Consider the following 143,705-nt stretch of genomic DNA (forward strand, 5'->3'; position numbering starts at 1 on the left):
CCTCCACCTCCTTCTTCACGGTCCTCAGTGTCTGCAGAGCTGTTTCTCACAGAGTCACAGAATATGCTGAGTTGGAAGGGGCCCACAAGGACCACGGAGTCCAGCTCCTGGCTCTGCACAGGACCATACCCAAGAGTCACACCATGTGCCTGAGAGCATTGTCCAAACCCTCCCTGAGCTCTATCAGATTTGTGCTATGACCACTACCCTGGGGACCCTCTTCGAGTATATCCAACCTAAACCTCCCCTGACACAACTCCAGGCCATTCCCTTGGGTCCTGCCACTCTTCACCACAGAGAAGAAAGCAGTGCCTGCCCCTCCTCTTCCCCTCATTAGGAAGCTGGTAGCCACAATGAGGTCTCACTTCAGTCTCTTCTCCAGGCTGAACAAACCAAGTGATGTCAGGTGTTACTTATAAGGCTTCCCCTCGAGGCCCTTCACCATCTTAGTTGCACTCCTTTCTAATATGCTTTCTATGCTTTCTTTCTAATAGCTTTAGTCTTCTTCTCTCATATGTTTTCACTCCTCTCTTGGGCTGGAGGTGTGCAGGTTGTTTCCTCCCTTCTCAAACAAATGACCCCTGAGGTGCTACCATAATCACTGATGGGCTCAGCATTGGCCACTGGCAGGTCCAGCTTGGAGTCATCTGGCAGGGGCTCTGTCAGACACAGGGGAAGTTCCTGGCAGCTTCTCAGAGAGCTCATGAGCTCCTGCAGCCTCCCCATGACCAAAACCTTGCTACACCAACCCAATACATTTGGACAAGCATATAATCATTACAAATACACTGAATACCTGTTCCTCTGGTCCCTGTTCCTCTGGTGTTACAGGGCTGTCTTTGGCAAATAACACTAAGAAGCCCTTGAAATGGCTGCTGCCTCTGGGCAGTGACCCCAGTTTGTGCCCAGCCTCCTTTGTTCCATGGATGTTATCACATATGTGCACCTACTACTTCTCATTCTCAGAACAAAGCATCGTAGCTATACAACAAGGGTACATTTTGCAGCCAGAGTCAAGGGCAAGTCCTATCCTCTCACCAACTCCTTCATTTGACTTTGGTGCTCTTCAGCTTCCTGGCATACAGGTCTTCTTGGGGGTGGATACTCAGGTGCTGTGGCCAGTAGTGGTCAGTGCTGGGGAACAGGGATTAATGTTTCTGTTTGGAAAATAGGCTTGTGAGTAACTGAGTAGTAACTGAGTTGAATCAGCACCCCAATTTGGTAACAGGAGGAGGGGTGAGGGCTCGGGCTGGTCCACGGTGAGTTGTTGGAAATGTGGAAGCAATCCTTACTGCCCGAGTCCATGAGGTCACCTTTCCTGCAAAGGGGATATTTCACCCCTAGCTTTGTGGCGAGCAACTCAACACCAGGAGCCTTTCTCCGTTCTCCTTGCGAGTACCACAGATTTCTGAGGTAGCTCCGGGCTCCGTCTGTATGCCAGGGCCCCAGGACAGGTGCCAGCAGCCCAGCGGTGCTGAGCGACGGCGTGGGTACCGGCTTTGCCCGTGGGGCCGGCCGTGGACAGGGACAGTGCCGGGTACCACACCCGCCGCGGCCGGGGGGGCGATGCGGGGTCCCCGCAGCCGTCATGGCGGGCGGCGCGGGGCGAGCGGCGGCGGCTCCAGGCGTATCAGCGGGAGTGCGTCAGCGGCGAGGGGCGGGGAGGCCGCCGGGGGAGATGATATCAGGCGCCGGGCAGCAGGACCGGGCGAAGTCGGAGGTGAGCGGGGGTGTGCCGTGAACGCTGTTAGGGAGCCCGGCCGCCTCCGCCTCCTTCTCCGTTTATCCCCGCGCCGCCGCGGCAGGCTGCCCGCCCGGCCGGCTGAGGTGAGGCGCGGCGGGGTGTCGCGGTGACCTGCCGAGGGTCCCGCATCTCCGCAGCCTAGCCGGGCCCGGCGGGGCAGGGCGCGGGGGGCGCTCGGCGGCGGCCCGGGGGCGCTCGGCGGGAGGCGATGGGCGGGCTGGGCTGGGCTGGGCTGGGCTGCCCGCGGCTCCGCGGCCGCCCCGGGCTCCAGGTGTCCGGCCGCATCCCGCCCGCGCCGCCGCCGCCTCCCCCCGGGCGCGCTCTCCCGCCCCGGGCAGTGCCCGACCCCGCCGCTGCCATCGCGGGCGGGCAGGGCCGCGCCGGGCCGGGCCGGGCCGGTGGGCGGAGGCGGCTCGGCCGGGCCGTGGGACCGGCCCGGCTCCCCCGCGGCGGGCGCCGGCCGAGCTCGACCCCCCGAGCTTCCCCCGGCCTTGGCGGAGCTTGCGGCGCGCCGAGTTCGGTGTGAGCTCTGGCCCAGACCACTCCGTGTTGGCCAGGACCAGCCATCTTTTGTGGGGTCTTCTATTGTAGCGTTGAAATTTACGTGTCGTAGCCACATACACGTGTAAGAGCCATTTATACATCTATACACCTCTACGCATGTATGAAAACAGTAATTGCAATGCTACAGTTGCTGTCTCCCACAAAGATGGCTGTGTGTGCGTGTGCAAATACATGTGGACACACACAATTGCACACGCACTCACACTCTTCTGTTTTCCTACATGTGATGTGTAAGTCTTCTGCAGTTTTATTTTGAGGTAGGGTTGGTTCATTCCTCTTAAAACATAGGGAAGCATCTTGTCTAAGATATCCATTGACGTAGCACGGCTATCCTGCTTATGAGTGTTAAATGCTGCCTGAGGAAGTGGATTGCACTGAGAGCTAGAGCAAAAGGTTTTACTAGCATTAATGGAAAACAAAATATATTAACTCACCAATTTAATACATGTATTAATGCTTTGTTTAGAGGAAGAGATTAAAAAATTGTCTTTCAGCTCTTCTGAGCTGTGGACTTTTCAGTTATTAATAATCAGAAATTTAGAAACTTAACCTTTGGTGTGGAGACCCTGTTCAGCTGATACTTGCTTTTTTGTGTACGTGCAACACAGGAGGAGGGAACTCTTTTCTTGTTCTGCATAATTGCATTTACTCATTTTATACATTGGACTGTACCATTGGTCATAGCCTAGTACAAAGCTCACCAGTTTGTATGGGGAATAAGAATTGTGTCAGAGTGATCATTATAATAAAATCAGTGCTGCCTCACTGGAGGACCTATAAAAGATTGCTGCAGATTAGAGTGACCGTGGTTTTCCTCCTCCAACAAACTCTATAGGAACTGAGTGCATCTTCTCTCCGTTTCCTCAACCACATTGGTACCTTTTCTTGTTTAATTGACCTTCTCTAGGTACCAAAGAACTTGCCTTTTCTCTTGGTGGCTAGTGAAAAAAACATTCATCACCTGTTTCATAGTGGAAAAATGTTAGGGCAGAGAATGATTTATGAAATTAATGTTGGAATTCAAGTGTTATTAATGTCAGCGAGCATCTCAATTTCAACACTGTTTTTTTAGAGCCACTAACAGAGGCAGGTTTTAAGTCCTTTCCTTGTTTTTCCTTCTCCAGTCTGATGTTCGTTATGATTTTCTTTATGCAGAATCAAATGTTTTACAGTGTCTTTCTTTCCTGTTGTGCAGGATGAGTAATTAAGATGGGATTCTACTGTATGTTTATAATATCTCTTTAGCAGTGTATGATCCAGAACTCTTTTTGGAGTGTTATATAACTAGACACTTTACAAAATGAATTGGAAAATACTCTTAATTTATTCAGTATGCTCATCAAGGTAGATAATATTTCTTTGATTTAATAATCAAAAAGGCGGAGGTTTATGTGTTTGTGCAAGTTTTTTTCCTTTTTTAATGTCTGTTAGTGTTGTAAAGATAATACAAAATTATCTTGAAGAAAGCTCTTCTTATCTGCAATTCATATAAGCACAATTTGTTTTAAATAGTTGTACTTGCCTATCTAGTCCAGTGCAGTCTTTGCTAGTGAAAGACAGAGTTCATTTCTGTACTAAGGCTAACACTTATTAATGCTTTTTTTTTTCATGTTTATGCAAAATTACTAAAGGACAAACATGAGATTTGATGATTCTAGAGAAATTTACCAGAGTAGAGATGCTCTTCCATTGTTTTACGTTCTTAGATATGATAAGATTTTATATCAATCTCTATTTTCTGTCAAGCAATGAATATCAAGTAGTGGTGATCATTTAAAGCTGTTGCCAATTATGTTTCTAAACTGCAAGTACAAATGTGGCATTAGAGCTGAAGTGATGTCTACTAAGGCTTATTTTCACATGGGCATTCCTTAAATATTTTTCCATGCAAAATACCAGCTTCTTGTTTCCTCGCAGATAAATACTTTACTCCTGACTCTCAAGATTGTAACTTATCCTTCACATTGTATCAACTATACATTCCAGAAAGCCACTGTCATCCTTTTGTCTGTGAATGTTTGGGGCAGCAGTGGTAGAGGTGTGCGCTTCCCTTTGGAACTGCTTTTGTCAGTCAAGGTCTCTCAGATAAACATTTTGTAACCTGTTGAAAAACAACAAAAATAATTTTCTCACGATAGAAACATTTAAAAAAAATAAATTATTCAATCAGAATTCGACCCTCCTGTCAAACTTATGCTTCCAGGTGGTGCAGTGTGGATTAAACAAGTCTGAGTGGAAAAGCCTGCTCTAATGTATTTCCTCTACTGCATTGTTTTAAACATAACCAAAATGGCACATGCAGTGTCTTTGTAGCTATTCTCTCATACTTTTGCAGTTTCGTCTGCTACTGCTGATTTTTTTTTCCTGAACAATGGGATGTGACAGCATATATTTATTTGATCATTGTAAATTTAGTTGGTGTTCTCTAGTGACTCTGAGATTTCAGAGAAGCTTTTAAATAGCTTGCTAAAATATGTAAAAAATCCTGTCCCAAAAGAGTCATGAGCTTTCAAATCTTTACTAAAATCCCAATAAAATTAGTGAGAACTATCAGGACTAACATATCTGTTTCTTTGCCTTCAAAGTGAACTGGAAAACTTACTATTGTTTTGAATTATAAGTTTATAAGTTCCAAATGATTTGTTGAATTGAAAATCTAGGAAAATCCATTTCTCTGCATTGTATACTGAACTGTATGTTGTACAGTTATTCAAAGTAATAGTTTTGATTTTTGTTTTCAAATCTGAGCTGTCTCTCTGTCTTTTTTTTTTTTTTTTTTTGTGCACATTAACATTTTGTGTCAGAATACTGTAGGACAGGGCATCTCTGTAGTCACAGGGCTGGCATCTCTTGCCACTGCTTATGATTAGAAATTTTTTATGGACCAGGATGAATTGAATTCACTGTTATCCTTTCTTCTAAGCTTCATCAAAACATGTAAAATAAAGGTGGTTAATTAGGTTCCTTTAATTCTGTGGATTACTGAAGGGAAAGAACAATCAGTGAAGGTGTGGTCTCTGCCGAATCAGTAGCCCCTGAGGCAGTGCTAGAGGAATACACCCAGTTCAGGAGCTCTGGTGCAGCGGTGGCCTTTCCCCAGCACGGAGAGTCGGTGAACTTCGAATGGTATGAAATGCTGTCTTCACCCTAGCTGCCTTCATGCTCCTAAAACACCAGGTGTAAAAATGTGAAGTGTGCTTAAGTTAGCAAGTGCTTTGCTGGAAGGCCAGTCTTTTTTCTAGCTCTTTTGCGGCCAGCATATTCTGCAAAATAGAAATGTTTCCTAGGTTGAATAATACTCCTCACAGCTGTTGTAGAGTTATGCAGCAATAACCATAACTGGGGAATTTGAATAATTTGTGAGTTGATAATGATAAAATAGTGGGGGATTTTAATAGTAGCAATGTAAATGTTACTACAGTGCAGCACAGACAACTTTATAGGATTATAAAATGTTGGAATAATTTATTTCTTTTGATACCTCAACACTGGGAGTTTATGTTGTCAACATTTAGTCTGAAGCTGCAGAAAGGAGTTTTTTGAAGGAGCGGGACATAATAAGCTGATTCCTGGCAACTCCTTCTTAAGCTGAGCACTGATTTAAGGTAGTATATTGTGTCAACAGTATGAATACTTTTTTCTACTAATACTAGTACTTTTTGTTGTTGGGGGTTTTGTTTGCTTTTTAACAAAGTACAGTAAGATGGTATGTTCAGAAGTACGAGTAGCTTACTTACGTTATCCAAACCCACCACTAGCAATCAAGCAATGTCTGCATTTCCAGAGAAAACAAGTAACTGAAGCTTTTAAAGCAGTTTGTTTGTTTGTTTTTTCAAGACTTCAAGTACACCTGGATAGCCTAGGTACTAGAAGGTGTAGCTTAGAAGTTGCAGTCTTACAAGCATGTATTACAGTGAGAAGCAGGGGAAGTGCAGTGTGCTGACAGAAATTTGTGAGTTCTTGGAGTGTCAGGATGATTGCTGATGGAGATGAGGACAGATGACACCAGGGAGGAGGTTGTGTGTGAATTCCTTTCTGCTATTAGAGACATTCTTGCTGAAGTTTGCAGACATAGATCTTGAGTCCTGTAGCAACATGTTTAGTGATACCTTGTGGATTCACATTAATGGATGGGTTTTTATAACATGGTTGTCATGGGTTGAACAAAACCAGCAGTGGCTATACCCAGACAATTGTGGGAAACAAAAATTAACCATCCACAAGTATAAGACTACTGAACCAAAAGGCAAACACAGAGCTGCTCAGGAATCAATCTACTAAGGATTTTGTTAAATATTTGTTTGGATGACAAGGAAGAATGAACACTGGGGAGAAGAGGTTCATTTTGGGGAAGAGAGACATAAGTCAGTTGATTCTGTCAGTCAGAAGAGATCCTTGATTCTGATTTTGGGCAATGAAATATTCTTTTTGATGTTTTATTCTTCCTTTGTTATGGGAGCAGGATTTCTACACAAACAAATACCAGACCTTCCTAACCTTTTTTTTTTCCTACTAGCTGGAGCAGCTTACAAGATGTCTGACTCTTTCCTAGCTTTTTATTGTATTGATATGAGGCTTGCATATTATTTTACTTGTTTATTTTTCAGAGGAAGATTTGCTTCTAATTTTCTAGTTTTAGTCCATGTGTGCCTTTTTTCCATCCTTCTGAAGATGGGATGAGGAAGATAAACACAGTTGCTGCTGACTACAACTGACAGAGCTAGACAGAGACAGTCAGTTTTTGTGGCCTTTGTAAAGCTGAGGAAGTAAAGGTGCTGTTTTGCGTGGAAATATGGGGCCACTTACAGCTATTACTGTTTTTGTGAGAATTGTCTCTGTCACCTGGGAGGATAACTTGTAATATCTTCCTAACATGACTGGGCTCAGACTGGGACTCAGTAATGACTTCCTATCTGGTCTGTGGCCCAAGCATGTTGTCTAAATCCTTTGTTTTTAGACAAAAATGTTTTTGATATGTGTGATAATCTTGATTGACATAGGATTTTCACTTTAGCTTTCCTTTGAGAAAGGCAAGGTAAAAGTCTTTCTAATTATCTGTGTCTCTAGTTCTTTTGGAGTCATCCCGCACTGTTTTGGTAAGTCCACAAACTACGTTGTGAGTATGCCTGTGAAGTTCATCATTTTGTTGTAGTTCATCATTTGTTGTGCAAAGAGACTGAAAAACTTGCTGTGGTTGGACATTGAGCACAAGTAGCAGGTAACATTCAGAATTTGCTCATGTTAAACAGTAGTTTTTTAGGCATCTATCATCTTCTGAAGATAATTGTAGTATCTTCAAGATTCTAGAGTTGGATTGGGAATTTGGAGATAGCTGCCTATTGACTTTCTGGGAAAAATATAAATTTTTGATCTATGATGAGGTTTAAATACTCACTGCTCCAAATGTGTTATATTTACTGTCTTACTGCTTTCAGAATTCTGATGCTCAGGCAGTTGTAAATGGCCCATAGGGCCATACAATGAGAGTCTGAAACATCTCTGGTTTGCAAGGAAATTTTATGGTTGGCTGACAAGGATCTCTTGTTGCAGCCTTGTTTATTTGCAGTCCTGTGTCCAGGAACATCTCATATTAATTCCTATTCCCCTTTCTTCATTTTCCTTTGAATCCCCCACAAAAACCAAGGCAGTTGCTGCTTTCTTAGTTGTGTGCTGTTTTCTTAGTTGTAGGTCTCCTGCTGCAAATGACATTAAAAAGTAGGCAAAACCAGCAAAACCAACTACAGGTAATTTAAACAAGAAAAAAGAGATTGCATACTACTTAACTGTTGAATTTTCCTACAGCTTGTCTGCTGAAAGCCAGACTTGATGTGGCATAGTTGTAGTTCAGACAACTGTTTTAGTAACTCCTTGGGTATGGAGACTGTGATTGCAAAGATTAATCACCGGCTCCTTGTTGTTAGTAGCCGTAGACCATCACTTGAATTTCCATGTGGAATATTCTCGAAACAGCCAGAGAGAGTTGCTGTTCTTTGGCTGATGAGAAGTAACTCATTAGACTTTGCTAACATGTATCTATGATTGCTAATCTAATCTGTGCAGCTTTGACGTCTGCCCCAGTTGTGGGGATAGGGGATAGGACAGTGCAGCCAAGCATTTTAAAAATAGATGCAAATGTGGACGTAGGGTGACTGCAACTCCAGTCTCACTGTGCTGTTAGATTAGTGATGTTAGGCTTGATAGTCCACCAGCTGTCTACCCAGATTTGGTGGGTTTTGTTGGCCCTTTTTTTTTTTTTTTCCCTTATTGTGTTAAAAAAAGAGCTTGCTTTATTGTCCTTATCTCTGAAATCACTAGATATATTTATGAGATGGTCCTTGCAAGCCTGTGGGATAATGTTAGAGGAGGATATGAAGGTTTGAAAATGGAAGGAGTTGCCAAGAAATGTGGGTTCCAAGTGGGAGCAAGAGTTAATCTATTGATATCAAGCAGCAAATTAAGCTTCAGAATGTTGCCTTGTTACGTGCCTGGAGAAGCAGGAGGTAGACCTATGGAAATTACAGCAGATGAGCAGGAGTAAGAGTAGTGTGGCTGTGTACGTTCCAGGTGGCCCGTCAGCCACCTGTGGAGAGAGGCTGTGGGGGCTCTAAGTGATGAGTGCCATAAGAAGGTCATAAAGGTCTTTGGGAGCAGATGGTGTAAGGCCTAAACTGCAGAAGCAAACTTGGAGGGCGCTGAGGATGGAGCTGGAGAATTGCACACCAGCAGCTTCAAACTGCTAAGGCATGGAAGGGGGAAAGAGTAGTGACCAGAGAGGAAAGGTGGGTCATTAGGGGTATCTGTGTGGAGTTTGGTGTTATTTTCCTAGCTCCTAAACAGGTTTGTCATGTAGTGAAGAGAACGTAGAGGAAAGTGGGAAATTAGAAAGTAGAATGAGTGCTGAGCAGTGGAAAGATCAGATAAATGTCAGAGAGAGGCAGATTAATGAAGTAATAATCCCACCTGGCTGTATCTTTGTCTTGTTAATTATACATGTTAATTATTTTCAAACACAACTAGAATGGTTTTCATTTTATGTATGGATATAGTCACCTTGAATTGGAGAAGTTGAAAGGGGAGGCATGAAAGTTTTCTTTAAGAAAAACTAGTTTTCAAAATTTATTAATTATGTTTATTTTGATCAGTCTCAAACACAGAATTTTAATTTAGCATATGTCTAGCACATTTTCATTGCAGGAAATACTTGTGCACATTAGTTTCCAAAACTCCCTACTGAAGGAAGTGTTCTTCAAAAAACCAGACAATGTCATTAAAATGTGAGACTGTAGAAAAATGTAAATAACTAGTCAGTAGTTTATATACCTAAGTAGCTTGTATACTTAGTTGTTGATTAAATAAGCTATCTAATATATTATCTAATTTAAATCACTTGAGTAAAATGCCAGTGGTGTTACACAGGTGGCTGATTTGGCATATTACTAAGAACCTTACCTGCCTAAGGTGGGTTTGAGAGAGAAGTTGCATTTCTTCTTGTGATACTACCCTGTCACCTTTAATTAAAGAAATCAGATGCAAGATTTTTTGTTACTTTGTTTTTGGTTGTTTTTGTAGTGTTTTTCGTTTGTTTGTTTGTTTGTTTTTTAATGTGGAGGACTCTTCGTTTTTCTGTCCTTGTTCATGTTTCGTCTGATAAGCAAGTGTTCAAACCCAGCATTTAGAACTTCTGACCATAATTCTTGCTGAGGAATTGAATCCTGTATGTAGATTTCACAATTTTGTGCTATACATGTAAGTTACGTTGTGTGGCTAATTGATGAATGGAAAGGATTTGTGTTTTTTGTTTGTTTATTTGTGTTCAAATCAACAGCTTTGATTTGTGTGTCTGATAGAAAACCAGAGTTGCATAAGCTGCTTCAAGGAGATTACGGGTAATGTGGCTGGCATATTAATCCAGAGATCCTGGTTGATGTTGACAGCAATTTCTAGACACTGCCGTGTGTTTCCTTAAGAACTTTCGATATGTGATTTTGCTGGGCATGAATAGATATTGTTTGGGGTTTATGTTACTATAACATACACCCCAAACAATATCTATAAGATTTTATAAAAAAAATCTTATTTTGTCTTAAAAAAAAAAAAATAAAGAAGCCAGTGCAAATCTATCTGAGCTGTCAAGAACTTGTATATATTAGCTTGTATTCTCAAAAAATGTGAACAAAAGCTATACTGCAGGGAAATATACCTTAGTGCTAATGTGTGGATCATGGTTTGAAGACTTGTTGTCCAACCCCCAAATTTGTGATTTAAGCCCTAAGAAAACCTACCTCTAAATAGGTAGTTATTTGAGTGAGAAAGGCTTGAGTTTTCTATTCAATGTGGCAGATCAGTGTATAATGGTTGCTGCTTCAAGCTGATACAGTTTTCAAGAAATCCTAATAAAAATTCTGTGGTTTAAAATTTTAACACCTCTTCCCTGCGATGTGTTCCTTTTCCTACAACCAATGTATGTAGCATTACAGATTAAAATTAATAGAGTTTTAAGAGATAGGAATGTTTATAAAACTCAAAACCTTTGTTACAATAGTGGTCCAAATAGCTAATTATGAGACAGGTTTTCTCTATGTATTTCAATTATATTGACTCACGATAAACCAACTGTTCACTCTCTTAGACATACTTAAATGACTAATTAGCACAGGTTTAAAATTTACTTATTTTTATTATAGAAAATGATGAACTTTTAAACATAAGTATTTCATAGACTCTGTAGAAATAAAAAACTTTAAAAACAACTTATCTCAGTTTAAAGTGTTTGTTGTTGAATAAAGAAGAAACAAAATGAAAATGGTGTGTGTATATAACAGCTGGTAGTAAAAGCAAAGAAACATATATGTAATTTATCTGTTAATAGAATAACTGATAAGACAGCTTAGCAATTCTAGTAGCAGATGTGATGGTTTTGTTTTGTAGTTGAAGCCAGAAGACTAAAAAGACTACTTTTAAAAAATTTTAGATTTTCTTACAACCTTTATGTAGTTTCACCGCTTTCACCAGATGAGTAACTGGATACTGCAAGGTAGGAAACAAAGCAAAGTGGAAATGATGCTCCTGCTGCTCTGATCAAGGTCGTTGCTGCTTTGGTGCATCGTCAGTCTGGGCCTGGAGCCTTGCCAGGGACTTCTGCAGCCCTGTCTTGGCTTTCTCTGGAAGTGGTGTATGTGTGGACATATATACCTGTTTAGTTTGGTTTTTATGTCTCTTCCCATGATGTGAGCCTGGGTGTAGCTCACAGCTAGTCTGGGAGGTTGTGGCATGGATTATATTTTTAAAACAGATGGTTTAAGGTGTGTGATGATTCATTGGAAGTGCATGGCAGTCGTTGAGGGGTTTGGTCATCTGATGCTTCTGCACTCGTTGAAATCAGTCAAAGCTTGGGTTGGACGTTGCTGCAGGTTACTTTTTGTGTGAGTGAGCCGGTGCTTCATCACAGGACTGGACTTGTATTTGTATCCTGCAGGCTGGGTCTAAGTTGGTTTTCCTGAGTTAGCAGCAAATTTTGCAGGTCATGGCTTGAGCACCCTGACACCTGTTCTCTAAACTGCAAATCACTATTTTTAAAAGCCCCAAACAACTACGTAAATTTTAATTATTTATTATTAAAAACAAATTTAAACCTGAAGATTGTTCACCTGTATGATTATTTGTCCCAGTTATTATATTATCTTGAAAAGGTCTTGGCTGATGTTTTATAATTTCTTTTTTTAATTATTATTTTATTTTTTTTAAGGAGAATGAGTGGTTCAGGTAAGCTGTGCAGTAAGTAACTGAGTATTTGTATTTGTCAAGTTTTGATACAATGTTCAAGTATGTCATTATCTCAGTAAAGTATTTCTCACGCTGGTCCCTCTGAGGTAATGATTATTTTGTGTTTTGTAGAGGAGTTCAGGCAGATCACATAACATGTCTGTGTTCACATTAAGTCTCTGCTACAGCTGGTAATTTCTCTAAATCCTTATCTGTTAGCCTAACTCCACTTCCCCTGAGTTAAAGGCACCCAAACCCAATTTTAAGCTGTACTTTAGCCCTCTGACATACTGTAAGAAATAACATAGCTTTTGGGTTATTATCCTTCTGCAATTTTGTGTCATTCATTATTGAGGAGCTGCAAGGAGATGAACAGATCTCTTGATTCCTGCTCAAATCCACATGTAAGCTGGAAGCTGTGTGTGCTGTGCACCTCTCATGCACTCTGAGATGAAATATGAGTTATAATAGATATATAATAGATATAATTTATAATTAAACTAATTTCCAATGTCACTCACTTATTCCATGGCCTTTCTTAGCCATAGTACTAATAGTAATAAAGATTTTGTGAATAAAGTGCCTGTGTTGCACAGGAATGTGTTCACTCATTCTGTTAAATGTGGTTTTTGTTGGCATTCCATGAATTGATCTGTTACCTTCTGGTGCTGCAGCTGTTCCTAAAAAAGGACGTGCCATTCTTCATGTAATAGCTTGCATAATGCTGACAAGGGAGACAGTCATACATTAAAGCAAATATTATTCATGTGAGTTTATGACACAAAATCATTAGTATTATTTTGTTAAATTATATGTTTTTGAAGAGTGTAAGATTTATTTTCTTTCACTTGAAAAATGAAATGCTCAAGTTGTCTCATTTAAAAAATAAAATTAATTTTCTTTCTTCCCCTCCAAACATACTCTTCTAATATGCTTTTATGTACAAATGTACATACAAGCATATTATGTACTCATGATGAGTTTGGTTGCTTAGGGCTACACTGCATGTGCTCAGTCAGCCTGACTGTGTGCTAACCAATTGGAATGGTACCCCATGAGCAGAGCATGGTCGTGCAATGTGTGACAAAGATCTGACCTGACAGTTTTACAGTTGTGCAGTGCATGGAGGTTTAGAGCAACAACAAGGGGCATGAGGAACTCCACGGTAGAGACCTGTGCTGCTCCTGCTGCCTCTGCAACAAAAATGTGTTAATGCTGTAGTCAAAAAAACCTGAAAAGTGGTTTTCTCCAGCCCTTTTTCTATATCCTGTTTTACTTGAGACTGGCTAGATATGGAGCCATCTGTATTTTTACTTTGTTCAACATACACGCTGTCAAACCAACTGTGTTTTAATGAGAGACTAATATTAATTCATTACTGTTGGAAGACATTTCATTTGTCTTTGGTAGGTTATTTTGCATTTCAAATTTGAGATGCTTGCATTTTGTATTGTGATCTAATTCCTTATGCTCTGCTGTAGATTGGCATGGAACATTCTTCTTTCATCACTTAAGCTTTTATTATAACTTGATAGCTTTGTGAATTTGTGATTTCTTCAGGGATGTAGTGAACTTAAATGTGAACTATTTCTGACCTCTTCAGCACAGAGACAAAATACGTCACACAAGTGTATGAGAGTTTGTAACTTTACATAATCTTTTTTACATGCATGGTAAAAAAGATTAATGTTTATTTTGAAGGGATGCTGATTAGGTTTTCCTTAGTTTAGTCTTGAAAATTTCTCTGTATTGCTTTCTTTTGCATAACATGTTCTCTGTAAATGCTGCAAAGGAAAAGTCAAAAGTGACTACTGGGAGTTGAGAGCAAATAAAATCTAAGTGTGCCATGAGAAATTAGGTAGCCCAAATAGCAAACAGAAAAGAGGTGTGTGAGTGATTTTTAGGGTAGTTTAATGAATGCAGTAATTAGGCTTTTTTGCTTTTAAGCAAAGATATGGTTGCTGCTTTTATTTTCGTAGTGGTTGGAACTCAGATAATCTATTGAATTTCTTATTGCATGTTTTCTGCTTTCGTCCTTCATTGTTTTATTCCAAAAAAATGTCAGGAATTATTACCTAGAGGCTTAAAGTTGTAGCTTCTGGCTTGTTTGTCTGTTTGCTGTGCAATAATGGAACCTCAGCTCAATTTCTTTGTTAATAGCAGAGTTATCTAAGCACTTAGGGTAACCCCCCTCTATTACTAAACAAATACCTTTCTGCCAGCATACAGAAAATTCAATTTTGTGGTTTTCATATACCTGTATTCCTTCACAGCTGAATTTATCTTGCCTGTTGCAGATAACATGGTTGCAAACCCTCATCCTCTTGTAGAAGTAGTCTCATATGATCTTGTGCTCCTCCTTGTTTTGTCTTGCAACATGCTTAGCAGCATAGTCTGTGCAGAATTGCTGGTGTGTTTGAGAACTGTCATATCTGCAGGCAAGCCGTATCTGCTAGAGATATGGAGGCTTGTGGTGGGTGAATTCCACCCCTGACAGCAGCTCCTTTGTCTGCTGTGCATTGCTGCTGCACTCAAAAGCATGCACCCCTCACCTTTGGCTCTGGAAATCAGTTTGCTTGCAAACAGGAGGGGCTGGAGGAGTTGACTGTTAGCAACGGCAAGGGCAGCCCTGAAACGTGGGAAGAAACAGGTGGAGAATTACAAGATGCAGCGAAGTATCTGACAGGGTCAGTGGGCAATAGTAGAAGGAATGTGAGAGACTGGAGAGGAAGGCAGGAGAAAATGCAAATAACAGTTGAGGAGAAGGAATTAGTTGAATTTGGGAGGAAATGGCTCTGAGGAATGCATGTGTATATCTTGAACAATAGCATTCATGGAGAGCATTAGTGTTTTCATCAGCAACAGTGTTAAGGGCAGCAGTTGTAGATGCCAATGAAGTCATGTCCAAGTTCCATTTTAACAGGAGAAAACAATCTCTTCTGTAGAAGGAGCAGCCTCTTCTCTCCAATCAACAGCATATTATTGCTGTTTAAAAACCTTCAAAATGTAGACTTCTAATTTCTACTGATTGAGTCAGAATAAGATGTTTTTTTCACCCTTGATTTACCTGTGTCAGTAGAATAATGAATGGTGGATAAAATAGACGGACTGAAGGTAAAGAGGAGAAAAAAATCATTGCACACTAAGGTTTAAAATAAAATTGAAAAATAAGCCTCCATTGTGAAGACTAGGAATCATAAAACTTATATGAAAACTTCTGTGTTCAGAAACTTGTGTGATGGGTTCATGGGAACTGAGAAAGAGTAAAATCCCTGTGTTCCTCCAGAACACTGGAGAAGGTTCTCATGAACTTGTTTTTGTGTTTGTTCAGGCTTCTGAGATTATGAGTCATATCTTTAAAGCAGCTGTGGGGTATCTTTTCATATATAGTTTTATAGAGCTGGAAGAACCTTACCTGAAGACCACGCAGTGGATTCCAGGAGCTCTTGTTCATTTTAATTTCACACTGTTTTGACAAGGAAAATTTGAATCTAAGAGCTTTTAAGGAGTTATTGCCACTATGGTTTGGCTTCAGTGTTATAGTCTTGTCTCATCATCTCCTTAAAGTGTCTCTCTTTAGTCTGTTGTGGGCTCTTGTTTTTAATGAGCTTGTGTAAGTTTCTGTTCACAGCTGAAATGCTTTTGGAAACAACCATCTGTTAAGAACACTAACTGGCCAGTTGATGAGAAAAATCCTGAGCTATGTTTTGGTTTCTTCAGAGATCGATTTAAATGCAAAGTCTCAAATTAACTCCATCTTGTTATCATCTGGGTAGTTTACTTTTTTTTACCACCTAGTTGTAACATGACTGGTGACATCATAAACATCATCTGGGAGGGAGATATAACCAAGTCTACCACCTCAAAGCAGCATGTGCTTGTGCAGCAAACATGGGGCTTGTATGTTGGAAATCTGCCACAAATGAGGTCTAGGGGGATCTTTAGGCTAATCTCATTCTTTTCTGTTTATGAGCACAGATTTGATTATTTTACAGACGGGGTGTTACTGGTCACCATCCTAATTAATTGTAAATGCTGGAGCATTTCTCTTTTCTGTCATGGATGTAGAGTCAAAAGCAGAGTGTGTGTCTCAAAGTACCCACATTAATAATGTTGCTTTATTTCTCAAGAGCATGTCATTCCCTGTGGATATATTGAACAATTACAGTCATGAGAACTTGGAGAACTCAGCAGAGAACTACCTCTTTGACCTTCGGTGGAGGAATCCAAACGCTCCTGAATTCTTTTCTCTGCCAGACCACCGCAAGGTAAAAACCAGCAAATACTGTAGTACTGGTGTTCTTAATATCCTTATAGATCTAAAATTTAAGATATCTAGTCCTCTTGAATTTCAGAAGTATTTTATCAAAGCTTTCATATTTTCCAAATTCAAATTTTTTCACTTTGTAACTGGGTTTAAATCTGGGTTTCAGTTATTGTGTGCTGCTTCTAGGCAATGGATCTGTATATAAAGAGCAATTTTAAAAAACCTAAAAAAACCCAACCTGACTATAACCTTAAATTTTCAACTGATGAATCAAACTTCATGCACTCTCAAAAACCTGTCATCACTAAGGGGTTCATGATTTACTTAAGCTAACTGGCTCTTTTTTATCTCAGTCCTTCAGTGTTCTTTATGTTTGGGTTCAAGTTTTGATTAATAACTTCACTAATCTCAAAAGGTGGTTCTTTTTTCTTTGTCTGAGATATCCTGCACTGTTACTAACCTCTAGTTGAGAAAAGCTGTGACACTTTTAGGTTTTAAACACTTATCCTTTGTGATGAGTTGGTCAGTGTTGGTTCTGTCCAGACAAATGCTTTTATTAGAAATAGTACCAATAAAACCAGCAGTGTGTATAGTTTTAATGTAAAGTAAGTGAGCTGAGAGGATTTTCTGTGGGATCTAAAGGTCAGTGCCACCGATTCCTTGGCAGAATCAGAGTCTTGACTACTTTCCTACATTTATGCAAGTGCTGTATGCCTAAATAATTGCTTCTATTAATGTCCTCATTTGTGACAATGGCATGTCATAATCTTGTTAAATTTGTTAAGCAAGTCTATCTACCACACCATTAATGTCTGCCAAGTTTTGTATACATTAATTTAGTAATAGAAGCATGTGAATTTAAATATCAAAATGCATTTCCACAGAGTTACGTGATTCCTTAAAAGAAGATTTATTGACCCTTCCCATATTCTTATCTGAGAAGGAATATCAAGTAGGCAACTTCAGAATTTCTAACATGGGTGTAACTTCAGGGAACAAAACCCTTTTGAATTTGCCTTCCCACTGTAGCACATTAGAACTTGTTAACAAACACAGTTTTGCTGTGCCAGCTTGTTTCAGTGCCTGACTGACTGCCTCATTCTTCTGTTGGCTTTGACAGCTTGCACAGTTGGGACTGTTGAAGGGAACTTAATGCTGGCTCCTTGCACACCTTACTTTAGTTGTGCACACAAATGCAAACTGTCAGCAGAAAAGAGCTGTACAAATTACTGTAGCTAAATCTGCCACAGCTTGAGAGTCAGAGCTCTTTAAATGCAGTGCAGTTTGTCTTTAGGAAGATGTGGAAGATGTGTCTAAAGAAAGGACTTAAAGAAAGGCTTGTCTTTTACAGCTAGCTGTTAAGAACTTAATTTTTAATATTCCTCTTTTTTACCTTGATAAACTCTCTGTATTTTACTACTGTTGTTTTAGCAAAAGTCTACTGAATTATTGTACATTCTTCTTGCAGGTTCCTATTACCTTGACATCTGTGGGCTTTGTTCCTCTTTATGGTAAAGAGCAGACAAACAAAGTTCTTGCACTGTTTCCACCATGGGACCAATTCACAGGTTTAATTTTAAGTTTATCTCTGTGTTGCCTTTTTTTATTTTTGTGGAAAATGTGTGTAACCAGGCCCTTGCTCATTTCATGCTACTGTAGCCCATAACTTTTCCATTGTACATTTATTGTTCCCTGTCTTTTTGTTCACATACTATTATTTTTTGTTGTATAGTTATATACACAAGTGCTAGAACTTCACACACTAATCAGATCAGAACTGGACCCATTGAATTCAAAAGATATGTAGCAAAATAATTTGGTGCTTGTCTGGACCATAGTACAACATGTATCTCTTGGTCTCTTTATGTATGCTTCACCTCTCCAAAAGGTATTTATTGAACGTTCTTAGAATCCATCAATTTGCACATGAATTTAAATGCTCTTTTTTAATAGTGATTGATCAGAGTTGTGTGTAAATTTGCCTTTAGCTTGAAGTCCTAGCATAGCTCTGGCTGAGATGATGGGTTTTGTGATTTTCTCCTCCCATTCTTCCTCCTCTTCCAGCTCTCTACATTTCCTTCTTCCATTTAATGCCATGTTTATGATTGCCTAGTATGCCACAAATGCCTATATATCATACTCTTCCTAACTGCTGCTCAAATGGCAGCCTTTTACATTCATCTAACTCCCTAAAACTTGCACAGTTTCAATATTAATATCTATTAGCCACCCACTAGTAAAATACATGTACGAGTGAGACTTACTTTGACAAGCAGTTTTTAGTGAAAGATGTTTGAGCACAGTGTTGAAGGGTAGTGCTTTTGTCTGAAAAATGGTTCCTGTATACCATATCACAAAAAAAAAACCCAAACAAACAAACAACCCCCCTCCTCTAGTGTTTATTAGACTCAGTTATCAAGAAAGGTTTCGGACCAGGGAGCATTTATATGGGTGAGGTGTACAGTGCCCCATTGGTTGTGCTAGGGTAATAGGAGCTACATTAATATAGTGCCATCTAGAAGATGCCTAATGTGATTACTACATTGTTATTCCTGGGTATTTAGCAACTTTAATGAATATGTTTCTTTTGGAATAGCAAGAATCACTAACTTTGTATTTCCCTTGTTTCTTTCAAGCTGTAGCCCTGTATCTTGCTGACCAGTGGTGGTCAATTGATGACATTGTGAGAACATCTGTCCCTGATAGACAGGGGCTTCATCAGGTAAAGCGCTCCAACATTCACCTAGCAATAAATCCTATACTCCAAGATAATGGTAAATAGATAGTGTGCAAGATATTACATGTTTTAATTTAATTTGGAAATGACAGGACTGTTGCAAGGGAATAGAGGAATAGATACAAGGGGGAAAGGAACCTCAATGTGAAGATAGTCTTGAGCAAAAATGACCTTTGTAGAGCAGCTTCAGATGTAGACAACTTAGATGTTAGCTGTGTTACCATTTCTTTTCTTTATTCTTTAGAATATTGTGATCTGGTTGTGTTGAAGCATCTTGGTAGAATAGTGCATTGTACCATAGCAGTACCTATTGATCTTATCAGGAGACTAGTAAACTAAAAATACTGTCAGGAATGTGTTGACAGAAGCAAGTTGGAGCTGGTGGCTTGCAGTGGCAACACGTGAAGTTTGGAACAGTAAGTTGCCTGGTATCTGCTTTATTGCCCATCATTGACCTTTGTTACCATTGTTTAACCCTGTGTAGCATGGAGTTTTCTAAAACTGGAAATTCCAGCAGTGTAATTTTTATCTGCTCATGGAATCTAGGCATTTGTCTTTGATTTTTGTGATTTTTAAAGTTTTCTCTTGAGAGTTTGGCATGTAGCCTGGCTTTCCACATAATTCTTAATGGTAGGAAAATCAGGAAAGCTGAGTCTTTTACAAGGGAGGTAGCTGAGACTAAGCATTGGAATAGATCATGGTTCCTCCTTCCTTCACAATAAGTAGAATAGTGGTGAACTCATATTTCATATATAAAAGGAACCCTGTAGGATAGACAAAAGAATATTTAATTCCTTTAATTAATCCTTTAATAAAAAGGATATTTAATTCCACAGAAACTGTTGTAACAAGTTTTTTCACGGCACCGTGTCCTCTGCTTGCCACTCTATCAGGAGTGATTGAGTGTGCCAAGTCCTGCCACACTGAGGCTCATCATTTCTCCTTTGTAAGACTTCAGTTACCTGCTAACCTGGGAATTCTGAAGCTGGTGTACTGCTGTTGTGCTTGTTGAATGTTTAAGTGCAAGTATAGGTTTGAGTTAGATCATAATATTCTCACTCCACTGCCCTTCTCACAGATTTTACACATTGGATTGGAGTGACATTGAAGACATGACATATCCTCTGTGGTTGTGATTTGTATTTAACCTATAACTTGAAGTTAACCTATAACTTCTGAGCATCTTCTGCCTAATAACAAACCTCAGAGAGTCATCCTGCTTTAATACTTACAGCCTTCCCTTGAAATCTGTCTGCAGCTGTGTTAAATAAGGTCTCTCATGTATGGGTATTAACTAATCTGACCAATCTTCTGAAATGTTTCTTTTTGTGTGCCTATAGGTGAAGTCTGTTGGAGAGAGAGTTGTTCTCTATGTTCTAAATCGAATTATCTATCGAACCCAAGAAATGGAAGGAGATGAGATCCCATTTCTTTGTCATGGTAGCAGCCATTATGCTAAGATCATGTGGAAAAAGGGAGAAGCTATTGGGTTCTATTCTGTTAAACCTAAAGGTAGAACATTTGAGGGTTGTGGGATTTGGGAAGTAAAGGGGAGGAGATAGTTTGTTTGAAGAATATTGTATTAGTAGGCTTTATAAGCCTTTCAGGCCTAATTGAATTGGTGTTTTCCTGCACTCATAAGAGATCAGATGGCTGTTAAAATCTCTAGCTGAAATAATTACATGCTTTAGCAGTATAAGCTCTTCATAATTACAAATTCTATTTAAAACTAAGAAACTTGATATACCCGACAGCATTTTTTCTTCTCTAGCATGATTGTTTACACTTGGATTGAATTTGAGTTAGCAAAATGGAAGGCTTGAGTTAGCAAAAATGGAAGGCTTTTCTTTCAAAAAATTTTCAAAATTTTGCCCATGTTTGAGTGTGCGTTGCATTCTCCAAATGAGTAGCCTATGTATGTGGAAAAGACCACTCTGTAAAAATGTTTTAAGGAGTGGTGGAGCTCTTCAAGCATCCAAGAGGGTACCCAAGTAATATAACCTCTCTGCTCAAGTTTCTCTTGCTTGAAAAATGAAAATAATAATAGACTCACAGAATGTTTTTGGTAGGAATGGACCATTAAACACCATCTGGTTCCAACCCCCCCTGCCATGACCAGGACTCCATCCTGGAGCCTGGCATGAACATGGGGTGAGGCATCACAACTTCACAGTTTGAACACAGTTTGAACATCCCCTTTCAGGGATGGGGCATTCATACCATCTTTGAGCAACCTGTCCCAGAGCCTCACCACCCTTGCAGTAAAATGTTTCTTCCTACTACTCAATCTAAATCTACCCTCCTGTGGCTTAAGACCCTTTATCCTATCACTAATGACCTTTCAAAAAGGCCTTCTGCAGCTTTCTTGTAGGTTCCTTTCATGTGCTGAAAGGCCACCATTAGGTCACCCCAGAGTCTTCTCCAGGCTGAACAGCCCCAGCTGTCCTTATATGAGTAGTGCTCCAGCCCTCTGATTGTTTTCATGGCCCAAAAATAAGTATGTTCATGGGTCCTAAAAAATACAAGGTTGCAAAGACTCTCTAAAGGATTGTATAGACAATTTTGTTTCTCATTGGCCTTGTTAGAGAAGAGGGCAACTCTTTGCCATTGTTCACAGGTTCACTGAAGGGCCTGAAAACAGATTGGCTATTAATGGACTGTTTTAATGCCATTATAATGCCATCCTTTTCTCACTGCTGAGTTCATAGCTACCCTTGGAATCCTTTGATACTGAAGTACCTGTGTGTTGTCGCCATCTGTTCCATGTTTGTTTAATTTAGGATAATATATTGTTTGCGGGAGAATTTCAGTGTAAAATGTCCTAGAATTATTTTGTGTCTTCATTTGAAAAATTGGAATCACTGTTTCACTCTTTAAGCAAGAACTGAATTACTTTTCAAATTTGTACTGAGAAGTCATGTAATCAGCATAAAAGTATAGTTAAATAACTTTTTCTCCTATTCCCTCCTCCATCTTTCAGCTCCATTTTTGCTAGTTTTCATATAGAATTCTATAGTGAGATTTCAAAGTGAGCCTTTCCTCTCTGTCTTGTCTATTCTTTTCTGGTGCTACAGACTTTTGCTGTTACATTATTGTATTGATGTATCTAGGAAACCTTATGAAGCTTGTTCAAAAAAGTTAATAAGTGACTATTAGAAATTACTTATTTTTAATAGTTATAAATTATTTTTATAACTTTATTTACTTGTACTTACTATTATATAGTTTAGAATTTTTATTATTTATAAAAGTCTTTAGTTAAATATGCTTAAATCCGTGCTGCAGCCTGTCAGTCAGCATGCAGTTATGTCATCCATACTGATGGATATCTTTTCTCTCTGATTATTTCAGGAAGTGTTTATGCCCCTCTTCCTCATCAGAAGTATAAGTTGCCAGTGCTAGACACAATGTTTGTTAGAAAGAAACATCGTGGGAAAGACTCTGGGTTAATCATATTGGAAGACTTTGTGAATTCCTTTACTGAAGCGTCTCTTGGCCTACGATATCCACTGTCATCTTTCATATATACAGGCAAGCTGTCTAATTTTTTCTTCTGATCTTATTTGTGATTTCATGTCCAAATGAGTATTGTCATTCAACCTCCATATTTGTGGCCTTATCCTCAGGTTCTTCATTTAATTTTCTGCACTTTGGTGGAGGCTAAAAATCCTGATTTGTGTAAGATGAAGTGGTTTCTGATTCAATTTTTTTATCCTCTATGTAAACGTGAATTATTTGAACTCTGTTGGCTTTCTGCTGCTGTGAAGTTTACCACTGTCCTGTTTCCCCCATCAAGCCTGTGGCATGGGCAGAGGTGTTTTTTCTCTGTGGGATCTAATGTCTATCTGCCTTGTATCACCATTTTCTTGCTCGCACCTAAACCTCACGAGGTTGTTTAATTCATGTGTTCTCTGAACTTCTGGTGAAGAGGACATACTAGGCTCTGCTTTCACTTGTGTATCAGAAGGGACAGTTCTAAAACAAGGAAAACACATATGGTTCTTCCATTAGCAACCTAAGAGAACTATGTCATGCAGGAAATTACATGGAAAGTATGGTCTTGGGACTGTGTTCAGACAAGAGGCACATTTCTTTTGCCCTGTTTCTCAAGGCATGCTCCTTCTTAGGCCATTTGCCAGTATTCCTTCTATGAACATTTTTGTCTCGCCTTCTTAACCAGTAGAAATTTTCTGCTGTTTGAAGCACCACAGTCTGTCACTGGATCTGATAAGACCTAGTTGTTAGGCTTCAATGAGAAAAATTACTTGAGCAGAATTTAATGACTAATTCATTTTTGTAGTCAAGAAATGACACAGTGAGGGTCTTGTGCTCTGAAATTGTGTATCAGTATTGAACCCGGTGAAAAATGGTAGCTTTTTCTAGCAAAGACCAAAGAATAGTGTCAAAGCATGCATGCCTCTTCCCTTGTATGTTTGATACAGGTATAGAGAGAAAAAGATGGAAGGACAGCAGTGCAGAAAATGTTCTGGAAGTGAACAGTGATTAACCACTCAATGCTAACATATTAACACTCCCAGGGAGTGCTTGTCACAGATGCCTAGAGAGTGTGAGGGGACAAAACCCACTTGATTACATCCTCTGCTTAAGAACCCTTCTGTCCTGAGTTTGGTTTTGTAGTTGGCAGGAACAGTAACTAGTGAGGTTTCAAAAATCTCAAGTGGGTACTAGGAAAAGAAGAAAATCCCATTCATCTTTGTTTGCAGATTAAGATAATAATGGAAAGTATTTAAACTTATATTCAGAAAGGGTTAATTAGGAGAGATGTGTAGGGTAAAGCAGAGTTTATTTCAGACTTGACTGTTTTGTTAAACAGTTCTTTCTATTGTTGTTTGTGTATGATGGTAGATTGCAAAATAATTTTCTTTCAGATGAACTTTAAATCTGAGATATAGCTGAGTATATGGTAGCTATAATACAGTGTTTTTTCTTGTGTTTGCTCAGCTTGTAAGCAGTACCTTGAGAAGTACCCTGGGGATAAAAACCTTCTGTGGCAAGTGGACGGAACAGGAAGGTGGTTCCAGAGAAAGTCTATTATGTCTATAGTGGAAAAGGAACGTCTCAGAAGTGCAGGTATGGATGCTTTGTTTTGTTGTTTTCTGACACTATGTGAAAGTTGAACAAATACTTTACAAGAGTGATTTCTATGAACACTGTGTAGAAACTAGCAGAAAGATTTCTATTTGTCCTGAGAACATATTCAGAAAGATTTTTATTTGTCCGTTGAGATCATATTTGGAATGGTGTCGTATTTTAACCCCAGCTGGCAGCTAAGTACCATGCAGGTGCTTCTTCACCCTCTCCTCCCCCAGTAGGATGGGAAGGAGAGTCTGGGAAAAAAAAAGTAAAACCTCTGGGTTGAGATAAGAACAGATTAAGAATTTAAATAAGATAAAATATAATAATGGAAAGGGAGACAAAACCAGATAAATAAAACCGAAGAGAGGAAAGTGCTGCACAGGGCAGTTGCTCACTACCTGCTGACAGATGCTGAGGCAATCGCCCAGCAGCCCTTTCTAGCCAAGTGTCCCCTGTTTATGTACTGACCGTGATGTTCTGTGGTGTGGAATATCCCTGTGGCCACTTCAGGTCAGCTGTTCTAGCTATGGTCCCTCCCATCTTCTTGTGCACTTGTTCGCTGGCAAAGCATGGGAAACCGAAAAGTCCTTCAGAAAGGTTAAACACCACTCAGCAGCAATGAAAACAGTGTGGCATCATTATTCTTGTACTGAATTCACAATGCAGCACTGTGTCAGCTACTAGGAACAGTAATAATTCTATCCATTCTGAAAGTGGGATGATATCCACTCCTTATTTGCTGTATCTTTTATGTCATACCCAGGTTCTGTTCTTTGCAGTTTCCAGTTACTCTGATGCTGTTAGCTTTCCTGTCTTCTGATATATACACATGCATCATGCACGTGTATCATTGCCTATGGCCCATTCCTCTAAAATGAGTTCCTTTAGTCCGTGACTTTGAGTTCTATCTGTTGTAACAGTCTTCCAGGGCAGAAAAGATTTTGCATGAAGTTGGATTGTTGCATGCTGGAGCCAGTTCTGCTTCTGTACATGCACTTGTACCACTGCACTTGTTTGCCTTTGCAAAATTAATTCTTCTGGGTGATTTTTACTGTAATACCCTTGATATGGTAATTGAGTGGGAATCAGGTTCTGATCCCCAAATTCAGAATGGTGAAAACAGGTGCTGTGAGGTACCCATTTAAGTGATAGGCATATAACCATGAAAGAGTATAAAGTGTTATATGGCAATTAGCATCATGCAATTTAATTTATTGGCTACTCACACCCAAAATCAAATCCCCATAAGGAATGCAAGGGACTTCCCTATCTTCCTGTATTACCTGCTAAGTGGAGCCAAGTGCTTGAGCAAACTCAGTTCCACAAATTGTTTTGTCTTTTCCTGAAGCAGGAATAACCCAGACTGTTTCCCTCAGCACACCACAGGAAATTTATCTCTTTCTACTATGTGTAAAAGTTTGGACTGTGATGTGTCAGACTGACTGTCAGATTCCCTAGTGTTTACTTAACAGGTGGCTTCTGCTAAATGTGTGCCCCAATGTTTGAAGGTCCTGCCACCCACTGTTCCAGGATAAATGGATTATTGTATCATTTCATTTTTCTGGAGGGTGGTACATGACAGACAATGTGATATTCCCAGTCAATGCCATGGTCTTTGGCCCAGTTGTCTATGATGTTGTTTAGAAAATTAGTTGCACTACCTCATTCTGGAATTTCTGTCATCTTCTTAAGGTTTCCTTCTTAAGGCCCACTGTTCCTGGTGGTGGCATGGGGTTCAGGCTATGTTTTCTCCTCTCTGTGTTGCTTCCACCATTGTAAGGACATGACATTTTCCCCTGGAGTTTGGAGGGAGTGTGATATAATCTATGTACCCAGTCTCCCCATATTTCTATTTCAGTTGTCTTTCTCCATACTAGAGAGGTTTTAACCACTTGGCTTCTTTAATTGCATGTTTCACATTTATGAATAATCTGTGCAATTGTGTCCATGGTCGAGTCCACCCCTGGATCATGTGTCCACCTATAATTTGCATCTCATCCTTGACTATCTGAGGTGTCATAGGTGTGCACCAAGCTAGAAATAATTTTCCCTTTTATTGACAATTCTGATCCACCTGAGTCGCTTCAATCTTAGAGGCCTGATGCACTTTCTGGTTGTTCAGATGTTCCTCTGTGGCCCATTTCTTGGGTACATCAGTCTCTACATGAGGTACTTTCACAACCAAGTTCTCCACCTAGACAGAATTATCTTGTCACAATGTCGCAGCTCAGATGGCTTTACCTTTTTGCTGCCATCACTGCAACCACCCCACAGGGCATTTGCCACTACACAAGTCAGTATAGAACTAAAATATTGGTCATTTTTCTTATTCAGCAATGTCTAAAGCCAGCTGGATGGCCTTCACCTCTGCAAACTCACTTGATTCACCTTCTCCTTCAGCAATTTGTTGTAGGAGACTCGATCTCTGATCCTTTCCTACAATGTGGCAGAACAATCAGTAAATAAGGCATATTTCTTCTCATTTTCTGGTAATTTATTACACAGTGAGTCCTCTTCAGTATGGGTCACCTCCTCTAGTAATATTCAAAAATCTTTTCAGGCCAGTCCTTGATCACTTTCAAGATTCCTGGACAATCTAGTTGGTGCAGTATTTCTGCTGGTGCACTGTTGTGGTAGTGACTGGCACCTGTTATTCTTCAAGAGCCTCACAACAGAAGGGTCCTCTGAGAGAAAAAGCCAGGCAGACAGATGCTTAATTTCCCCTGTCTACAAGGCAGCTGTAGTGAAAGCCCAATGCTACCCGTTTGGGTCCGTGAAATGTCCTCTTTTGAAATGGTCTGTGCCAAAGGTGCACAGAGTCTCTGGGCCAGTCATAGTGACATGCTTTTGCCAGTCAGGCTAGTTTCAGCCTCAATTATAGTCAGCTGTTGGGGCCTCCCTGTCACTCTAGAACTACATTGGGTTATTGCCCTCTGTAGCAGGATGGCATTATGGCACACTGTGCACTAATGTCTATTAGACCATTATACTCATGTGGGTTTGACATTCTAGGCTACTGAATGATCATCATCTCCCACTGAAAGGAGAGTCCTCTAGTCCTCTATTCTATGTCCTCTAGTACTGGACATAGAATTCTCCACCCACTTTTTGTGAACAAGGATTAGAATTCTTTACCATAGAGTCAGGGTAAGATTAGCCATTCCTTTCTGTCTGGGAAGTTGCGTGCTAGAGACTGGAGCAACAATTTTCCTGGAGGAATCCACATTTGTGATTTTTTCTTACAGTTCATGCCTCTAGGGTGAAGGTGAATTTCCCATATAATTTTTTCATATCCTTTCTGTGGTCCCACAGGATTTTAAAAGCCATGGTGTGTACCCTTTATCCTCTTTTTTGAGCAAAAGAATTCTCTCTTAATAGCTGAGATACTTGTCTGTACAGGTGGGGAGTAGAACCTGTCTTTTTGTTGCTGTAACTCCTGGACTTGTTTTTCATACCTTCTGAACAGATTTTTTCACAACTGAGAGGCAAGACCATAGCTAGGAAGAGAGACTTTCTTTGTATTCCCAGAATTAGCAAACCACTTAATCCACTGCAGATATTCCTTTATGTCTCTAGGTCATGAACACCAGTGAATTGAGATGATGGGTGTGCTACATATACAAATATCTGCCATGTGGGTTATGTGCATTGGGCTTTGTCTAAATCTGTGTGTGACTGCACATTCTTTGGCTCATAACAAATCATCTCTAGCACAGCTAGCTCCCTCAGGTACTAGACATCTCTCTGTCCATGGTGTCCACTTGCCTGGCTGAGATGGAATGTCTTCCTTGAAGGCCTTTCCTTCACACTCGACAAGCAACTAAGTGCCACATATCTGCTTGTTCCCCCTTTGGTGGGGTGGGGAGGAAAATCTGAAAAAAATGCAAAACCACTGTTTTGAGACAAGAACAGTTTAATAATTGAAATAAAATTAAAAAGAAACATAATGTAACAATAATCATAATGAGAAGGGAGACAACAAAACGAGAAAAATGAAACGTGCGAGAGAGAACTGATACACAACACAGTTGCAGTGATTAGCGCCTCCCAGTTTATGTACTGGGATTAACAATGTGGTATGGAATATTTCTTTGGTCAGTTGTCCTGGCTGTGTTTTGTTTCCAGCTTCTTGTGCAACTGCTCACTCAGCATAAGAAAGTGAAAAGTCCTTGAATTAGAGTAACCCTTATTTAGCACAACTAAAACATCAATGTGTTATCATACTCTAAATTCCAGACAGAGCACTGTATGAGCTATTAGGAAGAAAAGTAACTCTATCCCATGATAGAAAAAGTAACTCTATCCATGTACAATGTCTACGTGCAAAGCAGGACAAAGAGTTGTTATATAAAGGTACTAATTTTCTCTTGTGCTGTTTACTCTTTAAAATCTTCACAGCAGAGACCTCAAAGAAGGAAAATAAGAGTTTGCAAGCAGAGGACAATTTTTGTCAGTCTGCAGTATCTGAAGCAGGTGGACCCAGGACTGAGGCAGAAACACAACTAAGTGTAGGTACACAGTCTGTTACCTCTTTTTTTTAATGTATTGTTACTGGAAAAACAGTTATGAGAAATTATTTTTGCTTACATTTGCTTATTTGTTACTTTCTGTGTGGATGTAAGGCTTCCCAGTGATGTAATGCTAATGTCTAAGATAGGTTGGTGGTTTTTTGTTTTGGATTTGTTTTGTTTGTTTTTTGCTTTGTTTGGTTTTGGTTGGGTTCTTGCTTTTGGCTTTTTTGTTGGTGTTTTTGTGGACAGGTGGGGTTTCCCCATGCATGTAGACTCTGTGCCCCAGCTGTCAGGGTCTGCAATTTGAGCCTTTTACCAGCCGATTACATAAAGCAGAGTATTTCAGCTATCTCTGAGATTGAACTGTTTAGAGAGTTTTTAGAGGTAAATGTCCATGTCACAGCTCAGTACAATGGCTGATGTTAAGTTTGCATGAAGAGTCAAACATTGTCTGTACAAAAAGATTGCAGCTTTCTTTGTATGTATTTTATACAGCAACCAGATTACAGCTGCTCGCGGACATGTGCTTATGAAAATGTTTGGGTCGTTAAATATTATGAAGCTCTTCCTCTATTTCATTTGTATTCTGAAGGCACACAGAATCTGCTTGACAATAATTCATAGCTCCAAATGCCATGAGCATGGATTCACATGCTTTAAGAAATGTCTGTGTTACTGACAGGCTTTCATAGAAGTCACTGCTTTAATTAAAAATGGGAAATAATGGCTAAATCAATACTCTCAGATATTAACGTTTAAACTTTAGATTTGGAATTTAATTCAAGTTTTCCCAGTTGAGAAATTAGTATTTCCCAAAGCAAAATTAACAGGAAAAATAGTGATGTTTTAAATCTCTCAATGACAGGAAGCAATAACTCTTAGTTGTCCTTCATTTGTAACAGTGTCTCTAGCCTCATCTCTGTGTTTTAGATAGATTCCAGTTACGATCATATCAGCAAAATTATCTAAAAACTTACATGTTTTGGTTGTAGAGCTATATGGATATACCCAGAGAAAATAGAAGAGTGACAGTAGTTCTTTTCTTTTTTGTTGCTGTGTGTTAAGAAGTCAAGCCCTGCCTCTTGCCCTTTTCCAGAGGAAAAGACAGTAGATACCAAAGTGCTCCGGCTCCTCATAGCTTGGTAAAACTGCTGGCAGCTCTAAAATTGGCATCTGCAGTATCTATAAGCAGTTCTGCAAGAGTTTGAAAATTGTTGGACCACCTAAGAAAGTAAAATACCCCACCTTCCCCCAAGCCATGAAAAAACCATCTCCCAGCTTTAATTTTCACCTTTCCATTAGTGCTCCTCATTTTGTGCATTTGATTCTAGAAGAATTTGTTGTTAGTTTACAAATTTTAATGTATTTAGTACTCACTTGACACTATTTGTCTTGGTTTGAAAAGACAGGTGTCTGCTAAGGAAGGCAGGGGCCTCCCTTGAACTGGAAACTGTAAACCCCCTCCCTCTCAGCTGCTATAAATTTGAAATTAAGGGGCTCTCAGGCAAAGATATGGGAGCAAGAATAACAGTTCTCTATTGGTTTGTGGAAGAGATAAACTGCCCACTTAACAGAAGATAACTGCCACACCTCTAACTGATGGCAAATAGAATACACATTGTTTTGCAATCTAGGACACTACTTCAAATAGCGGAATGTAGACATGGACACTTTTTGCCAGCCTTTTTCCACAGTATTGGAAGTGAGACTAGAAAAGTGGACCAGGATGCTGGTAATTGCTGTTCCAGATTATTACTAGCAGCTAAGAAAAAACAATGTACATAATTTTATTTTAATGTGTCCAGCTTGTACTCACTTTACTGTATCAAGTGGTGAATCCTCAGCTAACTTGCAGAAAAAAATTGAGGTATTTAAGGGATGGTGTGGAGAAACAGGATACAAAAAAAGCTTTTGGGAGAGGGAGCTAAGCAGCCTCCTTCTGAGGGAGTGCTGACTGTGCATGTAAGCTGCATTTACTGATGAATCACCAAGTTCTAGCTTTTCTTATTTTCTACATGGTTTGCCATATTCTGTTGGGTGTCATGATAAAAATAAAGTATAGAATAGCATAAAAGTATCAAAATAAGACTTTGCAAATAAATTTAGCCAACCATTGCAGTGTAGTCCCTTGGGTATATACAGAAAGGGGAAACAAACAGAAAGAGACTCCTATAATTGGATTGTGTGGACACTTATAATAAGTAGAACTGTTAGGAAAAAATCTTGGTAGTATTGTTGACAGGTCACTTTGAAATCTTATCTTTTACACTGAGGCCAGAAGTAAAACACAGAAAAACTAGTCATCCATGACATAAAGATAACTTGTAAAAAAGATAAAATTTGCTGAGATGAGACAGAAGACTTAGCTACAAATTAAGAATTATTTTAGCAGCTGTTTTATAGAATCATTACTATGAGTGCTTAAGAAAGGTGCAACCATAGGTAGGATGATGAAGGTATTTTAATAAATTCAGAAAATTTTAGAATAACATTAGCTTTGCTTTTGTTCCACAGGGTGACTCTCAAAAAGGTAAAGAATCAACAGATGTTCATGCAAGCACATCTGAAGGTAAAAACTTTGATTATCAATATTGCAATTACTCTAGATGGATAGCGTTACAGGCTATTTCACAGCTTTTCATTTTACTTCATTCATCTGTAAAATGGATATAAAAACATGCTTTCCTCCAAGGTGCTGAGATTCAGCTCCTATACCTTTTAGAGGAATTCAGATAAAATTGAGTCTTGGTAAAGATACTATTCAGATAAAAAGTACCACAACGAAATGCTGTTTTAGTGGCACTCAGTTTCTTTCATGAACTATTTTGGGTGGGGAGGTCATATGTAGATCTTAGAATTTGTTCGCTTGAATTTTTTTTGTGTTGTTCTCCTAAGACCCTAATGCAACTCATGCTTCCATCTGGCCTCGAAGCAGTCATTTAAAACGTCAGAAGCTAAGTAAATATAGACAGGAACGTGAACTTCAAACTTCCCAACAAGATGTGGAAAATGCTCTTCAAATGTCCAAAAGCAGGTACCAGGAGCCCATTTTTACTGATTTCTTATTTTGTTGCTTGGGCAGCCATGAACTACATTAGTGTCACAGGATGTGCAACTGGTATTTCTTCTCCTTTCTCCCTACTTTACTTGCTTGATTTTAAGATTACTAAAAGTAAAGTCTAACGCAAGATGGGAAGTGAGAAAAGTGAGACATCATTTAAAGAGTGATTGCATCAAAATGTAGTACCCGTAAAAGCTCAGTAGATACTAGAAATAATAGGAAAAGAGTGAAGGCTGAGAGTGTCCTTTTGTAACTGAATCTGTACAATAGTAAAAATATTTGTATTCGCAGCACAGTTTCTTGAGATAATATATCTGGACTTACATCCATAATACTCTGTGTGGTCTTTGAGGAAGTATCCCTTCCCCACTTCTTGTTACAGTCTTGTTTCTTCTTTATTGCAGTAAAATATGGTCTGACTGTTCAGCTGAGGAGCTGGTTACTGCTTGTCAGCTAATAACAAGTATTGTAGGGGGCCATGTCTTCAAAGGAAAGCCCTTTGCTCAGACAATATTTTAAACCATCATATCTGATCTAACATCCTGAAAAGAATCCAAAACCATTTTCAGTTTAAATGATGTTAGCCTGTGTAACAATCATCAGATGTGGATGTGAAGAGTAGTGTAACTTGTGTGCCATAACAGTTCTTACAGAACAGGGCTTGGAGTAATAATTTGTACTGGCTTTCCATTCAGAATATCTATTTTAAGTAAATAAGTAGCCCCTTCCTCCCTCATAGACACACTGTGCGCACCCCACCCTGCTCCATGTCTATGTCTTCCTCTCATTCTCTTCCAAAGAAATCCGCTTCAACCCCTTAAAGCCTCTTCAGACCAACTGAGGATAACTTGATTATCTTATAGGAAATCACTCAAACTTGTGACAAGAGGCTTCTTTAAACAGAATTTGTTGTGGGGGTTTTCTTTGTGCAGCTGAGGCCTTGCACTAGGAAGTGCCTAATTTTTGTTTAAATTGCTCTGTGAAATTACAGCTACTGTATTGCTGTGTTGCACTGTGAGTGCACTGCCCTAAGCTGGTTCAAATAGGTCAAGCAACACATTTGATGCTGCCACAGCTTAAGAAATGCTGTTACTACTAATAATTGGCTAATTTGTGTGTGAGAGGACTAACCTGATATGATTGGTTAGTAAACTAACCTAATTTGAATGTCACATTTTGGGCCTTACAAAATTAAGGCAATGAGGTAGCAGCAAAGTGTTGCTGTTACACAAGATGTGTTACATGGTATTTTTAAGCAGAGCTAAGAGGAGCACTAAAATGAGGGCACCAGAACAGCATATGAGCTTGGTACTTTCCATGCACACCAGCAAATGAATCAGGGTTTTCTGTTGTGCACTTTCCTATTGAGTCCTACTTTCATCTCAGGACTGGCATGTAGGATAAAACCCTCCAGTACTGCCTTTACTATGAGATCACAAAGTAGACTCCTGTGAATCTATTACATGTACTTTTTTCTTTGCTTGTATGTAATAGTTTCAGTTCATCTAAACTTTATCATCTTGAAAATGAGAACTGAATATTTGAGTTACTGTTACTACCGTGCAGTAGTGGCAGTGCACCAGCACTTCATCTTTAGATATTTGCTAATGTAACCTCTAGCTGATGGTAACTTATTAATTCATGATGTGTTTATTGCCTTGAGTTACTTTCCAGTCATGGTCTTTGCAATATCTGTATTTTCAGTGATTGTATGAATACAGTTGTTTTCATACTTCCATTATTTAAAACTGCTTCTACAGTAGGGATGAGGGGAAAAAGAAGTTGCTGCTTTTCTTAACCCTTTGTAGCTTTCAAATATGTGATGCATCACTACTTTCTAAATTTAAAATAACAAACTTAGAGAAATTTCAGATTTCTTTCCCATAAAATGGAAGTGAGACAGATAAAAATTTATAATTGCCAAAGTAGTTTTCCTAGTTATTATTTTTTTCCTAGTGAGGAGTTAGCCATTTTTAGATGCATTTAGTTTTCTACATTTGTATTTTCTATGGCAAGCGTGTACTACATAATTGGTCATGAAAGAATTTCTCTGCTGAGATCACCAAAATCATGTATTTATCTAAAATATATATCTTAATACCTACAGGCCAGAACTTCTTTCCCACACATCTGAAAGCTCTAAAGATGTAGTAGAAGTGCCTAAGATGGATACTGTTGAGAAGGATGAGGAAATAATTGTTGAAAATGAGGACCAGTCTGTATTAGAAGTGGAAATGCATGTATCACCCTCTGAGAAACAAAGTGAGATGGAGGTGAGCTGGATGGGATAGCAATAGCAGATGGGTTTGGAATACAGCAACAGTTTCTGTTAAATGTGGTCCTTGCTACCTTGCTCCATGTGATTCTCAGATCTTTGGTTTTTTGCACCAGTGCTTCATTAAGAGGTGTATCTAAGAAGTTAAGGCTAGTAAAGAATTAGTTTCAGAGAATATTTCACTGTATGTATTTTGAGCAATAAAGTTTATAGGATCTTCAGTAAGATGAATTTCTAGTTTGTCTACCATCCTAATTTTCTTCATTGATTTCTCCTAATAAGAAATTCCAGAGAACTGGGATATGATCAAGATCTGATCCAGTATCTCTAATCTTAAAAAAAAAGTGTTTTCAAGACATCAGTACCTGGTATGCTTCAGTGACTTCTATTGGTTCTTTTTACTTCTCTACTTAAAAATTGCCTGTTGGATTTAAACATCAACTTTAAATCCAGCTTTTAGCTTCATCTTCATGTTAATAACTTGAATTTAAATAACTTGAATTTAAATTTCTGAATATTCTTTATGCCTAGCAGTGCCTCAGGGTTTTTTGTTCTTACTGATGGAAGAGAAAGTGGACTTTATGTATGTTAGTTTCAAGGAATGATTGCAGGAGGCATGAGAGGTGAATTGAAAACTTCTTGTCTTGGCTCCTAACTGTAGGCTGTGGTCATATATTTAGTACAGGTGACAATAACAAACTAATAGTCTGGCTAAGTTAGCCAGTCTGCATTAAGTTCTGTCTTCTTAGTACATAGTTCTAGATATCTCAGCTATCTGCTTCTCACATTAAGCTACAAATTTAGATCACATGTACATCCATTAGTGCTGGGGAACAATAGCTGGTCATAATTTTGACTTACAAATATGACCTTTTTTTTTTTTAGGAAATGCCATCAGACCCTCTTAATGGTGAGGTAGCAGAAGAAACTGGTAAGACCTCACTGATGGCTGAAGGAGAGATGGTAAATGAAGTTCCAAGTGGCGAATCAAAATTGCTGTCTGAGAATCAAGGAAAAGAACCTGTAACACCATTTGTTCCATTAACCCTTGATGCTCCAGGAAAACCCCCAGAAGACACTGAATCAGAGAAGGTGAGAGAACTGAAACAAAATGTGAAGTCATTTTTACTTCAAAGTGTATTTATCTTGCAGGGATTTTTTTCCTTTTGTTAAGTAACAGAAAGTAGCCCCTGACATTGTATGAAATTACTGGGAGAAGCAATTATTAGGACAGATGATGTAAATCCATAGGGAGAATACACTAACATTTCTGTTTCAATGTGCAGAAGTGGGATCTATATGCATGTGATACCCAAAAGAAAGATATGTTTGCAGTAGTTTTCCTTGATAGTCATGAAACTGCTGTATCTCACTAAAATACTGGTTTGGTAAGAGTGAAAAGCCACATACTTGTTTTGTCTAGCAATTTGTGCCTGATGAGGTGTACAAATAATTAACTACTGCTAAAATGCCTTTGCTTTCAGAACACAGGTTTTATTGTTTTCTTGTTTATAGTGCAAAAGCAGATTATTACATGCTAGCAAAACAATAGTTGTATTTGTCTAAATTAATTTTTTTCCCTTGGGATTAATATCAGAGTGTTTTTTCTGTACCTCATATTATTCAACTCTTTTGAACAATTAGAAAATCAGAGAGCAACTCTGGATATGAAATGCAGGTCACAAAATAGTCTTGTGCAAAAAGGAGGACTGTTTTTTCAAGTTATGTATGTAGAATTAAAAACCTGCTGAATGCCAAACTGTCCTCTGATGTTAATTACTAGAGGCAGTAGTTGTTCAGTGTCTTTTACCTTCAACTGATTGTCTTTTTAATTGTTTTCCTCCACCCATAGGTTTTAAATGAAAATGATTCAGAAATGCCGGCTGAAGAAGTTACATCAGTAGAGAAGGATGGCACCGAAGAACAGCAAGAATCTGAAAAGGCCAGCACTGAAAATGCAGCTGCGATGGCATCAAAGGAAGAGCCCTCTGACAATGGCCTGCCCAACTCTGTGGTAACTGAAGCAGCAGAAGAATCTGTTTCTGAAAACCTCCCTTTGTCATTAGAAGATCAAAATGAGGAAGCAGGGCACAACTCGCAGGAGGCCTCTGCTGCCTTGAGTCAGAGCTCCTTGGTAATGGTTGAACTTGAGGGTGTTTCTTTTCAGCAGCCTTCTGGTCAGGAAGCACAGAAGAACCAGTTGGAAGAGCCCTCAGAAGAGTCTGCAGAGCAGCCAGATCACTACACGCAGACAGTGGCAGAGCGGGCTGCAGACAGCAGCTCTGAGGAAGCAGAAATTGAGGTACCCGTTGTAGATCGGAGAAACTTGCGAAGAAAGGCTAAAGGCTACAAAGGTCCACCCAAGAAAAAAGGGAAGCCAGCTTAAAATTGAAATAGTGATAATTTATCTATTTATAACAAGGCTATTTTGTGTAAAATGTTAAGGTGTAACTGCGCCATATCTGGCACAGGACACATGTGCTTAAAATTCTGTGTTGGATTTCCTCTTGGGTTCATCACCTTTCCTCAAGTTTTGATTTGTTTGTTTTTTAAATTTAACCACTAGAAATTGAGCTTCTTCATAATATTAAAGTAAATAGCCAGTCTCCTCCCTTCATAAAGGATACATGATGAATAAATACAGTTGTGCTTTCAAAGGGAATAGTTTGTATATTTGAAGTGGTAGTCATGGAAGAAAAATACAGTGTAAAATTCTGGCCCTGTCAAGGTCCCTTAAATTGCTATAGACATCCTTGTCACTGGACATGACTTGAGATAATTTTTTTTAATAGCTTTGTGTTCTCTACTGTGGAGAAAAGCAGAACAAGAAAAATCCTTCATTGTTTCTTGTTCCCTTCCCACAGGCTTAAGATATTAAAAGAATGTAAGATTCTTCATTTTAGGTCTCAAAGTGTACAAGAAAGTGTAGCTCAGAAGATCAGTGCAACGTGAGCAGCACTTGTCTTTCATGAGAATCACTTGAAACAGCTGAGTCGGTAGAGTGCAGTGCAGTGTCTGCCACAGCACTTCCTGATAGTGGATTTCTTGAGCAAAGATTAAGAGATGCCTACGCAGCAAACTATTTGTAGCTTCCAGAGCAAGCATTTTGGTAAGCCCAAGTTTTTCCAGAGTATATGGAATGGAGCCTCCATACAGAATCATTTGAACTGCCTTCCTAACTACTTGTGTGTGTTAAGTGGATAGCTCCTTCCTTGTTGGGTTACAGGAAAAGGATATGAGATATGACTACTCTTGACCTTGTTTTGGTCTGAATGGAAGTGGTTCTTTGTGTTTTCCAAATACTTGGCTGGTGCTGTGGGGTAACTACTAAAATGTTATGTCTTCCAGGTGTGTGACTCCTGTGAGCACTGACATTTCAGGTGGTTGTGGATATTCATTAGTGTATTAGTGGGTATTTCAGCAAATGCTTGCTTGCCAAACTTCTATGCCTTTAGGAGTTAGTGGGTGATACCTTGCAAATACTTCTAATTCCCACATTTGTTTTCTAATTTGAGTGTAATTTCTTGGATGATAGCTTCCCAGTTGATGACTTTTCTTAAAAGCAGCAACCAAAATTCACTGTATACCAACAGGAATAAACCCAGACTTTTCATGCTCATTTCCCTTCTGAGGTTCTGTTGGCAAACTGTGTATTTAACTTGTCACACATACCTAAGTTGGCCTTAGTTTGCTGTGTGTTTCTTTCCAATAAATGCAGATTCTTTTGTAAAAACTCAGAAATAAAAGAACAGTGATTCTGAGAACAGAAAATCACACCTTTTGTCCTGCATATGCCTTTTCCAAGATGTGTGAACTAGTCTTTTGCAGTGTTGCAAAAACAGAGGTACAAGGTTCACTTGAATAGTGGCAATGCTGTCTTAACTTTTATCCCTTTATGAAGTTAATGTAAGAATCTGGTTTTGGATTTTATGCTTATAAAGTTTAACTCTATTTATATGATATTTTAACTATTTAAGATACATTCATTCACTTTTTATTTTTCAGGTGATGAACTGAAGTACTATGCTCCTTTTTAATTTGTTAAGAGCAACTTACAGGAAAAAAAAAAAAGGTGGCTAAAAAAAATGTGTTACCTTAACTTTAGATTCAGGGTATGTGAGATTACTGAGTTAAGTATGAATTTCTTGAACTATTGCATGTAGCTATGGTATCTTATCAATATACATATACAGGTACTCATTATGAACCCCATGATTGATAAATATTCAAGAGCTTTCCTGATTGTGTGTAAACATATTCAAGTGAACCTTAAGCATTTCTAAAACTCATAAAGCTTTTTATATAAAGCATTATAAGACAAAACTTTTGATATTTTCTGTATGATTTCTCTTTTACTGCTGATATTAATTGTTTTAAAAAAAGAAGTGGCTAGAAAACACATCTATTACATTGCTAAGAATTGGGGATTTTTGAGGACTGGTGGTCCTCAAAAAAAGAGTGGTTGTATACAATATACTGCAACTCATCTTCCATTTTTAGGACAAGCTTTACTGAAGAATCATCTTCTGAGTCTTTCAATGATACAAATGTATCCACTTTGAAAAAGTTAAGTACTCTTTTACTTATGAGACCCAGTAATTTCAATTACTTCTAGGTGGATTTTTGATGTGTATGTTTATCACTTATATTCCTGGTGCGGTTGGAAAACTGTTCATAGCAAGGTAATTTCACTCACCCAGACTTTACTTTCATAGTTAAGTTGGAATTATTTCAATTACTACCTTTATTTTGAGACATTTGCAGAGTAAATACATAAATATTATGAGATTATGATATTAGGATAGTTTTAATTTCTATTGAGAATGATAAAATCTCTGATTTCATTTCAGTGAGTCAGTTTTAAATACTGAGCTTAAATTCACATGTTAAAAGTACACCCTTGAGTAGATATCTTTATAAATCTGGGATGCCTGGGATAATAGCTGATGAGCAGACTTTTACAAACAGAATGTGGCCAGTTGTGGTGCAATTAGCAATTCCAATAACCAGTACAGTCATGAAAGATGGACACTGTTCTAGCAGTGATCACAGCAGTACTTTGCACCAAAGAACACATTTTATTTCTACAACTTCTTTGGCATCAAACTTTCTCCAGTAAACGCAGAGTAGCAAAATCAAAATACTGACTTTAAGTAATAGTTTGTATTGCTGTACTGATTGTCCCACAGGAACAGTAGTTCAATACCTTATTAATTCTGTTACACTTATATAAGGGGACGTGTTTGACAACTATATTGACTGGAGTGCTTTACCTTGGGGACTATTAACTGTCTTATTAATATCAAACTCTTAAACAATTTTAAAGATCCTATTGCACCAGCAACGAAAGATTAAAAGATCAACTTTATACAAGTTTGTACCAAATGTTATTACAACATGCTGTGGAACTATGTGTGTACAGTGAAAGCAGGCAGTATTATTTTTGAGCTTTATTTAGTCTAGGAATAGAGTTTAAAGAGCATTAATTTAACTTCAGCCTTGCACTTAAATGGTAAATGGTTTTGTACTTGAATCCAATATTTGTTCAAATGTCTGTCTTGTACTGCTTCTCCCATATTCTCTCTTGGTCCATTTTAATTTAATGCAGAATTCTTGTTTGCTGTTCTCCTGTTTCAGAGTCCTTCGCATGAAAGTGTAAAATCTTATTTCAAAAGCGCTTATTTCAAATGATGTCCGACCTTGCTGCTTTTTTGTACCATTTCTTTTGTAAATGTTAGTAAACAAATTGATCATTTACAATGTCATTGACACTATTAGCAACAAATTGGCCTAAGTTCCAGCTTCTTTGCTTCTAAGTGACTGTTTTAAAATATTACTATGGGGATACACTTTAAATTTATTTTCACAAATGTGGTGTTAGATGTTTTCTAAACTGGTGATACCCTGTTTATAAATCTTATGAAAGATGTATTGCTATTGTATAGTATTGTACCTTAGTCTTGTTACTGTGTTAATTTTTCCTTTTTTTTTTTTTTTTTGTACTGTCTTGGCTGCTTTTGAAATGTTTTGAAGTAGTAATAAACTCTTATTTTGTGATTATTTTTTGCTTGGTTCTTAATATTTGAGTCCTTTTCTTCTGTATAGGAAGCACATTTTAAAGTGGTTCAATGCACTGGAGCATGAATTTTGCCACCTGTCTTCTACAAAGAAGTTTTTAAGAAATCACAAATGATTAATTAAAAACCCTTGTATCAATGAAAATAATTTTCTTTAGCTTTTGCATCAGATTTTATTTTAAAAAATCAGCAGAATTTAAAAAAGCAGCAGAATCAGCTCTTCTGAGCATTATGGCATGCATTCTGCTGTTTATGTCAGTTCTGCATCATTATTAAAATGTCTTAAGTGCAGTTGTGATATTCAGCCAACAAGTTATGTATTTATACCACTAAATATAGTAAAGGTTTTCAAGACAGCTGTAGGAAATTAAAATATTCTCTTCATGTTGTTAATGTTCAGCAATGACTAAAGCAACAAGAACTTTGCTTTATAAAAATAAATGGAGATTAATCTATTCTGACAAAATGCCCTCTCTCCAAACAAGTAACTTGCTGGTTTGTTACCCTCTCTTACTTTCAAATACATGTAAGTTAGTAAGTGTAGAGTGGGGCAGTGTGTTACACTAATAAAATAGTGACAGGTTGTGGTTACAGTTAGTGTGTTTGTAGGATCCTACAAGAGAAGTTATGAAGATGGTACAAAAGCAGTTAGCTTGACTTCCTGTCTGAGTTCCAGATCTGAAACCTGACAGGAGAAGCGTCTGTGATAGAAGAGATCTCATCTCTGGAGAAGAGAAAGCTCGGGAGGGTCTTAACCTTGTGTACACATACCTGGTGGAAGGGAAGTGTATGTCACAAGTAGTTTAGGTTGCTTAATGAGCCACTGTCAAAGGTATTAGCAAAAGCAGGTTTAATATAAATTTGCAAATCATTACTTTAAAAAGTTTGATGGCAAGATTTGCTCTATTACTTACTAGAGAGATTAAGCATACAAAGAAAAATTGAATTAGAATCCATCTGAAATTATTCACAGAGATAGGGAATGCAAAACGATTAGGGAGACCTCCTGCTGAGTCATGGCATTCAAAGAGGACCCCCTTACTTTTGTAGAAGCATAGGTTTGTTGGTAATTACACAGTGAGCAAGAGCAGGACATGAATTGAGATGGGTACATACAAAGGTAGGGCAGCACTTTTTCAGGACAAACATCCTTGTTCTGGCTTCTGGAAATAAAGCACAACACGGTACAGTGCAGGAATGGGGCTGAGGTATCCCCATGACTCCATGAAGCTCAGGTGCACATGTGCCCCAGGACCTGGGCACCCCATCAGTTGGATTTTCCTTTCCCTTTTCCCCCTCCCCCATCTCTCTTCCTTTTCACCCTTTATTCAAACTCCACTGGTGAATCTAGGACATCAAGGACTAACATACCAATTTCCATGCTAAGTATGGATTTTTGAGGATCCTCTGACTTTTATCATTCTGTTCAACCACAAGCACATATGAATTTTGGATGCTTCCTTCTCCTTACAGATGGGATGCCACAGCTTTCCAAACTGCTGATAGAGCACGATTGAGAACAGTCACAGTTCTGGACTTCGTCAGTGGTTTATCTGTAAAGGACTTGGCAACACTCAATCATTGACTAGTTTAACATTTATGAAGAGATTCAATAGGATTTACTCAACTATATAACATAATTATAGATCTGAGATGGCAACGCTTATAGTGTACTTGCTATAGCGTGTTTAAATCAACTGATAGATATATGTGTATATGTGCATACGCACAAAGATAAAGATACCTACTAAATTTCCCCTTAAGTTCAGTGAAATACTCATATTGAATGCCTTTGCATTTCTGAAGGAGTGAGGGTTCAGCCTTAAGCAGTATGGGGAGCTATCAGTTCAGGTCCCATCTTTAGCTTGTGACATGGGTCCTCTGAGTATTGCAAACTCTTGAGTTGGTGAGCTGTGGGAAGTGTTTCACTCAGAGGAGCCTGCTGTGGCCCAGGAGGGTTAGAAGGACCATTGTTTATAGGATTGCAAGTTGACTCACTTAAGACGCCAATTAATCATCATCCTGGCTGTAAGCAATTACTGGAATTCTTCCAAAGTCCAGTAATAATAATACCGTTCCACTGGCTATGGTTCAGGTAATTAATGTTCGAAGACTATTGGGGATGAGCAATCATCTCCTGTGCCCCTCCTTGGTTAGGCATCAGAAGTTCCTGTTTATGGAATGTTTCTGGTAAGCTCAAGGGAAGTTTAACTGTGCAAGGATCATTAATCAAGGCAAAAACCTAATGAGATCTATGGAGGAGGCAGAGGCTATGTATCACTGCAGGATATAAAGATGGATTAAGACTCTGTGATGCTCAGTTGGGGAAAAACTGGAATATAGGAAATTCTACTTAAATAAAAACCAGCTTAAACTAGAAGTGATCAAATGCTGTATCAGGTTACTCAGAGGTGGTGGAATCTCCCCACCCGGATATACTCAAATGTGCTGTAGGTGACTACTGCCTGTATAAACTGGAAGAAATTTATTAGGATTTGATTTGCAATTTGTCCTAAAAACTCTTTGGCTAGAAGTGAAGTACTATTTAAGAGTAAGAATATAAAGTAGTGACTGTGGATATTGATAGTGATAAAATATTTCTGTTTGCCACTAAATCCATGACTGGAAGATTACCAATTCAGTTGTAACATTGCTGAAAGCTTCCAGTTTAGAAGTAGCCTTTGATTCTTTTATTTCAAGAATGCAAGCTAAATATATTTTGATCAGCTAAAGCTTGTGACCTTTAGCTTCTCTTCAGTATTTCTTAAAGCCACCAAAATTGCTACAAATAATTGTAGTATCAAGACTGTCAAATCATTTTCAAAGTTCATATATTTAAACCCTTTTAAATTCATACATATTAACTTCTGAAACTGTTCTCTTGCTTGAAATTAAGGTGCTACACTCTCCTAGATTAATTCATTCCATTAATGCAGTCGTGGAAAGAAAGGGGAGAAAGGCAGGAGGTAAGGAGGCAGGTAGAGAGTAGCTGCCCTTGTGGTTATCTTTCACCCATGATTCTGCAGGGGCAGGTATCAAACTTGGTGCTTAGTTTCTAATGTCAGTCTGCAGTAACATTCCAGCTGCAGCCTCCCAGGTCTTCTTTCCCAGAAGATCTGTACCTTCTTCTGTACCTTTAGTTGTTACAGCAGGACATTGTGTGAGATAGTGGCTGTATTTCCCATATGGGAGATTTCCCCTATGGGAATGTGACCTGAATTAGGTACAACATACTTAAGCAAGGAAACTGCTATTGTAAAAACACCAAGAAGGTTTAGATCAAATACATACCACATGAGGAAATAAAAATTAAATCTCTTTATTTGGATAATGTTCAACTGAGCAAACATAAATATAAAAATGTGAGCAGTTGTTTCTGGCTGAAGTTCCTCATCAGCTTTCAGGGTCACTCTTCTGGAATGGCTGAAGGTTCCAAAGATTTTGTAAATTTCGGTAAAGTCCACTTATTTCGTAGGTGTCCACATCCAACACTTGGTATCCAATTTAAACGAGTAGAATTGCATTAATACAGCCATCATTTTCTGGATTATTAGTTACTTGGGCATATTTCCCTAGACAGAAAAGGGAATTGTAATTACATGTGTACAAAACCTGGAAGTAGTTCTTACAGATTAGATCTTTCTATGTTTGCAAATTCAATCAACAAGTCTCTACAGCACAGGGACTCAAATGCATTTTGAAATCTAAATCTACCTTCTACTGAGCTGTAAACTTATGTTCTCAAAACATTATATTAAGGCTCTTTTTTTATAAATGGATCATTTAGAGTTCTGAGATTAAAAAAAAAAAAAATCTTAGGTTTCCTACTGTCCAAGTGAACTCCTCTGTTAAATGAAGTCTGTCTGATCCTATGAAGATCACAGAGTCACAGAATATGCTAAGTTGGAAGCGATCCACCAGGATCATTGAGTCCAACTTCTGGCCGTGCACAGGACACCCCCAAGAATCACAGCATGTGCCTGAAAACACTGTTCAAATGCCTCTTGAAATCAGTCAGGCTGGTGCTGTGATCACTTCCCTGGGGAGCCTGTTCCACTGCTCAGCCACAGCCTAGGTGAAGAACCTTTTCCCTGATACCAATTTAAACCTCCCTTGACTCAGCTTGGTGCTATTACCTGAAGTCCTGGCACCTCACACCACTGTCACTGGTCATAAGAGTGAAGAGATCAGGATCTGCCCCTCAGCTTCCTCTTGTGAGGACACTGAAGACCACAGTGACATCTCCGTTAGTCTCCTCTGCTCCAGGCTGAACAAACCAAATGACCTCAGTCCCTCGCTCAAACAGCTCCCCCTCCAGACCCTGCACCATGTTTGTGGCCCTCCTTTGGACACTCCCCCATAGTTTTGTATCTCTCTTACACTGTGGCACCCAGAGCTGCCCCCAGCACTCGAGGTGAGGCTGCCCCAGAGCAGAGCAGAGCAGGACAATCCCCTCCACTGCCTGGCTGATGCCCCCCAAGGACATGGGTGGCCCTCCTGGCTGCCAGGGCACTGCTGACCATGTTCAACTTGACATCAACCAGGGCCTCCATGTTCCTTTCCAGGGCACTGCTTTCCAGCCTACTGTTCCCCAGTCCATACATACAACCATGAATGCCCCATCCCAGGCGCAGAATCTGTAAACGAGGCTCCTACACAGAACTTCCACTGCAAGTGTAATTCAATTGCTCATGGTTCACATGGTAACAGATTTGTGGTATTGCTCAGTATGATATACAAACAAGTAAGCTGAGTCTTTGCTCTGAACTTTATCCAATTTGATTTTGCAAGTGTGAATGGAAAGCGCAAGATTAACATTTAAAGCATGTATTTTTAGAGTTGCTATTAGTTGCTTCTGCTACAGCCCAACCCTAACTTTTAACAATCCATCAACTATGACTAGAGGATGAGATCTTGACAACACACAATGCAATGAAGATCAAAACCTTTAAAAAGTAGTTCAGCAGTATAACTAGTTAAATTTACTTACCCCAGATAACTTTGCCCCCTTGTGTCACAAGACCAAGCTCGCTCACGTTCACCTCAATGACAGTACCCTTAGTAATTACTCCCAGCTGTGTATACAAAGGAGATGATGGATTCTTTTTTACACCAAGGATAGGCAGGCAAAAAGTAGCTTTAAGTTCAGGATGTGTCACATGTGCCTTCTTGAAACGTAAGCCCTGTTGCATAAAGAGTGTTAGAATGAGTTAATATTTGCTTTAAACTCTCACAACTGATCTAGTTAAACACTGGGAATTATGTCCTCATCTCTATATGTTTAGAAAGACTAGGAAGAATGAAACAACTTGGAATACAGAAAGCCATCTGCCTATTGTAGACTGACAGACTCATTTTAAAATCTGGTTGATAAAAAGATAAAGCTTTCCATGTATGTTTTCAGGATGTCAATTTTTAGTAGCAGCCCAACAATAATACTTGTTGCCTTGGACAATTTCTGTTCCATGAAGAAGTATGACAAAATATGAAATACCCATCTCCTAGAGCAGTTTTTATCTAGTGACCTGCACTTCATAGAGGGTACTTTACCATTATGTACCATAAATTTTTCTGTGTCAAAAAAATCTTTCCAAGGCTGGTGTGTAAGACCATCAAACTAGCAGTGAAGTACAATTCAACGGGCAGCCTGCACAGTGACTGTTGAGTCTGGGAAGGGAACAGGAATGGCTCTTTATAGAAAACCAACACTATCTCACTGAATCCAGCTCTTCTGCCTGTGTGCTGCCAGGCTGATAGAACCCAGCAGCTCCTGCAGCTGGGTTCTATCAGCTCCTGCAGCTGAGTAAGTAAAGGCTGGACTGGAGGCACAGCTCTTCCCTTCACAGTCACAACTGTGCTTCAAGCTTATTTAAGCCAAAAGGAGGGAATTCTGAAATCCTGTAACAGAGTGGGCTTCTGCAGTTTGGAGAATCAGTGCAGCTTGAAAATGACACCGTCATCTTTAAAATATATGCAAAGTATTTTTGATAAAGATTTTCCTATGCTAATTCAAAAGCTCATAGCTTTAACTTACTAGCATCATCTGAGTTATAGGAAAAAAAGCAGGAATTTCAACATAGACTGGACTCTAGAGGCATCTCCCCACCCACCATGCTATTAGAGGTTTATATTTTGGCAAGGAAACCAACAGGAATGTTCTACATGAGTAATGATCAAGTGCATAATCACACAAGAAAGTTTCCTTAACACAGAAAATCAAAGCAGTAACTCAGAATAATTATTACTTAAATGCTCTTTAAGGCACTAAAACATTACCATTGGTCGAATGAATCGCTCGTACTTAGGAGGCTTCCTAGTAAAGCCATCTCCAACGAAACAAACTTTTGTAACCATCCTCTTCCATGCCTTCTTCTTTCTCTTTCCTGTACGAATCACCTTTAAAACTTCTGTTTCTCCTTGAGCACGAACTTTTGGCACGGGCACCTCCCACTTCCCCTGGAAGGAGGGTAAAACAAAAAAAAAAAAAGGTCAATATTCTTACCTGTCACATATTTAAATGAAAAGGGAAAAACCAAAGCATAAAATCAAATTTCTGGAAAGCAAAGGGTTAGACCACAGTTGTTATGCAACTCATAGCCACTTATTTAATTAGCACTTTAAAGTTCCAAAAACCAAGATACTGCATTTGCTCATATTGTCCTAAACTGTTCAGTCACTCAAGATTTCATGTTTTAATCAGTCTTTGCTTGAAGTCGATTACATAACCTTGGCATCAGCAATATAAAGTGGTTGTTGTTATTTTAGGTATCTGAACTTTGATACATTTACTTACAGCTTTTTCCTTTCTTTTTTGTTTGATCATGTTAGAGAGGACCTTGGCCCGGGACTGGCCCTCTCTGTCCAGCAGGTATGCTGGTACAGCTCCTTTGGGTGTTTTTTCATCACTCTTCTGCTTTGTATTCCTCTTCTCATGCATTTTAATGCTGCAAAGAAAGAAAACCAATATTAACAACACAAGGAAAAAGACTTATTTTTAGATATACCATTTTAACTTAGCCTGTGCCTGCTCAAAGTTTTCTTTAAGAGGTATTTGTGAAGTATTATATATTAATATTTAAGGAATTATATATATATATATATATATATATATATATATATATATATATATATATATATATATATATATATATATGGAATAATATCAAGGAAAACTACTAATTTCACTTAATCTTGTCATTTCCTACCAGGACAGGAACACAAGAAAGACATGCACCTCTTTAAGGAATTTCTGTGTGACCCAAAGCAAACAGCCAAGCACTTTGAGAGAGGGCAGCCTTCCTCTTTGCTGACAAAAAGACCCCGTTCTATGCCTCTTCTGAGATTTGATGGCAATGCTTACACATGTGAGGAATGTGTGTTTGTAAGAGGAGCCAAGTTTTGTTAATTTTGAGGCTGTTTACTGGGGGGAAGAAAAGACGCACAATAATAATAATTATAATTATTATTTATATTAATATAAGTATATATTAATAAATATATATTAATATAATAATTAATTATAATAATACCGGGTTAATAAACCCATCACCTCTAAAAGTAGCAGAGGAAAGCAGCTACCTACACTTTGAAACCAACAAAAACTACAGGGTGGATAGGTATGAAGTTCATTAGCAATTAATGAGAATGTTAATGATGCCGAGGCAACAAGATAATGCTTGAGCTATGCAAAAAGCTGTAGCCATGCAAAAAGAAGTAGTTACTTTGTAGCAGGGTATGTGAATGAAGCATGTTTTAATGACCTGTAAATTTAGCACAACAAGCTAACTGTAGAAAGCTAACCACTGGCTACTGGAGCAGACAATCTTACAGAGCACCTGCAGGAAGTGGGGTGAAAAGTTCAAAGCTGAGGAAGACCAAGGAGCCTTCACCAAAAACAACCACCAGGAGGCTGGCGACCACCTCCTGCGGAAACCATGCATGTGCTACAAGGGCTCACGTAATCATGCAGTTAGAAACTATGTCGCAAAATGAAGGCTACGAAAGTGTAATGTGCGCATTAAGTAAGAAAAGCAGACAAGCTTTTCTCTGTGAAAAGAACGGACAGGTGAGTTTGTGGTACCGCTATCCCCCTCACTCCCAGCATCGAATAAACAAAGACCTGCTCTACAGGCTTTACACTACGGAGCACTACTTTCGTGCCTAGTTTTCAGGCATCATTAACAGCTTTGATTTCAAGTTCTGGATAACAGATAAAATTTATAGAAAAATGCTTTTATCGTCTATTATCGACACTGTTGTTTATCCTTGCAGACAGGCCTCATCGTCTGCTTAAATACTTCATATGCTACTGTATATTTGCTAGTAACCACTAAAAAATACTGCCTCTTGTTACACTAACACAGCAGCTGATATAAAAGCTCCAAAGAATTGCATTCACTTTTTTTGTCATGATTACATTAGTCACGGTTACTGCCCATCAACACTTGTCTCAGGAAGTACTTCTAGAAGCTAAATTGTTAACATTCATTTAAAAGAGAGGGACACTGAAATGTGTCTGCTGCGGCAAAGCCCCCTTCCTTCTACAGCCCGATCGCTATTTAAGACCATAACATGCGACTCAAGCAATAATGAGCTCTTTGTAACAATATCAACGTCTCATCTCATCCTTCAAGCGTCAAGATGACGGGACGGTATCAGAGAGGAGGCGGACACTCACGTCTTTTTCATCTGTATCTTCTCGGCATGCCGCTGCTTATGATACAGCTTCGCCTTCAACCCGATCATCTTCTTGGCCTTGCGAGACCGCTCGTGCGCCTCCCGGCCCTCCTTCTTCCTCCGCTTCTCGTGGTAGTCCAGCCGGTAGCCATAGCGCTTGCGGTGGAGCTCGATGTGCTCGTTCTGCGGCTGTAGGCACAAAGGCAGCGCGGTCAGCGGGCACGGCCGCCCGCGGGCCGGTGACGGCTCCTCCGCCGCACGCGGGGAGGCGCGGCTCGATGGCGGTACACTCACTGCGGGCCCCACCCGGCCTCCCGCAGTCTCCCATCCCTCCCCTGCACCGCCGTTTGCATCCCGCCGCCCGACCCCGCGCCCCGCGCCCGCGGCTGCCGCATCCCCCAGCGCCGGTTCCCACCATGTCGGCAGCCCCGCGGCCTCCTCCGCGGCGGAAAGGGCGGGCCTTCTGGGAAGTGGCGCCGAGTGGAAACGCTTCCGTGCGCCTCTTTGGTTCCTCCCCGCGGAGAGGCTGCGGTCCGCGTCCCCCGAGGGCTTCGCGCCGGGCTTGACGAGGCCAGGGAGAGGGGGAGAAACAGAGCGAGAGAGGTCCAAGAGGCGCTTTTTGCTGTCTGGTCTGTCAGCTGGTGGCGGAAAGCGGAACGCGGGAGGGAGGTGAGGTAGAGTAGGAAGGCAGAAGCAGGTTGCCTTCCGGCGGCTGCGCTGCCCGGGCAGCTCCGGCGCGGTCCCGGGCCGGGCCGAGAGGGAGGTCCGGGAGCGGAAGGTGACCCGGAGCCAGCGCACGAAACGCCCCGGGGGTACGGAACGCGGCCAGGAAGGCGGTGTCGCTTTGCAGAGAGCCTCCGGGGATCGGCGTCTGGCGGGACTCGCCTGGGCTCGGCTTGCGGACTCGTCACGGACAACGTGAAGGCAGCGCGCCCTTTTCGCTCCCCCGGTCAGCAAACTGCGCCGGCACCATCGGGAGGCGTTTGGGGATCGCAAGATGAGGGAGTGGAGGTGAGCGTGTGCGCTGAGCCCTTACTCTGCATTGTGAAACTACTCCGAAACAGAAAGCCACGGGAGCTGGACAGTGATGTCTCCTCTAATAACCGACAGCCATCTAGGAATGCTTTTGACGCTGCTGCACTTGCTTAAAAGGTCATAGTACTTAATATTTTGTATTGTTTCTGACCTAAATAGGTATTTTACCCTGCCATCCTTCGTTCTTCAAGACTAGAAAAGCTATTTGCACTTTGCTCACCAGCTCTGGAACTTATCTGAGAGTGAGTGTAAATTCTCTAATTTTCGTTATTCTGCTTTAATTTTTCTGTGAGAAATATATTTAGTGTTTGTGGGCGTGCATTTATGCTGCATTGTTAAGACTTAATAATATTATTATTACAGATCTGACACTGATATAACTTGCAATGCAATAACCTGAAAAATATTAACCTGATTTCCCATGAAAAAGAATGAAGTTTTGTGATTGAGTTATGTCAGAGGAACATGGTTAGCCTATTTCCTGTCAGAAACATATTATACAATGTTTACTTACCTTGCCAGGGAACAGCTTTATAGACGGAGGCAGAATGTTGAGAATTATGGGAAAATTTTCAGTGAATGCATTGAAGTCATCAATTTTGTGCAATAAGGTAAGCTTCCCCCCCAGTTTTGATACTTCCTCTGTGAGCAGGGGAAACACTTGGGTTGTTCTGAGTAAGCTTTTTTAATTGACGTGTTGGTTTATGTTTGGGTTTTTTTGTCTTTAATGGTTGGCCTCTGGACAATCCATACTTTCATTTTGGAATGGGACTTCAGAATTGGGACCTGAATTTGTAAATTTTGTGTAAATTTTTTGACTGCTTAACTCTTGTAATTGTTAAATTATTGACAAAAGTAATTAGACATATTTAAAAATTTTTGGCAATTGAAAAATATTTTGATGCTGCCATAAATTTTTACTGATTATCCCAAATACTATTTGGATCAACTTTGGTTTAAACTTGGTTTAAACCTCAGTGGACATCAACTTCAAGCATCTGATTTTAAATAGTTGGTTTTTTGACCTTGTATAAATACCCAGCAACAATATCTGTTCCTGTAGATTTTTTTTTTTGAGATTATTTTTCTACAGCTGCCAGAAATGCGGCTGCAAAGTAGCTAGTCATAACAATTAATGTTCTGTATAATTCTTTTTTCTTTCAAGTACATGTATTTCAGAAATACAAAACCGAGAGTCATGGGTGTGACACAGCGAAGCTGCAGTCTGAGAAACTACAGTTCTCCACCAGGTATAAGTTTATGTGGTTTTCTTTATAGTAAGGATTAATTTAAAAGTGAATAAAAATAAGAAATCCTTTCTATTTCTGTACAGTTTCTGTTTTATTGTATTCTTTTGGTCATTTTTTCTAGAATTTAATGCATGAAACATAAATAGAGCACTTAGCTCAAGGACTGAAGAGTTTTGTGTTGCTGCTCTTTTCTCAGTATATTCACGGTATAAAGCCTTTAGAAAACAGTAATAAGCAAAGGTACATGTAATAAGTCAGGTGATGAGACTGATGATCTGTAGGTGGTAAAAGAATGTTGGCTTAAATATTGTTGAATTCTGTGTGGCCTGTCAAGGATGAACTATACTACTTTTTTCCTGAAACACAACTTCAGTAGCTTGAAGAACTGAATTTGGGTTAGTTTCATAAAAAATTACCTTGACAACTTATTTCATAGTTAAGCTGTGTGAGAAAGAATGTGCCTTGCAAGAAAATAGCTTTTAAAACTTCCCAGTCCCATATTTTCTCAGCACAGTTTAGCTTGCCTTTTGTCCCTGAGAATTATGCTGTATAGCTTTAAGGCTTAAAGAAGAAATAACTTTTCAAATTAATTATCTAATCACCAGTTCAGATGAATGTCAGCTTTACAGTTGTCTTGAGCTGAGGTATGCTTTTCAGAGTAAGATGATGATACTTTCCTGTGTTGCCTTTTTTCTGTTCTTTCCAAATTACAGCTGTTTTCTCAACCATTTCTCTTTTTTTGAGATGGGGAGAGGTTTATTTAAAATTAGGTTCATATCTTTAAAAATTTGAGGTGCTAGAGATTACAGATTGTCACGACTTGTGGCTCTGAATCTTTTTTTTAAATAAGGTTTTTAGAAGTTTTCTTAAATATATTTCTACATTGGATTCTGTCTGAAAAGTTTTTTCGTTTTATTTTTTTTTTTTTTTTGTTTCCAGGAGATGTTAAGTCTCTGCATTCTGTCATTAATCCTCATATATCCAGGTACATCAAACTAGTTTATTGTTGGGATGTAACTTCAGTCAGAACAGTTGATGTGATAAAGCATTGTAGGTTGCTGCCATGCCTGTCTGATGTGCATGTTTAATATAAAGTTAGTACTTGCTTACCTTTACCCTTGTGGCATTCTAATAGAGAGTGCTTGCTCGTGGCACAAAGGTCCTGTGTTGTCCCTTGCTTGCACCATCCTAACCAAAACCAGGGTGTTAGGGAAGCTCCCAGTCCTTGGTATTGCTGGGAGGTGGAGAAGGGGGAAGGGTGTCTTGGCAGCTAGAGGGCTGCGGGTGGGCAGGGCTGTGCGCTTTGTTTTCATGCCACGTTTGATGAGGGCAAGGCAATTAGGGGCTAAGCTGCCAAAGAAGTGCCTTAGGGATGAAGTTCCCTTGGAAGTGGACCTGAGGGTGAGGTCAAGGCAGCGTTAGTGGTGAACATGGGGCTGATCACAAGCTGTGCTGTGCAGAACAAGCAAAGCAGTTTTGGAAGCTACTGGTGAAGTACTTCAGGAAGGAAGAGTAGGCTGAACGGGATCAAGGACAGCTTCATGGGAACTTGGGTGTGCTGTACTTGGGGTGTAAAGCATATCTATGCAATAGGTTGTTTAGAGCACCAGGTGTCAGGGATTAGGATGGACAAGAGAGAAGAAGGGCTGTTTCTGTTTGTCGGGAGGGCAGATGGGTGGGCATGATCCCAAGAGGGGGTCTTCCATGAAGTGGAGCTTGGAAACCTGTTGCAACACTGTTCAGTACTATTGATTTGAAGAAAATCCACCATATCAATACTGACATTTTTCAGTGTTAGAGTGTAAACTATATCAGATATGCAGCAGAGAAACAATGGTATTAATCTGGTGTGCTGTTCTTGGGGAATATTAATTATACAAATAAGAATTATCACAGGCTTAAAAAATTACTGCACTAACCACAATGTTTTCACTTAATGCAGGATCCGAAATATTGGCATTATGGCCCACATTGATGCAGGCAAAACTACAACAACAGAGAGAATGCTGTATTATTCTGGATATATAAGAACACTTGGAGGTTAGAAATGCTTTTTGTATTTCAGTAGGTTTAAGAAATTTATAGTGTACCATTACATGCAGTACAGTTGCTGATAGAATGTCTCATGTAGGAGGCAGTTGTTCCAAAGTTGTGCTGCAGTTTAATTGAATTTTAATGCATGTTCCTTTTTGCACTAAGGCAGTTTTGATTTTAGATATCATAGGTTGATATTTTTCTTTTACTTTCAGCATGTTATGTTTTATTTAACATTTAATTACAGAATCTCCTTATTTTGCTGGTTGCTAATTGGCTCTTCTGGTAAAGCAGTTTGTTGAGTTCTCTTTTGACCTGTGAAGAGGGCAGAGTAAGAAAAAGTATCCATTTCTTTTGAAAGCCATGACACAGAAAGACTTCTTTGCTACAGCAAGTTCAATAGAATTCTTCAACATTGAAATGCTTACAGCAGCCTCTGTTTGGGTTTCGTTTTGACATTTTAAGTTTTATACCCTGTTCTCAACTGTATATGACTGATACTCGGGATCCCACTAATTTAAAAATGTGAGCTGCTTCTCTTGTTATTAAAAAGTAAGCAAAGCCCAGCCTCTTACTTGGTGGTTTGTTTGTTTGTACTTTACTTTTGATTTAATTACCTTTTGATTATCAAATTTCAAAATGTCAGTCACATTCCATACAGTGAGTGCAGCCAGGTTTTTTAAAGTTGTAGTTTGTTCATGATTTTGGACTTTGTTTAGTTTTTAAGGTGCTCATGGTGCTACTGGGATTAAGAACAGCAAAAAGGTTGTTGGAATAGCTTGTCTTTCACTTGCAGGGCATTTATTCCTAGGAAAGGGAGCCTGGGTAAATTACCCGGCATTGTAATTTTTTCAGAAAGGCTAATTTTCATAGCTTACACACAGACACACACACAGACACACACACAGACACACATATGTGTGTGTGTATATATATATATATATATACATGTAAAAGAGACTGTTTCCAACTCTCTCTTGACATCTGTATTCAAAGACAATTTCAGATTTTGAGTTGATTACCTACCCAGTCCTGGTTTCTGTTTGCAGATGTTGATGATGGAGACACAGTGACAGATTTTATGGCACAAGAGCGAGAACGTGGTATTACCATTCAGTCTGCTGCTGTTACATTTGATTGGAAGGACTACAGAATCAATCTGATTGACACCCCAGGTACTGTTCTTTAGTTGCACTCATGTATTAAGGGAGAGAGGGTGAGGTGGAGTGTCACAGAATGTCTGTGTCTTAAATGTGGTGCAAAATTTAATTGATTTAATTGCATCCATAAAAACACCTATACTAAGCTCTGTTCAGCTTTGGATAATTATTACTTGCTGACTCCTAGCTTATATAAAGTGAGCTCAGATGTTTCCACATTAAATCGTTCTCAGTTCTTGGTATGCATTATAATAATCTTGTTTATTTCAAAGACTGATAGGTGTATTTCTCTGCAAGTAAAGAAAAAGTTCTTTTGACTTTATTTGAAAGAAAAAAACCCGTTGTTTTGTGTAATGACCTATTGATGGTGCCTGTTTGAATTATGATGGTATAAAAGGAAGATTGTTTTTTAGGCCATGTGGACTTTACAGTGGAAGTTGAGCGTTGTTTGAGAGTCCTAGATGGAGCAGTAGCAGTATTTGATGCTTCAGCTGGTGTTGAGGTAAAATCAACTGTTATAATTTGTGTGTGTGTGTGTGTGTGTGTGTGTGTGTGTGTGTGTGTAGTCTGTCATGGTAAAGGGGAGAGATTTTCTCAAACCCTTTGTGTTTGATTAGTCTTTCAGTTCCCCAGGAAAGGTTAAATCCTTGTGCCCAATTCAGTCTCTCAGTGTTCTGTTATGGAGACCCATATATGCTTCACTGAGCAATCCACTGGATCAGAGCAGGGTTCAACTACCTTGTTCAGGGTCGTATGCAAACAGAAAGACATCCTCCTAAGGGGTTGTTAATTGGTCTGTTGGTGCCTCAGGAAAGATCCAGGAAGACATGCCAACAGGTTAAGAGAGACCGTGGGCCTTCACAGTGCAGTACGTTACCTGCTGCCAGCAACTGTTAGCGCCCTTAAAGGACTAAGACTTAACAGTTTTTGCAGTTTATGGAATAGCACTCCTCGTTAATGTAATTGAAAACTGTTACAGGTTAAGGTTTGAAGACTTCTGGTGATAGCATTTGGCTGCAAAAGTGTCTTAAAAGCAATATGCTAACCAGCTCTAATCCCTAACCAAAACTAGCTTGAGTTAGTCACTCAGCATGGACAGAGTACAGTTTTTACCCAATAGATGTCGCTGTAGGAATGAGGACAAGTTCAGCCTGTTGTCTGATCCCAGAAGTTCCCAGGAGCCAACTTCTCCCCATTTTTAATTTACTTTAGTACTATTTTTGTGTCTAGGTGGAGCTTCAGTGACTGTAGTCGTGCATCATGTTCAGTGGGAGTGGTCGTACCTTCTAGCTGGGTAATATTAGTGTTACATCCAAGGTCACCTTTTTCTCCCTTGGTTGACAGCTCCTATGTGGCTTGCCAGCTATGACTTACCATTGAGTTCCCTCTCTTGCAAGGATTTAAACAGAACCTGGACACAGTGTCTTCACTCTGCTCAGCATGTATTCTGTGGGAAGTCAGGCATGCTGACCACATCCTATCTGGGGAATAGCAACTGCATCTCACCCTGTAGTTTCCACAGTTACAAATTCTCTTAGAGGGTGAATGTGCCTTCTCAGTTTTCTCTGATTTTATCTTCAGTGACTCGTAATTAAACTCTTCTGCAGTGTTTAATGACTTTAATCAGGCGGAAATAATGTACAGAGATTTTTCTCTGTATTCTCTCAATGCTTTTATAAAAATTCAGCTTCAGGAAGCTGAGATTTAATTTTAAATCATGTAGTGCGCACGAATTTCCGTGGTAATGAACAGCAAGTGTGATTATCATTATAAGTTTGGAATGGTTTTGTTATTTTGTTGCTGTCTTTTACAACTGTTGATTGAGGTGAATGCTTCTGACTAGCTCCACAAATGGAATGAAATTAATATAGGCCTATTTCTCATTTTCACATTTCATGTAGAAAATAGATAATTTTCAGGCACGTTTTCTGCCTCCCCAGTGTCCTTTTTAACAGAGCGCAGAAAAGGTGGAGGCAAGCTAGAACTGGACTTTCTACAGCATGAGATGTTTCAGTAGTTCAATCCTGTAGAAAAGTTACATGTGAAGTCCCTCTTGCATGGGACATAGGTTTTTCCTGGATGAGGGAACTCCTAATCACTGTAAGTCACATTATTTAACTTCTTACTGGAAACATGTAGGTGCCACTAAATATGAACCTGAACTGAGTAATAGCCTCCACCCTCGAAAACAAAGCATTAGATCTTCTTGTTTTTTTCTAAAACTCTGTAGCAAGTTCTTGCATTATTCCTTGTAGTGGTAAGAGACTATTAATGAATCTGAACTGATTTTTCTATATACCTGCTTTAGTTTTCAAATAAAAATACATATGATAAATGGCTCAGCCATGCACAAGTTACTGTTAAAACCACAGTAGTTTTTAGTGTTGTATGTGTTGCCACAGAAATGTTTGCCTCTGTGTGTGCCTAAGTAATTTGGCAATAAAGCATAAAGTCACTACATTACAGAGTTTTCCCCATATTCCCCATGCCCCCCATAATGCTTAGTTTCTCTTCACATTCCCTTGCCACTATGTCTGCATGCCCTTAGTGCAGAAAAGAAAATGACAACAGCTGAGAGACAAGCTAAGACAAAGCTGCCTTTGGAGTTCATCTGTGATGCTAGAAATGGGATTCTCACAATACACAGCACAGTTCCCTTCTCTACTCTCAACTCAGACCTTCAGTGGTGTTGGGGAGCATGTAGTGCAGTTGTTGACCCTAATGTTTCCATTTTGTGTTTTGCTTTAGGCACAAACTCTGACAGTCTGGAGACAAGCGGACAAACACCAGATACCACGAATTTGCTTTTTAAACAAGATGGACAAAAACAGGGCAAGGTATTCAGGCAGTTATTTTAATCATTGTTAAGAAGCTTATAAGGGAATGTCTAACATTTTCCATTAAGCATAGAGCAACCCAATTATGTTAATACTATATACTTCTTTGGTTATGGAAAGGCATATTTTTGTATAATTCTAGGAGTAATTTTTGAGTAAGTAGGGAATGGTGAGCCTATCATACTAATATCATGAAGTTTTGTTTAACTTAGTATTTTTTCTGTAGTTTTACATATGCTGTTGAGAGCATCAAACAAAAGTTGAAGACAAAACCTTTACTGTTACAGGTAAGCTTAGAAATTAAATGCTCGTTTCGTTTCTTTTGAATGGAACTACTTTCTTAATTTTTTTCCATCAGTCTAAAGTCTCAGTTTGATTTGCAGTTGCCTATTGGGGAAGCCAAGACCTTCAGAGGACTGGTTGATGTTGTGACTAAGGAGCGAATAATTTGGAAACCTACTTCTGATGTGAATGATGGAAAAAATTTTGAGCGAAAACTGCTGCTAGAGACTGATGATCCAAACCTGTTCCAAGAGGTCCAGGATGCAAGAAATACCTTAATAGAACAAGTAAAGTTCTAAAGTAAATACATAATATATTTAAACCCATTACTCAGAGCAGTAGGAAAAGTAGGCTGAAAGAGACCTCTGGAGGTGTCTGGTTAAGGGATCTGCTTAAAGCATTAGGTCGACTTGTTCAGGCTTGTTCAGTTGAGTTTTCAAGTCAAGGGATGATGATTCTCTGTAAGCAGCCTTTCCCAGTGCTTCACCATTATTTCTTTATGTCCAGTGGGATTTTACTGTGGTGCAAGCTGGAACTGCCAGGCTGGTGCTTTCTTTGTGTACTTCTGAGGAGGAGGTACACAAAAATAGCATCTCTGAGGAGAATCTGATTCTGTTTTCCCTGAAGCAGGGCCACTACCACTAGTTTAAATGTAAGATACAGTATTAGCATCCCAATTTAGCTTCTCCATGCCAGACAAACCTATCTCTCTGGGCCTCCAGCCCCATTAGTGGTTTTCCAATGGAATTCCTACAATTTGTCTGTCTCTTTTGTGCTGGGGAAGCTAAAAGCAGATGGTGTTTGTACTGTCTTAGATGCCAAAATATATTTGGTACATTTACATGAAACATGACAAATGTGACTTGAAACCTGCAGGGTATCCATACTCTTTTGAAATGACAGCTAAAAGCTGGATGGGATGTTGCAGCCTGGTCAAAATGACACTAAATGCTGTATTAGAAGCAGCTCAATCGATCCTTAAATAAATCGATCCTTTTGTTGGAAGGGCTGCCATCCACACAACTTTGAATATTGTGCAAGTGCATAAACAGATTATGGTAGCTCTGTTTCCTTTGAAATTGGAGAGATCTATTTTATATTGCTCTGACTTCAGTAGAACATATACATAATCTGCTTTTCAAACTTAGTAGGTTTTGAAATGGCAGTGTTAATACCCAGCCTTTTTTCTTAAGAAATGTGTTGTCAGGTAGAAAGGTTTGTAAGAATAGTGTTGTTTTTTTCCCCTTTGTTTTCTGGGCCCTTCCTGAAGGAGGAAGGGCTGTACCAGTAGTGTGATAATTGAGATAACCTTGTATTTGTAAAACATTTTTTGAAATGCTTTCTATGCTGTTTTAATTCCTTATCAAAACCCTGTAAACTGTAGCATTTTGAATACTGGCCATTTTGCACGTTACTTAATTAAACAAACTATTTCCTTTATCTTTCATGTTTTAACTGTTAACTTGATAAGACTTCTAATTGCTTATCAAGGGTTTATTTCAGAATTTGGCCAATTGGTGTGTAGCCAATAGAGAAGGCAGAGTGCTTTCCTGTGCTTGGGTGTCCTGAACCTGTGACAGTGCAGTATGTTACATGTTTAAGGAGTTAAGTTACATGTCAAGCTAACTGGTACAATTTGAAAACAGAGACATGCTCTTGGACCTACAAACCCTTGACATGAAGAAGGCCAAAATGCCATGATGCTTGTCTGTTTCTTCTAGCTCAGTGTTTGTTGGCTTGTAAAGGTTGCTTGCTGCTTACTTCAGGCTTCCCCGGGTTTTTTCCCTCCATCCTTTCTTGAAGCCTTCATTTCCATAATTTTATATGATCTAAATTTATAATTGCTGATGTCTTTAAAGGCTTTGTTTCTGCTCTGTTTGGCTATATATTTTAAATAAGTTACATATCTAACTTTTCTGTGAAACTGCTGTATGCCAAATAATAAAGAACTATTCTGTTGAAGGTTGCAGATCTGGATGATGAATTTGCTGAACTGGTTCTAGGAGAAAATAGTGAAAATTTTGACTTAATACCAGCTGACAAGGTATTTTTTTACACTTACAAGTGTTTGCTAGTTCTTATTGCAAGGGTTTGGGTTATTCTTCCTTTGACACATGCAGATTATGATTTTGCAGATTTTTCAATAAAATGAGATCACACCATTTACGCAGTAAATTAACAGTAGTGTGGATGTAGAACAATATATTCAGAGTTAGTAGGAATTTTATAAAGATATGTTATGATTCTTAGGCATGCTAAGTTTTATTTTAAAAGTTGGGTACATTTATTTAGGAAGGTGGGGTTTTCTTTTTTTTGAAAGTTAGACTGCTACAAAAGAGTTTAGGGAAAGGTGAATGGAACTTTCAGGTAGACTCAGTGCAGTTTGTGACTGAGCTGCTGATTCTCACTAACAAAAATAGCATCTCAGCTTACTTTGAAATGGTTGGATCTTTAGACACTGCATGTTGAAAGCAGTGAGTTACAACATACTGAATTCAAAAGATTGTTATAACAAGAACAGGAGCAGATTTGTGTGCAATGTTTAGAAATCTTAAAGCCAGTGTCTTCTGTTTTAGCATCTAAATGTTTGGGCTTATGGTTTGGAGCTTGCTAAAAGCAGTGAAAGGATATTGGATGAGTGATGTATTTACAAACATACTTTTTAGCTTTTTAGAGATAGGTTAGCAGTATCTAATAGCTGGAGTGGAACTAAGTTGTAGATCATGTACTAACAGAAGATAATTGTTTTTTTGCAGCTGCAGTCTGCTATCCGCAGAATCACGCTGGCTCAGAAGGCTGTCCCTGTGCTCTGTGGCAGTGCGCTGAAGAACAAAGGGGTGCAGCCATTACTGGATGCTATTACTTTGTACCTGCCTGCACCTAATGAGCGTTCATATGAGTTTCTGTAAGTACAGGTAGAAAAGGAGATTCAGAAAAAAAGAAGGAAAGATAAGTAGGGAAACACAAAAGCAGAAAATGAAATATATTAATCAAGCATTCATATTTTAAAAAAATATTTACTGTCTTTAGGTATTAAGTAATAGTAGAGATGTGTGGACAGAAAAATACACGTGAGTACTGAACCTGCTTTGTTCAGTTCTGCTGGAATTGGATGCATTTATCTACAAATGTCAAACTTGCACTTTGGAGTTCTTTAGTCTTTTTTTAATCTGAGGACATTGTCATTTCACAAAAACATGATCTAGGAATCCTGTTTAGTATTGTCTGAATCACATAACATCTTACGTAACATGTCCTATTGGAGGTGGAACTACTTAGATTATTATTTTTTGGTACAAATTACAGTTTTTGAAAATCTGCCTCCACTAACATTGCAATAAGAAGCATATCACCTCTTAAATGAGTGAAAGTTTAAATAAATATGTGTGTGAGCGGATTAATCCTACAAGTATGCTTTTTGTTGTGCTTTTTATTTTGCAGACAGTGGTACAAGGATGACCTGTGTGCCCTGGCATTCAAAGTTCTTCATGATAAATGTCGTGGACCACTAGTTTTTGTTCGTGTTTACTCAGGTTCATTGAAACCTCAGTCAGCTGTATATAATATTAACAAAAGTTGCACGTGAGTAAGATAGAGATGGGGTTCTATGTAGTATTGGAATGCCTGTTAAAGTCCTGAGTAACAGAGAATTTAATTTTCAGAGAGAGAATGAGCCGGCTGCTCCTGCCTTTTGCTGATCAGCAGATAGAAATACCATCACTAATGCCTGGCAACATTGCTCTGACTGTTGGGTTGAAACAGGTAATAAAGAATACGGATACTGTAAAGGAGCTCGTTTCACTAGTGTGCTTTCTACTTCTATGATATCATATCTCTAATGTTCTTGATTATGGTGACGTATGTAAACTTGCTTTATTTGAAGTACGTTTAGATGTACTTCCTCCTAAAATTAAATACCACAGTCTACAAATATCAGTAATTGACCTGGAAACTGCAGTGCTGATTGGAAAGGGCTGAAAGCTGGTATATTTTGTTAGGGTTAGGCTCCTATTAATACTGTAACTCTTAAAATACAGTGTAATATCACAAGAGACCTCCTGTGGGGAAGGGGAACAATGGTCTGAATCAGTTACCCAAAAGAAACAGTTTCAAGTTCAAAGAAATGTGTTTTGTGCTTGCTTCTATTAGTTTAATAATTTCTTACTATCCGAATAGGCTGCATGAATCTCATGTACACAGATTTTCTAAAATGTAACCAGCTTTACCATGCATTTTGAGTTTGGCGTTGTTTTTTTTTTTCACATCACTTCCTTTGTTGATCTCTAGAGTGCCACTGGAGATACCATAGTGTCATCAAAGGCTTCAGCTGTTGCTGCAGCACGCCGAGCTGGAAGGGATGCTGGGGAAAAGAAGAGGTCTGGTAGTGGTGTAGACAGTCTTCTGCTGGCAGGTGTTGAGGTCCCTGAGCCTGTCTTCTTCTGTACCATTGAACCGCCCTCAATGGCCAGACAACAAGGTACAATGCAGCCACTAACTGGATGACTTAACAGACTTACAACCCAGTGATCTAGTATGGTTCTTTCTGGTGTTTTTGTACTGAGGGTGTACTTCAGATCATGGTTGTCCATATCCTTTGTTATAACTGCATCAAGCAGTAGTGGTACTACTACTTTTCTAGTTTTTGTGTCTAGAAGAGTAGTAGTTCTTCATTTAGAAATAGAAGGATACTTATTCTGAGTTTTGCTGCAGTTACAGTGGTGGGCTGTACATAGTGTCCCGAGTACAAATAGCCTTGAAATGGGGTTTTTTTTCAGCTGGCACTCTCAATTTTACTCTATAAATTCTTTATATACCAAGAATTCTCTGTTTCTAGTTAGGGTTCATCTTTGCATCCTTACAGTCCTGTAATCATACTGTCTTTCTCAACAGTAGATGGCTTGGTGATATGACTCCTTTTGGAAATACCCTTTAAATTCTGTATCTTTGTTCTAACAAAGCTGAGCTTGTTTGGGGGTGAAGAGGAGGAGGGGAAGTACCAGTGTACTCTGACAGAATGAAGTGAGGTAGAAAACAGATTTGGAGCAACATGTCTGCAGGCTGAGCCACTGGGTTATAAGGTGATTTTGTGGTGTTTGGATGTTTTAGTTTGCTTTTGTTTGTTTACTTTTGTGGCTTTTCCCCCCAAAGACTGTAAGGTATGATGGATGCAGTCTTGGCTCTTGATTCATCATTCTGCTGCTTTCCTCAGCAGTTAAGATAATGGAGAATCAGAAAAAAAACCCAAACCATGTATAAAAATGATTTACATTTTCATTTGGACCATTTCATGTTATCTTGAAGTTCTTAGGTATATCATGTAACAGTTGACATTTATCAGTTATTTACTGGCTTCATTAATAATTTGTAGGTTCCAGTCTGTCTTCATAGAAACACAAAATACCACTCTGAAAATAGCATGTATAATAATTAAATTCAAGCACTTTGTAGCATAGTTAATTTGTGGGATAAAATCAGAAGTTGCTGGTTACTTGTAATTTGACCTGAATTTGTCAAAATCTATGCTCCTCTAGGATTCTTTTGTTTGTTTTGAGGAAAGTGATATTTAGACACTTACTCTGATCTTCAGATTACTGAATTTGCTTCAAATAAAATGTTTGATATTTATGTACAGACTTGGATAATGCATTGAGCTGCCTTCAGCGTGAAGATCCAAGTTTAAAAGTGAAGCCAGATCCTGACACGGGACAAGTAAGATGAATCTTCTATTGCTCATCTTACAACATTATTTTAGAGCATGAAGACCATGCTTTAGTTAGTTCATTTGCATATTGAGGTGTTCTTGATTAAAAAGGACTCTCTGAATGTTCCTATGATTTGTGTATGAAACTAAAATAGTCTTTGGCACTAGTGCTTTACACAACAGAGGAAGTCAGCCCATGTTCTGCATGTTTTTGACAATTCTGTATTTAAAAAGGTTTGAATTACATAGATGAGCCTGTGCTCATCATACTGGTAACAACACTCTTACTTAAATGGTGTTTATGTTACATGACTTAGAGCAATGTCTAGAATTTGAAGTGTTATGGCCATTTGAATTAGAAGCATTTTTAAGAGACAGTTTGAAGCATGCAAGTCATTGCTTAAAGAATTTGTATTGAAACCTGAGTTTTGCACGTTTTTCCACTTCTCTCTTAATTATCATCTCACCAGACTATCCTCTGTGGCATGGGAGAGCTACACATAGAAATTATTCATGACCGAATCAAACGTGAATATGGAATTGAGACTTACTTGGGCCCTCTTCAAATAGCATACCGAGAAACCATCTTAAATGCTGCCCAAGCTACAGGTAAAATGAGTGAATGCAGGGCACGTCTTGTTTCTGGTTGTGTAGCTTGATTTACTTTAAATGATATATGAGTAGCTTTCAGATGAATTTTATGTATTATTTTTTTCCTCCCCCTGCAGATATATTGGACAAAACAGTAGGTGATAAACGACACTGTGTAACTGCAGAGATAGAGGTGAGGCCCACGTCAGGAGAAGGGGCAGCAACAAAACCCATCATCAGCTATGCTGAGAATGTCAGTGAAGTACTGCCCAAAGAACTCCAAGGAGCTATAGAAAATGGAATCACAAATTCATGCATTCAAGGTAAAGGAAATGTTGTGATAGCTATACTGGTCTAATATTTTTGTAAGAATCCATTTTCTGGAAGGAAAAACTGCTTGGTAGCTTGAAAAAAAGATAGTGCATATATGTACAACTAATGTATATGTAAGGTACAAAGGAAAATTACAAAAACTACAAAAAATTCTACTACAAAATTTGCCAAACGTCTTTTTCTCTTTGCCTGGAATGGAAATCAGCATGCCTTTGGTTTGCTTTTAAGGTTGTTGTCTTCTCAGTCACTTAACAGTGAGCTTGGAGTTCTTTTGGTTTATTTTTTAATGTGGTATAAGAGATAAGACATTTACTTCATGACATCATGTAAACCATAGTGATATAACAGAAATGGTTTCATAGGCCAGCATGTATTACACTTCTATTGCGGTTACAATACTAATGCATTTTTTTATTTTCAAATATGCTAAATCCATGAGTTTTCAGTAAAAACTTTACGTGATTGGAAAGTCTGTGTTTTCTAAAGGATTAAGGTGCCCTTGAATGAATTAAAAGTGTCTCTGACTTTTAATTAAAAATAGGAAGTCTTATGTAACTTGTGGACAAAAAACTGCCTTACAGTATTATCAGTAGGTTGTGGATTAACAAAGGAGATTTTAAGTACCAGCATGAAGTGATTTTTCATATTTGTTCTGTGGAATTCGAAGCATCTCCCATCTTTGGCTGTAGAATGTCTTAACCATGTGCTTTCTTTATGCTTTTTGAAGAAACTTCAGAACTGTGCTGTCTCCAGCCTAAAATTGATGCTATTAAGTGCTTTAAAAAATAAAAATACCTGGCCATGTTCTCTGTTAAAAAAAAGTAATGTTTCTTTTCTCAGATGTGGTTCAGGCTTCATATGTAGTCTAAGACAGTTTGGTCTAGTTGAGAGTCCTGGGTTGGAGATAATCTGCCTTAGGACACTAGTTTATGAAATTGAATTACCCCTGGAGTTTTGGTTGTGTTAGTACCAGGCATTGGGGAAAATACAGAAAATATTCTATCTTCTGGTTAAAGAAAAGTTTTTCTTGCTTTCTCAAATGATGTCTTGTTAAAGAGACTTGTTTTAGAAAACAAACTGTATTTAAAAATAACTTTTTGGTAATGGTTGCCGGGATGAGTATATATCAGGAGGTTCTGAAAATTATCTGTGCTTTTGGGAAAGAGAGTTAAGAAAAGTATGAGGCTGCATTCCTTTGTCTCTTTTGGTAAAGTTAGTAATGACAAAACCTCTAAATGAGGAACATGACCAGTAGCCACACCCCTGGGGAGAGGACAGGAAAGGAAAGAGCAAAGAGGAAAGTGAGAAACTTCCAGTTAATTCTGAAAAATTTTTGCACACATCTTAATATTCTGATAACAAACGGGCTTGGTGGGTTTTTTTTCCCATTTATCTCTTCTTCATGGCCCTACCCAGGACCTTTGCTTGGATTCCCAGTTCAAGATATAGATGTGACAGTGCAGTCACTGACAGTGCACCCAGACACGTCGCACACAATGGTATCAGCCTGTGTCTCCCGTTGCTTGCAAAAGGTACAGTGAAACTGTAAGCTTCTCTGAACACAGTAGCATGACCTACTGCTGGGAGAATATATGTGTATCAGTGTCTGGTCACTGTTCCTCTTTGCATGCTCTCCTAATGCCCTTGCTGGGGAATTTGCAGCTTTTGCAAGTAGAGAGTTTGAGTCAGCTTCAGTGATACAAGTACTTATGACAATTTTATTTAAAAAAGCCCATAGGAATACATCAACATAACTTCCTTCCTTTCCACGTAGGCTTTGAAAAAAGCTGGTATACAAATACTGGAGCCCCTGATGAACCTAGAAATCACAGTAAGTGAAGATTATCTCAGTGCAGCACTTGCTGATCTTGCACAGCGGAGAGGTAATATTCAGGAAATCCAGTCTCGTCAAGACAACAGAGTTGTGATCGCTGCTGTTCCACTAGCAGAAATGATGGTAGGTGATTACCTTAGCAATGATAAAACAGATCTTTTTTATAAGCTTTAAGATATTTGGCTTCAGTTTACTTTTCTTTAGTTATGGATAAGTAAATTTAGAATGGATTTTTTAAATTATATTTTAATTATTGAAGGTCAGAAGGAAGTGTCCTCAAATTGAGTAGCTTTTTTTAATGCCAAATTCAGATTGCTAAACCAGCTTTAAGCTAGAGAACTAGTAAATACTACAAAAACAGGTATTATGGAGAACAGTTTTTAAAAAAGATTATTATTGACTCATGCCTGTGTTGCAAATCTAATACAGTAATATTGGAAAGTTAACTTACTAGTACACTGCAGTATTTTATTATCTGACGCTTTTTTTTCTCTCTCTGTGGTCTAAGCAGCTTCCTGTGCTAACTTATCTTCCCCTTATCCTAACCTGAGTGATGTGTATTCTCCATTTTGTCCAGGGCTACTCAACAGTTTTGCGTTCTCTAACATCGGGCTCAGCAACCTTCACTTTGGAGCTTGCCAGTTATCAAGCCCTGAGCAGTCAAGAGCAAAGTGCACTTCTTCAGAGGAGGATGGGGTTGGTGTGATCTTTACTCTCTAGGAACAGTGTTTTCTGTCCTCCTGTTAAATATTTTCGTATGTACGCCAGTGTGTTCGTCTGGGACCTAGTGGTGATGGCAAATAATGAGTTAGCAGCTGTATGAACTGTCTGAAACTGCTTTTAACTGTCCAAGGAGGGAGGTTCAAGAGACTGCTCTGCTGGCAGAACCTCATGACTGCAAAGCAGTGATGCAACCAAATGTGCTGCTCTGCAAATTCTTATCTTGTGGACATTTGTAATGAGAAGTGATGCACATCGTCTTCACAGAAATGAGCACTAAGTCCACCTTAATGTGCCACTGGGACTGTGTTCCTGATCTAGTAAGTAAAATTTGTGGAAGTTTTGTTTATCACTGAAATAACTTTACAGTTTTGGCACTCTGTATTTTGATTTGTTTTCAGCTGTACAAAGGATATGGTTAATAAGCACTTCACATTGTACAACTTACAGGTATTACTTCTACTGGTAGAAACCACTTATGAACCACTTATGAGAGTTCAGGACTGGGTGTACTTTTTACCTAAGTTTATCAAGTAAGAAATGGATACTTCTGCAAATCAAGTAAGATGTGTGAAAAAAAAAATATAAGAAAGGCAGTTTTTCCAGGACTAATTCCTACCTACCATCCTGCAGTTTGTTAAGAACAGATTTGTTTGTTTGTTTACCTTTTTGAATTAGTAAATTAAGCTGTAATGGTTCTGATTTGCTATGGGTTGCAATTGTCTGGTTACCTAGAAAAGGGGCAAGTGATACTTTGAAATAAAAAAGATAGTTTGCTCCAAATTTAAATAATGTCTTAGCTTTATTTTCTTCAACCTTAGAGTGTACGGAATTAGTAACTCTATGGTATCAAGTTTCATGATTTCACAGTGAAGAATCCCTACTTTAGAAAGGTTAAAAATGATAATTTTTACTCCAACAAGGCTGTCAAATAATTTTATTTTAAAAGTGAAAATGTGAAGTCTTGATTCAGATATGAAACAACACATACATATCCCCAGAGGCACTTCAGGCTGTTGACAAGAAGTCTTTGCAGCAGTTATGGCCCTCTTGCTTCGTGGGCACAGTATCCAACAAACACCGGTTCGGCCGCTATGCCACGGCTGGTAAAATAAAGCAGAATGGGAATGACTATAATCAAACAACTGACTGTTTGTGTAGGCAGGAAGAGAGATACTGGCAATCTATTTTAATAACTATATAAACAAAACTACTCCTAGAAAACAACAGATGAGTTATTTAGGGAGTGAAAAAGGGCCCTATTCTGCTTTTCACTGAACCTCTGTTTCAATCAGAGGCACAACATACCAGGACAATCAGGACACCATATCTTTTTATTAAGGTAGCTACTTTCTAACAGGAATTGTTCATCCTAAGTCAGCAACATAGTTTTTCCTTGGACTACTTTTTGTTGCTAAATATGTGCAACAAGTACAGGGAGTAGTCCTTAGTCTGCCCCTGCATTCTGCATCGCTTATGCCAGCATTAGGAGAGCAGCTGCTGTTATCTGGACTGGCTCCCTTTACAGCAATACAAGTACCAGTGTTAAGGAAGACGATGCAGATGCAGCAGTGGAGTCAACCAGGCCCAGGAACAGCATAGCTTAGTTCACTGTAAAACCCTAATCCTAGTGGTACAGCCACTGTACACTTAACTGCTCAGTAGCAGTGTTTTCCTAGGCCCCATCAAGAGATGCACCACCCTGCTAAGTAACAGGACATAAGTTTTGAAATCCCCTTAATATGGTTTTTAACATGTATTTGTCAACTCTCTCTTAACGTATGTATTTTTCTCATGACTGAGGGAGATAGCACAACTTACATACAGCTATTTTCCTCAGATGATTATTTTAAGCCAGTTTGAAATAACCCAGTCAAGTCAAAACTTCCAAGTCCTTCAATCACTCTTGATCTTGATTAAAGAGTGACAGCAAGCAAAACATATACTGTATACTCTAAATTAAAGTGCTGTGTCCAGTTCTGGGCCCTCAGTTTGGGAAGGACCTTGAGACGCTTGAGCACATCCAGAGGAGGCAACGAGGCTGGAGAGGGGCTGGGAACACAAACCCTGTGAGGAACGGCTGAGGGAGCTGGGGGTGTTCAGTCTGGAGAAAAGGAGACTCAGGGGTGCCCTTATCACTCTCTGCAACTCCCTGAAAGGTGGCTGTGGTCGGGGCGGGCTTGGTCTCTCTCCAGGCAGCAACTGACAGAACCAGAGGTTCACAGTCTCAAGCTGCACCAAGGGAAATATAGGTTGGATATTAGGGAAAGGTTTTTTATGGAAAGAGTGGTAAAGTTCTGGAACGGCCTGCCCAGGGAGGTGGTGGAGTCACCATCCCTGGATGTGTTTAAGAAAAGACTGGATATGGCACTTGGTGCCATGGTTTAGTTGAGGTGTTAGGGCTGGGTTGAACTCAATCTTTAAGGTCTCTTCCAACCTACTGATTCTGTGATTCCAACAGATAATTATGCTAAGACATCTTCATGAACATGAGTAGAGAGCTTGAGTTTCAAGTGCTGACTATAACTGCTGTTGTATCCTGTTCTTTAAAGAAATTATTTGTATCTAACTTGAACTACTACCACACAGAGTGGACATTTTCTGTGAGTTGTCATAAATTTCTGTAGAGAAATAAAATGGTATGTTTCATGCTTGTTGCAGTTCAACTATTCAGCTGTATATTTCAAAAGTGGACTCAAACTTGGACTTAAAACCTATCTGCTGCTGTGAATGTACAAAAACAACATTAGCAATAAACAACCAGTAACTTGTTTAGGTACTTTCTAGGAAAAGAACTGGGAGGAGAATGTGTTATGACTACTGTAAACAAATCAGTACATAAATGAATTAAAATTTGTCATGGACTGCTTATCTACCCCTTTCAGCCCCTAAAGTAAGGCAATACCTGAAAGGATAGCTTGTCCAAGCTCAACTCTCATGCAAACAGCTCCAATTAATTACCTGCTGCAGGTCTTTAATTACTATTTATAACAAATAAGTAACACCACCTTTTTTTTTCAGAAGTCTGCTCTTTCTTCTGTCAGTGTACTCCTCTCGCATACACCCTTTAATATAATTTTTGTCTGAAAGAAGTTAATAATGGTGTTCATTTTTTCCTTTACAGGAAAGAGAAACACAGAAGAGTCTTAGTATTTCACTGAAAAAAGTGAATTCTGAAAATTTTAGTTGCAAAACTGTCCAGAGCTCCTGTCTAAATGTGTCTGTCTTCTTCTTCTGTCGATACAAAATCAAATGGGATTGCCTTTACAGTCAGGTTAAACTGCTAGCTCTCTTCCCTTCATCTCCAGGCCAGCAGTTTATGCCTGTACTTTTATTCTATTTGTTATAAAGATACACAGTACCTACTAAATCTTACCGGAGCATGCGGCATCGGTGATTAGTTAGCCTGTTGTAGGCATCCTGCAAGTTGGTCACATTGCTGCTGCTCCAGAGTCTTTCCCCAACAGCACTTGCTCGAGGCCTGCAAAGGTATACTAAGTTTTAGAGTAGGTATGATCTATAACCAAGAATGGATAATTTTTTTTTAATACCAGGTCTAATATAATACTTCAATATCCAGAAGCATTATTTTTCATAGCTGCTTAGGTCCAGCACAAAGCACTGTTAGCAATAGCATACAGTCCTGTGGGATTAATGAATGCTTCTTATAGCTGGTTTCTTAAAATCTAATGACAAAGCAGTCCATACCACAATCTTGGTGTCAGGTTAGTTGCATCCACGAATTCTCCCCACAGGCAAGCTTCTCCACCTATTAAAAGTTTCTTCTGTTCTTCAGATCCTGAATTCAAACCAGAAAGTGAACATTCTTCTCTGTCCAGAAGATGGACATATATCAACAATTAGATAGGACTGATGTTCAGTTGTTTTCATATAAAATACCTGAGCTATTCTGAGCATTCACTTACATTTTGGCAGTCTTGTTACTGAATGGGAGAACCACCAAGCCATTTGCCCAGAGAAGCTATTTCTCTGCTCTGTCAGAAAGGATTTTACCTTTTATGCTCTGAAGAGATTCCTTAGCTTTTTAACATTCCTCAGAGATTTAAAACCTGATGGAAACTGTTCATTCTATCACATGGAGAACATTCCTTGAAAAAATTATTTAGTCAGGTATTGAGCTCTAAAAGTCTGAAAGCTCCCTGGCACAAAATGAAAGCCCCATGGAAAGCATGAGACATTTGTATCAACTTTAGATACAAAGTTGAAGGGAAGAGAACGTCTTTTTCTAGACTAGTTTAACAATCAAGTAAATAACAACAAATTCAGTGTCTATCTATGAATAGACATTTTGCACAACTCTGCTCCTAAAGCATCTGCCCACCTAGTCCAGCATTCTGTCTTATGCAAAACACTAGCATCAGATGCTTGAGGAAGGTAATACCTTTCCCTGTGTGAAGTGCAAAGTTCCTTTTTTTTTAAAGAGTTTTTCAGAGTTCTGGCTGACCATTATTCCTTTGATGGTACTATAATCACAGTGATGGAATGGCCACTCTAAACAGCCCTATTCTTTGCATTCATACTGTATATAAACCAAGGAGTTTCATGCACAGAACACACGTATAAAAAAATGACAAACCAGGGAAGTTAAGTGGTTCAACACTGTAGTATTTCTTCCAGTCTTGTCCATAACTAATGTAGTCTAAGTACCACGGTGCTGACAGAACAGCAGTGAACCCAGCTCCTGTGACCTTACTCAGTTCACGAGCGTAGTTATTTGCCATCCACACTTGAACTACGGTGTCCGGTTTCAGCTAAAAGAGGAAAAGACAAACTAACCAACGTAACCAAAACTACTAATGGCAATCCTAATTACTGTTATCAAGGAAAAGGACCATGACTTTCAAAATTCTCTATTTTGTTTCAAAGAGGAACATTTTGGAAACCACTTTTTGTCACCCCTCCCCCCTCCCCCCGGTCTAAAGCTGATTAGCTTTTTGCTGGTTTTAAACACTCAGCTAGAGTGAAGCCTAGGTTATGCTATAGACAGTTAATGCTCTAAGAGGATTCCGACAAGCACCACGTATCTGACCAGCTGTTAAATGCTGAGTATTTGGTGTTACTAGACCAGACACATAGTTACATAAGACAAAAAAAACCCAAAAAACCAAAAAAACAACAACAACAAAAAAAAAACCTCATAGAAACTTCTCCACCCTTTACTCAGATGTTTTAAACCTATTTTATTAACTGTGTTCACCTTTAAAGAGCACTTCAATGCTGGTGTTCCTGTTTCACCTATTACATATTCAACAAATGATGATTTCAAGGGATTGAAATTACCCACAACTGGAGAGACTTGCTAATGTCAGCAGACTCTGCTTTAACTCTTAAGAGGCAAAGCCAGATCTACGTAATAGTCTGCTCTGGAAGCCTCACACAATATTGTGGTGTTGTGCAAGAGTACCTTACTAATTTTCCCATCTTACTTGTGCTTTGTGATCAAAGACTTCTTGCCAGACCATTTGTCCTTTTTTGTAGGAGGAAACAATGTCCAAAATGCTAGAATTTAGAAATAAGATCAGGTTTGTTAACTGCAATGAGATAAGTAGAAGCACTCAAAGTAGCAACATTTTCTACCCCAAGGCATATCAGACCTTTCCCACCACTGCACAGGGGACCACGAAAAAGCAGGTTGTTCTGGTTTCAGAACCATGCTTGCAGAGCATGTTCTACCATGGAGAACAATGGGCACATGCATTAACACAAACCAGCAATTCATACAGTGACTAAGTGATGGGTGACTAAGTCCATGTTATTTAAGGAGAGAAAGAAGTGCCTGCAAAAGTTCCTCCCCACCCTTGTGCTGTGACTACTGCAGATACCTAGTTTAAGACACCCAATACATTCACAGTATATGTAAAACTAGCTTACATATCCATGCTGTGCCCAACATTTTAAAGCCATGAACTTCAGACTTGGTATTTTAAAATAAAGTAGATAGTTCCAAACATGTGGCAATTTTTCAAAATAATATGATAGATACTAAGTCAGCTTCCATATCTGCACCCCAAAGCCACCCTCTAATAATGGCTGTGAAAAACTGAAGCAAGAATTAAAAAGTCAACATACTTCTGAACATAGTAAGATTCCAGTTTAGCATAGTCAATGCCAAAACCTTGCTTCTTCATGAACTCTTTCACCTCAGGGTTAGATTTCCTTAAATAATAACAAGAAAACATGTTTAAAAAAAGATTATTTTTTTAATGTCCTAAATCAGATTTCCCAATCATTTCTACCTATACACAGCACACTAACTGGTGCCTTAGCATGCCACAGCCTGGAACACATTGCAGAGCAGAAGCAGCAGGTTACCATGGCTTAGATATTTTGAAAGAGTTTCATCCAGATTTGAAATAAAGCCAACAGACCTAATCTCAGGTAAATCTGGTAGAGTCTCTGTTCTGAAGCAGTCTGTGGCAGGCTGCCTCCTAAGAGCTTTGGGGTTCCTAGCATCTCAGCTACTTTGTGCCAACGTTATCAGCAGTCTGAGAACTCAACATGTGTTTCTACCACAAAAAGCAAACCAACATTTCTGTGCTACAGCATTTGCCAGTTTTTCTTCTCTATAAAAATTAAATTATGTCCTGAGTGTTTGGATTTGATCTTTAAAGATAATGTAGCAATACTAACTAGATCAATTTGAATACTCATCAAAATGCTCCAAATCCGTTATTTTTAGTTAGTCTCTCCATAAGAAAGACTCACAAATATTCAACATCCACAACTGAATTAAGAACACCATTAATACATGCTGTACTTCTAATACAAACACATATGAATCTGTTTGGTAATTCTTACTGTTACCTGATTTTCTGGTGGGCAGAACTCAATATAAACACCTACTTTAACACAAACAATTTAAATGATAATTTTCTTATCTAATATTTTTCTAACATACTAGTCCTCTGTCCCACCAGGGTAGGAGGACTAGTATTCTAAATCCTTTAGAATACCTGAATATTTATGGAACTACAAGTCAAAGCAAAATTCTGCACATCAGTTGCTTTTTGAGGATCACAAATGATCTGCCTGTAAATTGTTACAGAGGTTGGAGTGAAGATCTTTTGGTTATGCTGTGAAAACTATCTTATGCAACTGAGTAGCAGGTGGACAGGTTTAGGAGGCACTAGGTATTTGTTCCTTGAATTACCATACCAACAACTGAAGTCCACTTCATCTCCTCCCAAATGAATGAATTCATCTGGAAATACACTGCTGATCTCCTTAAAGAACTTAGTCATGAAGTCATAAGTTGTATTCCAAACAGGATTTACAGGTCCAAAGGACCCAGTTGGCTGTCCTCCATTGTAACAAGGAGTGAGAAGATCTTTTTGACCTAATAAAAACAATTAATAGAAGATACTCAGTTTCATATTGCTATGCTAACTTTGCTAGCAGGGAGAAGCAGTTAGTCACATTAAAAAGGTAAATATTCATTACCTAAATGCTCACCTATTTTAAATATAACCATATAGAGGCAGGATGAAATAAAACAACTTGTAAAAGGTTGAAAAACCCTCTGGCAGTCAGTATTCTGACTTTCAGATCTATGCTTTAACACAACCTAACATATGTAACACGTCACAATACCTGGGGAACAGCATTTGGATAACTACTTCAACAAAATAAAAAGCTTTAATAAACATCAGAAGGAAGCCAGTTAGAAGAAAGCCAAACATAATGAATATGCTTCAGAGGCTTCTCTTCTCTTTTTATTACTCTGGATTTTTAACACCTAAGTCAGTGTGAGGTACATAGCTCAAGGTAGAATGATGTCTGAAGCAGAATCTGTACCCTTGCACACACATCTAGCATAGAACATGTTTCTTCATTCATTTCATTTCCTGTAACCTGTAAAGGTCATGACATCACTTAATGCCTCTTCCTTACCTCTCTCTTATCAAGGACCTTCCAAAGCACTTTATTGGTTAGGCCTTAAAAAATTAATTTTTTTGCTACTACTTACCACAGTTTCTTAACAATTAATACTTTCTTGGGCATACCTTTTCCCCAAGACTGTGTGTGTCCTGGTGTATCAAACTCCGGGATAACTCTGATGCCTCTTAACCGGGCATACTCAATCACCAGACGGACATCAGTAGGAGTATAGATGAGATTAGAGGAGTATGCCCCCTGTAAAATATTCAAATTTTGAGACAACACACTATACCAGCAGATCACAAAATTTGAACGGAAGTATTTTAACTTAGACTGAAGAGCAGTTTTACAAGTCGGCTGTGGTTTATCAACTGCACAGACATAACTTTTCACTTAACTTGTGGAGAGGAAAAAACCCCACCAAAACAACAAACTCAAAACACTTAAGACAGAATGCCTTAAGGAGACCTTCCTTTCCTCCTTAGCTTGCAGTTACTGAAGAACACAGAATAGCTAGTTTTTTTCCTTCAGAATTTTGAAAGATATGGTTCTCAATTCTTCTGTACAGAGGCAAGTTATTTTTGCCCATTAACTCTGAAATATAGGGCCCTCACTACATAACATACAAGACTAATGGAAAAATTCTGCCAAGACAGAAAGAACTCCCAGCACCTCTGCTTCTTGGTTTTGTGTGTGACTAATTTAGCATCAGGTTGTGTTTCTTTCGTGACATTAAATTTGAGTGTAATTACACTCCCACACAGCCAACAAATGTGACAATGACCCAGATTACTACATTTTGGTGAAACAGATACTTCCCAAAGATGCTCTTCATGATTAATAGCACCTTAAGCTTTTGCTTATCTGAAAATGGTTTCCACAGCTGAGTTACTCAAAAAAGGAAACAGTAGACAATAAGCCTTTCAAAGAGAAGCTTGTTGAGACAAAGACCATCTCCCTCTCTCTAGTTGTCAGTGGGATATATGACAGAACTCTACTAGAGTTTGCTTTTACCACAAAAAATAATCTGAGTGCACTATGAAACATCTACAATTTTTGAATTATAAAATTCCTCACAGCATCTACTCTAGCACTGCCAACATAATTTTTATGAGAGTCAGATTCTAGCAGGCATTTTAAAACAGAATCACAAATCTTGTACTTAGGCTTAGTCTACTTAACTATTCTTAACGACATTTGATTTGGCTCCTATTGTACCGTGACTGAGCAAGAACCCCATGGTGGCTCTCAGTAATGTAACAAAGCTTACTATGCGTCTAGAAATAAAGAGACACTGTATTCACTTCAGGAAACAACCTTGCACTTTTGGATCTCTTACAGACATGATGTGTTTTGTAAGGATAACATTACTATTGCAGTGGTGCTAAGAGCTGGCAGGAAAATATATCACATTTGTTTGAGTGGCAGAAGTCAACCAATTTAAAGAAATCCATCAACAGAAATCCACGCAGTGTTCACTACTTATTCACTACTTATCATTAGTGTTTGAAGGCCTGCAAACACTGAGGATCATTCAGAAAATTTGCACAGAAGAGTAAAGGTGGTAATTTACCCTGTATCCAAAAGAAGACTTAAAAATGGTCCACATAGAAACTCAGGCAGGATCCTAAATATGGACTTGCTGGTTACTGGTGCCATGGTACTGTTTCACAGTCAGCCAGAGCAGATGCACTCAAGCATTGGTTAACTCTGCATGTTATTTCCACTAAATATGTGCCAGATTTCTGCTCTTCTACACTGCTCCAATGATATTCACTCACCTTATCACTTAATTCAGGGAAATAAATGCTCTGGTAAGGGAAGGACTGATCATCTACTATATGCCAGTGGAGAACATTGAACTTATTAAAAGCCATGGCATCCTGTAAGAAACAACACAATAGAGACTGGTTAAACCCTTCATTCTCATAGAAAATCTATGCAAAAAAGTGGTCTTGTCCCAGTATACCCCATATGCCTAGAGCAACAACTAAGAAAGAAAAAAACCTCAACCAAACCAAACCACTCAAAAAACCAACCAAAACTCACCAATTCCCCCACCAACAAACCAAAAAAGTATTCTATGTTTCATTTTAGCACATACCTCTACGGCTCCACCCCTCTGCAATCTATTTTCACCACTGCTGTCAACAAACTCTTCATTTGACCCCCATTCTACCAGCTATGAGCACTTAGGAATTTTTTCCACTTCAGAACACGTACCCTGGGATTAGCTCGGGGTTTACAGCACTCTGCTACACCAAGGTCACAGATTTGACCCTCATGGATCATTCATTTAAAAGCTGGAGTTGATGATCCTTCTGGGTCCCTTCCAACACAGATGGTTCTCTGGGTTATTTTCTATGCACCATCAACTATTTCAGCTTACAGAAAAGCTTATACATTTATAACTAAATACCATGGATTTGAAAACAGAACAGCATGAGAGTTTCCTACTACATCGTACATCCCTCCTCACTAGTGACTTCTGCAGAATCCTTTTCAAATGCATGCAAAATAAACTAAGCGTTTTCCCTGCAAAAGACAATGCTTCTTTCATGTTTTCCTTCATAACAGTGTCAGCACTTCCTTTTTTTCATCTTGAAGATGATCAAGATGAATGTTTACACACTTATTTTAGAATTATGACTCCAGTTGGACAGTCACACAAATACCTTGAGTTATGCTGGCTTGCTAGTCACTCGCAGGGTGTGCTGTGAGCAGACCAAGTAAGTGTTTACATCGTTCATGACTGACAGCAACACAGCTGCTCCCAAGCCCTTGCTACACTACAGTTGTTTTCCCCACCCATTCCTCTCATTTTTTCACCTAGGTGTATTTAAGGAGGTGATAAAATCTCTTCAGGAACTCCCACCAAATACAAAGGAAGATTTATATCTTGTCTATTCCCTAGATTGATTTCATCCGTTTCATTACACTGCAGAAGTTTTAACTGCCATGTCTTCATGCATTTCTAAACAAGACCATCCTTCAACATAAAAAAATTACATCTCTGGACCTTCAAATTCACTGTATTTCTAGAAACAATGCTGTTTCTAGAAATACAGTGCAGTAGTTGAACACAAACAAGAAATCAACTTGAACTGCTGCCCTAAGTATCTAATCACCACATGTCAGAGAAGACATTACTGATGCTTTTTATTAATTGAGATTCAAGCAGGCACAGAGCTGGGAAGAAAAGCATACTTCTGAAACCAGCAAACATCAGGAAATGTAGGTCTAATAATGTATTAGAGACAGACATGCAATTTAAGGAAAGAAAGCAGAAAAGTAGCAGTTACAGAAACACAAAAATAGTTAGAAATGCAAGTCTCTTTGGACATCTCTTTTAGACAAGACAAAAAATATCGACACAAGTATTTGAGGCTCTGAAGCACCCTCTCTTGCAAATGTAACACTACACAAGCATTACTTGCTGAACAGGCATTGACCTTGAATGTGAAAACAAGGTGGTAAACACCTAAAGGAAAAGTTCTGAGCATAGCTCAAGAATGACCTCAGAAATTAAAGATTGTTTTTATCTGCACTCTTTCTGCCTATCCTATACCTATTTTCAAAGTTCTGCAACATGGAGGGGAAATTTCAAGTATTATTTCATCTTGGAGAAGCAAGACAAGAGACAAGACAGGAAACTGCCTGTTCCTTCACTTCAATCAACTAAATAATCCCTCCTACAAGGACTTCAACAAAAAAAAAAAAAAGGAGGAGTGCAAAACAGTAAAAACCCCATCTTTGGCTGTTCAGCTTATACAAATACATCACCTTTCCATCAGGGCTGGAGTACATGAATTCTTAATGCGCTTGCTTAAGCTTTTTGGAAGAAGTTTTGTTTGGTTTTATTGGTTAGTCTTGGCTTATTATTCAGTAGCTTCCCGTGAACATTTCAAACTTCCTCCCTTGCTCTGTAATACTTAATTACTGGCTTGCACTTAGCAGCCTAAGAAAGGATTACCTAAGCCTGCTGCTGGACTACCAAAGTCTACTCCAAAAGACTGGAGTTCTCCTGAAATCACTGGCACTGAAGCAAGGTGTCCCTTGTATTGCTTGATGACAGTCAGACATCTTAAAACATGCTTCCAAGATATTGTACATAAGCTGGTTTAGGCATCAGAAAATACAGAGAATCTGAGGTACCACAAATACCAGTCCCCGTCAGAGAGTCAATAATCACCGTGTCTGCCCACTTGACTCCTCTCCAGTCTATGTTCAGACCTTTGCTTAGCAAAGTTCACTCTGTCCTTTTGCAGTCAGACAGAAGAGATAGGTTCTTCTTTCATACCATCTCCAGTTGCTACCTCCTTCAGCAGCCAAAACACAACAAAAAGCCTTTATTATTAATGATATAAAACTGCCTACTTACCAGGTTTGTAAGAATAGATTTCAATGGTAAATAATGCCTTGAAGTATCTAATAGGACTCCTCTATGAGCAAATCTTGGGAAGTCATTGATTTCAGATTCATTGACAAGAAACTATGAGAACAAAATTTAAAAATTAGAATTTTATATTAATTTCATATTCATTTCAAACAGGAAGTACTTTTTCTTTTTCAGAAAATGATTCTTGGAAATATGTAACAAACCGAAATGTTGCTGAATGAAACTGATCTGCTCAGTCTAGAGAAGCACCCAGTTACCAGGACAGTGGATTTAGTTAATAGCCATACTTACACTTCCATAGTCATCTTCATGAACCAACTGGCTGAAGGTTTCCAAACCTGGAAAAATACCCAAGAAAGGGATCTCAATTACAGCCCAGTACTTGCCCTTAAAATTTTAGTTACAAACAGCACAACTATGTACAGGCATTCATCTAGCTAGAAAGAATGCTTTGTAGTTGAGTTTCTTTCTCTTTAGCACAGTTCCCTTAGTTGCTCAAGCATCACCATTTAAAAATTCTGGAGAGAACCATTCAAATTCTCTATTATGCAGATACTGAATACCTGTGCTACCGCTCAGCTGCAGCAGATTAATCCCTAAATACTAAGAAAGTTACTGAGAGTAAGGTGGGAATCTCTGGTCCTGTTGTACATCTATTCCTGTAATTTCTGGAATTGGTGAAATTTCTAATTCAGCATGAAAAATCTGTTGATTAATAGGTAACTAATATATAGACTTAACATTCCAGTAAAAACAGACTAAAATGTCAGGATTGCTATTCTTTGTGATTGTGATGCGTTCAGCATCTCCACTTTATAGGTGTAGTCAGAAAATAATCTGTTCACACTATAGTTTAAAAAGTTTTTTGTTGGTCTGGCTTATTTCAGGTACAGCAAGCATGTACTTGCAGTGTGCCACTGGATCTGAGATGCTGAGCATCTGGACCAAGGGTCTAACTGATAAACATCTGAGTATCCTTCTGGCCCTCATTCATTACTTCCAATGAAGTAATGAATGAGGGCAAGGCTCAGTGATCAGCTGGTTCTTGGTCTGCCATGAAGTTTGTATAAACCCTAAACAAATAGCTCAATGTGAAAAGCATCAGCTTACCTCTTAAAGCACCCCATACCTCAGGAGCTTTCAGTATAGCCACAGGTTCAGTTACAGTTAAATGATCTAAAGAAAAGAAAAAAAAAAAAAAAACCGCTTACTGTTTAAAAAAGAATGAATTGTGAGGACAATGCCAAAAGGCATTAAAAAGATTCTTCAAGTGCAACAACTCCCTTTGTGTATTAAATTCCAATCAATTCTGCTTTTAATGGTGATAGCATGCAATTATTTTTCATCTCTGTTTTCCTGTGAATCAAACTGTTGCACTGTTCAGAGAGTCAACAGCTCATCAGAAAGAAGAAAAAAGAAGTAAGGTGCTTAGTAAGAGCAATGCTAAAATATTGTACATGAGCCACAATTCCAGCAAAGTTTAACCCAACTGACTTAAAATGTAACACACTATATTTTTGCTTTTAGACATGCGTGATAAAGGCTGGGTGCCAAAGCCAAACTTTTCATAATTATGAAAAGTTTACTTCTCCTTTTACCTCCTTTCATATGGTTAATGGTTTCATATTTTTTAAAGATAAAAGATAAATATAATATTGTCAGGTGCTTACTATTAAGTTCTTATTTAAAAAAATCACTAATCAAAATACAGAATCACAGAGTATGCTGAGTTGGAAGGGATGCATCAAGATCATTGAGTCCAACTTCTGGCCGTGCACAGGACACCCCCAAGAATCACAGCATGTGCCTGAAAACACTGTTCAAATGCCTCTTGAAATCAGTCAGGCTGGTGCTGTGATCACTTCCCTGGGGAGCCTGTTCCACTGCTCAGCCACAGCCTAGGTGAAGAACCTTTTCCCTGATATCCAGCCTAAACCTCCTAAACCTCAAGTCCTGTCACTGGTTATGAGAATGAAGAGATCAGGACCTGCCTTTCAACCTCCCCTTGTGAAGACCACAGTGAGGTTTCCTCTCAGTCTCCTCCAGGCTGAACAGAACAAGTGACCTCAGCCCCTCATACAGATTACTCTCAAGCCCCCTCACCATGTTTGTGGCCCTCCTTTGGACACTCCCCCATAGTTTTGTATCTCTCTTACACTGTGGCACCCAGAGCAGCCCCCAGCACTCGAGGTGAGGCTGCCCCAGTGCACAGCAGAGCAGGACAATCCCCTCCACTGCCCAGCTGGCCATGCTGTGCCTGATCACCTAAAGGCTGCCAGGTCACCCTCTTGACCTGAGCACCGGTATCGAGGCAGTAAGATGAAGCACGGTAAGTAAAATGAAGAATGGTACCTGAAGGAATCCATAAGAATCTTCCCTGAAGTTGAGTACTGCGGTACAGTACAAAGTACTAATGAAAAAAGAAAGCTAAAATAATTTTGGTTTCAAATTTAAGGTGATTTAGTAGTTTTTTGAGAAGAAACAAATATATTTTAAGTATTTTTTTAAAATCACATACATTTATATGCGTAAAAATATACTACATCTATATATCTATAGATTTATATTATTATTCAAAATCAAAGCAATAATTACACATCTGAAAGAGCAGAGAAAAAAATCAAGAGGTTGAATTACTGTACAATGATTTACATAATCTGTGCCAGTATGAAAGAATGGTTGGCTACAATTTACACAGTTCAAACATTTATCTAAACTACCAGAGAAAAGCCATTTAGTGACATGAAGAAAGTACCTCAAGCGTCCATGTTAACCTAAGAACTGATTACACGTACTGGATGTTCGGAGTAAGAAAGAAAATTTAGAAGACTACTGCAATCTCTACAGGTAAACTGTAGGGAAAACGTTTGTTTATCCTAAATAAAATAAATAAATTGTCAAGGATTTATTTTCACCACAGCAGTTTTGTTTGGGTTTTGGTTTTTTTTTCCCTGAACAAGTATCATACCTCTGAGGAACTTGGAAAGTGTCATAATACTTGAAACATTTTGCACAAACAGGTAAGCAGGCAGGAGGGGAGATAACCTGTACTCTGATTACATATCCAATACTCTTGCCACAGGACAGTGACTAACTGGTCCATACTATCTTTATTGATAAGCCAGACCACCAAATCACCAATAACAGCATTTTTCAGAATCTGTATCCTCAAAAAGATAGCCCATTAAAAACCAGGAAATTAAAACTCACTGAAGCCTGGAATGCTCAGCTTATTGTATGAAGAAAACACGTTATTTGTAACAGAAAACTTATTTCTTAAACCACTGGGAAAAAAACTGCTTGCTCCAAAGAATGCAACCTGAAAATCACATGGTCTGACAGATTCCATGATAAGAACCAGCTTTGATTAAAATCTTAAGTTCACAAACAAGCTCAAATTTCAAATAATAAAGCAGCACAATAACCTGACTGGCAGAACAAGGTCAAGAGCATTAGCATTTTTGCTCCTATGTTTAATTTGTGTTGAAAGATATTATAAGTTTGCACATAAAAACCAAACTCTTTGGCTATATGTTCCAAAAGGATTGAGTAAATTTAATATCAGTACATTCTTTCACAACTCAGGTGGAATTAATCTTGCTGCAGGATGTATGACTTGAGATTAAAAGGATCTTTTTTCTAAGGATCTGTATCCTGGATACCAAACAACAGAAGATTATCTTAAAACAGGTCTAAATTAACTGAATATGTTGACTTTTGTGTTAGCCTGTCCAGACAAAAAGCAATATTACTGCTCAATCTTATTCCTGTTAAGGAAATTGTCTGGCGATTAGTACTTTAATGCTTAGAGTACTTCTCCACTCTGGACTTTAGTCACGGAACTAAAGAAGCACAGAGAAATAAGTCCAATATAAACATCGTGTTTTTAAATCCTTTCTTGCATCTACACATAGAAAGGAAGTGGATTTATAGGACTGCAAGATGAATAACAAGTTCAACAAACACTTTCTGGTTTTCCTGGAAAAACAGGAAATACCATGTACATATCTCAGTGTAAGTAGTTTCAATTTAAATGCAGTCACTTTTTAGGAGATGGTAAGCAGTGACAGCCTGCTCTCAATAAATACCCTGTACTGAAAGGGATCATCTCCTGACTATGCACAGATCTCACCAAAGATAACCAGCTACTGTAGTATCTCTGATTCCTAATGACAGCTGCTAGAAAAAATAGTAGCAGTTAAGTGATCTGTACGATAGCTGAACTGCAAAAACCACAGGCGAGATTCACCATTCACTATGGGCTGAGATTGCCCTCAGTATCAAGGGCAACAATTATCTTCTGGTGGCCACTGTTGTGAAATGTGTTTGCGGGCTTCCGAAAGCCTTTGCTTTCCAGTTCCTTAAAAAAACCACCCCAAAACCTGCTGACTTCTACAGCAGACACGTGATAGGAAAGCAGGCGCGTAACGGTGCCGCCGAAGCCGGGGAAGGAGGGGCGCGGTGAGCGGCGAGCGGGTACTCACAGGCCTCGCTGGAGGCGAGCTGCGGGTGCCTGTCACAGCCAGGGTCCCCCGCCTCGATCACCACCTGCAGCTGGAACAGCTCGGGCTCCGCTCGGGCAGCCAGCGGCCTGCGGCCCCACGTCCGCCGCCGGGAATGCCCGAATATGTACTCATAGTACCTGCCGGGGAAGCAGAGGCGCCGGCGGGGCCCTGAGGCGGCTGCTCCCGTTCACGGGCCGCCGTTGCAGCACCCCGGCCCCGCCGCCGCTCACCTACGGAAGGCGTCCTGCAGCAGCCCGCAGCTCGGTCCCGCCGAGGAGCCGGCGCCATGCACCAGCTGGAAGCGGCTGGGCGCTAGTTGCAGCTGGCGAGGATACGTGCGGACCCACTGCGGCAGCGGCCACAGCGAGTCCTCGGGGACGGCGTCTGCCGCCAGCTCCCAGCCGGACGGCTCCAGCTCGGCCTCGTTCCGCGGGACGCCGTGGCGCAGGCTGGTGCTCACCAGCACGGCGGGAACCACGACGAGCCCCAGCAGCAGCCCAGCCAGCCCCATGGCTCTGCCCATAGTGGGGCACCTGCCTCAGCCCGCCCGCTCCCCTGACAGCGCAGCCCGACTCCGCCTCCGGCGCCACGGGGTGGTCAGGGCGGGCTCTGGATCCTCAGTCCCGCCCGAGGTACCGCCCGCCCTGCGGCCCCCCGGGGGGAGCGCGGCCAGGGGAGGGGCCCGAGAGACCGTGAGGAGTGAGGGCGTCTTTCATGCTCGTCTGAGGGGTTTTCCCACATAAAACCCATTAACTATTAGCGTCCAAAGGAGAGCCACGAGGATGGTGAAGGGTCTGGGTGAGAAGATGTATGATAACCGGCTGAGGTCACTTGGTCGGTCCAAGTCTTGGAGGAGACTGAGGGGAGACGTCATTGTGGTTTTCAACATCCTGGTGAGGGGAAGCAGAGGGGAAGGTCCCTATCTCTTCACTCGAGTAACTAGTGACAAGATTTGAGGTAACAGTATGCAGCTGAGTTATGAGAAGTTGACATTATTACCAGGAAATGTTCTTCACACAGAGGGTGGTTGGGCACTGGAACAGGCCCCCCAGGGAAGTGGTCACAGCACCAGCCTGACAGTGTTCAAGAGGCATTTGAACAATGCTTTCAGGCACGTGGTGTGATTCATGGGACTATCCTGTTCAGAGCTATGAGTTGGACTTCAATGATCCTGATGGGTCCCTTCCAGCTCAGCATATTCCATGACTTTCCATCAGCCAGCACCATAATGTCCTGCACATGGCATCGCTCTACAGAATAGGAGAGTGTGGCAGGGCCAGCTTAATTTCTGTATGGAAAGGTGTGATGCAGACCACACTTCTATGAAGCAAAGATTCTGCATCTCTAGTACTGCTACAAAACAATTTCAGTCTCAGCAGAAAATAGTTTTTTCACAGGCTTTCAGCAGAATGTGCTATAAGCTATATGTGAACAAGCTGGAGTCTGAGTTGCAATGAAGTGTTTTAGCCTTTACCCAAACAAACCCAGTGTTCTGGCCAATCTCGATGCAAACCTGGGGACGTTGTTCTGAAGTGTTTGTGAAGAGGGCAAATCAAGCATTTCAAGACTTGAAGTCAAAGTGGGGAGGAATTCAGGCTTCATGCCTCTTCTAATTGAATGCTTAATGCAAACACTGGAGTGTCATGATTGCTGCTTTGGCTGATGCACCAGTTAAGCCCACAGCAATGCTGGGGAGCTGATATCTGCAGTCTGCTCCTGCAGAGTAATGGAGGCACTGGTCAGTCATCCTCAAGGGGATGGATCACAAAACATGCTAGTTTTGCCATTTGCTGTTCCTGACCATGCAAGTGGAGTGGAACGGCTTAATGGAAAGTGTTTGATGCAGGCTATCCATAGCAGAATGTTATTTAATCTTGTAATGCTATTAGTAAAAGGAATTCTTTAATAGGTGATTTCAAAGAGGCACAACAGGACATGACACCTGCAAACCTACCCTCCTGCCCCTGCATGCCAGGAGACACATGGAAATGACAGTTCTGTCTTTTCTGGTGCTCTCAAAGGCAATTATAATGCTCTTCAAGCTGTGGCTGAGGTTTCCAGCTGCCTGTTAAATATACCTTATATAGCTTTCCTTTGCCTGGTGTGATTGTCTCCTCAACTGTGTTGATTCAACTGTTCCTGCTGCCTACCTCTGTTCATCTTTTTAGACATACTTAGAAATTACGGGTTATTTCATAGTTTCCTTTAACATACCTTGATCAGTAAGCTCTCGGGGAAGGAGAGATAATTAGGTGCAGTTGAAGTGAGCCTGTAAGATACTAAACTAAATCTTCTGTTAACCAGCTTTGTCACCACTAATGTAATTCTCAGACACACTGAGTATTTTTTCTTTCAGTTGTTTTCAGTGGCTGTATTTTCTGTAGAGCAAATCTGTTTTATACCAATGAAGTGCACCTATTCATTAGTCGTCTAATAAATATTCACCTAATAATTTATCATAATCACACTCTAAAATACTTATTCTGTGCACAAAATAATAATTAAATGAAGTTTGCTTTTTAATCTTCTCTGGGTAGATTTTCTGATGATGAATAAAGAGATCAGGTAGTCTTTCCTTGTGTAAGTCCATGAGTATAGTTTCTTTCTTTTACCCACAGGTATACTGGACAAAATGGTAGAAACTTGGTATCTAGGCCTCTGGCATTTAACAATTGCTGGGTGGAGTACTCAGACATGCTGTCTTCATTTTCTTAGGAAACCTTGCTGTAGTGACTTTGGTTACCACAAACAATCTAAGTCTGCATTGACATTTTCAGATACTTAGGTTTGAAGTGTTATGATGTAACTCAGTTTTATGTTGCATCTTAGGACTGGTTCTAAGCTCATAGTAGAGGATAAGCAGGATGTGTAGAATTGAAGAGTATTTTACTGCAGGCTATAGTTGTTCTCTTCAGGGACCAGGTGATTTCAGAGGGATTTCCACTGAACACAGCAGAACAATGAAACTGCACAGCTAGGACTGTAATTGTTTCCAGCATTGTGCACAAGCAAAGAAGACATCAGTGTGCTTCACGCTCTTAAAAAAAAAAAAAAAAAACAACAAAAAAAAGAGCTCCAGTATCAACTCAAAATCTTGAATGTGAAAATCCACCATACTGTATTCTTAGCCTGTTCTGTAAGTTTGATGTTGTGCTTCTGAAAGGAATGAATTTTGATCTTTATTGTTGATGTTTTGCCTATATTGTAAACTGTTAGAATGGAAATGTACTCTTATCTAGGCTTGGAAAGACTTATATGGTTTTATAGGTTACACATACCCATTGAATGAGTACTAAAGTACTATTTTGCATTTTTGTAGAAAAATTGGAAAGTGTCATCATGAGTTATTCTGATAATGAACTTTAAACCCCTGGTTCCATCGGAGATGTGTTTTCCATTTCCCAAGGTAAAAGTTTTGTGTTGTTTAGTTGCAGACTAATCCTTTCTGTAAAGGAGAAGAAAATTGCTGCAGCAAAAAAACATGGTAAATGTAGCCAAGCTTGACTCCTGCACAGAACTGTGCAGATTCTTTCATACACATTCCTGTGTTAAATAGGAATTTAAAAACAAACAAACAAACAAAAACAAACAAAAAAAACCCACAAAAAAGGCAGGCAGTTTTGGGCATTAGGAATCTCAAAAGTTCACCTTGCTAACCAAAATGGTGCAATTGGGCTGCACACCAGTAACTTTTACAGGATGAAGGTCTTCCATTTGTGTAGCTCATTTCTTGCAGTTATTCTGTGGCTACAGCAGTCACTACAAAGTGGCAGGAAGTCTCTCAGCAGTGTTTCCTGGTGTGCCAAGAAGTGTTTCATATAGTTTTGCTGTTGACTCCACGAAAGAAATGTACCATATAGTCTCTGCTGTTGATTTCTTATTTGAGAAATAGCAAGGCAGCATAGAGGAAACAGTGACTTACTGCCACTGAGTAATATTTTGTGGCCACTGTAGTCTGGTCAACATATGGGAATGTTACTACCCAGTAGACTAGGGTGTGAATTGAGATCTGACTGGGGATTGCCCATCAATGTCTTACAAAGACATTTTTGGACTATGTTAAAGGTTCATCCATTAAATTTTAAAAGACATTCACCACTGATAGTGAAAAGTATGATTTCTCCATTATTTGGAAAGCAGGTGATATTTTATTTGCTGTGTTGCCAAGCTAAGATAAATTCTTAAGTTACCTGAAACTGACAGATCACAAGGAAGTGTTTTTTACTGTGATTGTAGTAAGTTCTGCTGTTCCACTATCTGGATAGTGGAGCATATGAGTACTACATATCTTTTGCAGATGGGACTGAATCTTTCTATTCAGCTGATTACTTGCTAGGTACATAACATAGGGTATCTTATATGAAGGTCTTGCATACAAGGGGGTGTTGTGACTGAATAAAGCAGGAAGATAATTTCATATTGCATATAGCTGCTGACAAAAATTTTGTATAGGGAAAGATTGTGAAGATTCTGCAGTTTGGAAATGAAATAAACTTCTGTTGGGGGCTGCAGTTTCAAAATGTAATGAACTTCTAGAAGGGAGTCACTGCACTGTAAGTTCCTAACCTAACTTGCGCACAGTTTTCTGTATGGTTATTGTATGTCCACATTTTTCCAAATATATGTTCTTTTTCATCCTGGCCACTTTGTATAGATATCTTTTTATGGATGTCTTTTATAATACCAGGAGTGTCCAGGCACTAATTACATCTAGAAGACTGGAAACCCTGACAAGCCTAGAGATCCTGTGTGCGACCAATAAGTGCTTGAATGATGGGTTTAGAACCGTCTGACTTTATGTATGTTTGTTGGCTGAAGAGAGTTTCCAAATGGATCATAATACATGAGCTGTCTGTGAGCTACATGCTGGGAATGTTGGTATTGATGTTGACATACATAATTAGGGATAAGAACTAATGAAAACAGGATGTTTAAATGATGTAACTTAAAGGAAACTCACAGGCTGAAAATATTTCAAACAATAGCAAGGGCAGTTTGTGAATGGATGTACATGCCAGATGTATGATTAGTGTTAGTAGGTGAACCAACTAGAAAGAAACTGTGGACACATATATGTAATACACACACTTTTTTTGTAAAGGGAATTGTGGTTTAGGCTGCCAGCCTCATTGTGTGCTACTCTCTGACTACTTTTAGTTTTTGTTGTTTGGATAGAAAGAAATTGGAATGAATCTAGTACTGGGTCAGGTCTGTGACTTCAATGCCTAAGCGCCTAGAAACTGTGAAAAACATGCTGGGAGAAAGTGCTAATGTATGCCAGATGCAGAAAGGTTCTAGGCTACTGAGTGGCTATAAAACTCCTCATGGTCTTTTGTTGATTTGTCTTTTTTGTTTCACAGCTGTCTGGGAATTCTGTGAAAGGGAGGTCTAGAGTAGTGCTGCCTCTGGTCTTGGGGATTTCAGAGTCATAGAGCCTCCTATACTGATGGAAATCCACTGGTCACAATCACTGGTCTTTAGTTTCATCAGCACTGTTTCTTTGGTCTGCAGCAATTGCAATGAGATATCAGAGAGAGGCTGAATAAAGCCTTTTGTACAGTCTTTTTGAGTAATGATTTGTGCCTGTTCATTAACTGCTGATTTCTCAAAGTGCTTGTGTCCTCATGGCACAGTTTGTCAAGTAGGACGTAATAGAGCTGTTCTGGATTAGAAGTGTGTGGAAAAATTCACAACACCAGAGATTTATGTCCAGAAAGGAAACAGAGGAGTTCAGTAACTTTATTCACTTTATAGAACTTTATATAAAGGGAGAGACCATGGGGCATTCCCCTGGGATCTCTCATATTGTTGGGGGACACAGCCCCCTATTTATCCTGAGTTCCTGGCCACATCACTCTCTTCATTTCCCCACTGGCTGAGATTCTTGGAAGATACCGACTACCTGAAACCTACTCTATGCCTCCCTTCAGTATACACTCAGGTTTTTTGATTGGTGTTATTTTTTCTTTCTCTTATAACAGAACACTAGAAGCGTCCACACAATATCTGAGGTGCAGAGCCCTTGCAAGTTTTAAATGTTCGAGATTTCTTTAATAATCAATGAGGATAAAGTCTGTACAGAGAGGATTGATTGATTGATCTCTAACTATTATGGGGAAAGATGACAAAATCCTTTCCTCCCTTCTGAAGTCATGTATTCACCAGCAGATGGTGCTAAGCTCTCACTGCACCGGTGTGTCTCTCTCCTGGGGCCTTCACCCTGACAGTGCAACTACAATTGATGTGATAGCAACAACAATTGGTCTCTTCTGTGCATCTCGTTAGCTGATTACAAATCATCCCAGGATTCCATGCGCATAGTTTTTTGCGGAGTTTCTCCAAGCTGTGCTTATATGGCAAAATAAATATTGCTGCATTTTGTCACTGGAGAAATCCATGCAAATCAGATGCCTACTTAACAACTATATTTATTCTGTGTATTTAGCATTCAAATACAGTGATTACAGATTACAGGAAAATAGGAACCCTTATTTTCCTGTACCCCCTGTGTACAGGGATAAGTCTGTCCCACTTTTAGGGACACTAGAAGAACTTTCCAGTGGCAAAAAAAAAAAAAAAAAAAAAAGTGAAATCAGCTATATTTAAAGAGGCAAGAAATAAAATTATTATTTCTCAAGACCAGAGCAGATTTTGTTTTGTTTCTGCTTCCTTCCTTGCTGTCACTGAAAATATTAAACTTATAATGAATTTACCTGTTGTGGCCTTGGAAAAGTTTTCATCTTTTTCTCCTAATTTTGCTCTGAAAACTAAGTTCTGAAAACTAAGAAAACGAAATAAACACAGACAGTGTTTTCAAGTGGAGACCTGTTGATGTGCTCTGATGAAATATCCAACTTATGGACAGTACGGTTCAGTCAGAAAGGGTGACATACCTGCAGGTACAACTTCAGAGAGGTTTTGAGAAAGTTAAGGGTTGGACTAACAGAAGGCTAATTAACTTCAGTGCCCTGCGCATCGGAACAGGCTCGTTGGCATCTTCTTCAGTGCAGCACTGAAACAAGCTCTCTGGAGAGGCTGTGGTGTTTTATCCATAGGACATTTGAGCTTGGCCAGGTAAGACTGACCTCATCTGGTGTTGCTGTTAATCCATTCTGTGCAGAAGCCCTTTCCTGCTAGTACCCCTTCAGCTGTGTTACTTTGGCTTAGTGCCAGCTGCAGTAGATCTGTGCTACACACTATACTTAAATTAAGAATATGTACTGATTAATGTGGGAAATTTGTATGACATAAAAGATTCTAGGAACAGTAACCTAATGATATTGTCTTCTGTTCAACTACCCAAATAGTTGAAGCAATGTTCATCTGCTCTATGTCACATGGCCATGCTGTGCCTCTCTCTGCTGCATGGGAACAGAGGGACCCTACAGCTTCACTGTTGTGTGCTGGGGTAAGGTAGGGTTTACTAAAGCTTATCTGGACATGGAACAAAGCTATGGCTGCAGTTGTGTTGTCCTGAAAGAGAAGTAAGTTTTGTAGGAGAGCAAAAGAGAAGAACAAAAGAGAAGAGCATGTGTTACTCAGTGCTCCGAAGTTTCTATTGAGATAAAGTCCCATACATCAAACTCTGGCTCAAGGGCAGTAGATCACCTAGCAAGAAAAGGTAAAAAGAAGAGGTGCTCCAAGAACGAGGTGCTTGTGTAGCTCCTTCTGTTGTAAAGGACTCTGTCCTATATGACCTTTGTCTCTAAACTGGGGAGAAATGGATTGGATGGGTGGGTCACTTGATGGATAAAGAATTAGCTGGATGGTCAGACTCAAAGGGTTGCAGTTCAATGTCCAAGTCCAGTGATGTATGGAATTCCTCAGGGATTTGTATTGTGACTCTCCCTGTTTAAAATATTTGTTGGTGACACGGACAGTGGGATTGCGTGCAATCTCAGCAAGGCTTTCGACTGCACCAAGCTGTGTGTGTGGTGCAGTTCATGTATTGCAGGGCAGGGATGCCATCCAGAGAGAGCTTGTTAGTGTTGAAAGCTGGGTCCATGTAAATCTTATGAAGTTCAACAAGGTCAAATACAAGGTCCTACATCTCGTAATCCCAAGCACAAATTACCAGGGGAGAGGAGGAAATGGTGTAGAGAATGTATTGATAATAGATTTGAGTCAAAAGACTTGGGAGTGCTGGTGGCTGAGAGGCTGGACATGCCCCAGCCATGGGCACTGCCAGCCCAGAGAGCCACACGTGTCCTGGGCTGCATCCAGAGCAGGGTGGGCAGCAGGGCAGGGAGGGGATTCTGCCCCTCTGCTCTGCTCTGCTGAGACCCCACCTGCAGGGTTGGCTGGGGCCTCCAGTATAAAAAGCGCATGGCCTTGTTGGAGTTAGTCCAGATGAGGGCCATGGAGATGATCACAAAGCAGGAACACCTCTCCTCTGTAAGACAAACTGAGAGAGTTAGGGTTGTTTGGCCTGGAAAAGAGAAGGCTCTTGGGATATCTTGGAACACCTTCCAGTACATAAAGGGGGCTGACAAGAGGTACAAAGAGGGACTTTTTACAAGGGCATGTAGTGATAGGACAAGAGGGAATAGCTGTAAGATGAGAGAGGCTAGGTTTAGATTAGACATTAGAAATAAATCCTTCACTATAAGGGTGCTGAGACACTAGAACAGATTGTCTGGACAAGTTGTGGACATCGCATCCTTGGAAGTGTTCAAGGCCAGGTTGGATGGAGCTCTGGGCAACCTGGTCTAGTTGCAGGTGTCCCTTCCTGTGGCAGAGGATGTGGAACTAAATGATCTTTGAGGCCCCTTCCAGCCCAAACTATTCTTTGATCCTGTGCTTTGGGATTTTTATGTCCAAAAGGTCAGACAGTGTTGCTGACCAGTAGGGTGAACTAGTACATGCCAAACTAGATCTGGTGCATTGTTCACTGCTGGCAACTTGTTACTGATTTTTAAAAATTATTTCCATTCAGCATTATGATCCCAAAGAGCAGCAAGCTGCATGCAGTCTGTCAAGAAGAAAATAATCCAACCCTTTTTTTTTTTGCAGTGTCAAGTACACTATTCTTTGCAGATGGCATGGATGGGGAAATATGGAGGAAGGAGATATAAATTATCCTCCTTAGGCTCATTTAATTTTTAACATGAACTTTGATTACAGAAGAGTCATGCTTTATGGAGCAGTAAAGAAGTCAGTGCATACAAACTCTTCCACTGGTCCTTATAAAATGAAACAAGAACATGTGTTAGGATTACAGCATATATGCAAACAGGACCCAGAGTACATACAAGGAAGATGCATTTTCTAGACCAGAAAATCAAATATATATGTATATCTTTTTTTCCTTGGACTTCATGGGAACTGTGAAAGGAATATCCTATGTTTTAGACAGTAATATAGGTAACAGTATTTTAAAAATCTCCAGAGAGGAACACTTTGAGGGTACTGGTTTGTTTTTAACAACACTTGTTTTTCTCCTGGACAATAGTGTTGCAGTGAGAGCTTGCAGATGCTTTCAGTAAAAACTGATAGTAGATACAGGTGAATGCATTGCTCTAAAGGGTGAGGATGAGGCTAATTCTACCTGCCATAAATTTTGCATCTGTTATAATTTAGCTTGTGATAGTTCCATCTCTGACTTAGTGTGGTTTTGGGTAGCATGTTACATTTAGAAAGAATTGTCCCCTTTGTGAAGTGTTTGGAGACCTCCTAACAAACAGTACTAGTAGTATTTAATATCTTTGTGTTCTTAGCTTTGAAGAAAAAAATAATTTGAGCATAAATGTGTAACATAAATGTGTGTAACAAGCTGCTTGTTTTGAATTTTTTCTGTTATGTGTTTATACTGCTGTAATCAGTCAATTTTAATTTCATTCTGTTGGATACATTACAGACATATTCTAAGTGACATATTTGATCCCTACAAGTGTCAGGATATTTAGCAGTGCAGAGAGTCTGAGTAGTTTTTATTTTCAATAGCAGGAGTCATGCAGAATCTCAAGATTGATTTAACCAGGCCTTCTTTATGGGATCCAAAAAGGAATAATTAATTTATGTTTCCAACTCAGAAACATTACAGGAAATGTACAGGTTATTTTCCTTCCAGTATTGCACAAGTGCATTGTTGCTCTCTTCTTGCTGGTGTTCATACACAGAGTATTTCTTTGTACTCTGTCTTCCTTGAGCAATCCATTGTACAAGCACTCTTGGTCCAGATTGCTTTCTCTTTACAATAAAATAACAAATAGTTTCTAAGAGAAATGCTTGCCAATTCAGCTAATACATACAGTGAGAAACATTAATTACCTCCTTAGTCTTGTCACAGCTATCTCAATCATTATACACAAACTTTTAGACATGGGATGTAAGTCGTCTTTGGTCTGAAAACCCATTCAGCTGGCTATTCACAGCAAGGCAAGTGAATAGCCAGCTTTGTGTTTACCGAGGATAATCTTATGTGCTGTGCTACTCAATCTGTAATTCTAAATGTCCTTGTCTGTAGTTGGCAGTACACTAAGCCCCAAGTTTTCTGACTGGTTTAGGGGGCCTGCTAGTGCACAACACCCAGAATGCCAACCAATCAGAAAGTCACTGGAGCTGTCCTTGGAGAATAAAACTGATGGCTGCAGCAGGACAGGTCTTAACTTGAGAGGTAGGGTAAGTTATTGATCATCATCTTAGCTCAGCTTCTGACAAATTATCAGTGATGGTGGATCAACCATCATTTTTTATAGGCAGAATGATGAATGTTTTCCCATCTTTTAGTGCTGTCTAAAACCTTGGGACATCTTTATAGTCTTTGTTAGGTTTCAGGAAAAAACAACTTGCAGGGTATTCACAGGACTGAAATGAATTATACCCTCCCAGCCATTATGTATTTCAGAAAAAGTGGGGGGTTTATGTTTTTTGTGGATATAGTTATAATCCTGTTTTAAATATTGGTATTTAGTAAATTTGAAGAGAGGTAAACAAATGAATCATTAACTATGAAGTCCACCCTAGACCGTAGCCTCCAGGTTTTTCTGCGACCCTATTAGGTCTGCCTCCCTTCACCTGAAATGTCTAGGGGTTTTTTTAATGGCTGTGCTCCTGCTTAGGACTTACAAAAAAAAGAAGGCTTGATGTGAGAAGCAGTAAGTAATTTGAAACAGGACTCACAATGAATTGAGCAGAGGAACTTTGAGGTTTTCAGTGCCAGTATAGGAAATATTATAGGACAGAAAAGACCCTGGGGTTAATGTTACTTTTTAGAAAAGAGAAGTTAGGAGATCTGTACATTTTGAATAGGATTGTGACGTACATTCTTGTAGTCATTCTAAGATTGTTGGTTTTTTTTTGTTTGTTTTCAAGGATGAAATCAAAAGTGTCACATTGATACATTAATTATTCTAAAAATGTGTGTTTTCACTTGGTAACCTTCATATCTCTGTATATATTGTATTTCATTAAACCAAGCCCTGCATTTAATAAAATGTACTTTCATTACAAGGAAACTAGTGGTTACTGCCCAACCCCTATGTTAGTAACTCTTTTTTAGTGGCATTCATACAATTCTTCATTTCCACTTTGCTGTGCTTAAAGTCTTTTGTGTCCTGTGTGTTCAGACATCTTGGTGAAACAACATTTTTATGACATAGTGTCTGCTGCTTTTCTTTTATATGCTCACCTACATGCCTTTTCACCCCCTTCCCTACCTCATACTTTAACTATAGCACTAGAAACCTGGCTTTTGTGAAGGACTCAAACAAGCTTTTCAGATGCCATATGGTTCTTTGAGAACTGTCACCCTAATACATTACCAAATATATTTCATAATGTCTTTCTGTTCTTTAGAGATTAAAAAAAAACCCACAAACCAACACCCTCCCCAACCCAAGAAGAATCCCACAGCCCAATTTTAAATTGGAGGAATCAAAAGATACTAGTTTTCAATGTCTTCAAAATTTTTAGTTAACTGCTTGATATGTTGTTGGATATGGTTACAGTTACCAGCAATTTTTGTACTAATGGTTTCCATTTCATTTTTATTAGTTTCTTGCTCTGTTTTTTGTTAATATTACCTACAATTATGTGCCATTTACTGCTGGAAGAATAAGTAAGTGCATATTTAAAATGCAGTCGAGTGAAATCTTAGTCTGAAATTGAATTTTTAAGTGCATTTCTTTAAACATGATAGCACTGATAATTTAGTCACATGATTTGCCATTAACTGTATCACAAGCATTTCCTGTAGCTTAACTTGCTAGCCCTGTCCCTTGCCCTCTTGAAGTAAATGGACTTTGAACAACAGATTTGACAATACTCTTGTCTACAAATAACAAAACATCTGGAAATTAGGCTAGATGGACAAAAGAGTTCCATGTAATAATACGTATCTGGCATTCATACAACCTTTGTATAATGCATGTTTTTTATGGGCCAGATGTGGTATTTATGTGTTATGAGGAACAGAGGCATGTTCAGTCATGCTTTTTATTGCATTTAAATGCAAGGTATATTTTAATAACTCTCAAAGGGAATTGTCTCCTATTGATTAGAAACTGTCAGTGTGTTAGACATAAACCTCAAAAAGCAAATGAATCTGTCAGAAAACTGTAGATGTAATTTAAGTTGACACTAAACTGCATACTTATTGTGAGCTGGCTTCAAAAAAAAAAAAAAGAAAAAGAAAGCAACTAATAAATTTTTACTTGTTCCTCCAGTGAAGGTGATCTGTGAAGTCTTTGATCCAAGAGTTGTTTATTTCTTCTCTAGGACTGTGTTTTGTTAGATTTGCAGGTCTATGAAATTATTGTTCAGCCTTTCACATTTTCTCATTAGGACAACAGCTTGGCATAAAAGCCAGCTGGAAAGTCTCCATTTTACAGTCTTGCGTGACATTTTCAAGTAAGGTGAACTGAACTCCTATCAAGTGGAAAAGGTATTCCACTGAATCATGCCCACCTTGCTTTTGCCATTGTTAATTTCCAAACAACTCTGAAAAGCAGGTAACTGAGCAGTTCTCTCCTCTACACCTCTTCTTTGTCTAAGGTTTTACTATTTTCACCCTGAAATATCTCAGCTTTTTCAAAATGCTACTTTGAACTTTCATTCATTTACCATGCTATTTCTGTTGAGCACATTGAGCTTTGTTTACATGGCATTCTGCATTTCTTATAATCCTTTGTTCCATGCCTTTTTAACATGTTTATTATCTGTAGAAGAGCTGTCAACGTCAATCTCATACAGTTTCTTTAGTTTGATTTTGTAATTTTTTTCTTTTAACTCCGCAGAATCTCCTCAAACAAATAAATCCCCTACATGTGTATTCCCAAATATGTTACAGATTGTTTAAAAGCAAGTGCAATAAGGTCAGCCTTGACAGGTGTCAGTACCAGAACCCCATCAGAACCCCTTCTTCCATTAACTTTTATTGAAAGGGAGCAAAAGTCTGGAGGGATGATGGTTTGGCAGCAATGAAATATGTTTTGTTTTTTTAAACTTTGTAAGAAGACTGCAACTATTGCAATCATTTGTTTAATTATTTTCTGCAGTAGTGAAGACAGGAAATCTTGAAGCCATCCTTGAGTCTGACATGATCTCTAAACCTGCTATCCTCCTTACAATTTGCTTGTGTGTCACTGACCTTTCCCAATCCCTACAGCACTGCCAGGCTTCTTCCTTGATTCAGCTCTGGCTCTACTGAAATTATTATTCATTCTTGAATCATTTCCCTCTCAACTTTTTCCAGCTCTGCTTTTTTTATAGTTCTTCTAAATCCCTATAATTAGACTAAATCCCTATAATAGACTTCAGGAGACACAGAATTCTGTGCTTAAATTACTTTTTCATGTATATTCTCCATCTATCCCTCCAGTCAAGCATCCTTGAATTCAGGTTCAACATTAAGCTCCTGCTTTTTAGAATTCTCACTGGATTTGTATCTCATTTTCCACTTTTCAGTCTGTGATGAACAGGATGGGTATATGTGCTTCATCCAGTAACAAGATTGATGAAGGCAAAAGAAAACCATGGTGTAGAGAAAAAGGCCTGACATTCAAGTGCAAGATCCAGTGTTCCTGTTAACCCTTTCATTACAGTAACAAATAAACTGTCACATATGGATTTATTCATAGTCTAAAGCCCTGAGAGAGAGGGATAGCATGTCTCAGTCTTAATGTATAGTTCAGATATGAGAGACATGGAGTAGTTTCACCAGGAAAAAATAATTCTAAGCCAAAACATTAGAATGCTCCAAAGTCCAAATTGGAACTTTTTTTTTTTAATTTGTCCATCCCTGTAGACACAACCTGCTTTGACTCAATCTTTATTGGTGACAGATATTGCACCAATATTCAACACATACAGCGGGCACCACAGGAAACCAGTGTGGTCAAACAGAGATCATGTGGTTGAGCTCAAACACAAGAAAGGAGTGTATGAAAAGCAGAAGATGGGACGTACTGCCAGGAATAGAAACACCATATGGGGATGCAAGGATGAAGTTAGCAATACCAAAGTTTGGCTGGTATTGCAAGGCATGTGAAGTGCAACAAGAAGGGCTTCTGCCATTATATTGCAGCAAAAAGAAAACCAGGGAAATCACAGACCTGGTGGTGAATCAGGTAGGTGATCCACTAGTGAAGGGCATGAAAGATGCTGACATATCTAATGCTTTACTTATTTCAGTCCTTACTAGCACGATCTCCTGCTAAGCCTTCTAGGTTCTGCCAGTTCTGTTTGATCTTTTTGTCAGTGGTCTGGATGCAGGAGATGAATGCACCATTATTATGTTGATCATACTAAACTCGGAGGTGCTTTTGACTCTCTTGAGGGATGAGAGGCCTTGCAGAGGGATCCAAATAGAGCATTAGGTAATCATCAAGGGCATGGAATTCAGGAAGAAATGCTGGGTTCCGTATGTGGGACAGGATAAGATTGAACACAAGTACAAATTGGAAAAGGAGTAGCAGGAGAGCAGTCCGGCAGAGAGAGAGGGGGGATGCTGTTTTTCAGCAGATCAGCATGAGTCAGCAGTGAGCCCTGGCAGCCTGGCAGGCAAACAGCATCCCAAGATACATCAAACACTGCAAGAGAGGTGATTATCACTGTATTCAGCATTGGTGCAGCCTCTTCTATAATGTTGAGTGCAGTTCTGGGCCCTGTGATTTAAAAAACATAGAATCAGAGAAGAAGGATGTGGCAGTTCTTGAATGTGTCTTGAGGAGGGTAAAAAAGCTGGTGAAAGTTCTGGGAGATGTCATTAAGGACTTTGGGCTTCTTTAGTTTGGAGAAAAGGAGGCTGAGGGGTGACCTCATTGCTCTGCACAGGTTCCTGAGCACAGGGAGTGAGAGGAGATGTCTCCATTTCTTCTCCCTGGGACCCAATAATGGAATGTGTGGGACTGGTACAAAGCTGTGCCAGCAGAGGGTCAAACTGGACATTAGGAAGCATTTCTTTATAGACAGGGCAATCAAATGCTGGAATGGGCTTCCTGGAGAGGTGGTCAATGCCCTGAGCCTGTCACAGTGTTTAAGATGCATTTGAACAATGCCCTTAACAACATACTTTCACTTCTGGTTGGCCTCAGTCAGGCAGTTGGACTGGATGATCACTGTAGTCCCCTTTCAACAGAACTGGGCTATTTTATAGTGTTCTGTTGTATATTATTGTAATTGCCCAAAGGAGGGTCGAGTTAAACGAACTGAAGATATACGAACCCATGGAACTTTGCAACCATGGATTAAGCAGGAACAAGTTCAACAAGTGTAAAGGCTGCACTTGAGGCAGAAAACCTCCATGCACTGGTACAAGCTGGGTACTGGCTGTCACAAGACCAACTTTGCAGAAAAGGACTGGGCCTCTTGGTGAACCTGATCAGCAGCATGACCTCACAGCAATGATGGTGAATGGCATCCTGGGTGGTATAAGCAACTCCACCAGGGGTGAAGAGAAGTCAATATTCTCCATTCTTGAAGATTTTTCAAAATTTGTCTGGAGATTTTCAAAAAGGCCATAGGCAACCCGATTTAACTGCAAAAATAGCCCTCCTTTGAGCAAGAGGTTAGACTAGAGGCCTTGAAGACCCTTTCCAGCCATTAAATCAATAATTTATGATTTTGCCATAATACAGAAAATAATCTGATATACCTTAGTCATGATAGGAATCTCAGCTCTCAAGATTAACTTTAATTAAGCACTTAATGGGTAAGTGCAAAGTAAATTTGATGAAATTGATGGAGTTTAAGTGCTTTGTTTATATGAAAGACTTTAGATTTGAATTATTTTAAATTTTCTATGTATAATTGAATCTTTAATATATGATCAATATAATTGCTAATATGCACACCTCCCCAAGCCCCTTATCTTTACTGTGACTATTTAATTTATTATGACAGCATTTTAGGAATACAGTGTAGAGTCTGAAAGTCTCAACGAAAATATATTTAAACACTGATTTACAATCCAAAGAGCTACCGCAATGTAACTAAAAGGCTTTTGTAAGCAGTATTGCTCAGTATACTTAGACCTGTTGAAAAGAATTTCAAGATTTATTAGGAAATTTTTTGCACAAAAGCATTTTTTTAAGCGATAAAGAAAACCTTACAAAGTATCAAGTTTCAAAAAAAAAACCAACCCCAACAATACATTTAAATTGAACTGGATTTTAAGAGCTACAGAATGGTTTTGATTGCTGTTAAATAGTAATATTTTCTTTCTATAGACACCAGTAACAGATGTTGCTTTTTATTTTTGGCAATCCACAAGTAATCTCTTTTGTTCAGTGAGCTCTAAGGTTTGCATATTGTGTTTGCAGTTTATTTTGCCAGAAGTGGTCATGTCATGTTATTTATCTCCTGCTTCTTTTGGTCCTTAGTATTTGTATGACTTGGATGCTTTGTGTAAATGTTCCTCTTAGGACTGCTATGAATAAGTGGTATCAAAACTGGACTGCACTAATCTAAAGTGTCTTTTATTATTTATTTCAGCACTTTGATTGGTCAGCTGAAGAGTGCTTAGAAAGCCAGCTTTGTTCAAGTCAACAGTGTAAATAGGGGGAATGTGCAGTCAAATGGCACATGGCGCTTAGAGCTGCTGCGACTGATGCTGACAGTGCAAAATGGCTTTAAAGCAACCCCCTAGGTGGAGCAGTCTTGTGTTACTCCCATTTTGTGTTCCTTAGGTAGTGCTTGTGTACTGCCATATTTCTGCTTTCCCTCCCCAAGGGCTATTGAATGTTTAAAGAATCTTGGGGGTGGCTTTTTGCCTTGACTGTAGCTGGAAGAGGAAAAAAGGAAACAAAGAAAGGAAGACAATTTAAGCCATATCTGTCTGCTATGCTAACTAACATGCCAATATTTTAAGAAGATTGCCCAATATGGTTAGGCATGTGTTTTCTTATATGTAGACACTGTTTTTAAGAATAATCACACAAGAATCACTTCAGTCAAAAATAAACACCTCTAGATAAAGAATCTGAAGTCATAATTACACATTGTATAAAGCTCAAGTTGATTTTCTGATGAAAAACAAGATTTAGATCTATATGTTATGTTTCCTTGACTCTTTGTTCTAGTTGTGCAAAACTGTATCACTTTGAATCTTCCAATGTCTATTTTACAGTCTTTACTATTCAGAAAGAAATAGGAAAACACTTAGGTTCTGAAAGAGAGGAAAAATGTCAGGAAATAGGCTTGCAGATATGAGCTTGATACTATATATATATGATAGTATAATGTTTTGGGTTTTTTTCCTTTCATAAGGCAGAATGGTTTGAAGTTTAGAGTTGTGTCTTCCAAGAAAAGAAACATGTAGAGAATGTGGTGGTTTGCTGAAGGCGCCCAATTCTGTAGCCAGCAAAGGCAACTGGTAACTTGTCTCTACTTCATGAAAGCGTGATTGGATGCCTAATAAAATGACTGTGTAATACGGTATGATTGGCAGTTCCTGCTTAGGAAGCCAAAGAATAAAATAGCAGAGGTGTTGACGTTCACTGGCAAATTCCCTCTGACTTCACAGGAGCTGGGTTTGAGTCCTAAATAAATAATGTTGAAAAAAATGTGCTTCAGAAACTTTAGGTAAATCTGTTGGTAGAGTGGATAACTATGCCTGCAGGAATAAACAGGTCAGGCCTATCTTTTCATGGTTGTGGGATTCATTCAAATAAGTGGATCAGATAGGGCATGTGGTACCAAAACCTATCAGGGCGGAATCTGTGCAATCCTTCCAGAATCTGTCCATTCCCAGGGTGTGACTGAGTATATTTTGGCTGTGCAATTGGCAGGCTTCTCTCTCTGCAGCTCCTTTTACCTTTCTGGACAAATACTGCTAAGCTAGGAGGGCAGCTAAGAAAAATGTATGTTTTTAACAGTTAAGGCACATGATTGCACTGTGCAAAGACAAAGCAAAACAGGAACTGTGCAAAGAAGGATATATGCAGAAAAGAAAGGAAAAATGCCATCATAATGAGTTCCTTAGGAATGTGTTTATCTATAAAGAATAAGTAATTCTACCATAAGTAATAAAAAAGGGGAAAGGAATGTATTTAAAGAGGGAAGGGTGGAGATTGATTTACATTAGTGAGCCTAGATAATATAAATGCATGTCTGTTTCACTAAGCGTTATTCCCTAACTCTATAATAATTAGGGAGACATAACCACATCTCCAATCATCCACATAACTATCTTCAACAAAGCCAGGATGTACTCATTCCTTTTTCAGATGTCTAAGTTTGTTCATGATAATGGATTGACTAAATAGTGAGTTTAACATCCGTTCTCATGATCTTTGGGGCAGCCTCGTGCCTTGCCTGGTGCCATATAATTGTTTCCTAGTCAGGCAGGGAGGATGTTCCTGTCCTGCCTGTGGAGGTGCTGACTTGGACAGGTCACCTCACCACAGGGAGAGTGGGGAAAGATGGCTGCACAACTCAGCCCAGATTTTACAACTATCACAGTTTAAAAAGTGGGGTCTAAATCATTATACCTAACAAGTATACGACAGAAGATGATGTTAATTCAATGGTAGTAAGTGCTGTAACTAACAGTGGAAGAAGAATGAAGGTTTAAAAAGATTTCCTCCTTTTATAATCCTTGTTGAAGTAATACATGATTGAAGTGTCTTTTTCTTTTGGTTCCTTAAACAATGGACTGGATTTTTTTTATTTTTTAGCTAATTTCTCAGACAGGAATATATAGGGACAGGTTGAAATATAAAAACATTTAGACTATAGTAAAAGGAAAAATTTGACAAGATGTCTAAAGATTGCTTCTTGTTTACATTTTTTCTAAAGATCATGGACAAAATTTTATGCTTTGTATTTGGATGGGCTGGGAGTCCTGTGTTTTAAGTGTATTTTCATTTCTAAAGTCTGTTTATTGAGGTGCATTAGCATGAAAAAGCTAAATCACATCACATTACTTGCCGCATGCTCTAAAAGTTCGCACATTAATGCTATTTGGTGGAAAATGAGATGAAGGAAGTCTAGAAAATTTAAAACTGTTTTGCTCTCAGGCGACACAACTCTTTGCAGAAACACATCTTCACTACACTGCTCAGAAAAGAACATAAAGTAATGATATTTATTAATTGTATTAGAAACTAAATGAAATCTGCTGCGTCAATCATAAAGGAGAATTCTAAGTTGTTGCAAGTTTTTTTTTTTATTTGTTTTTTAATCTATTTTTTTCTTTTGATCTGCCTATGATCTGAAGTGAACAATGGCATCTAATGAAATCATTCAAGATTTTTTTTCAGACATTTTGTACCTCTAAGATTTTTCCCCATTTAATGGAATGGAATCTCAAAGACCCTCAGCAAATAGAAAGCTTCTTCAAAAGTACTTGAGCAGGAGAGCGATAGAGGCTTTTACCAAACTATCTTAGTCACAGAAGCTCAGGTGATACTCAAGCTAAGTCTTAGGATTCTGTTTGCATATGAATGCAGCTTTCATTTGCATTAACATCTGGTTGTTCTGTTAATGCTTATTGAGTTTTTCAGTTATTTTTAATCTTCATTTGAGCAATGATCATGCAAAATTTGTTCGAGATAATTTTGTTGTTAGATTTCCAAATCTGGTGAATTTTCATGTAATTGATAATCCATAGATTCCTGTTTTTAAAGTTATTTCTAAATAAGAAAATGTACAAACACAGTTCTGGCTGGGCTTGTGCATACGTTAGTTTCTATGTATGTGTGCATGTGTATCATAAATGTAGAGTGGCATGTGACAAGCTACTGAGATAGCTATTGAGCACTAGAAATATCTCCCTAGATACTTTAGTTAACTATTACTTTTGAACTACTAAATCCATTTACAAGTCTTTGGCCACTGATGTGTGTGTACCACAGTTTCAAGGCTGTCAGCCTCTACTCCCATCTGCTTATTGTGATATGACAAAGCTTCCACATATTTTTCTATCCAGAATACTTATGATTTATGTGGTTTATAAGCAATGAATTTCAGAGATGTCTAGAGAATATATGACTGGAAATCTATTATTCAAGCCATCACAGTATAAGATTGTTTCCCCAACTTAATCTACATTCAGCCTTTGAGGAAAATCCGAGATTCTTCCAATCAATTATTTTTATGTGGTGAGTCACTAGGCTTTGTTATTCTATTTAGAGCAAAATTCAAAGTTCACATATAGATGAAAGCAGATTCTGAAAAGGAAATTGCTTGTTAACTGAAACCTTAAATAGTTTTCTTTAAAAAAGCACAAGTGATCAGTCAGCTATCTTCCAACTATGCACTTCAAGTTCTTTCTAATTTAATATATTACCTCTTTTACATCTTAGCAAGACTTGTTACAGAAGACAGAAGCTGTCTTTTGTATTTCCAAACTACTGTCTTTTCTTTAAGCCAAAATATACATATGTTGACGTGCCAAGTGGCTCTTCTAGTAGAGGAGTAAAAACATGTTCAGACATGTCCAGGAGATTGGGAAAAATGCCAGAAAATGTTTAGCTCAAGTAAAGCATCAACAGCTTCATTTTTACTACTTTCAGCAGCAATCAGATGTCTAATTAAATTCCATTAGCCTAAAATAAGGCAGAGCTTTGAAGAGACAAATCAATAACCAGAGTAAATGCCACACTGACTGTGTTAAGAGGCTTTTGAAGCTTTGCCCACACTAAACATTCTTCTAAGTTTAAGCCCTCTGACTTAACTTGGCCATAACTGAATCATCCAAATGAACATTTAGAGAAGAGAAGTAATGGGCCTTTTTGGAATACTGTTCACCTAAGAAATCTGGTTTCCTCATCCTGTTGAACATGTAACTTGCAAGGCTTTGCCTGTTATATGACATTTCTTCACTCAAAAGCTCACTTTTATTTTTAGGAAAAGGTTTTGCTGCAGACCTAAATTAATCACACTGCACCAACAGTGAATTAATCTTGTACCAAGTCTTGGTCATGAAAAAGATAAAATAATTCAAATCAAATTCACTGGTTTCCTTTGTACACAAGAACAATGAAGTGTCAAAGTACATAAACAAGTCTTTTAAAACAGACAAATGTGTCCTTTTAAGTCCTTCTCATTAAACAGGCACAGCCTGATGAGGATACTGAGGCTATTTGTGCATTTATTGCCTGAGAAACACCCCCTGCTGTAGGCAACATGTTCAAAAGTTTGATCTAAACCACAGAAATACCAACTCCATAGGACACATTTCATTTTGTTAAAGAGTTTGGAATCAGATTACTTAGTCCTCACAACCATCAAACTTCCCAGATTAAAACTAGGTGAGTGAGACTGTTTTAACCTTCTCATGTTCTGCCAAGAGCCTTCTAAAGTGTTCCTTTCTAAAGTGTTGTGAAGCATCTGTAAAAATGCTATTTAAGAACATCCAGAATTAATGCGGCCTCAAAACTACTAATAATGCTGTTCCAGATGTTTGTGGTGAATTGCTGAGCAGGAAAATTAATAAAGTCATACTTACACAAACAAGCTTGCTTTAAAATACTTGTCTGGATCTGTCCTAAACCCACTAAAATCAGAGAATTCTGTACTCTCCTTCTCCCTAAAGCAGTGGTCTCCAACAAATCATGTTAAGCTTTCTAATTTCTCATGTGTTCTTACAATCAAAATTTTAAATTTCAAACAATATACACTTTACAGTTTTCTTTGGTTCTGTGGACCACTTCCCATAACCTCATGGCCTGAAAACTTAGATTTAGGTATATGATAATGGAAAACATGACTACAGGAGGTTTGTTTGCTCTCACTTTAATTTGGTACAGTGGATGACAATAGCATTGAGGCATAGACTATTGACAGGTGAGCAAAAATCTGGACTTATAAAGTCCATATAAAAAGAAAGAGCAAAAGAAGTTTTTCTCTCATGTTTACTCTTATTCATCTGAATACATCTGATAAGCTCTCTCAGCTAAGTATGAGACAGAGTGAGGGCATTTCAGTCCCTATGCATTGCCGCCTTCTTCTCTGGCACCTGTCTATGTATGGCTTGTCTTCTTCAGCAGGCCTGAAGAAGTGAAAAGCTTGTTCCATCCTGACTTGAGGGCAAAATACCATCTAATGAGTGAAACAGTGTAACAAGTCCCTAGGTAAAATGTTTTGGGGTTTTTTTGTGTTTTGAGACATACATACATATTGTGTTTGCAGACTTCAGTGACTCAAAGTTGCAGCTCCAAAAGAGTATATGTATTCCATCTAAAATCCTTGTCAGAAATCCTTGTCCTTAAATAACTTGTATTTCAATGTGTAATGCTTGTCAGCAATATAAAAATAGCTATTTAGATGTGCATTACTGTCATTAAAATGCCAAAGCAATTGTTTGAATTAATACATTTTTGTCTTCCTGCTTTAAATACTAACATAAAAGATTTTCCTGGCGTGGTCAGAAGAAACTGGCCTGTGGTCCCTGCAGAAGTGAAAGATGTAGGAAACTCCAAAGTCCTTATGCCAAGGTTGTTACAGGATGGAGGCTTTTCAGTGCAGCGTGGTAAAACCTGAAATAAGGAGCCAGCTCAGCTGTCACCACTGGGGGCCACTGCTACTTAGCAAGAGAGAAAAGGAAGTGCTGCTTGGCCTGCAGTCTGCACTACTGGAGATAGCTCCTGTAGAGAGGCAAGAAAATGACCCAGTATGGAGTCGCTTAAGAGATGGGAATAGCTAGCAAAGGTATGCACAGGAAACTGAAATCTCCTGACAATGAACATATGACTTTTGCCAAACGTCATCATGAGTGATGGCAGAAGTGGCAGCAATCACTCACCTTTTGCAGTGGAATTCCCAGTCCTGTGCCGATCCATATATCTTTGGGAAGGGCTTGCATATCAGTAATAATTGGGACCCCTTACGAAAAAACCTGCTCAAGAATGGGTCATCATTGTCTTCTATAAGCAGGAATTACTTTTCTTGTTAAGAAGGAGAACAGACTATGGAATAGTCCGCCATAAAAATGTTTTTGTGACAGAGACTTTGCGGAGCAATTAGAGAGCAAGATAAAATGGAAAATGATAAAATAGGCAGAGGAATTACATACAAAAGAGAAGTGAGTGACTTCTCCTAAGAGTCTTGAGACATTTTTTTGTCTCCATATTACTTATCTTTGTAAGTACATAATGCTGAAATAAGGATTCTGGACTAGAATCCATAGACAAGGGTTTCTCATAAGAATCAAGAAATTTCAAAAGGAAATCTTTCTCATTCCAGACATTATTCACATTTATTATGTTATTTACACCCAAAATCATTTGTACAAAACATATTTATGGAACGGTAACCAAGGCCTGATTTTTCCTGTCTCTTTCCTATAACATGATGGCATAACTGACCAACTTCAAACAGTTTAGTGTTCATATACTTTATAAGTGGCAAGGGACTCACACATAACAATTTATCACACTGATATTTTGGAGAGAAGCAGTTATGTGTCACATACCTCAATATCTGCCCCATCATGCTGCTGATTTAGATAGCAGCAGGTATTTAGACAGAAGCTCCTTTTGGTCTGAGCTGTCATGACATGAAGGAATGACATCTAAGGGCCAGCCTAACTGAATGTAATTCTTTTGAAAACAAAAGCACACACAGAGAAAGGCAGAACTGGGCAAAGAGGGATTTCTCACCCCTGGAACTGGTGGACAAACTGGTGTAATTGCTGCTAAGAAATACTGAATGTTGACCTCCCCAAACACTTTTAGTAAGTCTCTAGGACTAAACAAGCACTATAATGCATTGTGCTCTATCCACACAAATCTCTGTTTGCAGGCCAGCCTGGAGAAGCACATCAAAGGCAAATGATAAGAAAAGCAGGTGTGGGTCACTGAGGGGTGTTCCAGGCTCCATCCCCCTGGGAGAGCTCTGGCACTGGTACTGCTATTGTACATTGTTAATTAAATCATTCTAATTAATTCATTCAAAGTGTAAATTAGGAAGGAAAGAAGATAAATTACACTAATACGTTTAACCCCATGCTGTTTATTTAGCAGTTGAACAAAATAATGTGGTTAAAAAGAATCTAACAAGTCAAAAGCCCAAGACACAGCTGCTTAATAGTATTAAAAATGAGATCTCAGACTGTGCTGCAGGCACATACTGCCTGCTTGCATTTAAAAGCTTGCCAAGATAGCTGTACAGACAAACCCTACTAGTTTAGATGCAGCTGATACTAACAAAACAAAACAAAATACATATTTCCATCTCCTAAGTGAAATAATCTGCTCTGGTAAGTGGATTATTTTACCAGTACGGCTCTGCCAGTGTTAGAACTCTTGCTGGTGCTACTCGGGTAATCTGTGAGATCTTTTAGCTACATAGGTATGACTGCAAAACATTTAAGTGCCAATAAAGCCATATGATAAAGTTTGCTATACATTCAAGGTTCCAAGAACTTGTCTAAACACAGAAGCCGAACCAATTTAAATAAAGAGCAAGGTGAAATAATTTAGTTAAAACAGCAGTGTTATTTACATAGCAAGCAAGCCGGATTTGAGTTGAATGAAGATTTTCCTGCCTCAGTGTTTTCAGAGTCAAATGTGGCACTTAATTCTTGAGATTAAAATGAAAATATTTTGGGGTTTATACTGACATACTCATATTTCAGACTTCTTATTAAAACAAACAAACAAACAACAAAACCAACCCTAAGAGATTATCAAGTTCACATGACTCTAGAAACTGAGGCTTTGAGAAAAGGGCCAATTATCTTTTGATTTGTGATAAAATCATGATATTTAGCAACACTGCAAAGATCCTATCTATCCTGGCATACTAATACTTGGAGAAACATGTTTCAACTAGTTCAGCGGGCATGTTAAAATATGTCCTGGAATAGGCTAGGCCAGCTTTGTGTTCAGCAATGTCAAAATACAGATTGGCCCATCTACAAAACTGGCTGAACCAGAATAGTGCTTAACTGTGATCTGACTTAGTTCTCAGACCAACGTAAACCAGACCAAAAATTTGCTTGGACCAAGTTAATTTCTTGTGTGCTTTTCCCATGCTAGCAAAATAAGCATTCTTATTCTAAATATGCTGTAAGCCGTACTCAGACAAACCTATCTACTCCTAACTCTGGTGCAGAAAGGAGAAGAAACACTTCAGGTGTTTTGTCACTTAAGCATAAATGAGACCTCATCTGAGCATACGCAAAAGAACAACTGCTGTGGTTTGTAAGCACGGACTGTGGCATTCCTTTTTCTCTCATTTTCTCCCTGCTCTCACCAGTACCACTGCTTTACACACACAGAACGATCTGTCTGGTTGTGTACTTGCTTCCCCAACAGATGACTTAAAGCTTCATCCAATCATTCTGCCCTGATTAACTTCAACAGGTTCCTCATTTCGTTAAATAAAAGGAAGATCAGAACTTCATCTGGTCATTTGTTTACAGGATTATTGCCCCATTTTTTTCATGGAGGGTACTGCCCAAATGTGCATGCTGTGGGCATCCATGTAAATGCTGTATGTTGTCCTGTGTGTGGATCTCATTTTTCACTGACCATTCCTTACAGCTGTAGTTTAGATGTTGCTAAGCAATAGATAGGTAACATTATTGTATCATTTTAGTTTACCACCCATAGTGATAACTATGCCTATTCAAAGTTTGTCCTAACAATGTATGGAGTAATGTGTCCCGGTGTTTTCAGTTGCATAGAATTAGTGTCCTGGTTTAGGGAAAAATGTTGGAGGAAACATCTTAATTGGGGTCCCTCTAGAAAGCAAATCCAAGTGGCCCCTCCCCCAATCACTTTGGGAAAAGATTTCCTTGGAGAAAAGTGGAAAAAAACCTGTTTATTTAACAGGCAAAGCATTCACAGCATAAAACCCGAACAATATTAAACAATAAAACCTCTTGCCAATGTGAAGAGATGACAGACTCAGAAAGGCCCCTTGGTGGGCTGTAGCTTGGCTCACTCAGTCTCTTACCAGTCCCTCTGGTGCTGGAAATGCCTCAGCCCAGGCCTGGCCCAGTGGCTACAGGCACGAGCTGCCCGTGCTCCGCTGGGTGCTCAGTCCAGAGCAGGTCTGAACAGTTCCAATAAAAAGAGAAACCACAGTCTAGGGAACTTCTCTGCCTCAGCTGGCTAAAAACTAACTAAAAAGCAGAGGAGAGCTCTGTCCCGCTGTCTGTCTGTCTGTCTGTCTGCAGACAACACAGTCCAGGAGCAGGATGCGGGGGAGCAGGTGCAGGTTCTGGTCACAAACTGCGCACTTCTTCTCTCTCCCTCTTCGATTTTGGAACCAGCCTTAAAGGTGCAAAACTCATTTCTGGGCTAAACAGACAAATGGAGATACAAGTATCATAAAGTCACCCCAGGACATTGAGATAATCTGATTTACTGACACCAGATTGTGGAAGTCACCATAATGGACAGGATTTGGGTGGAATCTCTTCAGATTTACTTGGGGGAAAATGTGGGAAAATAGGATCAAGGCATTTTATGGTTATGTTACAATGAAAGGAAAAATCTGGACTCATAATGTGGACAATACAATGTGCAAAAAAGGTTGAACATTCACAGTCTAATCCAAAATCCTCTACAGGTAGAGGATGACTCAAGTGAACACTGGTGTCCATGAATACCCCTTGTGCAAGGTTGTTTACAATTTACAACAGCGTCTCACACCTAAGCAACTCTGAAACATTCTTTATTACATACAGATGTGCAACATTTTTAGACCATGCAACCTGCAGCCTTCATGTTGTAAGAAAACAATATTGTAACGAGAAATAATCTATGAAACAAATTACTCTTTAATCTGCTCCCTGTTCAGCTATGCTCTCCAGGTTTGCATATGCCCACAGGATGTCTAGAATTACAGATGTGTCCTGCTGTACACTAAATGTGTGCTAATCTGCAGAGACTGGAGTCCAGCAACACAAATATAAATAACGCTCTGCATGTTAGCAAATTGCTTGCAGGGCATTCTTTTTTTCAGCAGGAGACATTTTATTATGAAGAATGGTCAAATTCTCCAAACAATTATATTCAAGAAGAAGCTTGCTGCTGGCGCAATTGTTCTTATCTTTGTTAAAGCCTCTTTAGACTAATACCATTGCTTTAAGTGATATTAACAAATCGTAAACTAACAATATGGGCAATGTTTAGCACGGTACCTTATGTTTTTCTTATACAAAGCCACACAATACCATTATGTAAACACTGTTGTTTTGTCTAGAAAATGTTTATTGTTGAAATCGGCCTTTTGCACAAATGCGTTTTTCACATACTTTGTTCACTGGGAAATAACTAAAGCCAGGCTTCCCTTTGTGCTGCGGGAGCACTGCACTGAGCAGCTATGAAAGGGCAGCTCTGCCAAGGCCTCCCGAGCGGAGCAGAGCCCGGGCTCCCGGGGCGCCCAGGAGGAGTTTCCCACCGTCTGCCCTGCTCGGTCTTCGCCACCCGACGGGACACGCCACGAGGACCGGCACCCCTCCCCATCCCGCGCAGCTTTTTCGGTGCCTGCTCGGCGGGGCGCGCCCCTTGTACACCCGGAGCAGGAGCTCCCACAGCGAGTGCCTGCTCCGCCCGGCCCCGCGGGGCCCCCACAGGCAGGGTGGGCAAGGCAGGAAGCGGAGGCCATCCCGCAGTCCCGTCCGCGGCGACACGAGACGCCCGCCGCACCTTCCGCGCCGCCGGCCGGGACAGCAACTGAGAGCGCGCTGCCCTCGCCCTGCCGTCCCTCCCCTGCCTGTCACTCACAGGCTGTGCATAAAGCCTCCCCCCGCCCCTCAGCCCATATACCCCTTCTCCGCTCCGCCACCGGGACAGAGCTGCGGTCGGCGTGCCAGCAGTAGCTGGAGCCGCTCTTTCCCTTTCTTCCGTCCCTCTTCCCTACCTCCCGCCCTCCTTCCGCGACCCGCCTCCCGCCGGCGGCACCAGCTCCGCCCGGCGCTGCTGCTCGCCCGCCGCGTCTCCGCGGCCCCGCCGGACCGGCACAGCCCAGCTCCTTTCCCATGCGCGGCGCTGCGTCGCCCACGGACCTCCGCGCTCGCCCGGGAGCCGCTGCTGTAAGTTGGTGCCGCCGGGCCGGAGCAGCGTCCGGCACGGGGGGGCAGAGCTGCTGGGCAGAGTTGGGGTGCAGAGCTTGCGGGGCAGAGCTTGCGGGGCAGAGCTGCGGGGCAGAGCTTGCGGGGCAGAGCTGCCGCCGTGCTGCCGGCGGTGCTTCTCCGGCTGGAGCCGGGCTGCCTTGTTGGTCCCCGGCACAGGCGCAGGCTGGCCCTCCTCCGCCCTGTCCGGAACGCCAGGTACCAGCGGGGCACTGGTGGGTAAGACATTCGCCGTGATTTGCTATCTCCTGTACTCGGCTGCCCTCGGAAAGCGTGGGCTTCTATTACGGAGGTTGCTAGCCTCCCTGTTGGGCTTCAGCTTCCTGCTTGGGGCCCCGAGCGGTCCCGAGCATCCCTCCCTCAGCGGGCGAGGCAGGGCAGGGAATGAGCCAGCGCCTCGCTGCTCCCGAGCTGGCTGCGGCGCTGCTCTCCCTGCGCCGGTACAGAAACTTTTGCACGTGGTTATTGCTCTATAAAGCAAACTAAATGCATTTTAGCTTCTAACACTGGTTTTTATATCAGTCTGGGAAGAAGCTCTTTGAGTTTCTTCTCAGAGACGGAGTTATTTAGGCGTTTTGATGGGGCGAACTGAGGGGAATTTAGAGTCGCGTTTCTTTGTTTGCATGTGGTGAGCTGTAGTGCATTCCTAGCAGGAGCAGCGTGTTCTGCTTTCTGTCTCGCTGCAGGTCCTAGGCAGCCACTGAGTTTGAAGACTTTGGCAGTGTCACGATTTGCCTCTGCCACACTGATAGCATCGGTGCAGATTTAGTCATGGAAAGCGGTGTTAGTTACATCGACGGGATGATCAGCAGATTTCCTCTCTTTCGGTTGTTTCACTGATTCTAAAGAAAAACGCAACCACTACTGTGTAATTACACAGTCATATTTAAATGAGCGTGCATCAGGGATGTGGCAGTAATTTGAAAATACTTGATTTTTCTTTTGATTTAGGCTGAGATCTTCATGCTATAAAACTGTTAAGTAGGACAAGGAGCCTGTTGTTTAGTCTTAAAGTAGTGTTTACTACCCGGCTGCTGTGACAAGTAGCCTGTTGAAGTGTAATTATAAATCAAAGTCTTGGTTCAACCTCTGTTCCTAGATAAAATCTGTATCTGTAATTTACTGACCACTTCTTGTCTTTTACATACAAATACTATTTCTAAGGAAATAAATGCCTGAAGGGAATTGGCTAATATTATTCAAGATGAACACTTGATCACTGACAGTAAATTACCTCTGCTGAAGTATTTGAGGCTTGCATAATTTCCCACACTAAGCAGAGAAATTGAAGATGTCATTTTTGCATTTTAGTATTCTTCCAAGATTCTGGATTGACCTAATTTACAGAAACACTGCCAGTTAGTGAATGATGGTACTTGCTTCTAAGGGTGTTTGTTCAGCTAGTCTATGTGCAAATGCATCTCAGCACCACACTGGAGGAAAAAGATGTGTATAGATACATATCTTTGTTCTGTTTGGGGAAATATGTTAGCTTATCTTAATTGTGAATTGGCATATTTTGAATTCCTCTCAATAGATGACATTGTGATGATAAAAGCAATCTTACAGGAACAGTTCAAGACCAGCATATGTGAAATCTACTTCTCACCAAGAGACTAAGGCTTCTGTTATAGTAGGGTGAAATGCTGAGTGGCTTATTCAGTAGCTGTTTGGGAGGGGTCATTATACAAATTTTGAATTTTATTTTTTTTTTTTTTACAGTGGTATTTGTTACCCTGGCTGTGGGTGGGCTTTGGGTAACAGACAGTGATCTGTTCCTCTCCTCTGCATGTGGTCTGTAGTTCACTAGCCTGCACGGTATGCATAACTGCAGGGTGTTTTTTTTATGTTTGCCTCTATTTTGTTGTGGTTATGGGCTCATTCTGAATGGTGCTGAACAAGCGTTGCTCATGGGAGTACAGAGCCTGGTGAAAGACCTAAATCCCTGCATCTGCAGCCTCTGATATGAACTTTACCTGCCCTATTCCTGAACCCTGTGTGCATGACGAAAGAAAGTTTTCAGTAAACTCTGAATTCCCTCAATATGTGGGGGGCAAAGAAGAGAACCTGTGTTTTCATAGAGATCCTGACATGCCTAGACTGTGATGTCTACACTCACATTCAGCTAAGTGGAATGGAGTGTGGGGGGCAGTGGCCGTGTTCACATACTGGTTGTTCTGTTGTCTCTGATCAGTGGGGTGTTTAGCTCCTATCCTGCTCCCTGCTGAGGAACCTTCAAAGAGTAAGTCCTCAGTGTGAGGAAAACCTACCTGCAGAGATCCAGTGAATAGTGTGCCTTGCATCATAACAGCATTTAAGACAGTAAAGTGCCTGGAAAAGTTTGAAAAATATGACAGTAAAGTGTTCAGCTTCTTATTTGTGTCATCAAGTTGCTTGTATACTAGTATTCCAGGCCTTGACCTTTCTGTAATCCTTATGTTCCAGGAGATTTCAACTTGTAAATGGTCAGTATCTTATTTTTGGCTATAGGTTAAGTGGGTTATTTTAGTCTGAGATTAGTGCTCAAGATCCTCAAATGACATCTGGGTATTTTTTTTGCCAGACAATACAACTTCATTAAAGGTCATATGATTTTCCTTGTAAAAGAGTTTGTGTTTTGAAGACATACCAGATGACTTAGGTTGTTCTGTGCTTAGTGCATTTAATAGGTTGGCCTAGGGAGCACTGGTGTGATCCCTTACTAAGCTTTTGCTTAGGTAGAGTGAGACAGATACTCTGCATTGTAGCTCTGATGTGTAGGACTCCTCTCTGTTTTGGAGGAATTTGGATTGTGCACCATATATTGGGTAGTGTTGCTTGCTATTTTCAATCCCAGTTAAATTTCATAGGGCAAATTGTGTTTCCTATTAAAGGAAGTGGGCTATGCTAGTTTTACAGTAAGATGTCTCTCTATTCTTTACTTTAAGTTGGGTTTAAGGGTTTTTTTTGTAATGGAAGGGAAAGGTGTAACACAGACTTGCTGTTGTTCAATATGGTGAATCAATTGTATCAGCACAGAGTGTGGAGGATGGTACTGGCTGTGCTGCAGTTAGACTGCAGGTGTTGCATGTTCCATACACACAGATTGCTTGTTCTGAAATGGAGTCTGCTGTTCAAATTAAATGTGTTGTTTTGAGTTTCTCAATATTTCTGGTCATATGAATCAAGGAAAATACATCTATTAAAAATGCTGGTTTTGAGGCTTGTAAAGCTCATGTATTATCTTGAAGCATGAAGTGTGAGAATGAAATTCTACAATTCAGTACTGCTTAAAGATGCTCGAGTATATGGAAATGTCTGTGTGAGAGCACAGTATATCCGCATTAAAAACCTTCACAAGTGGCCCTAGGTGCTCTGATTTAGGACATTGCATGCTTTCCAGGTAGACCTTTTGGCCATTTCTTATTTGAAAGTACAGTAAGAAGTACTCTGGACATGCAAATAGCTTAGTAATTAGTCAAGTTTTGTTCTTGGCTTTTGCTGAGGTTTTTCTGCAGTTTGAAGAGAGAGAAGTGAGATATTTCAGTACCAGTCACAGCTTGCCCTGAGTTCTTTGTTTCATCTCCTACTATTTGCACTGTGGCTTTCTGGCCATTAGCTTTATATTGCTGTCAATATTCCTCCCTTACCCTATACTCCATACCATTCTGACTTGACTCTTAGTTAAATCTGGAAACTTGCTGTAATTATACATAGGCCTGCACATCATGGCATGTAACAGTAACATTCACCTCTAAACAGATCTGAGTAGGGTTTTGTTTTTTAGGAATAGGGCAGGATGGAATAGTTTTATGCCTCTTCAGAAGTTCAGAATGAACAATGGCTTAAGCTCTGAGGACCTGATGCTCCAGGTGGCTTCAGAGGCAGTGTCTCAGTGACTGGTGGTGAAAACATATTTTTCTGCAACACTGCCTGTGTATATGCTAAATCACTATGACAAACAGACACTGAATTCTATGAAATAAAGGTGGAATCTGTAGATTTTACTAATCTTATTTTTTTTACAGTTACACAAGTCTAAATGTATGATACCAGGGTTTTATTTTAAAGTTTCTGGGGTTTTTTTGTTTTTCATTTTGTGTTGTTGCGTATGGAATCACTATACCAAAGGGAAGCTTCCTAATGGGATTAGTAGGTTTTTGTTCTCTATGCAGCTTTGACATTCCTTAGGTATTCTGTCTGGTAGCTCTTCCTGCTATGATTCAGTACAGGAGAATGTTTCAAGCGTGTGCATGTGTATGTATGTAATGAATCAGCTGGTCTAGGTTGGGGAAGGGTGAGAAAATCAGTGCAGGTTCATTTTCTTTCTCCAACTTACTTGCTTACTGTATTGCTATGAAAGTTGGAGATCAGGTTTCCCAAGATAAACCTGCTCTTGGGCAACAAATTTAGAGTATGTCATTTATGAATCTCAGCTTACAAAAAAAAAAAAAAAACAAGGCATGCCAAAGGGAGATGTAATTCTCTGTCCGCTCAGCTGTAAATTAAGGCTTTTGCTTCCCCATCCTGTCGTGAATAATAGACACATTTTTTGATATGTATAACTAAAAATGGTTTTGACTCTTATTTATTTTAAATTTTTTCTTTGCTTATAGGTGTGAAAGAAAATGTCCGTCAGCATGCATGAAAATCGCAAGTCCAGGGCCAGTACTGGCTCCATAAACATATACTTGTTCCACAAGTCATCCTATGCTGATAGTGTCCTTACTCACCTAAACCTTCTGCGTCAGCAGCGTCTCTTTACAGATGTACTTCTCCATGCTGGAAACAGGTCATTCCCCTGCCACAGAGCAGTTCTAGCTGCTTGTAGCCGCTATTTTGAAGCAATGTTCAGCGGAGGACTGAAAGAGAGCCAGGACAGTGAAGTCAACTTTCACAACTCTATTCACCCAGAAGTGCTGGAGCTTCTTCTGGACTATGCATATTCCTCCAGAGTTATCATCAATGAGGAAAATGCAGAGTCACTGCTGGAGGCTGGTGACATGCTGGAGTTTCAGGACATTCGGGATGCTTGTGCAGAGTTTCTGGAGAAAAACCTTCATCCCACCAACTGTCTTGGGATGCTGCTGCTGTCAGATGCTCATCAGTGTACCAAGCTGTATGAGCTCTCTTGGAGGATGTGCCTTAGCAACTTCCAGAGTATCAGTAAAAGTGAAGACTTCCTCCAGCTGCCAAAAGACATGGTAGTGCAGCTCCTTTCCAGTGAAGAATTAGAAACTGAAGATGAAAGGCTGGTATATGAATCGGCTATTAACTGGGTCAACTATGACCTGAGTAAGCGTCACTGTTTCCTGCCAGAGCTACTGCAGACAGTGAGACTGGCCCTCCTGCCAGCCATATACCTTATGGAGAATGTGGCCATGGAAGAACTTATCACCAAGCAAAGGAAAAGCAAGGAGATTGTAGAAGAATCAATAAGATGCAAGTTGAAGATCTTACAGAACGATGGAGTGGTCACCAGCTTGTGTGCCAGACCCCGAAAAACTGGCCATTCACTTTTTCTTTTAGGTGGCCAAACCTTTATGTGTGACAAGCTGTACTTGGTGGATCAAAAGGCAAAGGAGATCATTCCAAAGGCTGACATTCCAAGCCCACGGAAAGAGTTCAGTGCTTGTGCCATAGGCTGCAAGGTGTATATCACTGGGGGACGAGGATCAGAAAATGGGGTCTCCAAAGACGTGTGGGTGTATGACACCCTTCATGAGGAGTGGTCGAAGGCCGCTCCCATGCTGGTGGCTAGGTTTGGCCATGGCTCTGCCGAACTTAAGCACTGTTTGTATGTAGTAGGGGGGCACACTGCAGCAACTGGTTGCCTTCCAGCTTCCCCTTCAGTATCCCTGAAGCAAGTAGAACAGTATGACCCCGTGACCAACAAATGGACCATGGTGGCCCCACTGCGAGAGGGAGTGAGCAATGCAGCTGTAGTCAGTGCGAAGCTGAAGCTGTTTGCTTTTGGTGGTACCAGTGTTAGCCATGACAAGCTGCCCAAAGTCCAGTGCTATGATCAGTGTGAAAACAGATGGACTGTACCAGCCACCTGCCCCCAGCCCTGGCGCTACACAGCTGCAGCTGTTCTGGGAAACCAGATTTTTATTATGGGTGGAGATACTGAATTCTCTGCATGCTCTGCTTATAAATTCAATAGTGAGGCATACCAGTGGACTAAGGTGGGAGATGTGACAGCGAAGCGAATGAGCTGCCATGCAGTGGCATCTGGAAACAAATTGTATGTGGTTGGAGGCTACTTTGGCATTCAGAGGTGCAAGACATTGGACTGCTACGATCCCACATTAGATGCGTGGAACAGCATAACAACTGTGCCCTATTCATTAATTCCTACGGCATTTGTCAGCACATGGAAGCACCTCCCCTCCTAATTGTGTATTTGTTGGCAATTACAAGTTATCAGGTAAGAAATAACACCTTTGAATTTCACTGTAATAATGCTTTTCAAAAAACATTTCAGCGGCAGCTCTGAGGAGAGGTGAGTATGTTTGATGCAGTTTTACATCTGGATCACCTGAGACACATATGTTCGTGAGCTGTTGAAAGCCAGGCACCACATCTGTGACAACACCAGATCCTGGAAGTAGTTTGCCACGTATCGTGCACCAGCCTTTACAAGGCCTTTTCCTCTATGATTTAGATGTAAAGGACTGAGCAAAAATAGCATTTTCAACTTGTGTGGAAATGCAGATAATATTTTTTAAATTGACTCTGCCTCTTAAGTACTAAATGCATAGTAAACAAAGGTTCCACTGCCAATTGTCTGATGACAGAGGCTAGGTCACTCTGCATCCAGTAGCAGTACCCAAAAAAGATACAGAAAACTCTGATCTGAAGCCTCATACCGAATTCACTTGACTTTTCATTCAGACAGCCTTCAGAGAAAGCTGCTGTCTTATGACAGGTGTTTTACAGGGAGTTCAGGCCTAATTTTCAATCTCAGCTAGACAGCGTGGCTGCATCTTCATGGACTAAGGTTGCATTTTCTCCATTGTAACACTTTAAAATACAGACTTTTCAAAATACTGATGCTTATATATGTTGAACTAGGTATAGTGTCAGGAAGATATGTAATTAATATTGCAGCCTGAAATAATTACTAGTCTATAGCACACACTGTTCCAAAACAATTTAATTATACATAATGGGCAAGGTTCTTACCAGATGCAACTTCAGCATTGTATCTTCTCACAAGCAAGTCTGAATTTGGTCTTGCTTGATGGGTTGTTGTGCATTTCTTATTTTTGGGCAGAGGGGAGAAGATTTTTGCTATTCATCTGTGTATTTTGCAACAAACCTTGTAGACTCCCATTTGTGCTGTGTTGCTTTTATTCCCCATTTCCTCCTTGTGGCTTTAGTACAAAATCAGTTACTTCCAGTAACTATAACTGATAAAAATAGTGATGTCCTTGATCTTAAATAATCAGTGCCCTGTGAATAGTAGTTTATTTTTGCATATGAGCAGTGTATATTGTACCCATGAAGACAGGCAGGTGATAGGAAAAAGGCAAATAAATACAGTTGCAGTAATTAAACAAGCTATTCATGTGCCTCTGGGTTACTGAAAAGTTCAGACTGAAGAGGTTCTCCAGAATATAGGAAGAAGAAGTTGTGTGTAAAGACTTTTCTAGGTTCTTCTGTTTGGGACAGATCATTGGGAAGGTTTTTTGGTGTTTTTTGCAGCAGTAGATATTTGCCTGACTCTTGCAGTAAATGCAAGCCCCAAAGGCCTTTGAATCAGTGTAGATAGGGCAGACAGTTACTCCTGTAGTTGTCTTTCAGTTGACTGGGACTTTTGATTGAGTAAAGAATACAAGGTTAGGCCCATGCAAAGCAGCAGCTCAGCTTTGAAATCTACTGTGAAATTGGGCAGTGTTGTGCCATGATGCTCTGCTCTCAGGTGATTGTTTGCCTTGAAAACACTCTGCCCTCAGCCCTCTCCCCACTTTGTTTTTCCAGACTTTTCTTTGGAAAGCAGATTAAACTCTAGAGACTTACCACGTCGTGGTCACTAACTGTAATTGTCCCCCAAAAGCAAATGGAAGTCCTCATTTCTGTGTGTCAGCTTCCTCCCTAGCTGGGAACTACATCTCGATATCTTCAGTTAATTTGTATTATTACTGACTTTATGCAGTTCTCAGTGTTATCAGAACAGCAGTATTGAATGCCCGGACTCAGGTCTGTGCCAAGAAAAATATTGACTTACTCTTCTGAGTCTCACTTAATTGTTCTGGAGTTTACAGTGCATGAGGGAGTGTTTTATTTTGAAAAAGAGTTCTCTGAATATAACGGTGCAAAAAGCTTTCCTTTACTCTGCAGTATCTTGTTAAAGACCATTATTTTATCTTCACTAACACACAAGATATCTGGCTTAACTAGCACACAAGATAACTGAATGTAGCTTTAGTCTGAAATCTCTCCAGTGCTGTGTGCTCATCCAGTAAGTAGGTTGCTTTTTTTCCTTCTGACTCCTGCTGCTTTGTCAGTGGGTGGGAGGGCCAAAAAGGAAATTATTTGTGATTACTCTGTTTTCATGGTGCTGTGTGGCCCCAGTCTGACAGCTTTCAGGAGGACTTCAGTCTGCTTTGTCTTGTTCCTCAAACTTGGGAGTTTTGGGTTGGGTTTTTTCCCCTCTGTTTTGGAATTATTTATGACTTTTTTTAAAGTTCATCCCATGACAAGAAACACTGTTTTGACTTCCGTGTTGATAGAAGAATGTCATGCTATACTAAAGAATACCTAGAGAAGACTAATCAATACTGAGTGGACCCTTTTCTTAGACATAAAAAAAAAATAGCCCACACTTGCAAAAACACTATGGACTGTTATGGAGGCTGGGTTGTTTCCTGTTGTTCTTAGACATCACAGCCTGAGAGAGATGTGGTGTGTTCAAAGGGTCTGTGAGTGCACTAGTGCTCATTTGCATTGTAATGAAGTAGGATTTGCCTTCTAAAATTGTAGCAGTGCTGTCAGAATTATTGTGATGAACTGATGATGGTTTGGAAGCTGGGATTGTGATACAGCTTCCGAGTGAAAAAGCAAAGCACAATCTCAGCATCCAAAGGCTGAGTTTCTTATTGAATAATTGATTTTATAAAGGACTCTAGGATGGATTGATTGGTGGATGGTATACTGCTGTTTGAAAAGAAATTAGGCAGAATTTTTCTGAAAATAAGAGTAGATGTATTTTAAGCAAGGGAATTCTATGGCCCTCTCTGTTGTGAGTAAATTAAATTCAGAATTTGTGAAGGTGAACAGAGGTATTGGGGCAAGACACTTTCAGCTTCCCTTCTGCTTTGATCCAACCAGGTTGGTTTTGGCTGAGGTATTAAAAAAACTCTACACTGAGTGTTCATGTGTTTTTTTGTGAAAGAGAAGTTACGAAAGGTTGTTTATTTAAAACACGTCCACAAACTTAAGATTTTAGGGGAACATAAAAATGTGGAAGTATGCAGGATACAGAGTCTTATCAGTTTAAAGAGTCTTATCAGGGCACTTTAATTTAGGTTTCAAGTGACTGAATTTATACCCAAAACATTAGTTAGTCTTTTTGCCGTCAATAGGAAAGTTTGCAGAGTAGTGTTAGCAGAATTATAACATCAGAATCTGTCCCTAAATAATTATGTTCTTGACTCATTTATGTATTAGTAGTTGGGTATTGCACAAGAACCTTGAGGTTCAGGGTGGGCAGGGAAGCCCATCAACTGGGTTGTATCCTAAGCCTAGCTTTTAGATTTTCTTTGACATCTAACAAAAAACCTTATGGTATATTGTTGCAGCAAAACGTTTTAAGTAATTTCTCCTTCCACCTCTTCTCATGCTTTCAGTTTACTCCTTTATTTGGAGAAGATAATTGGAACCTCAGATCTGGAGAAGTTTTTATGAAGAAAATCATTCAGCGTTTCTTGCATTTGAAGAAAATCATCTGCACCTTGTAAATTATCCAACCCAGACATGAAGGAATGGGAGAAGAAACCCCTGTCTTTAGTGCTTCAACACGTGGTTTAAATATGAATGGACAAACCTTGTGCTAGTAATTGTGGATTAATGCCCATGTTAATCAGTCCTTCAAAGATGAAAAAAACAGAGCGGCTCTTAGCTGTGCACCACACATCACTTGATTTCCATGGACCCCACTGTTTTTATGTGAAATTTGAAATGGTTGTCACCTCTCTTTGTGGTGGTTTGAAGTGCCAGCGCCAGCTGCAGGGGCAGCAGGCCAGGTCTGAAACAGCAAGATGCTGCTGTGAGTGAAGATACAGCAGCATTGCTGCTGAGCTCTGCTGACTGGAGTGTGCTTGCCTGTGGGCAGTGCCCGCAGCGTCTGTTTCACCCTGTGTTGCATTGTCCTGTGTGCAGTAAGTGACCTTCTGTTCATAAGCACCAGTCCAGTGGTGAAATGTTTTTGCAACAGTGGGGAACAAACATTACAGCCCCAAAATGCTCATTGTTCCTGTTCTTCCCTGTATTTATAATTCAGCCTTTCCTATTATGTTAGTTGTTGTAGATATAGTTATTTATTGTTCAATGCTTGCATGCTGAAACAATGCCTGCAATTGTCTTCATGTTGCAAGGGCTTGTGTGAATTGTATGTTTTGCACATATTGTGATTGCTGACTTGCTCTGCTGCACAAAGAAAGAAAACTGTTGGGTAACAGTTGGAGGTGGGAGGGAGGAGTGGCTTCCCAGTCGGAAATGGAAGGATTACGAGACAGGATTTAAAGTTACACGTGTACTAAAGGAAGAAGCCATGGAGGTCACTTTCTCAGGCCACCAGCTTCCCAGGTTGCATGTGGTGTGTTTTGTAGATGGTGTCCTTGCAACATTTCATTTGTTGGTCATGCCTTTCAATTTCTAACCTGGAAATAGCCAAAGTCTCTTGCAACACTCGCTTTGTGCAGCTTCCTGATTGCAACGCAAATACTGTGGAAGAGCTTCTGGATACCAAGCCCAGATGAAGTCATTGTCCAAACTTATTTATTTATTTATTGGGTTGGAGGAGGGTTACCTACAATATAGCCACATTGTCCTGAAGGAGTGGAGAATGGTGATTCAAGAATAAAAACAAAAAAGAAAACCTCAACATAGGTTAATGATGAAGTCTTAAAAAAAAAAAAAAAAAAAAGAAGAAAGAGCAGCAATTTTGCACTGACTGGATTGCCTCATCCATCTGGATTTCAGATCATCTGAGTGGCCAGATGTCAAAGACCCAAGTGCTCTAGAAAAATTCTTATGGGGATAGAAAATGAATTTCAAACCTCTTATCTTAATAGGAAAAAAAAAGCCCTCAAACTCTGCTGCTTTTTATTTTTGTTATCCAGGTGTGTCTTTAATCACTTGATTGCTCAGAAGCCTCAGATAATCCTGAGAAACCAAACTTTGATTTTTAAATAAAATTGTTTCTTATTATTCTGGTCTTTGGACAGAGATGAAGCTACTCTTTTCTTAGGAATTTCAGAAGCTTGTGTTTCACAGGTACTTTCTTTGGCAGATCCTGTAATGAAGCTTGTATTGTATTGTGTTTTTTCTTAAATGTTTCTGGAGCCCACTTAAACCGGCACATTCAGTAACATGGTTGGTGTGTGCTGTGGTATAAGTAAACAGCTGCATGTGTGGATGCAAAACAAAAATAGTCACATTTGTGATGCTTGCCTTTCTCTGTGTGAAAGTGATGTATTTGTGAAAGTTTTGTCATCTGAAAGTGTTTACATTGGTCACTGGAAGATTCTCTGCGCTGCCTTATGTTTGATTTGCTGTTTGGAGTAGACTCTTTACATTTCAGAAATAAAGTATTTGGAGTTCTGTGAATACTGAGAGAACATTGATTAATAAGCAGTCATTTGCAGTTTTTAAAAGGGTGGGTTCCAGCTAGATGTGATACAATTGTAGTTCCACTGATTAAACTGATTCCTAAAGTAGTAGATTAAAAAAGTATTTAAACCCACAGCCTCTCTACCCTTGCCCCCACTTAGACAACCTTTAGCAATAGGAAAACAGATTAGGATAGGTCTCCTTTCTATATCCCTGTACCTGCACAGGTTGCCATGTTGAAGCAAACAGCCTTGAATTTTTGTTGGCCTTTCATCTTGTGGATCACTCTCAGGAGTGAAGGGAGCCATAAAATCAGACTTCCTGTATTTTGCATGTCCTCTCCCCCGGCACTAGCAACTACATAAGGCACCAGGAAGTAAAGAACTGGGTCCCCAGGGGCCCCTGTGTTTGAATAAGGACATGTAGCTTTGAGATATGTGTTCTCTGTCGAGCCGATCAGAGTCCAGAGGTGAAGCTGCCTTGCATCTGACTGTTTAGCTTATGAAATCTGTTTTGTAGCACCATTCAGCTTCCAAAAGTGGGATGAATTTTCTGCAGCTGTTTCCAGACTTGTGGTCTGCTTTCAAGTCCTCAATTAATTCCTGTGTGTAGGCTGAAGGAAACTGAAGTCAGGGTGGGCCTCCGGCTCTGCAGGGACTACACGAGGCTCTTGCTCTGTGAATTGTTGTGGGAATCCTGGCTGACTATTTGACCATTTCAGCCCTGCAAAACACCCCAGACTTAGATAGATGCAGTTCACAGCAGAGTGCACACAAAAGCCCTGGCATAAGATGGGAAGGTTCCTCTTATTTTGCAGGCTGGTTACTGTAGAAACATGTAACAAAGGACAGCCTTCCTCTTCTGGTGTAATTGTGCAGCCCCTTTTCTATTTGTCTGACATCTGTCTGAGTAAGAGTGATTAGAACAGAATAATGTTCCCATTCCTGGCCATTGAAGATGTAGTTCATGTGCTAAAAGCAAACTGCAAGTGAAGAAGTAAAATTGTCTATGTTGTTTGCTACTATGTCTTAAGATTTTGTAAAACTCACTTTTTTTCACAATGTGAAACTGAAGGTCAATAAATTATTAGATATTTCCTCTCCATGGAATGTTTATTTGAAGTGTTGCCTGTTCCTCCCCTCTTTCCTCACCACTAAATGCTTTGAATCCTTTATGATGCCCTTTTTTATGTCCTCTTAAAAGAAGCACATCAGCAACATGCAATTAAATGCTTTGGTTTAAGCTGCTGCTTCAGCTGCGCTTTCCTTTCCTTTGTTCTCTACTGCTGCCTTACTATGATCTCTATCTCAAAGTTCAGCAGTTAAAACTCAGAGAGCCTCAAAACATTTAAGAACAGGAAATGCAAGTTTGTTAGAGCTTGCAGTACAGTTTAGTTAGTGCCTGATACCACTTGGAAGTGGAATTAGGCATCTTGAATCCTTTCTAATTATTCTCAAGTCAGAAAATCCTGGCTGCGTGTAAAACATTCCAATTGTTTTATATACACATATAGTCAAACTCTTTGACCTTTTCATCTTAATTATATTTTTGAGTGTACATTCTTAGTTTTGGGTGGGTTTTTTTGTTTGGTTGGTTGTTTGCTTAAATACCTTTTTAATGCTATTGATTTTCTACATTGGCTTAGCACCTGTCTGGCCTGAAAGAGTTTGCTGAACACTGTCTAGATATAAAGTAGCAAGTTTTCTGACATCTTCTAAATTACCTCTTTTAAAACTCTTGCAGCTGCCCTGTGAAAAGCCACAGGTTTCTTTAGGTCTTTCTTTGCTCCAAAGAGTTTGGCCCATAGTATTAAGTGACTTTCTGGCTTTGGCATGGCTTGTTTAAACTGTGTTTGAGATATTTGCCATCAGTTTTGGCTGATGGAGTAGGACACTTAGAGAATCTTTAAATATGAAGAATAACAGAAGAAATCAGCCTTTCCACAGAGCAAGGTAAGGTTAAATTAGTTCTGTGATTATTGCAAGCTCTTTGCTGGACAATAACCTGGGTTGGTTTACTTTATTTGGATTTCACCAGGGCATGGGATGCTTACAGCAGCACTGGGCATGAACAAACTGCTGTAGAGTGATTCAGTTAATTTCATTTTAGGCTTACTTACTCTATCTGGTCATGTATTCAAACTCCTTTGCTGGGAAGTTTTCTCATACTGGAGGTTCTGGTATCTATGGTGAGAATGTAAAAAAAAATTACCTTTAAGTTTTAATCAAGGGATGATCTTTACAAGACATCTGCAAGACATTTGCTTTATTCATAGTAAGTGTGGAAACTAAATGCCTTGAATGATTAGAAAAAAATTAGCTCATTAGCATTGACTACAGCTTCATCAAGCATCCTGGGGTGATCAGCCCTGACCTGTGAAAGTCTCAAAGGCCCTGTTTATGCTAGTAAATCGAATATGCCTGGGGATGATCTGGCATGGAGGCCAGCTGGCAGGAAACAGCCTTGAGCCCTTTGAGCAGCCTCTTGTCCTGGCAAGACAGGGTGGCTGCATGCAAACTGCTTGGAGTGGCTGCTGGAGTGCTCTGGCTCCTGAACCCTACCCAGGAACACTCCAGAGGAGTGCACGTTTGCATGGGCCAAAACCACACTGGGGCTCTCGAGTGACTGAGCAGAACTGACAGTCTGTCCTATGCCTCGGAACACAACCAAACACAGTTTGGTATGGTGCCATTGTCCCAGCCAGAGCAGTGAGCAGCATGACCTTTAGGTCCTTGGTAGCTAGCTGGGCAGACTGATAACTGGTTGTATGATCCAGCTGGATCATGACTTAAATGCTGATGAAGGTGGAGGGAGGGAGGGAGGAATTCTGTCTCTGAGTGACACAGACCTTGGTAAGAGGGGAAGTTGGGTCCTGAAGAGATGGAATCATGCAGCTTCTTCAGATGCAATGACACCTTTGGAAGTGCAGAGAGAAGAGGGTAGGAGTGTCCGTACTGTAGGTGAAAAATGTTTGGTGTACCCAAAGCCTTCCCCATGACAGGGCCTGTGGCTTTGCAGGAGGTGCATGGTGTCTCCTGGTCTCAAAAAAAAAAAAAAAAGGAGCAGAATTCCATCAGAGCCAGAGCACAAGTGTGTACATGGGAACACATACATGTGCCCATAACCCTGGCTGGCAAACACCACACAAATCACTTTTGTTATAAAGTATAATTAGTCCCCAGTTTTACCCAGTGTGGCCTCATTTTTGGCCCTTACATGCAAAATTTACTCCTCTCTACAATGTGAAAGGCTGTGAAATGCTCTGACATCTGGGTGTGTGTATGCATGTAAACCATACAGAAACATAAATACTATGGAAAAGTCATATGTTCATTCAAATTTTTATATTTGTGTGTGACATGAAGCCAAATACAAACTCACTCAGTAGTAATATATGCACATACACAATACACAAAAACCATCTGTCTTCTGTGTGTTCTTAATGGTCTGAATTTTTAAGTTTCACTATTTGTTAGAAACTCTACATTTAAATATGAAAATTACCCTTAAAACAAAACATGGTACATAAGGCGTGACTGTGAATTAAAATAAGTGGCAAAATAAATTACAAATCTCTTTCATAATTATGTTAGGCAATGCTTCTGGCCTGACAATGCTCTGACACTCTCAGGAAACCAAACTAGACAATGTGTCCTTTTGTGTGTGTGTGTGTGTGTGTCTAGTTACCCTAGAAACCATAATCTGTATCTCTGAAGCAATGGGGAGCTATGAAGGAGGCAAAGCCACAGGAGTTTCTTCCAATACCCCTCCTAATCCTTCTCTTTATGTTATCAGACATTCAGTAAATTACTTAGCTCTTGGTAGTAGATGAAGTTCATTAGATATTTTGTAATCACTCTGGAATTTGTGGGTCATAGTCCATGCTGTGATTCAAAGGTAAACTTTATGGCTGTGTTACTTAATTGTAATTACATATTTATATGAGCCAAAGCCACAAATACAAGCTAAGATTTTACAAACCTGCAGCCCTTTCTAGGAGATTTTAACATACCTCATCACTTTTCATCCCAACCACAGGTTCCTTAAGGAGCAAGAACATTTAGTCCCAGCCTCAGACTGAGAAGCTGGTGCATGGAGGATTGAAGGGTGCAACAGAAGTACAGGCAGAACCTCCTCAGTTCTCCCAGCACCTTCTCCTGGAGGCATCAGGTGCACTGCACCAATCAACAAGATGTCAGGCTGCTTTGTGGGACTGGCTGTGAAAACTTGTAATCTCATTGATATTGTTAATTGGCTTGAGAAGGGTTAAACTACTTACAGAGGTATTGTCTGCCAAAACTAACAGATCTAGGTCTGAAATAAATAGGAAGGACTTGCCATCAGATAAACACAAGCAACCTGGCTTTTTACAAGCAGTGAGGAACAATAATTCTTTCAGGCAGATGGTTACTCTTTACCTAAAGAGCACTGATAGGAAGCAGACAAGTTTAGGGAACAGCTGGTAGCAGAGTATTTACACAGACTTAAAATGTTGTCCTGCTCCTTGGCATCCCTCCCAGTATGGAGAGGTACCGAGCAAAAGAGAGATGCAGATCAGACCTTTTATCTAATCTAGAGGCAATAGGCTTTCTTTTCCATTCCATGAACAGAAACATCTTGTCTTAAAACACTTGGAAAGAGTGTTTTAAAGCCTGGGGGTCCTATAAAGGGACTCAATCAATGTGGACTTCCTCCAAGGGTGATGGGCTGGCTGGAGTGGCTTGGTTCAAGGTTTGGGAAGCATCTGTGAGAGGAGATTATTGGAAGTGTCCTTGAGTATACAGGATAGTGGTCCAGCTTTCATTTTCATGTGAACATACCCTTTACTTTCCCTCACTCCATCTTTGCCCCGCGTAAATTCCTCATGGGGCTGTTGCCCCAGCCCTTATAGTTAGACAGGGAGCAGCGAATGTTGCAGAATTAGGAGAAAGGGAGGTAAAAAGCTTTTGAAGGCATTTGCTTTCATATTGCCACTGAATAGGGTCCAGGAGCTATATACCATGGCCGGATAATCCTGTGGAGTATCTGCATTTATCCTGCTCTACCTCTATGTCTCAGCCACACGGCTTGTAGCCAATAGCTGTTTGCAGCCTGTGTGGCACTGACCTGTGCTTAGCTGTTCCTCTTTAACTTGTCAAAAACTCTGGAAGTAGTTGTGTCATAAGGTAACGCCTGAAGTGATGTGTTAGCCAGGGCTTTGCTGGCTATAAAAGGGTTAGTCACTCTGAATGTCCTCTTCTGGCTGAAGCATGCCTTTCCTGTTTGATGCTGCAAATGGGTTTCTGGAACAGCTGGGTGGATGCAGATGCTCTCACAAGGGACTGGCTCACCTTGCTCGTGAGTCTCCAGACACTTTCCTGATTACTGGGGGTATTTTATGTCTTGATTTATTGGCTACTTTACATTTTTAGCAAAACAATTTGAGTTGATACAAGCAATTCCCTTTCCTCCACCTCCTACACTGGTGAAAACACCTCCCTTTTGGTGGCAGTGAATCTGTCTTTCATCACCCAGTGGTTTTTTGCAGATTTATTTTCCAATCTTCTTGTGATGGATGTTCAGTTTACTTGATTTTCTATACAAAAGTGACATGTGACTTGGCAGTGGTTGGGAAACCCTCCTGTGACCTCCTGGCCGCAGCATTGCAGGGTACTGAGGGATGAAGGGACATCTTCTTGGCTTAAAAGCAGCTTCTTGTGGGAGATACTTTGGTTCTGCCCAGGGATGGAGGTGTTTGTAATAAAAGGGGTGAGAGTGACACCTTGGGAAATATAGGAACTTTCCTCCAGTTGGATAAGACCTAATAGCCTCCAAGATGCTAGAGGGAGTTTCCTAGGAACCTAGAAAAGATTTTCTGGGGTTTCTTCAGTGCTCACGGTTGCTGGACTTGGGCAAGACTGGATGGGGAAAAAAAAAAGAATTTTTCTGTCATGCACTTTTCCTCCACAAAACCATGACATTTGTGGTCAAGCAATTCTGCTTGGTTAACCTCACATAGTGCATTTGGGTTTCTACTTTAAAATACTTTATCTGTCAAATAAATACCTACAGCAGAATAAATGGATATCTGCAGTAGTATATTAACTTGATCAGAGCCCATAGACATCTGTGGTCCATCTTGCTGTCATGAAAGGGTAGAACACACTCACCTCAAGCTTCATGCAGGGTCATGTTGGGCTGCTGCTTGGTGTTTCTTAACTGAGACCACAGGCAGCAAACGGGGAAAATGACTGGAGCTGTTTGCAACCCCAGAAATTGGGGATGTGGACCTGGATCCTGACTCTACACTGTGGCTCAACTTCAGGTAATTACAGGTGAAGCTGCCAATAAGCTAAGGCACATTTTCTCACTCTTTGCAGCTATTTTGGGCCTTAGAAGTACAAGTAATTTCTTTTTCCTGCTTAAGTTCATTTCCAAGTTACAAGCATTAAGCTACTGCTGTAGTTCATTTCAAAGTTACAAGCATGAAAATAGTATTTGTGGTAAAAACTAAAAACTCCTCCAAACCATTAAAAAATGTGGTATGGGTTTTATAAACTCAGAGACAAACTAACTGGCTGTTTAGACAATTGTACAATCAAGCCCTCATAATAAGAATATTTAAATAAAAAAACATAACAGTAATATTAAACTTTGTTGGAAAGGAAAATATTTGATTTATTTTGATCTCTAAAATAGACAAAACCTTTTTCCCCCCTCAATGTTTGTTAAGCTAATCTGGTTAAAAGCTGGCCTATAAAATGCCTTAGCTTTCCCCCTGTCATCTCAAATACAGTCTTTACCCTGAAAGCATGTCTGTGTGTGCTTAACTCTTAACTTCACACAGCCTGAGTATTCCTTTTGAGTTCAGTGGATTAATTCAGAGACCACAATGTTAGCATGCATCACTTGCAGGATTGAGGCACATGCTAACAAGAAACAATTTTGTGATGGAGCACTGGAGACTAGTAAAATGAAGTGTTGAGAAAGAGCCAAAATGTGTATTTTTTTCTGGAGGCCATCAAAAAGATTGGTTCATGGACAAACAGATTTTATTTTCACTTAAGGATGCTTGAGCAACACAATATGCAGAAATCAACTACAATGACTTGGAAAATCCTATCTAAACAGCACAGTTTTAATACTTTCAGATTGTCACTGTCAGAATTCATCCAGCATTATTTTCTCATTACACTGTATTAGTTTCTTTAATATACTTTATTAGTTTCATAAAATGCAGAAACATAAGTGTTCACTGAATATTACCCTGTCTAGACAGTGATGTGTGCATTTAAAAACATTATGAAATACTTTCCAGCAGTTTGCCAAGAACGGTATTGGAAGAGAGGGAGATGATGTTTCTTTTTTATTCTCTGAGTAAATAGGAGGAGACTAACTGCTTGGTGATCTTGATAGCCCAGTCTGAGAATTCACAATATTTGTGAAGAATTAGATACAAAAATCCCAAATTTATTTCCTTCTGTTCTTATGGTGATGAGAACTAGTTATGCACCCATTTTCTGCTGCTGTTGGACACCACCAATGCCTCTGATGGAGATGTGCTCAGTGAATGTGCTGTTAGCAGTGAGCATATCCTGCAATCAAATGGTTGGACTAGGGCTACAGTCAGGCTGGGGCAGACAAATGTCACTCTAGCTCAGCATCCTGCATGGATCAATCACCTGATAAAATGCATCAGAGGAGTTGTGAGAAACTCTACAGCAGGAACCTGTGAACAGCTAACCTTCCTGAGGAGGTTCTCTTTGCTTTCCTGGGTATGAGAGAGTTTCCTTGAAGTCTTTGAGACTGTGTGCTGCCTCTCCCAGAGCCCTCTGTGACCAGTGTCAGAGTTATTATGCCTGCCAGCAGCCACGGCTCAGGGAAATGCTCTTTCACCATCTCATTTTTCACCTGAGCCTGCAGTAAGGGTCAGAAGATCTTGAACTGGAAAGTGGTGCACATAATAATTTTGTAGTTTTATTGGTATGAGGACTGAAAATGAGTGCCTAACCAGCATGTTCAAGCATCACACAATCATTGCATCACAGGAGGGCTGAGATTGGAAAAGGCCTCTGGAAATGGTGCAATCAAACCTCCACCCCAGCTTTCAGCAGGGTAACTCATTGCAGGTTGCTCAGGGCAATGTCCAGTCAGATTTGTGCATTTCCAAGAATGGATATGCTACAACATTTCTGAGCAACATGTACCAGCATTTAACTACTCTCACAGTAAAATATTTTTGCTTATGTGGAAGTGCAATTTGTTATTTTTCAGTTTGTGACCATTGTTTCTTGTTCTTGCACTGGGCCCTGCTCTGGAGTCTGCATATGTATGCACTCTCACCCATCAGGTCGTATATCTCTTCAGTTTAGCTATGTTTTAAATATATACAGATGTTTTTCTTTTTAAAATTATCTGCTGAAATGGCACAATAGTAGAAAGGCTGTTTTAGTGCAGTTTGCAATGAACGTGTATGGTTTTCGTAACCTAGTAGAGGCTACCTCTGACCTATATAACCAAGATTTGGTACTAAATTAAGAACTACGTATTATCACATACCTGCTGAATTTAGTCTCTTGTGGAGTGGGCAGTATCTATCAAATCACAAACTCCATATATTGTGTCTTCTTAATGGTTGGACTTGGTGATCTGAGAAGTCTTTTCTGACCTTAATCATTCTATGATTCTTTCACAAGGACTTTCACTCTATGCACCCTGAATATATTGATCATTTATACAAGATATAGTCTGCTGCCCAACCACATGCATATTTGTATTTTCATGGTACAATAAAGAAAGGATCAGTGTTTTTCTGATAAGACACCTAAAAATCACTGTTATTTTATAGACAGGCTGTATCTTTCCAAAGGACAAGGTAGATAATCTCTGGGATGGGGGATGGTTGATTAGCAAGTATTTTAAAATCTGTAAGGTTTGGAAGGAAAGTATTTCCTGCTGTTATTCAGTAAGTGACACTTTGTGCCTGTAGCTGGGTCTTGATTCTGAATCTTTTTGGGAACACAGTGCTCACAAGGAAATTAGTAGGAAAGGGGTGTGTGAAACACACCATGACTTATGCAGACGTGTAGTCAACAAAGTACAAATCTTGCTAATAGTGCATTCTTTTGGCACTGATATATTGTAGGCAGAGAAGGTGTTGTTGAAAATTCTCAAATTGCAGTATGAGAGACTTTTTTAGGAGGTAAAAAAGTCACATATTCTTATCTAATCCTGTTTCATCTAATCACACATAATCTCTCTGCAGTCTTCTTAACAGCATGCCTTTTGTTAGTAAGGCTGCTAGAAATGTTCAGGAACTGAAATCTCTCTGCCTCCAATGGAAAAAATCTCAAACTTCCTGGAAACATTGACTTTGGCATTTACATCAATGTAAATTGGTATTTATTGGCTTGAGAAATTAAAAAAATCTCTGATGCTGCTATGTCTACCAAAAATATATATGCTTTTAAATCTACAGGAGTGTCTGTATCCTGTGAAAATGTACCATTTTATTAACACATGTTCTGCAAAGCCAATGAGATTCAAGTCTAACTGTTATTGTTAAGAATCTTACAGGAACATCTGCTTGAATAATCAAGTGAAAACTTCAATTTTGGTTTTGTAGAATAAGTGAGTGGAAGCAACAGGTTGTTCTACCACATAATGTATGAAGAATAGGAAATTGTGTCTCCCATCTGGAGGCAATCTTCCTAAATGCTGACTATGACATGCTTTGAATAGCCTTGAGTTTTGGATCCAGTTCATAACAAAGAATTGAAGAGTTTGGCTCAGAGCTGTGTACTGCATGACTGTCCCTGCTGTCAGCAAGGAAGAGATTGGGCTGCATGTGGCTGCTGCTGAGGACATTGCACAGAGGGCATGCTCTGTGACCCCTCTGTGCTCTTCCCTGTGAATATTGGAAGGGTGAGGTTTCATAACTCTTTCATCACCAGAAGGTGATGGGGAACTGTGATGTGCTCTAAGAGAACTTCATTAGGCACTGCTGGGAAATGTACTCTTTTGGAGAATTTGGGAGCAGAGCAAAAAAGCTTCTTTTTTCCCAGGGAAGAAACAAAGGGCTGAGAAAATGGTGGGATGTGGAAATGCTCATGAAAGGTGGCCTTTGTCAGCAACTTTCACCTCTTGATTGATGCTGGGCGTTGGAGTTACACAAACAGAACAAGCTGCATGGCATAGCACTTTGCTGACTTTAACCACAGCAGGTTTTTCCTTTTGCATGTTGTGATCAGTTTTTGATCAGTGAATTCAGACAGATCACTCCCATTGAAAAGTATGCAATGAGGAGCTAAAAATATCCCGTTACAAGGACAGAATCTACTACTCAATCAGTAATATCTTTAAGTCAGTAAATTTAGGAGAATGTAAATTTGCCCAGGCAGAAAGTATGCCTAGACCTGTTGTAACTGTTAAGCACAACAGATTAGTGGTTTAATTTACTGGCAAACGTGTAGCCCATGGGTTCTAGTTTGCTCAGCCGTGGGAAAAGCCTTGGTTGTCAGTTCTTCTTCTTGCCAGGGCAGCAGTGATGACAGCTGAAGATTTATTTGTCTGTCACACTTCCCTCTTATGAATGAGGAAGGAGTCCAAAGGGATGATTAAATAAGCAGAATTACTTAGAGGAGATAAGTGAAAGGACAGAAGAAACTGAGGTAGAGCTTTGCAAAAACCAACCTAACTGGTGGAGAAAGAAACTTCCCAACTACACAGAGACCAAGGAGCAGAGACAGAAGACTACTCCTGCTGGAAATGCAAATCACTGTGAGATAGCAAGAACTAGGAACAAGGCAGACAGCCCTCAGAAGACCAGGAGTGTAGTTTTCAGCTGAATTAAGGACTGTGAACACAATACAGGGAGCACCACCACACAACTTGTCTCCTGAGGTTTTTTATGCAGTCTCTATTCCAAAATACTCAGCCAGATTTTGCCATATGCAAAAAAAAGGCACCTGTTTTCACATCTATCTGCTAAGGCATTACAGCTATTGCAGTTGTTGAAGGCTTTCTTTGTTGAGTTGCATCATGGTGTGTGACTCTTGCATAGTGTTCTGTCAGCTCGCTGAGCGTCACAGGTACCTGGCTGGAGTCTGCTTCCCAAGCCCTCCCACAGGAAGGTTAAGACTACGCAGGCAGGAAACGGGACTTTTCTGGGAAGGGAGAGTGGGTCTGCAAGAGGAAATAAGTAAGAACAGGCTCTTTAGAATACCCTAAAATTAACCTCCTTTGAATCAAAGACCCAATAAATTGCACTTTTGTTCACATTCAATTGACTTATCTAAATCAAAGCTTACCAGCATGTGTGTATATACACACATATAAATACAGGTGCAAACATGGAAAGCACCCTTGCCCTCATACTCAGCTGTCCCTTGCAGCACCCATGTGTGCTCAGCACACTGCTTGAATTGACTCATTTTTATGCTGATAAGGATGGAGTAAGAAGTCATACAGGGCAGAAAAGACATCTGTATTTGACTTGAATAAATCTTTAAAATCCAGACTGTGAGCTAGAGAAGTATTATCAAATTAAATATTTTATTATGCAGTTAAGTACTGCAAATGTTCAGAGTAGTACATTTAAGAGAAGAATGCAGCACAGGGGGTGAACAAAATTTACGGTTAGTGCTATATTCTATGACTAGACCATCGTTTTTTCTGTTCATGGCCTGGACTGACAGAAAGTTGTGTGGGGATAGATAACACTACTCCAAATCTGAGGATTTAAGCCTTGTAGTGGACCAGACTATATTAGCTGAAGCACTAGCAACTTGTTGACTGCACCCATCTGAGCCCAGCGCTACTTGTTGGCTTGGGTCAGGGAGACAATTCAATTCTGCCTGACTGAATGACACCCAGCACAGAGCTCAGCCCTGAATCTGAGAGAACTCTCCACAGCTGATTAGATGCCTTACCAAAATGCATTTAAAATCTTGCCTTTGGGAAGTCTGATTTTGCAGTTTAACATAAGGATCAAACAACAGCCCAAACATGCTCCCCTAACTGATATATATCTATTTTGTGCCCACTGGCACAGATGGCTTCTGATGTGTTTGCTCTTACAACAAATCCGCAGTGGAAAGCTTCATGCTACACATTGACAAAGAGGGACAGAATCTTGTGTGGGTGATTTTACTGAGCAATCACTTGAGTAGAAGGAGAAACAGGGATATAACTGTGCAAACTGCAATTTTTACTGGTTTATGCTCTGATAACAAGGGGTTAAAAGAGAAGTTTGTGATGTGGGACAAAAACAAGTTCTGATTTTCTGGAGCCTTAAATAGCATGCAGACTTCTGGACCACCTTACTCTGAAAAATAATGAGCTAGATGGCTAGAATGAAACACAAGAAAATTTGTTCTAAGGGAGACATCTTAACATGCAAAGATATAACAACATACTTTTTCCCTGATCAGTTTGACAGTCATAAAGTTGTGCTAATATTCTACCTCTGCTAATCAGTCCCTTACTGCCCTTCTACCTCTCTTGTACAGCACCAGCCTAGGAGTGCCCTGCAGCATTGATGACAGAGTGACCTGCCCTGCAATGTGACCTGCCTGCACACATGAGAGAGAACCCAGGTGTGCCACCATGCTGTTGTGCCCATGAAGCTGTTAGGATACATGCACCTTCCTTTTCAGCCTCTGCTCTATCAAGGGAAATAAGATGTTTCAAAACAAAGGCACACATGAGCAAGTGGATAAATGTAAAATCTCTTCTTTTGGTTAGAGCCTAACCAGTATTTTCAGCCCTGCATTCTTTTTCTTTCTTTCTTTCTTTCTTTTTTTTTTTTTTATTAATGTCTCTTCTGAAATTGCTTAAGAAAGAGTCTTTAATTAACCAGTAAATAGAGTGTCTTGCCACTAAGGAGTAGATTTAGAAGATCCCTCTAATTACTGGAACCAGATTGATTGCAAATACCAGTTTGGTCCTTGTTCAAGTGAAGCGAGGTTCTTGTAAAGTGTTACAAAAAGCTTTCATTTGCATCATCCCTCCGCTCCAACCAACATTGCTATTACATAAAGGGAGGACTTGTTTACATCCATATGCTCATGTAGTTCAATTGTTTGAACTGGAAAGGCAGGAGAAATTGAATTCACATGACAGGTCATGAAATTTAAAGTGATATTCTCACATGATTTCTTGTCATGTGACTAATGTCTCACAGTGTGTCTTAACAGTCCAACTGAACAAATCAGAACGTGACCAAGAACCCTATTATATTGAATGAATTCTCGAAGTCAAGGTTTATGAGTATTTTGGAGAACTTTCTTACTGACATTTTTCTAGAACTCCTACCTTGAGCCGATTTTCATGTCTAACAGAATTACAGCATCATTTATATTAGTAAAGACCTCTGAGATCATTGAGTCCAACCTTGTCAACTAAACTACAACAGTAAGTGCCACATCCAGTCATTTCTTGAACATGAGTCTTCCAAGTAAGCACTGAAGGCTCTCAATGTATTGCTGTTTTCCTCCCGTGCTTTGTCCCCATTACTCGGGTATATAAAATCATGTTATTTTAACTTCTCTTAATGCCTGCTCTTTTTTGAATCCTCTGGTTTAAATTTTGCTTACCTGCTTAGTATGAAATGAGTGTTCTCTGCCTGACTGCATGAGGAAGTCACAAGTCATTAACAGCTTGTGTTAAACTACTCAGTGGGAATACACAATCTGCCTGCAATGATATGTTTTGCTAAGGTGGGAAAAAATGTACTGAATACTAAACTAAGAATGATGATTGATCTAGGGACATAGCTGAAGGACCTCGCCCTGTCCCAAAAATCATTTACAGTTGCCTGGAGAAAGTCCAAACTAATGTAAAATACTTCCATTTGAAACATCAGCTCCCCTCCAGCAGCAGCTTCACAGGAGCTGCTTGCTCTCCATGCCAGAAGGTGTTGTTAAAACAGGTTTGACCAGTTACTGCAATTCAGAGAACTCTTTAAATAGTTATATACTAGTGTAGCTGGATTAATTTGTGTGAAAATACCCCTATTGCTTCAGTCTCTAGCCGTAGTGTTCTATGATGAACCTTTACCTCTGATCCAAGAATTATTGAGCACCACTGGTGCCTGGGTTTAGCCCAAACACTGTGGCAGCAGCAGCAGTGTCCAAATTCCCAGCTCTACAGACATGGGATTGAGAAGAACTAAGGGAGTGGGAAGAAAGTGTTTAACTGAAACAGCTATGGAAAAATACAATGAGATCCTGTGGCTCTTTCTGCAGGAGATGCTCTCCTGCTCTTTCTCTCTCTATTGCTTCAGTGTGTGCATCAGTCAGGTCTGCTTTTGGATGTAATTTCAAAACAGCTAGTAAATATTGAGCTGTGGAGGAGAAAGCTTTCAGCTCTTAGTAATGACCAAATTATAGAAGGTAAGGACACAGAGGATCAATGGCTATTGATTGGGAACAATTGACAGACAGGGAAGGGAACAGAGTGAAGCATTCAGTACTAGGTGGAGAAAACATGAACAGAAAAGATCCAGGTCTGCTGGGGTTAACAGCTGCAGTATCTCTATTATTAAATACAACAAAAGCAAAGTGTAATCTGTTATTGTTGTAATACCATATGTCGATATATCTCACCTCACAGCATGCAGATGTTTCAACCTACACCCAGAACAAGATGTCCAGCCTAAGAAATAAGAAAACAACAAATGTTTTCAGATGTCAGAGCATAAGGAAACAGTGGAAAGATAAGTGGAGATACATTTTGGAGGCTCTGCTTTTATAGTGCTCTGGAGGAATTACAGACATCAGTCTATCACTATGGATTTTTAAGTGCTTATTGATGTCTACTGATGCATTTCGGGCTCTTTTATTTCTCCTTACAGGAGAATATGATGGAAATGTTCTATTTTCCTTCTTTCTCCAAAATCTGCTCAGAATCAAATAGACTGAAATCAGATCACTGGACACATCAGACTCTTATTTGTCTTACCAGCTGGGTATTGGCAATGATGTTTGTCACTGATTTTATCTCACAGATCTCTTCAACAAGCACTTGAGGTCCTAATATATTATTCCAGACTTCATATTGCAAATATTGATGTGCACTTTAGTCTCAAAGGAATTACGATCAAGTTTTCACTAGAGGAAGAAAAAGGCTAACAGCTGAAACTGATTTTCTTAGATAAAAAAATAGCAGGAAGGTTAGTGGCTTAGTCTCTGGGCTCATAAATCTCTAGTTAGAATTGACTGAATTCTTATTTCTCATATGTGAACCGAAAATGGATTTCCCAGCAGTGTGGTGTTACTACAGCAGAACTGCTTGACATTTCTGCAACAGTGGATGTGTGAAGACGTCACTGAAGATAACAGGCTCCTGTACACACTCTGAGCTGCAGGTTCCCACGCCTGCTCCTCCTCCATGGTCAGGGTGAGCTAGTTTGAAATTGTGTGCCCTTTGATGAAAAATGGATGAACCAGTTTTCATTTGCCCCGTGATACTGTGAGATGAAAACGTCCATAAAGGGGCAGTTACTGTGGGAAAAATTTGACTACTAGCTTACTATCCAATGGCTACATGTTATGTGTTCTTCTCCACAGAATCACCCCCTGGAGCACAAAGCAGAGTTCAGAAAATATTAATGCCTATGGCAGCTCTGCTGTGTTGCATTTCTGCCTCATGTGCAGTGGTCCCTAGCAGTGGATAGTGCTTCAGATACATTCTCTCTTGATCAATGGAAAAATGTGTACTTCTGGGTCTATTAACCCAGCTGACTTTGAGGAGATCACAAGAACAGCAGCCACCACAATGCTTGCTCTGTCTCATTTAGTATATTGGCTGCCAATGGTCTTTAAGCATATACTCCATAGAAAGGAAAGTACAAAGAATTCCTCAGCTCTTTGAATCTTTTAAAATACTGCAACTATTTCCATCTTATGAATTTTTTCTTGCTTAGTCCTATCCTAATTGTGATCAGGCTGGCTAGATAAGCTATTGGCCTTTCATCTATATAATATGCTTTTGGCCTGAGGCGAAAAACTAGAGTTGTTCAGTAATGTCAGAGGAACCAAACTAAAATAAACATCCACTTCTGATGTAATTTCTCCAAGGCTTTCCTTTGTGTGCAAAATATTCAATCTAGCTGAAAGCTGCGGTAACTTCTTCAGGCAGTGGCTTTTGCTTTCCTTTAGAAGAAGACTATTACAAGGATTATCAGTTGAAGTGACAAGGTGCTTATTCTGCTCTCATTTCCACCAGCCTGGATCAGGACTAATTCTATTGACTTCGAGGATTTAGTTGCTGTGAGGGAAGAATGTGGGTGAAAAGGTGCTCATAAAGCTGCAGCAGCATTTTGATGCTGATTAGCACTGTTAAGCACTAGCAATCTGCTGTTGCCAGCCAGCAGCTTTCTAGAATTAGTGAGAGTGCTCTGAGCACACCAGCAATCAAGAGTTCACTTGCATGAGGGCAGTGCTTTTAAAGGGGTATTTGATAAAATGTGCACCAGAGTAATTCCCTCCATTTGTTTTGCCTTTTGAAAATCCACTTCTTCTGTTCTGTTTTGTTTATATGTTTCTCAAGCATTGATCTTTACAGTGGAGTTTAACATTTCACTTCCTATCTTACTTCCATCCTGTCAAATAAAGTTTCAAATAACTGGAACCACTTGTCTTTCATGATCAAAGAGATAGAGAGACTTGTGTTCTCAAGCATTCTTGGCAACACGTCAGGAACAAACCCTTCTTGTGAATAATATATAATAATATGGTTTGTTGCATGGATGTACTTGTTTGAAGAAGTGGTAGCTGCATAGATTTTAGACGGACCATGAGAAAAATAATTTGAGAAATATAATTTAAGAAATACAAGAAAAAATAAAATCAGACATAGACGGACTTAGTTTTGCTATAGGGAAACAACTATGATTAATGGACTGTAAGGTCAGATAGGACCTTATGATCTCTAATTTGACTGGCTGTATAGTTTAGGCTAAAGAATGTTTTTTAGTATTTCTTGCAGTGGTATTAGTTGTGTCCTTCATAAGCTTTTCCAGTTAGTGATACTGATTAGTAATTTATTTAAACTCAATTGCAATAATAAAATGCAGAGTAAATTTACCAGATATTTTCCTGATTTCGTATGCTATGGAGTCAGTGACCTGCAAAACCTTTATGATCCCTGTGTTGTGAGAAGAACTCAAGGGCTGAAGTCATGGTGCCCTCTGAGTCTCAAGAAAATCTACAGGTCAATAACCTTTTATTTCTGACCTTTTAACTGGCTTTAGTGGGCCATGAACACCAAAATGCCAGTTCTTTTAGCTTCCTGGGAAGCTTCAAGCCTCTTGAATCTAATGCTCTCTGAGAGTTTTGCTTTCATATATCCAGGTCACTGATACTGCAAAAGCAACTTGCAGCCATGTGCAAGGGGGAAAATCTGGGGCACGCAGGGCTGGGTAGCTGGTGCTGCACAGCCAAGTCAAGGCAGTTTAGCAGCTCAGGAACCACTCTTCTGACTGAGAGTACTCAGCGCTTGGTCTCACCTAACCATGCCTTTCCAGGGAGAAGAGGGAGATGCAGATCCCTCATGTGTTTTATTTGGATGAGGCCAGTCAATTCACTGGTCTCAGAGTAGCTTCTCTCCCACTCTGCTGTGTTCTCCACTCTAAACTCCACTATTTCCACTTTAGTCATCTTATCTTTTCCTTTCTTTGTAAGAATTGCTTGTCTAACTCTGCTAAAATCAGCTGTCTATTCTCCTAACTTTTCTATTAATGTCTATTTTGCAAGCATTCAAACATTATAAATTGTCTCTGGACTGTTTTGAAGACAATTTCAAGATATGTTGACTTTAAGAGATTGAGGGGTGAAACTCTAACTTTGTTCAACACCTCCAACAGGCAACCACTCTACTGGTGGAGAGAAAGGCCATTTTTTCCTGCTTTCCTTGAAATCAAATATGATCCATGTTTTAGGATCACTTCCACTCTATCTAGGAGAATGAGAATCAGTGGTTGCAGCAAAGGCTGAAACCAGGAGCTGGCCTCCTTGAGACTTATCTCTTGTTCACTTTTTCAACAGGTGCATGCAGGATGTACACATACATCCATGCTGAATGGGGAAATACTGTCATGCAGAGTCATATTCTTTTAATCTGGTTTTCTTTCACTGTCAGTTGCAGAAACTGTCAATATTGTCATTTGCAGGGTGATGGTGTCCCTCCTGTCTCAGAAAGAAGTGAAGATCCCACAGAAATGGCAACACCAGCCTACATTGATTGCTCCCAAGCAAAAGTATCTAGTATGAAAGTCTTATTAGAGACCGCTCTCAAAACACAATCCTCTCAGGCACTGAGGCTGAAACCTTGCTGTTGCTGCAGCTGAAGAATGTTCTGCAGAGCACAGAGGGCCAATTCACTTATGTGCACTCAGGTGGATCACAGGTACTTTGTAAGTGCCTGCAGCAGCATTAGTGAAGCAGGAATAGCATTCCAGAGTTATGGCTGTAATTTCAGAACAGATCAACGACTGACCTACACTCCTTTCTTGGCTGTTCTTTAAGGCTTCCTTCTTTTTCAATCTAAACATGTGAAAAAGACTGTGCTGTCATACCTGTATCTATGAAGCTTTCCTTAAAACTGAGAAGTTGAATCCTATTTGCAATTTAAAAATTTACTTCCCCTTCATCTTTGTACTTTGAGGTAACTGGAACATGTACTGAGCTGAGTTGTGGAAGATTAGGAAAAGTTGTTTTTGCCATTTAAGAGATTGTGGGATTCCCTGAGTGCTGGCCAGCCCTACGGTGCTCTGTGGGATGCTGTGGGACTCTGTGCTCAATGCTGCTCTGGCAGCAGCTACATTCAGCATAGTTACTGCCTTCAGCACAGTCATTCCTGATGGCTCGTAAGGAAAAAGACAGCCGGCTACACTAGATCTGTCAGGAGCCTGGGGTCAGAGTTACTATACACATCCTCCAAAACTGCCTGCTGTGGCTGTTTGGGGACTTGATCATGGCAAGGCTCAAGCAGACCAAGTTTCTATAGTTGCAGTTCTGGGTTGTGGGTCACTGGAGAATGTTGTAAGGGTAATTAATGGATCTGCTCAAGTTTGGCTATCTGGGTCACTGAAAACCGGTTCATTCCTAGGGAGTGTTTCAGTGCTAAGGGATCGTAAAACATCCATAGCCCTTTTCTGATGCACTAAATGCCTGGAGGAGTCTCATCTATGACAGATCAATGCTATGTTTCTTTCCTGTTCTGAGCCGTGGGCGTGCTGGAACAGGCTGGTGAGGGCAGCAGTCTGTCCTCTGTCCACACTTATGGTTGCAGTTCTTGGACCAACTCCAGGACTGAAGCGTGACAGGACACTTTCCATCCCTATACACCAACTCCTTATGGGTACACAGAGCATCACAGTTCCACTGAAGAACAAATCTGTTTTGTTTTCCATGTTGTATCAACAACAGGATCTTCTTTGGAATGCTCTTGAAATAATCTGGATCTCTTCAAGAGAGCCACACAACAGTCAAAGTAGGATAATCTCAAGGTATGACTTGGTTTTGAGTTCTAATATGCTGGGATTTTTTTAATGGAGATAGGTATATCTTGTATTGGCCCAGCCTTCTCTTTATATAGATAGAGTCTAAACCAGAGCCTCCTGAGACATATCACAACTTTTCCATGGGCTTTGGTGGGATGCCAGGAACATTGCTGCCTGAGACAAACAGCTACTACTTAGGAAAAAGCCAAGGCTTAAACTTCAAGGACTTGTGCACAGCCAGGGAGACTATTTGCATGACAAGCTCAATGGTATCAGCAAAATGTAAGGATAAACTTCTGCTTGTCTCCTTTGTAAGAGAAAATTCTTGAAAAGATTGAGTCAGAAAATTTCTCTATAATGAGAAACATTATCACAAAATTCTGATTTATTGAAAAGGAATCTTTCTTTATAAACATAGAAACTACATTGAAGACATAGCTAGCAAAAGCTTCTCACAAAGGATTGAAAGTTCACGAGTGGGGCCAGAGAAAAGGCAGAGGAAGAAATAGAGCAGCACATACATCTGACTCTACTGAATCACATCAAAGAACCTATTTTTTGTCAGGTTGAATCTAGATGCCGATGG

The 143,705-nt window shown here is 39.7% G+C and overlaps 5 protein-coding genes across 8 annotated transcripts; 3 read left to right on the plus strand and 2 right to left on the minus strand.

Annotated features, from left to right (window-relative positions):
• Nucleotides 1-1,591: 1,591 nt before the first annotated feature.
• On the plus strand, nt 1,592-40,010 carry FAM169A (family with sequence similarity 169 member A). 3 transcript variants are annotated; one of them, XM_064736201.1, is made up of 13 exons: nt 1,592-1,720; nt 16,201-16,338; nt 17,806-17,905; nt 18,974-19,059; nt 20,415-20,586; nt 22,426-22,605; nt 24,037-24,165; nt 28,573-28,679; nt 31,197-31,251; nt 31,578-31,716; nt 33,851-34,016; nt 34,904-35,110; nt 35,871-40,010. In XM_064736201.1, the coding sequence occupies exons 1-13, from the start codon at nt 1,679-1,681 to the stop codon at nt 36,402-36,404; spliced, it is 2,055 nt and encodes a 684-aa protein (XP_064592271.1). In that variant the 5' UTR covers nt 1,592-1,678; the 3' UTR covers nt 36,405-40,010. The 3 variants fall into 3 exon arrangements, with proteins under 3 accessions (XP_064592271.1, XP_064592270.1, XP_064592272.1); XM_064736200.1 differs by having other exon boundaries at nt 28,570-28,679; nt 35,871-40,009; XM_064736202.1 differs by lacking the exon at nt 1,592-1,720 and adding an exon at nt 1,732-1,827 and having other exon boundaries at nt 28,570-28,679; nt 35,871-40,009.
• A 3,388-nt stretch (nt 40,011-43,398) lies between these two features.
• NSA2 (NSA2 ribosome biogenesis factor) lies at nt 43,399-49,324 on the minus strand. The gene is made up of 6 exons (XM_064736879.1): nt 49,187-49,324; nt 48,773-48,960; nt 46,889-47,039; nt 46,372-46,551; nt 45,086-45,278; nt 43,399-43,667 (listed from the first exon to the last, which is right to left on the minus strand). Exons 1-6 carry the CDS (start codon nt 49,187-49,189, stop codon nt 43,600-43,602), a joined length of 783 nt encoding a protein of 260 aa, XP_064592949.1. The 5' UTR covers nt 49,190-49,324; the 3' UTR covers nt 43,399-43,599.
• A 160-nt stretch (nt 49,325-49,484) lies between these two features.
• On the plus strand, nt 49,485-69,197 carry GFM2 (GTP dependent ribosome recycling factor mitochondrial 2). Of its 2 annotated transcripts, XM_064736876.1 has the most exons (22): nt 49,485-49,782; nt 49,966-50,048; nt 50,329-50,417; nt 50,972-51,056; nt 51,996-52,041; nt 52,999-53,096; nt 54,140-54,265; nt 54,664-54,752; nt 56,999-57,087; nt 57,314-57,374; nt 57,471-57,656; nt 59,333-59,413; nt 60,126-60,274; nt 60,811-60,951; nt 61,032-61,131; nt 61,657-61,846; nt 63,002-63,078; nt 63,541-63,679; nt 63,799-63,984; nt 65,411-65,526; nt 65,769-65,951; nt 66,406-69,197. In XM_064736876.1, exons 3-22 carry the CDS (start codon nt 50,355-50,357, stop codon nt 66,532-66,534), a joined length of 2,334 nt encoding a protein of 777 aa, XP_064592946.1. In that variant the 5' UTR covers nt 49,485-49,782; nt 49,966-50,048; nt 50,329-50,354; the 3' UTR covers nt 66,535-69,197. The 2 variants fall into 2 exon arrangements, with proteins under 2 accessions (XP_064592946.1, XP_064592947.1); XM_064736877.1 differs by lacking the exon at nt 57,471-57,656.
• Nucleotides 67,471-84,062, minus strand: HEXB (hexosaminidase subunit beta). The gene is made up of 14 exons (XM_064736878.1): nt 83,582-84,062; nt 83,331-83,488; nt 79,957-80,022; nt 79,138-79,184; nt 78,829-78,939; nt 76,229-76,330; nt 74,573-74,702; nt 73,725-73,905; nt 72,639-72,725; nt 71,996-72,068; nt 71,146-71,320; nt 70,257-70,347; nt 69,925-70,029; nt 67,471-67,651 (listed from the first exon to the last, which is right to left on the minus strand). Exons 1-14 carry the CDS (start codon nt 83,872-83,874, stop codon nt 67,588-67,590), a joined length of 1,683 nt encoding a protein of 560 aa, XP_064592948.1. The 5' UTR covers nt 83,875-84,062; the 3' UTR covers nt 67,471-67,587.
• A 27,446-nt stretch (nt 84,063-111,508) lies between these two features.
• ENC1 (ectodermal-neural cortex 1) lies at nt 111,509-122,931 on the plus strand. Its single transcript, XM_064736169.1, has 3 exons — nt 111,509-111,780; nt 116,415-118,228; nt 121,653-122,931. Exon 2 carries the CDS (start codon nt 116,427-116,429, stop codon nt 118,194-118,196), a length of 1,770 nt encoding a protein of 589 aa, XP_064592239.1. The 5' UTR covers nt 111,509-111,780; nt 116,415-116,426; the 3' UTR covers nt 118,197-118,228; nt 121,653-122,931.
• The last annotated feature ends 20,774 nt before the right edge of the window (nt 122,932-143,705 follow it).

The sequence above is a fragment of the Zonotrichia leucophrys genome, chromosome Z (genome assembly GCF_028769735.1).
Source record: "Zonotrichia leucophrys gambelii isolate GWCS_2022_RI chromosome Z, RI_Zleu_2.0, whole genome shotgun sequence".
NCBI lineage: Eukaryota > Metazoa > Chordata > Aves > Passeriformes > Passerellidae > Zonotrichia > Zonotrichia leucophrys.

Bases quoted from the DNA above. Each gene is read 5' to 3' on its own strand.
- FAM169A (XM_064736200.1), top strand. From the start codon at position 1,679: ATGATATCAGGCGCCGGGCAGCAGGACCGGGCGAAGTCGGAG. The intron at 1,721-16,200 runs GTGAGCGGGGGT...TTATTTCTCAAG, and splicing joins AGGACCGGGCGAAGTCGGAG to AGCATGTCATTCCCTGTGGA. The intron at 20,587-22,425 runs GTAGAACATTTG...TGATTATTTCAG, and splicing joins CTATTCTGTTAAACCTAAAG to GAAGTGTTTATGCCCCTCTT.
- NSA2 (XM_064736879.1), bottom strand. The intron at 45,279-46,371 runs GTAATGTTTTAG...TTTATGCAACAG, and splicing joins AGCGATTCATTCGACCAATG to GGCTTACGTTTCAAGAAGGC. The intron at 43,668-45,085 runs GTAAGTAAATTT...TTTTCTGTCTAG, and splicing joins AGGGGGCAAAGTTATCTGGG to GGAAATATGCCCAAGTAACT.
- GFM2 (XM_064736876.1), top strand. From the start codon at position 50,355: ATGTTGAGAATTATGGGAAAATTTTCAGTGAATGCATTGAAGTCATCA. The intron at 53,097-54,139 runs GTTAGAAATGCT...TTCTGTTTGCAG, and splicing joins ATATATAAGAACACTTGGAG to ATGTTGATGATGGAGACACA. The intron at 60,275-60,810 runs GTAAGTACAGGT...TTTATTTTGCAG, and splicing joins GAGCGTTCATATGAGTTTCT to ACAGTGGTACAAGGATGACC.
- HEXB (XM_064736878.1), bottom strand. From the start codon at position 83,874: ATGGGCAGAGCCATGGGGCTGGCTGGGCTGCTGCTGGGGCTCGTCGTG. The intron at 80,023-83,330 runs GTGAGTACCCGC...TCTTTTCTTTAG, and splicing joins GCTCGCCTCCAGCGAGGCCT to ATCATTTAACTGTAACTGAA. The intron at 70,348-71,145 runs GTTTGTCATTTT...GTTTGAATTCAG, and splicing joins TGAACCACTTAACTTCCCTG to GATCTGAAGAACAGAAGAAA.
- ENC1 (XM_064736169.1), top strand. From the start codon at position 116,427: ATGTCCGTCAGCATGCATGAAAATCGCAAGTCCAGGGCCAGTACTGGC.